The 144179-nt window shown below is 39.8% G+C and overlaps 8 protein-coding genes and 1 pseudogene across 11 annotated transcripts; 4 read left to right on the forward strand and 5 right to left on the reverse strand.

The window, feature by feature from the left end:
• Nucleotides 1-2275: 2275 nt before the first annotated feature.
• On the forward strand, nucleotides 2276-15855 carry LOC143861548 (uncharacterized). Its single transcript, XM_077372473.1, has 4 exons — nucleotides 2276-5009; nucleotides 5112-13008; nucleotides 14331-14444; nucleotides 15511-15855. The coding sequence occupies exons 1-2, from the start codon at nucleotides 3430-3432 to the stop codon at nucleotides 5725-5727; spliced, it is 2196 nt and encodes a 731-aa protein (XP_077228588.1). The 5' UTR covers nucleotides 2276-3429; the 3' UTR covers nucleotides 5728-13008; nucleotides 14331-14444; nucleotides 15511-15855.
• A 1828-nt stretch (nucleotides 15856-17683) lies between these two features.
• Nucleotides 17684-19170, forward strand: LOC143883906 (dormancy-associated protein homolog 3-like). Its single transcript, XM_077387234.1, has 3 exons — nucleotides 17684-17855; nucleotides 17961-18128; nucleotides 18802-19170. The coding sequence occupies exons 1-3, from the start codon at nucleotides 17741-17743 to the stop codon at nucleotides 18882-18884; spliced, it is 366 nt and encodes a 121-aa protein (XP_077243349.1). The 5' UTR covers nucleotides 17684-17740; the 3' UTR covers nucleotides 18885-19170.
• A 7993-nt stretch (nucleotides 19171-27163) lies between these two features.
• LOC143883917 (dormancy-associated protein homolog 3-like) lies at nucleotides 27164-28486 on the reverse strand. Its single transcript, XM_077387239.1, has 3 exons — nucleotides 28312-28486; nucleotides 28032-28199; nucleotides 27164-27343 (listed from the first exon to the last, which is right to left on the reverse strand). Exons 1-3 carry the CDS (start codon nucleotides 28424-28426, stop codon nucleotides 27261-27263), a joined length of 366 nt encoding a protein of 121 aa, XP_077243354.1. The 5' UTR covers nucleotides 28427-28486; the 3' UTR covers nucleotides 27164-27260.
• Nucleotides 28487-42064: 13578 nt separating this feature from the next.
• On the reverse strand, nucleotides 42065-42625 carry LOC143890500 (uncharacterized). The gene has a single exon (XM_077395211.1). The coding sequence runs from the start codon at nucleotides 42623-42625 to the stop codon at nucleotides 42065-42067; it is 561 nt and encodes a 186-aa protein (XP_077251326.1).
• A 3133-nt stretch (nucleotides 42626-45758) lies between these two features.
• LOC143883925 (proteasome subunit beta type-3-like) lies at nucleotides 45759-60386 on the reverse strand. The gene is made up of 7 exons (XM_077387247.1): nucleotides 60242-60386; nucleotides 59964-60145; nucleotides 59772-59879; nucleotides 53725-53814; nucleotides 50301-50385; nucleotides 46626-46720; nucleotides 45759-46082 (listed from the first exon to the last, which is right to left on the reverse strand). Exons 1-7 carry the CDS (start codon nucleotides 60245-60247, stop codon nucleotides 46034-46036), a joined length of 615 nt encoding a protein of 204 aa, XP_077243362.1. The 5' UTR covers nucleotides 60248-60386; the 3' UTR covers nucleotides 45759-46033.
• Nucleotides 60387-62515: 2129 nt separating this feature from the next.
• Nucleotides 62516-77842, forward strand: LOC143883931 (folate receptor family protein). Its single transcript, XM_077387259.1, has 4 exons — nucleotides 62516-62752; nucleotides 76167-76525; nucleotides 76925-77259; nucleotides 77663-77842. Exons 1-4 carry the CDS (start codon nucleotides 62692-62694, stop codon nucleotides 77784-77786), a joined length of 879 nt encoding a protein of 292 aa, XP_077243374.1. The 5' UTR covers nucleotides 62516-62691; the 3' UTR covers nucleotides 77787-77842.
• A 5267-nt stretch (nucleotides 77843-83109) lies between these two features.
• On the reverse strand, nucleotides 83110-86410 carry LOC143861686 (subtilisin-like protease SBT5.3; annotated as a pseudogene). Its single transcript, XR_013239987.1, has 5 exons — nucleotides 85586-86410; nucleotides 85305-85475; nucleotides 84914-85008; nucleotides 84306-84638; nucleotides 83110-84212 (listed from the first exon to the last, which is right to left on the reverse strand). The product of XR_013239987.1 is annotated as a subtilisin-like protease SBT5.3 (transcript).
• An 8032-nt stretch (nucleotides 86411-94442) lies between these two features.
• Nucleotides 94443-95930, forward strand: LOC143861617 (protein SENESCENCE-ASSOCIATED GENE 21, mitochondrial-like). Its single transcript, XM_077372526.1, has 2 exons — nucleotides 94443-94655; nucleotides 95561-95930. Exons 1-2 carry the CDS (start codon nucleotides 94585-94587, stop codon nucleotides 95793-95795), a joined length of 306 nt encoding a protein of 101 aa, XP_077228641.1. The 5' UTR covers nucleotides 94443-94584; the 3' UTR covers nucleotides 95796-95930.
• Nucleotides 95931-121947: 26017 nt separating this feature from the next.
• SEC15B (exocyst complex component sec15B) lies at nucleotides 121948-133985 on the reverse strand. Of its 3 annotated transcripts, none has more exons than XM_077372708.1 (2): nucleotides 131488-133983; nucleotides 121948-122228 (listed from the first exon to the last, which is right to left on the reverse strand). In XM_077372708.1, the coding sequence occupies exon 1, from the start codon at nucleotides 133912-133914 to the stop codon at nucleotides 131503-131505; it is 2412 nt and encodes an 803-aa protein (XP_077228823.1). In that variant the 5' UTR covers nucleotides 133915-133983; the 3' UTR covers nucleotides 121948-122228; nucleotides 131488-131502. The 3 variants fall into 3 exon arrangements, with proteins under 3 accessions (XP_077228823.1, XP_077228964.1, XP_077228896.1); XM_077372849.1 differs by lacking the exon at nucleotides 121948-122228 and adding an exon at nucleotides 122350-122550 and having other exon boundaries at nucleotides 131488-133985; XM_077372781.1 differs by lacking the exon at nucleotides 121948-122228 and adding an exon at nucleotides 123761-123930 and having other exon boundaries at nucleotides 131488-133985.
• Between the last annotated feature and the right edge of the window lie 10194 nt (nucleotides 133986-144179).

Genomic DNA, 144179 nt, shown 5'->3' on the forward strand with positions numbered 1-144179 from the left:
CCATCATCTCAATCGTAGTATATTACATTATCATTTCCCTCTAGTAGATTGGTCAATATCATGACCTTCAAGTTCAGGGTTAGAAATTGGAGATGTTTCATAATCTATTTCGAGACCTTCAAGTACCATTTTTCAGTGTTTTTTTCTTGAATGGTACTTTTAGAGCGTTCTTAAGTCCATTGTATGTATTTGTTAGAAGTATGTGTATGTGTGTGTTGATGCCTAAAGGCATAGTGGTCATTGTACTCTTCTCTCTTTATATAAATACTTAAGTGAGGGGGAGCTATCCTCAACTCACTCTTTCTTTCTCTCATTCTCATCTCCTCTTCTTTTTCTAACATGGTATCAGAACCCTAGGGTTACGATGCCATAGGGACCACATTCGCCTCTCTCTCTCTCTCTCTCTCTCTCTCTCGGATTAACCATCCTTGCCTCTGCTACAAACTCGAGCGAAGCTCCAGATTGAAGGTCGACGATTCCACTCCAAAGCCTTAACCCTAACTCTAACCCTAGCCCTAACCTAACCCCAACCCAAATCCATCATTTCCAAACCCTAACCCTAACCCGTGAGCAATACCGTAAATAGTACTGTGAACAGATAGTACCGTGAACAGTACCCATGAACAGTGCCATGAAAACAGTATAGTGAACAGTACCGTGAATAGTGCCGGGAACAGTGCCGTGAACAATACCGTGAAGAATACTGTGAATAGTGCTGCCCCCTCCATCATCGCCTATTTTCTATTCCTTCGCAGCTTTTTCTATTTTCCTAGTGCCCTAATGCACTAGACTGCCATTCTATTTTGACGTGTAGTCTTGTGCCTCCTTCCATTATATGTCTTCTCCGTAGCCGCAATATGTCTTTTGGGCACTTCGAAGCTCCTTTTCCTCTCGTTGTTTACTTCCCCTTTCCTTATTTTTCCTACCCTTTCTCTTCCTATCAAAGGTGCACACCACGTGTTTTCTGAAATGTCTGAGTGAGCTATTGTGCCTCCGCCTTCATCTCCTAAACTCTCCTCTCCTCATGGCTAGTGTCCTATGTTTTCCTATGCTTTGTCTCTTCGTCGGAGCTACGGTATTATGGCCGGGCACGTCGTCTGACTCTCCACTTCTCTCTTGTTTATCCTCTACCGTAGTGTGCTTGAGGGTATCGTTATATTTCTATCATCATGGATCCTCATCTTAGATCCCCTCGTACTATCAGATCGACTTCTCCGCCTTCGGCTCCCTTTCCGCTGCTGACTCTTGCCCCCTTGATTGGGGCTTCTATTCTTGGTACGTATATTGGGGATGGATCTTTTGGCCGTGGTGGTGGTTTTCTTTCCCCCTCCACTGGCCAATCCTTATCTCCCGCACTAACTATGATGAGTTTTTGCGCCTGCGTACCTATCGCCATTCAAATATTGCCCCTTTTGCACAACCCAATAGTCCCCCTGCTTCACTGCTTACTACCTCTGGTTCTTGGATTATTGATTCCGGGGCGTCCAACCATATAACGGGTAACCCTGAGATTGGATTCTCATCATCTTCCCTAGCTGATTTGTATTTAGACAATAAAGCTGATATCCACATTGCTAACAACCTACGAAGCACGGGTACTCTCTCGGGGGTCCCGTACCCGTACCCCACACGTATGGGGTGCGGGTACGCTCGGGTATGTCCCGGGTACGCACCCCAGAAATGTTTTTAAAAAAAAGAAACTTTTGTGATTCGGGTGCGTGTCGGGTGCGTTGGGGGTGCGCACCCGACGCACCTGACACGTTTTAAAAAAAAAACTTTAAGTAAAAGGGGTGTGTGTGGAGTAAAAGGGGGGGGGGTTTAAAACTTTTAAAAAAGTATAAATGCACGGTTTGGGTTTTTTAAAAACCCTAACATATCTCTCTCTCTCTCTCTCTCTCCCTCTCCCTCCGGCTCTCCCTCCGGCCCCGACGGCTCCCTCTCCCTCCGGCCCCTCCGGCCCCTCCGGCCCTCTCTCCCTCCGGCTCTCCCTCCGGCTCCGTCTCCGTCTCCCTCCGGCTCTCCCGACGGTTCCCTCTCCCTCCGGCTCCGGCTCCCTCTCCCTCCGGCTCTCCCGACGGTTCCCTCTCCCTCCGGCTCTCCCTCCGACGGAACCTCCGGTATTTCTCTCTCTCTCTCTCTCTCCCTCTCTACTGCTCTCTCTCTCTCTCTCCCTCTCTTCTGCTCTCTCTCTCTCTCTCTCTCTCTCTCCCTCTCTACTGCTCTCTCTCTCTCTCTCTCTCCCTCTCTACTGCTCTCTCTCTCTCTCTCTATTCCTCCCATTTTTATTTTCTTTTTCCTTCCTCAGATTATGGCAACCGATTGTGTTCCCCAAACCTATTTCCTCAGATTAATAGGTTTAGGGCTGACAATCAGTTGTCATAATCTCCAAACTTAGGCCCTTTTCGTTTGAGATTTTGCCAACTGATTGTTTTTAAATTTTAATCAAACCTATTTAGGGCTGACAATCAGTTGTCATAATCTCCAAATAGGTTTTGGGCTTTTTCCCTTTTGGGAGCACAATCGGTTGTCAAAATCTGAAACGAACAGGGCCTTAAATCTGTATATCTCTGTCTCTCTCTCTTTTTTTGGGGATTTTGTGAATCTGTTTTTTTTTGGGATTTTGTGAATCGATTTTGAGTCCAAAAACAGATTATTGGGCCCTCTTTCTTTTGGATTTTGAGGATAGATTGTGAGTCCAAAGCAGATTTTTGGACTCAAAGTCTGTTGAATCTAATTTTGAGTCCAAGAATCAGCTTCGGACTCACAATCTGTTCTCAAAATCCAAATCTGATTTTTGGGTGCAATACATGTTGGCTGTTGAGAGTCCAAAACTGAGTTTTGGGTGCAATACCTGTTGGCTGTTGAGAGTCCAAAACTGATTTTTGGGTGCAATACCTATTGGCTGTTGGTTGTTGGCTGTTGGCTGTTGAGAGTCCAAAACTGATTTTTGGGTGCAATACCTGTTGGCTGTTGAGAGTCCAAAACAGATTTTTGGGTGGAATACCTGTTGGCTGTTGAGAGTTCAAAACTTATTTTTGGGTGCAAATACCTGTTGTCTGTTACTCTGTTGAGAGTCCAAAACTGATTTTTGGATGCAATACGCCAGTACCTGTTGAGACTTAAGACTTGAGAGTCTAAAATTGCTTCATTATAAATTTATAATTGCATTGCATTGGATTGCCATTTGCCATTTGCCATTTGCCATTTGCCACTTGCCTTTTGAATTTACATGGGTATGTTTGGTTGTGTAATGTGTATACAATTGTTTAATTTACATGGGTATGTTTGGTTGTGTATACAAATTTACAATTGGTGTTGCCTTGTAACCTTGTTTGTTTCAATTTGTGTAATTGAGAATTAGAGTCCCTTGTTTTGTTGGGTTGCAACGTTGCGTACTAAAATTGTTTTTGTTGTTTAATAGATTTTAGAATGTCTTCATCCGGTGCTAGTAGCGCCACCCAAACCGCACATACGTCTTCTACTGATGAAGATTTGTCGAAGCCTTTATGGAAGCATGTCTCTAGATTTGATAAAGATCCTAAGGGTGGAGGGAATGTGAGGTGGCAATGCAATTTTTGCAGTAAGAGCTTCAGTAGCTCCTACACAAGGGTTAGGGCGCACTTGTTGAAGATAGCGGGACAAGGAATCGGACCATGTTCTAAAGTGAAAGCAAGTGATCTACTTGCAATGCAAAGGTTTGAGGAAGAATGCAAAGAGATTATGAAGCAAAATGCTCCCAAGAAAGTGCCATTGCCGCCATCGTCGAGTACTGGATCATTGGGTTGCACAAGTATGTTTGTGGCTCCAAGTTATGATTTGAAGAAGAGAAAGACAAGTGGAAATGTGAGTGCACTTGAAAAAGCTTTCAACATGGCGGCCCGTGATCAACTACATGCCGAGATTGCTAGGATGTTTTACTCCGGTGGCTTGCCCTTTCACCTAGCAAGAAACCCATACTATGCTAGTTCCTACACTTTTGCCGCCAACAATGCACTTTCGGGGTATTTGCCTCCGGGGTACAACTTGCTTAGGACAACTCTACTTCAAAGAGAGAGGGCTAATATTGATAGGTTGTTGCAACCTATTAGAGACACGTGGAGGGAGAAAGGCGTAAGCATTGTTAGTGATGGATGGAGCGACTCACAGAGGAGGCCTCTCATTAACTTCATGGCGGTATCGGAAGGTAGAGCTATGTTTCTTAAGGCGATAGATTGTTCGGGGGAGACAAAAGACAAGCATTTCATTGCTAACTTATTGAAGGAAGTCATTAATGAGGTTGGACATGATAAGGTTGTCCAGGTAGTTACCGATAATGCTCCAAATTGCAAGGCGGCCGGACAACTTGTTGAAGCTCAATTTCCTTCCATATTTTGGACCCCGTGTGTGGTGCACACACTCAATCTTGCTTTGAAGAACATTTGTGCGGCAAAGAATGTGGAAGTAAATCAAATTGTCTATGGAGAATGTAGTTGGATCTCGGATATTGCGGGAGATGTCATGCTAGTGAAGAATTTCATCATGAATCATTCGATGAGATTGGCCATATTCAACGACTTCAATAGTTTGAAATTGCTTTCCGTTGCCGAGACTCGCTTTGCGAGTGTTATTGTGATGCTTAAGCGATTTAAACTCTTAAAGCAAGGTCTACAATCGATGGTGATTAGTGACAAATGGAATTGCTATCGAGATGATGATGTAGGAAAAGCAAAGTTTGTGAAAGAGAAGGTGTTGGATGACATTTGGTGGGATTCTATCGATTACATACTCTCTTTTACATCTCCTATGTATGACATGCTAAGAGAGTGTGACACGGATAAGCCTTGTCTTCATTTGGTTTATGATATGTGGGACACGATGATTGAGAAAGTGAAGACGGCAATCTATAGGAAGGAAGCAAAGAGAAAAGAAGAAGAGTCTAGCTTTTATGAAGTGGTGCAAGAAATTCTTTTTGATCGTTGGAACAAGAGCAACACTTCGCTTCATTGCTTGGCTCATTCATTGAATCCAAGGTTAGGTGACTTCAAATTTTATTTAGATTAATAGTTATGTTCATTGTGAACTTTATTTCCTACTTTTAACATGAAACTAAATTATTTTTTCTATTCTTGAAGGTATTACAGCGAAGAATGGCTTAGTGCCGGTTCAAATCGTGTTCCTCCACATAAGGATACAGAGATTTATGCAGAGAGGGTAAAGTGCCTCAAAAGGTACTTTCCCAATTCAGCAGATCGCACGAAGGCTAATGTGGAGTTTGCCCACTTCTCTATGAAGTCTGGATTATTCAATGACGTTGATTCTATCAATGACCGAGCTACTTTAGAGCCTCATGATTGGTGGGCTGTCCACAGTACGTGTGCTCCTATGCTTCAAAGCTCTTTGAAGCTTCTTATGCAGCCTTCGTCTTCATCTTGTGCCGAGAGGAATTGGAGCACTTACTCCTTTGTGCATTCTTTGAGAAGGAACAAGATAACTCCACAACGGGCTCAGGACTTGGTTTTTGTTCATAGTAATCCCCGTCTTCTATCAAGACGATCTCCACAGTATGCACAGGGAGAGACGAGGATGTGGGACATAGGTGGAGATTCATTTGACTCTTTTGAGGATGTTGGGGTGCTTGAAGTTGCTAGCCTTTCACTCGATGAGCCGGATTTGGAAGCCGTTGTTTTTACCGATGATGTAGATGATGATATTAGAGATGAGGCGACGGACATTGTATCTAATGAATGATGCGATCGTAACATTTTGTACTTAAAGTTGGAACTTATGAAATATGGAGTAATATTAGATTTTGCTATTTTGCTGATGTTAATTGTAATTTGATTGTTCTTTAATTGTTTTTAATTTTTATAAATATATAATAAAATAATAAAAAATATTATTATATTTAACGTACCTGAACGTACCCGCACCCGGGTTTTTTTGGAAAATCACGTACCCGCGTACCCGTGTCGTGTCGTACCCGTACCCCGCACCCGTACCCGTGCTTCTCAGCTAACAACCCAGTGTTTCATGAGCGTACCACACAGAGGTGGACAACCATTTCACACGTCACAGCATCCAACAGGGTGAGATATGCACTACTTTCACCCGGCTAGCAGATTAGCTGGATGATACCTTCACCAAACGCTTGAGCAAAGCTAAATTAAGTGATATTTGTAACAACCTAGGAATGCATAATATATGCATTCCAGCTTGAGGGGGAGTGTTAGAATAATGTGTATGTGTGTGTTGATGCCTAAGGGCATAGTTGTCATTGTACTCTTCTCTCTTTATATAAATACACAAGTGAGGGGGAGCTATCCTTAACTCACTCTTGCTATCCTTAACTCACTCTTTCTTTTTTTCATTCTCATCTCCTCTTCTTCTTCTAACAGTATTCTTTGTAAGCATTGCTAAAGAGACATCTTCTTTTAATTGTTGTAGCCCGTCATTCTTCTTGACCAACTCTTCCTTCACCTGTGGTAGTTCATATGCCACCTATAATATTTGTTGTTTACCGGAAGACTTACAACTTCTTAATTTCATTCCTAAAAAAGAGCATTAATAAAAACTTATTATATGCCATTCAAAGAAAAAATATTATACAATCATTTTGACCGACATAGAATCATGTTTGCTAATATACAGGAAATGATGATACTGAAGAACTAAGATAATCTGAATGGCCTATAGGGATTTGATGAATGTTGGCTACTTGTTCTTGGCCAGATTTGCAATCAAACCATCCAATTATTGAAAATTCAGACAAGAAAATAATCTATCAGAAAATGGGGCTTAGAAGTGTGCAATAGTGTGTAGAGAAGAAACAAAACAACAGAGAGAGGGAGAAAAGAAAATGGGGTTTGGGGGCTTAGAAGTAGGAATCTTCCTCATGGGTGCTGCCCCTCCGCTAGAACCACGATTCAACGCTCCTTATGAAGGAAACCGCTCCCATGGCGGCTCCCGAAGAGACGGAAACCGCTCCCATGATGCTCCCAACCTGTTCTTGTTACTCTATTAGTCCCGCCATAACCAACTTCCTTGCATCAAACTCCTCCATCTCTTCAAAGTACTTGATTGGAGCAAGCACAAAGGCGTCTTCAGAAGGTAAAGGAAAGAGGGCAAGAAAATGAACATGATTAGAAATGACTACGTTTTGATGAACTTCGAAGAGATGGAGGAGTTTGAAAGATAGAAATGAAGATGATTTGAAATTACTATTTTTTTGATGTACTTGAATTTTGAAAAACATATAAATAAAATATTGCATAAATGCTCCCATGACGCTCCCAACCTTAGACTCTTCTAGACCCATGCTTCTCCCCCTTGTCCCCGCACCCGCTTCTTGCTTCTAAGTTGGGGGACTTAAAAAGGGTGTTTGTCTTTTCTCACATATGGTGATCCTTACTGGTTAAAATTTTCAAAATTGACCTTGTTTGCTCATTTTAGCAACTTGTTGTATTTAGTTGGTATAAAATCTTTATTATTATTTGGCTACTGACGGCGCAACCATGGTTTGATAACGGGCCGAAGTCACCTTTCTTATATGCTTTAAGCAACTGGTTACAGTTCCCTAAAAGCTCTCTGCAGCCTTTGACAACTACTTAAAGCATACTAGGCAAGGTGATTTTGGCTATCATTAAAACATGGCGGTACTACTACTACTATTATTATCATTATCATCATTATTATCATCATCATCACCACCACCACCACCACCACCACCACCATCATCAAAGGAATTGATATTTGTATTCCAAAAACTACAGTTGTTGGAAATGCCTTGGGTGGGTGGAAAACTTGTTTCCCCGAAATGTGTTTCAAGAAAATTTACGTAACTTGAAAAAAATTGGGGTAACATTTCCGAAATGCATGGTAAACATGTGAGAAACACGTGAGAAACAAATGATAAACTTGTGTCAAACATTTGTGAAACACATAAGAAATACTTGTTACCAAGGTGAAAAATGAATTCAGGAAGCAAAAGCTAGAAACACGAGGAAGAAAATAGAGGGGAAACGAGAAACGGGGAAGCAATTGAAAATCATATGATAAACGCATTAGAAACGTTTCAGAAATGATAAGGGAAACACATGAAATACAATGGAAACACAAGATAAATATGTGAGAGGAATGTACTTAACTTTTTCATAATGTTTTCTAAATTCCTTAAATATTTTATATTTGAACATGTTTTCTATTATTTCTAATTTTTATTACTATATACTATTGTTTTCTTTTTAATATGTATTCCACAAATTTTTTTGGTGTGATTTCTGCAAAACATTTTTTGTACATTTTACACATGTTTCACGTATGTTTTCCATGTGTGTTCTTTTTGAATGGCATGTTTTCCATGTGTTTCTCTTACGCTTCTCCATAGTTGCCGGAAACTCATTGGGGAAGTGGGAAAAACGTGTTTCGGAAATAAATCCGAAACATGAAAAAAATGGGGAAATGTTTATGAAACGCTTACATAGGAAACTTATTGATTTGTTTGCTTTCTCAAATGTGGGAGATCATCGGCATTTGAAATGCTGATGATCTTTCGAAGATTCACCCAAACCATGCTTGGTTGCCCAAACTCCCTCTGACCGCCAAACCTCCTCCCGACATCATTATTACCCTTTTCCCTACGTGGCGCCTATGTGGCGGCAATGTTCCCTCTAATCTTTTTTTTTGAAAGATGACATATTTTCATTGATACTATAAAATTACAATGAGGACCAGGAGTCCCACCTGGCAATACATAGCATTAAATAAAATTGGCCAGGGCATACCCTGAGACAGAAAGGCTGGATAGAACATATCGAATGTCTTGCTTACAGTCCTTACAAAAGGAAGCTTACCCCAACCATGCAGAGACAACCACCTTATCTTACAGTCTTTTCACCCTTCATCCAGCGCCTTCCTCCACGAGCAACCACCAAAATTTCAGGGATTCATCCAAGACTCAAAACCATCCCAACCCCACCGAGATTAACTAAGAGGAGCATTTCCAAAGCTCGTCCAGAAGACTTTGGAGGTGGGAAGTCGGCAAACCCATAACAACCGCTTCCGGATTTCTTTCCAAGAAGCCAGGGCTTGATCGAGTCGCAATTTCTTCCTCCAGATAAGAAATAGCCACCTCCCTCGAAAGCTCCCATAATCTCCTCCGGCGGCTCCTATCTTCTGGTAAATTTCCAGAGATCCCTTGAAATGAGGGGGCATTGGTGGAGGCTATCCTTTCATCATAAGTCATACTTCTCATCTCATGAAGGATTTTGTCCAGCACCATAATCTCCATGAGCAACTTCCTCCTGCATCCCCCTGGACATGAAGATAATTCCTGTTGCAAGAGATATTGTTCTTCCATCTTATGAAGGATGCCCATAAAACCTTTTTTTTTTTAATGGAGATGCCCATAAAACCTTACCAGTTCTAATCAGTTAAAGTTGTAAGTTAAGTCACCGCCATAAGATCCCTGTCCTGAACCCAGGTGTTCCGAAAGTCTTTTACAGATACTAATTATTTCTTAAACGAGCCATCCCATCCAAGGGACCCTGCTCACCTGCCCAAGGTGAAATTTGACAGTTGCGTAGGTCTGAGATTTGACGGTCGCTTACATGTTCCCTCCTCTAATCTTCTCCCCATCTTTCACCATTTTGGTGAAATTTGTGGGGAAGATTAGAAGCTTCATGTCTTATCCCCTTTTCTTCCTTTTCTCTCTCTTACACTCTCTATTTTGGTAATGACACCCCCACATCTTCCGCTAATCTTCTCATGGATTGCCGCACAACCAAACAATACTTACCAATATTCCACTATTCTTCTCCCCATCTTCTATGCTTGTCTTCTTCCCTTTGATTTCTTCTTCAACTAATCTCCCAGACAAATTCAAGCAACCAAACAAAGCATATGTGAAACATGTGAAAAATGTATTGGAAACACATGAAAAATGTATGTAAATGTTTTGCAGAAATCACACCAAAAAATTGTGGAATACATAATGTAAGAGCTTGGATGATGTAAGAGCCTCGACCATGATCTTGGCCTCTTCCATGTCCAGAGTGGAAGGGCCGGTAGTACGTAATGCATCAAAGCTATCATGCAAAAATATGTGTAGAGCTAAGTGCTTAATTGATGCCTTACTGGAAACTTGAAATCCATCATATTGCAGAACAAGAACTCTCAACTTAGTGAAAGGAAGGAATTTTTTGTATCATGAGAGATGTAGTGAAGATTTGATAGTCATCTCCGAGACCATTTAGTGTTCCCGACCTTGTCACGATCTGCGCCTTATGGCAGCGATATGATAAAAAATATCAATTCATGGGTTGAGAGCACTTCTCTTACTGATAATTAGTTTCACCTAAAGTTGCATTTTATGGGCTTCAGATTTGCTTAGTAAGAATCGTCAAGAGCTTTATGGAGATCCCTGCCATAGGTAGGGGTGCAACTCAGGTGGGGTTCAACCTGAAAAAAAAAGTCGGGTCGGGTTGAGTTCAGGTCGGGTTTGGGTTGAGTTTTCCCAACCCGGGTTGAGTTCGGGTCGGGGTCAGGTTCGGTTCGGTTCGGGTTGAGGATTTGGGCAACCCGACCCGAGTGAAACCCGACATTTTTTATGATTTTTTTTGTAAGCTTAAAAACTCGGGTCGGGTCGGGTTGGAAAAAAGGGTTCCTCGGGTCGGGTCGGGTTGGCCTCAACCCAACCCAACCCGGCCCAAGTTGCACCCCTAACCATAGGTGATGTCTAAGACCTGTACACAGACCTGAGAGAGTAGAATTTATCCAGGCAATGATAAATTGGTCCTTAGTATGATAGATTTCACAATCTAAGTTCTCATAATGAGGCGCTTTGACTTCAACAATGCTGTCGCCTCCTCCCTTCTTCACATGTTCATCTTGAGGATGGTTAGACCTTCATGAAGATTCAAAATGCCTTGAGTGTGAGTAAGGAGAATAGGGGTCCGTGTGTGTGTGTGTGTGTGTGTGTGTGTGTGTGTGAGAGAGAGAGAGAGAGAGAGAGAGAGAGAGAGAGAGAGAGAGAGAGAGAGAGAGAGAGTTACATGGATTAGGATTAACAATAAGGTTAGCGGCAGAAGAGAGTGCATGGAAGGTGCGGGTAGGGTTCACATATTGTTCACAATGTATGAAAGCTTTGATCTCATGTTAAAGAGTTGGTACATTAAGCTATGCTCTTGGAATTGAAGTTGATGGAACAAAGTTGATTTAGCATAAGTTTTCTTTAAATATGTTGCTCAAGAGTGGGTGTGTAAAACAAGAACTCTCTCTCTCTCTCTCTCTCTCTCTCTCTCTCTCTCTCTCTCTCTCTCTCTCTCTCTCTCTCTCTCTCTCTCTCTCTCCAAACACACACACCATTATAGGTCCACCTTCATAATGCTGTGATTTAGGCTTTGCAACACGGGCATAAGCTTATATCTCCCCTTAAAGTATTCACTTTTAGATAGAAAAGGAACAACAAGCAACTGAAAAATATATAAGATTCAGAGACAAATAGTTTGTTCCTAGATGCTAAATGGAGATACGACTCGATATTTTCCAAAATGTAGGACACAGATATGATTATTCCTTACTATGAGATACGTACAAGACCTATATAAATAAATACCATAAAACGTAGCTAGATTTAACTTGGACAATGTGATTAATAATTAATTTAAAATAGAATCTGAAAGACACGTACTTGGTTATATTTGTAAATATGTGACGCTAACAAGCAAGTATGATTGTTAATTTGAGGATGGTAGAGTGAGTTCTTGTTGGGGGTAAGATTTTGATTAGGTAATGGAGAGGGAATTAGGTCTTAGGTTGGTCTTTGGTTAGGGGGTGTTTGTTATGCCATGCTCTCTCGGACCTCTTTAACCTTGTTAGAGTTAAGGATTGGGAGGTAAGGATTTTCAAGTGTTTTGATAGAGTTGGTGAGGGTAGTACGAAGCTAGGTTTTTCATTCATTTGCGACCGTAAATCCCTACCAAGTTGAAGGGGTTATAAGACAGCTGTGAGGCCAGCCATGCTGTACGGCTCAAAATGTTGGGCCACCAGGAAGTAGCATGTGCATAAGATGAGTGTAGCGGAGATGCGAATGCTTAGATGGATGTGCGGCTACACAAGGTTAGATAGAATTAAAAATTAAGACATTCGTAAAAAGGTGAGGGTGGCACCAATTGAGGAGAAGATGAGAGAGCATCGCTTAAGATGGTTTGGCCATATCCAACGTATGCCTTTGGATGCTCCAGTAAGAAGAAACGACTCGTGCCACATTGATGGAGTAAAAAGAGGTAGGGGCAGACTGAAAACAACTTGGGTAGAAACAATGAGGAAAGACTTGATGGCTAGGAACATAACAGAGAACATGACCTTGGATAGGAGAGAATGGAAGAAAATAATCCATGTAGATGAACCCAACTAGTGACAGGATTACACTTAGACAATTTGAGCGGGGTGTAGATGAACCCAACTAGTGACAGGATTAGACTTTAGTGAATTTGAGCCAGGTAGATTCTTTCACCTTCTTCATGAAAATGAAGGATTCATTAGCCGACCCCAACTAATTTGGGACAAAGGCTTAGTTCAGTTGAGTAGAGTAGATTCGTTAGAGGCTGATATTCATGCTCTTCATTTTGGTCTTTGTATTTTCACGAGTCAGATGGAAGGGAAATTGGAGGTGGAATTTATTCTTCATATATTATTTCGTAGGCCAAAGGTTATAGCAATGGGCCAGAGATTTTCTTAGATTCATTGACTATATTGATGAGATGATTAGAGAATCAAGGATTGTCTTTTTATCCCAGAGTGTTAACAAGTCAGCAAATCGGCTAGCCAAATCAGTATTGGTGGCAAAGGTGTGTTTAGATTCCCGCTTTACACTCTTTCTTTCTCTCTCTGCACTATTTCTTGTGTTCCTCCTTTGTTTTTGTTTTTTTTTCTTCTGATGTTTATGCCTAACTGATTGAATTCAAGATGCAGACCTAGGGTGTTTGTGCTTCTTTGCTTGGGGCTACCGAGATACATTAGATTGTAGCAAAGGTACTTTTCCATTTCACTATACTTTTTCCTTCTTTTTGCATTTTCTCAGATACATTAGATTTTAGCAAAGGTACAAAATGCTTAGATAAGCTGCTGTCCATTACTGATCCCCCCCCCCCAAAAAAAATAAAAAATAATAATAAGGGAATTGCTAGTGTCCATCGCAAAAGGCATTTCACGGCTGGTCTGTCGCATTTCAGGCCACCCACCTCGTGAATGGAGACAAAAGCTGTTGTCTTGATTCACGAGGTGGCTGGTCTGACATGCGACAGACCAGCTGCGAAATGCCTTTTGCGATGGACCCTAGCAAATCCCTAATAATTGTTTTTCAAAATTGACAATTTCATTGATACTATGAAAATTACATTGGGGACCAACTATCCCTACTTGCATTACATAGAATCAATTAAGGGTGGCTAGGAGCATGCTCCTAGACCAGTAAAAAAACCAAAGAATGATCTTCTGGGTCAACCATCACAACGAGTTCTACACTTCCGTGCGTTGCCACCCGGATGAATACCTATTTCGCTTTCCTTTCGAGTTCTTCATCTACGACCGCAGCTAAAATGCCTCACCATTCTCCCTTCCTTTCCTTTACGTTGCATAATGATCTCATTTGAAGGTGCCATATTGTGAAGCTGGCACAACATAAGATAATACCGGGCTTGGGCATACCCATGATAATAATAATAATAAATCTACGAACTCCGACCAATTAAGGTTAAAAACCTAAAGGAAAGCCTACAATTGCACCCATCCACAAAGTACCTCGGATGTGTTCATTTCTTTGGTTAGACGTGTCTCAATTGATAATTGGGCGATCGAAATGGGGATAGAAATCCTTTTATAAGCAGTTTCGGGGATTGACTATACTGTTTGGAAGGGGGATAATGTTCACATTTCCTTAATTTGATAATGGCACTCCTTTATTAGTCATAATAATGTCAACATTCCCTCATTCTTGTAATAGCACTCCTTACTTTATTAGTCATCTTATTTATTGGGTGATGGGTATTGATTCTTTTTTTATGAACTATTTAGCATTTAAAAAACCAATTTGAAAGTGAAACAATGTCATGACTTGCTGGATAAAATAGGGGTTGGGATCCCATCTGAGATTTCTAATTAACCAGTTAGGCCATTTGTACTCACGAGAGAATCTATGGTTGCATGAAAATAGAGAGAAGTTACAACCGTGCCTAAAACACTTGCTTCCAACCGGTCCTCTGACTTAATCACTTTTGAAATCGGTCGTTGACGACTTTTGGATTTACAGTTTCAAATGCATTACATGTTAATGACAACCTAATTTATTTACTTAGGTGTGGGAAATCGCCAAGAAGTACATACAGAACTAGAAGTGTCAGAGCAAGATGAAGATCCAAAGAACACTTGTGTTCTCGATCCTGTTGAAGAGGCTCCAGAATTTTCATATGGTAAGAATGATGCTAATAGAGGTGATTGCTGGCTTCTTTATGAAGTATTTATGAACCACCCCGCCCCCCCCATCCTTCTTTTATGTCTCACCCTGCTTTTCAAGTTACTCCAATTTTATAACTAGTGTCGTAGGCGATTTTCAAGGCATGCCACCATTTTCAATATTAATGATGAATTTATCTTTGATTCCTAAGACATTAACACTTCTATCTTCAATTTTTTTGTCCAACTATGTCTGATAATACCTTGGCTCGATTTCTTTGGTGATAATTGTTTCAACCCTTTGCATTCTCAGCCCCTAAACTGGCCATACTTGCTTATCACGATTCCAAAGTTATTTGATAGGTAAGGCTATTATCTTTTAGGACTAACTTGCAATAAATGGTGAATGATTGTCTACCCAAACCTCTGCATTACGATGGGGCCCACCATTTTACACCCATGCAGGGGCTTGGAATACTCTGTGTTGCTAAAAAATAGTTTCAACTGGCAATGCAAAATTTTGGTGAGGCCTTCAGGGATTATCTTTCAAAACAAAGTAAAACAATTTCTAGAAGGCCAATGTTAGACAGCTGATAAATGAACCCAAAGTCATGGGTTTCATGTGGTAGCAAATTATGACTCTATATCTTCTGTACTGAAATCAATCATATTACTCTATATCTTCTGTACTGAAACCAATCAATCATGTTTCAACCCTTTGCAGTCCAGCCTACAACATGTAACCTTATATTTGTGGTTCTAAAATGTTCTCTAGATTTTACATTGTCAACTTTTTTGCTTCTTTTTCTGTTTACTACTGTGATATCTCTGATTTAGAAGGATCCAAGTTTGGGGACTTCATAGTTAACCTTTCTCAGCTGTGCTTCTGCACCATGTTTTGGCAACCATGACATGAATTTTTACATTCATGGAATATTAGTTTACCAAGTGGTAACTGAGGGGGGTAGGAAAGGGAGAGAAATGAGAGGGCAGGAATGAGGAGATGGTCTGAAGTGGTTGAAAATAGGAAAAAATAAACTCTATTCTGAATAGAGTTTTTCTTTTCTTCTTTTTTTTTTCCAGGGAAATCTATAGCAAAGCCTATAAAGTGGACAGTTCAGATCGATCAAGAGCAGTACCCACCGTGCCATATTGGACGATCCGATGCGCCCTACCAAATTATTCCTCTATGGTTTGGATCAACTGACTGTTTGATCCCCATGCACTTCTGCTGCCAGTATTTTTCCTTGAGAAGTACTTGCAGACGCCATGAAACTCTTTCAGCCAAAGGGCTTGGTTTGGATTGTAGGGATGTTCTGGAAAAGTTCCTAAAGAAAAATGTTTCAAATTTTTTTTTTTTTTTTTTACATTAGAAAAAAAATAACTTGAGCCAACCCTATTAAATTTTTATTTAGAGGGATTTCTGTTTACAGTGAGCTATAGACCTATCCTTCTAAATAAGCTATAAACGTATCATTTTCCTCTAAATTGTGGAATTTTCATCGGAAATGTTTTTCTTGATCTGGGTCGGTGATCTTGCATCTCCACCGTCGATCTTGCATCTCCACTGTCGAGATAGGCCATGTGAGGTGGGCCCACTGTTCCTCTTTTTTATTAGTAAAACCCATGACTAGTACTAAAGTTTGCACTGAAACCGGTGCTGTCACTTACAAAATAATGAACAAAGGTCCACTTGAGTCCCAACTTTTCTTTATAAATTTTTTAACCCCACCAGCCTTGAGCAATTTGATAGTAACACAAAAATACCAAAATGCCCGCTATGTAATGCTTTTAAGAATACCAATTCTAACAGTGGTTGCCAATATCAACCCTCATGGCCTTATTGTCTGAATAAGGGTGTCAACGATCCAGTTCGGATCGGATCCACCTATGTCTTAGTCACGATCCATTCAAATTCCTTATATAGGTCAGAATGAATTCGGAGTGTTTTTCGAATCCTACTCCTGTGTTCTGGGCACAATCCATTTCAAATCCGTCCGTCCATCCGAGTGTCTTATAGGTCCCACCTTCATTGTTCCTGGTTAAAATTCTAAGAAGGGAGCAAGGGTGAGGGTGAGCCATAGTGGCTGGGTGGAGTAGGTTAATGACTCCGGTCAATGGTTAAATCTATGTCAAAATATTGCATTTTTATCGCGGCATTTTGATAAAACGACAAAATCCTGAAAAAATCCCGAGATTTTAAAAAATATATGGATATTTTCATTTTATCATAAAATATTGCGATAATATCACGATATTATCCCGATATTTTTGTTTTATATTTTTTTTCTTACATTTTATACCCGAAAAAATAAAAAAATTTAATGTATCCCGAGATTTTCCCTTGCTGAGAAATTCCCGAGAACATTATTTGTGACATAGGGTTAAGGTAGGAGAAGAGTGCGACTTTAGACTTGTGATTTTTGTAGTCCTTTATCTAACAGATTGGGTGTGTTTGGGATGGGACCAAGACCATGTGGGTCCTTCAATGATATCCGTATTTGTCATAAGAACGGATAGATCAAACGGTCATGATCATATGATCAATGCAACTTAAACCCTGTTCGTTTCAGATTGTGACCGCCGATGGTGAGGTTGGGCCAATAATCGGTTGGGGCCCTGACCATCGGTTATCGATGGTCACAATCTGAAACGAACAGGGTCTTAGTTTATCACCCATCCATGGAAGGGCCCACTGGGTGTAGTTGAATCTTAACCGTTGATTTTACCACAAAATTTGAATATTATTGGGCGTAAGGTTTGGATTATTGGACTGATTTTCGGGGCATAGAGGATCCAAAGCAAGGCCTACCAAGTGGACGATTCGGATTAAACAAAGATGGGACCCACTATTCAACAGGCCCACAGAAGGGACGCCACATTGTATTACAATGCGGTCACGGCCGCCTTATTTTTATCGTTCTTTAGATTTTGTCAAACGGGTAATGCCGTAAATTCCCCATCTCAGACAGGCATTTCCATAACAGGTCCGGATAATTATAGAGGGGTATTTCCGGAATCTTCCCATAAAAATTAAAAAAAAACGGATTCGTCACGTGACGCGCTCCCTTCCGTACCGAGACCCGCCACGTGGGATCTTGACTCTTTAAGAGATTTCGCTCTTATCCATCTACGTGTTCACTTATCTATCCGCCACGTTACTTCTTACGCAACCTTTCAACGGTCCAGATCCCATCAATCGCCCAAGACTTGCTCGACATCTAACGCAACTATTCCTTTATAAATCTCTCTGCCCAAAACCAACTCTTTCCCGATTTTCAGCCCCCCTTGTAACGTAAAATCTCCAAAATCTATGGGCCTTCTAGACAAGCTATGGGACGACACGGTGGCCGGACCCCAGCCGGAAAATGGCCTGAGCAAGCTCAGAAAGTACTCGTCCTTCTCTCCCCGATCAAATTCCGGCAAAGGTCAGTTATCCCTCGTTTGCTAACATGCGCCGGTACTTCGTGTGGCGTACGTTATCTTTGACTTGAGCCTTCTTCTTCTATTTTCATGTCGTGTGATTTTGACAGAAACTGATGGAGGGATCGGGAGATCGTACGGCGAGGATTTATCTGATGAGGGGATTAAGGTGACTCGTAGTATAATGATTATTAAAGCCGCCGGAAATCCGTCGCCGGAGAGTGGTTCTCCGCCGCCTTCTCCGGCCGGATCTACCCCTCCGGTATCTCCTTTTTTCGGTAAGCCGGACTGATTTCACCGATAATGACTGAAACAATAATTATATTTTTGGATGACGAAAATGCCCATCTCTGCACAGTTAAAAAATTAAAAATGTTATCCAGCTTCTTTGGAAGACCAAAAATGACGCGAGGGTATTTTAGTCATTTTGAAAAAAAATTGGATGTCTGTGTCTCAACAACGTAATTTGATCTCCTCCATGCATGGAGGAAAGTTGACTGGAGCCGAGAAACTGAGCCGTTGATCTTAAAATCCAACGGCTCAGTTAGATTGGCAGTCATCTCAGCCGTTGATTTTTATCTTTTTTTTTAGTTCTTCGTTCATTTCCACCCCCCTTTCATTCTGCAAAATTCCGATCAGTAATAAGAACCATTGAAAGAGCTCAAAATAGGGTGGAATGGCCAAAATAAGGGGGTGGTGATTTTAACCCAAAACTATACTAGTTCGAATATGGGTCAGGCTATATGTTGTTACGTAAACAGATGGTGCACAGTAGCAAGACCCAATGTTAATGGTGAATGCATGGAGAAGGTGCTGAGAATTTGATAATGGCACACTTATTTAACTTCTCTAATTGGTTTGTTCACGACGAGCTTAAAGTAAAGAAATGGGTGCAAATATCAGTTTTCTTGCATGGAAGCTTTTACTGATCACTCTAATGGTGTTTCTCAGGAGGGAGGTTTCGAAGGAAGTCCACGTGGCAATCAGGTGGGGCCGGATCAAAGAGCCCTTCTTCTCTTCCTGATGATGTGTGAGATGTAGAGTTTTGGGTGGTAGAAAGAGAAGGAAAGATGTAGTAAGAAAAACAGTTATGAAGGGTTTTTGTTTTTTTTTTTTTTTTTCAGGGTGTTAAAGCTAGTTGGATTTTGGGTGCATTTGCACCCAGTATCAAATTAGTAAGGACACCTAAACTGGCCCAAGAGGTGTCTGTGTGTGAATGTAAGTATGTGTGCAAGTATGTTTGTATTTATGTTTGTTATGTACATAAGTAATGTAAGGTTGTCGTTTGAATTTTGTAAGAGAAGTTGGGTTTTGAGAGCATCTTGGGCATTGTAATGGGTTTCAACTTCGACTGATCTGAACATTCCATCTGATAGGACTTTGTTTTTTACCTCTTCTACCACACTTCCCTAATCTACTATCAAGATGATCCAACGGTAAGATTTCAAAAAATCTCAAAAATATATATACATTATTTGATGTTATAATTGGTTTATTGACTTGATTTTTTAGCCGTAAAACCAAGCCTCTCTCTCTCTCTCTCTCTCTCTCTCTCTCTCTCTCTCTCTCTCTGTGTGTGGCGTCACAGACGTCCGATCTTGATCTGATAATATTGTCAATTAACTCTCTCCTAGCAGGCATCAGAGACATCTGATCTTGATTGATGATTATCAATAGGTGATGGGCCTCATTTACCTAATTAGATGGCAAGTGGATAGTCTCAAAATGATATTAAATTCAACTCATACCAAATTATTCTGGGGTCACGATAGTTACTCAGGCAAAAATTATGTTTGTTCTTATCTTTCATTTCTTTAGTGGGATTTGCTAGGCAATTTTGCGGAAAGCCATTTCGCGGCTCACTTTTGCATGAGAGAAGAGCCACCTCAGATTAATTAAATGAATAAGACAAAATCTGCTTCAAGTGAGCTGCAGAATGGCTCTGAGTGAAATTGCCTAGGTTGAAGTGGGACACAAAATTGTTGTACCTATATTTTCTCAAAACTTGCTCCATTGGAGGAAATTCTTTTTCACAGTGGAGGTAGGAGACATCAATAATTAAAGCAGCTAGGTATCTAGTAGTTCTTTACTCAGCAAGATATTTGGTGGCAGTAGAGATGAGATTGTTCTCAAACGATGGGACAAGAAAGTTTGTTCCCCCAAAAGAAAGGAAGATGAGGGGTCTGTTTTAATCAGGACAAGAATCATTTGTCATAAGGTGGTGGGCCCATTATTGATCATGATTTGAGTATATGGAGATATTGTTTTCTACATTACATCATTTGAATACTTAAAAACTTTTTAGTAGCCACTGAGGTCAAGTGTGGAGTATTAAAATTCTATTAATGGATTAGGTTTGGAGGGGCCTTACTAGCTATATTAAAAGGAAATTAAAATGTCACTGTCTTATCTAATGCCTTTATAAGGGTATGGGTATTCATAAGGTTTTTGATACATAGGTCATATTTCGCAACCATGAAAAATTATCCCATGGAATATTTATTGGCCCAGCTGTGTAAGAGGGGCTAAGAAAGAAGAAGAAGGAGAGAATTGGGTGGGCAGGAGTTGAGATAACATCAAAAATCCCTAAAAACGAATGAAAAGAAAAGACCCATTTAGAATTGGTTGGTTGTTTTCCTGGTTTTTAACAGCCTGAGGAGCGGGTACTTATGGAGGGGAGAGGTTGAGGAGCAAAGAGGTTGAAGGAAACTGCCATATTTGTGGATTTCCAATTACTCAATTATTTCCACAGCATATTTGGAAATCTGATTTTTTTCACTGTCAGTCGCTGATTTGGAAATCCAAGCATTTGATCCGGATCCAAATCACAATGCAAAATGGGCTGCAAATGTGAGAAATCCAAATCAAATCTTCTCGGCATCCAAATGGGAATTTCACCAAAAACAAATCTGGATTTTATTCATTATTTAATATTTTCCCGAAGTTTCAGCCGAAATTTTGTATGGGATAAAATAATAGTTTTTTTTTTTTTTCTCATTGGATTTCGGGTGAAATTTCAGTTTCGGTGACGAGTGAAACACATTCCGAAACCAAAATTTGAAACCATGATATCAACCCCTGATCACTAAACACATATGCCATGTGTACATTGGGTCATGATCATTTTCATTTATGAGGGCAAGATCATCTTGCTACTCAATCTCTTTCTAAATAAAATGCCTAAAATTACATTAGCTAACAAGATGAATGCTCCTGGTCGCCATTCAACAGAACCATGTCCAATGTTTACAGTAAGAATTGGGAGAATGAGCTTAGTAGAATCATTTGCAATTTCTATGGTGTTAATCATAGTTAGCAAAACTTCATTTAAAAAAAAAAAACACGTTTTTAGCTTCGCAGTTTAATACTATATGCTTTAACTTTTTACGGCAAAATATATCTTTTTTAAGAAAAAAACATTTTAAAAGCATTTTAAAAAGGTTTAACGCATTAATCCTGTTTTTTTTACCTAACTTTCCAATTTTACCCTATAATATTTTATAAATGACAAAATTTTAACCATTATTGTTTTCACTTATTTGAATGTTATTTTGAGCCAAAACTGTATTAAGCTCGAATTTTTTCCCATCCTGTTTTTTTGCCTATCACGTTTTGCTCACTATGGCGAAAATGGTCAGGAGAGTGAGCTTAGCATTCTTAAAATAAAAAAAAACAGATACATGGGTTGCTCACTATGGCAGCTCAAATTAAAAGTCTATGGAGAATTCTCAATGTTTCCAACAATCATGGACTGAATGGTTTCGTTGGGGATTTCTAGAGAGACTAGATGCCTCTTATGTGATGTGGAACCGGAGTCAATCGTTCTTCTTTTTTTCTCCTGCTCTTACACTTCATGGGTATGGAGGTCCATTCTATGGAGATTCAATTTCAGAAGGAGACTAAAGCCAACTCTAAATGGAGGAGGATTGGATTAGAAAGACTTTTATGGGAGGTGGTCAAGTGGCAATAGCTATAACGATTGCGTTTGGGGCTACTGTTTTCATGATCTGGTTTGAGTGCAATGGGAGATTGCATGGAAAAATTTCTAATCATAAGACGTACATCCTAAATAGTATCATTATTCTAACTAGATCTAGAACCTTGTATTTGAATCTCAAGGATGAGCCAAATCAAAGAAATGTTAGCACTGCAAAGAACCTGAGACTCCCTCTGTTCAGTAATTCCGAGAAGATTAGCACAATTCAATGTTGAAACCTTGAACTTGATGTGATCCTATGTGGGTTAAGGTTATTATGGGTTGAATCTGATTCAATGGTTGCTGTTAAGGTTATTATGGGGGTATACAACTACCCCTGGAAGAAGATTGGTATGTGGGTTAAGGTTATTATGGGTTGAATCTGATTCAATGGTTGCTGTTATGGTTATTATGGGGGTATACAAACTACCCCTGGAAGAAGATTGGTACTGTTGAAACGAGTAAAAGAACAGATGCCTCTGGCACTGCCTATGCTAGGATGTAACTGCTATTTTGCCTTCTTTTAATAACTCTGGTTGGGTCTGCCTAAGCCCAGTTTGCCCATAAAAAAAAATGTGACTATGTTGAAAGTTACCTAGAAGCTCTATTATTTTATTTCACACTTACATTAAATGACTAATTTTTTTGTGAGGATAATATCCTTAACAACCATATTCTTCCCAATGTAGTAGATAGGCCACATTATCGGGTGATGTAAACCATTCATTTGTTGAGCCCAACGTAGTAGAAAGGTCGTGCCCTGTAAATCTTCTCCATAGGATAATTCGGAGTTAAGATCATCTTATATAGAGAAAATTTTCAGGCCATGGCCTATCTACATTGTGCTCCAACAAATGAATGGTTTACATCACCCAACTATGTGGGCCCTACTTATGATGAAGAGGTTGTTTAATCGGAAGAGCTTTCCACCTCGCAATTGGATTGAGATCAGGTTGAATCCAGTTAGCAAAAGCTCAACCATACTAATCCAAGTTGCACCCCTAATCACATTCCATTGCCTGGAAAATTGCCCACATTCAGGTTAGATTCTGAAAAATTACCCACAAAAACAGCAAATTATAACTCTAATTCCCTACAAGATGATCAGATCAGGACCCTGGATCCACTAGTTTAATGAAAATTAACACAGGCAGACAATGATGACAAGTTTCTTCTGGAAAGCTAATTGCAAAATCTTGACTTGTAAAGGAAATCATTTGGTTTGTTTACAATAGTTTTGTACTTTATATCAATTTAAAATAGGAAGAATAAAAGGGAAAAGAAAAATCTTTATGCCAAAACAAATGTCTGAAAGATCCGTAAATGGCAGCTTAATCCATTCGCCCCTTCAAAGTTGTCTCCTTCACTTCGCTCGGGGTACTGCAGGAAAGGAAGAAAAAAAAAAGTTTACCCATGAACGTAACACACTAAGCCAATTCAAGAATAGTAGCAGTCATAGAAACAGACCTTTAGTTATCATTTGCAAAAGAAGATTAAAAGATTACTATATTCCATTAAATGATGGACTGAAGTTTTGATAAGAAATCCCTTAATCTAATTTGCAGATAGGACATCAAGGCCTCTATGAAAGCCATTAACTATATCAAATAATAAAGATTATTTGCAAATGATCTTATTTAGCTTCAAAACCATTTGCATATAAGATAATATGCAAACAGTATCTAGAGGTAACTAAAGAGGACCTTAAATGTTCATCTGCAAATGCGCATTTTCTGCATATTTTATGACTGATTAACTGCACATACAACTCTAATTCCAGAAATCTGTCAATATTTAACTTAACGAATGGAATATAGGAGCCTAACTAGTACATCAAAAATGGAAGTTAAAAATGGAGAAATGAAGAAAAGGAGGACTTACACAACAAAAACATGTTGAATAATTCCTCTGGTTCCTGAATAACAACATTTTGATAGGAAGGTCTCTTTGGTACAGCAACTAAAAATCAAAGACTAATTGCAAGATATACTACTAGACATGAAAATAAAACCAAGTAAAACAGAGTTGACCCAATATTTTAACCAAGAAAGTCTGAAGATCTATGATTTCAGATAAAATCACATGCATTTAGAATTTCAGATGATTCGGTCCCATTCTGTTATTCAGCATATTGTGTGACTTGGCTTTCAAAAAAAAATCAATAAACTAAAAACGTTTAATTTTCCTCTCTTCAATATTTCAAACAGGGGAAAGAGGGTGCCTTCTGCATTTTCAAATATGGAAAATCAGTATACACCTCTCTTTCTAGAGGTCGAAGTGCAGGTCATGCAATTTGGACCATTCTTAAGTTTCTATGCATGCCATTCTATTTTTTCACCCTTCTATACCTTTGTTTCGATTCACATGTGATTGAGATATGTGTAATATATTTCTCATGGACATGGATGTTGATTTTGGTTGTTTTCTGCTTTGTTTTCATTTTTTTTGCTATTAATATTGTTTTTTAAAGTTTCATTTGTATGAAAATTGAATTTTCTTATGATATGCACTCACTAATGAATTGCTCATTTGGTATTTTGGATTTTTCTGGGTTACATGCAGTGTTTTTTTTTTTTTTTTTTTTCATTAGTTTCTAGGCCATTTCTATTATTTGGATGATTTTCTGGTTCATTCAGTTTTTATCCATTCAACTTTAGATTATGTCTACTCTTGTAAGCTGCCATTCATAAAAATTGTCTACTCTTGTAAGCATGCATATATTTAGGGTTTTCTTACCAGATGTGTAACTATGATGTGTCAGGGTATCGATGGGACTCTCTTGAGTTAGTTTCCTTTCATTCATATTTTCAACTTTTTTCCATTTTTAACGGGTTTTGATCTTATTAACCCCATGTACTTAGGTTACCAAACAATACATTAAGTTTTTTCTTCTTAATTTATTTTTCCTTGCTATTTCTTGTAAGTACTTGGCGCAATGGTAAGGTTGCTCCATTGTGACCTGGTGGTCATGGGTTCGAGTCACAGACACAGCCTCTCTGCAAAGCAGGGGTAAGACTGTGTACATCTAGCCCTCCCCAGACCCCGCAATGGCGGGAGCCTTGTGCACTGGGCCGGCCTATTTCTTGTAAGTAATCATTTAAGATTATTCTTGTAATAGTGCATGTATTATGTGTATAGATTGGGATTGTTCGAGACTATTTTTCTTACATTGTTTGAGAGTCATTGGCTAGGCCAGAAAAACCCATGTATAGTTTATTGTGGATTTTGAAAATTTTCTGAAAATCAGTGGCGATAGTTTGGAATTGAACGCCAAGAACGTATCAACCCAAAACAGACGGGTTCAACCGGATTTTGGCTCGGGTCGGGTCGGGTTGGGTTGGGTTAAGGTTGGCTTTACTTTAATTTCGGGTTGGGTTAGGGTTGAGGCATTGAAAAAATGATCCGAACCCGACCTCCGTCCTCTAATTTTATCTTGATTTTCTTTGGGTTATTGTATTTTTCTGTTTGGCCCAAGGTGAACCCGAACCAACCCGGCTCAACCTGACCTGATTTCGGTGAGATGGGTTGGGTTAGGGTTGAGAGATTTAGAGGCGGGTTGGGTTAGAGTTGGCCTCGACTGATCCAACCCGACCCAAGTCACACCCCTAAATTTTATCACCCAATAGAATGTTTCTTACTCGTGAAAATACCGAATTGTCTGTATATGCGCAAAGACAAACATTACCTAATAAAAAGACCAAAGTAGTTGTGACGGTCTATGATAAGTTTTGAATTAAGTCTCTGGAAGTAGGATCCGAGACACCCCAAATCCCATCCGATAAGAGATTTGAATGGATCATGACTAAGAGTGGATCCATTGACACCCTAAACGTGACGACTCTATTTATAAATTGTTCAAACTAGATGACTGTTTTTGCAAAAACTCAAGAATAAAAAGCTAAGGCCACTGATATTACCTGCTTCAAAGTCTAATAATTATTTTCAAAGTCTAGTTCATGTTTTCATTTACTTGAATGTTATTTAGGACATTATTTTTGGCCAATACTGTATCAAACTCGAATTTTTGCCTGTCTGTTTTTTTTTTTTTTTTTTGCCTATCACGTTTTGCTAACTATGGTGAAAATGTGCAGGAGAGTGAGTTTAGCATTCTTAACCCTTGCGACTAATTTTTTGTGAGGATAGTATCCTTAACAACCATACTCCTAATATGCTACACGCCTACACATGCCAAAATTAGGAGGGTTGGCCTCAAAATAAGCGCCTTATGTCTAGCTAACTTCACTGCTTCTAAGAGCTAAAATAGTGGGGCCGACATTATTGGGTGATCTAAACCATTAATTTGTTGAGCCCGATATAGTAGATAGGCCACATTAACGGGTGATCTAAACCATTCATTTGTTAAGCAGAACGTAGTAGATAGGTCGTTCCCTGTAAATCTTCTCCATAGGGTAATTCGGAGTTAAGTTCAATCTTATATAGAGAAAATTTTCAGGCCATGGCCTATCTACATCGTGCTCCAACAAATTAATGGTATAGATCACCCAACTATGTGGGCACTACTTTTTCTTTTAGAAAAATTGTCAATCGGTGACACAAAAATAACATAATAATGAATAGGTGACACTCTTTTGAATAGGGCTGCAACTCGAGCCGGGTTTTACCCGACCCGCATCGACCCGACCCGAAAATAACCTGGGTCGGGTTCAGGTTTCATGGGTTTCGGGTCGAGCCGGGTTGAGCATTCGAAAGCCCGCATGAATCTCGGGTCGAGCCGGGTTTGAAGGGGCCCGACCCGACCCGACCCGAGTTACATAAGTTATAGTATGTACATTTTTTTCTATTGTTAGTTACAAGTTAAATGTGGAAACCCACGCACCCACTGTTATTGTATGTGAGTGTAATTTCTGCTTCTATGAGTTGATTCAAGCTTTTGATTCAGCATTGTTTGATTGTAATTACAACATTGTTTGATTACGGCATTGTTTGATTCAAGTGTAATGTGAGTGTAATTACATCATTGTTTGATTCAAGTGTAATGTGAGTGTAATTTCTACTTCTATGAGTTGAGTTGCCTTGCCAAATAAGAATTTTCCTTAAAAAATTGCGTCAACGTGAAAAAACCCGACCCGACCCGAGATTTATCATGGGTAGGGCCGGGTTTGAGAATCGTGGGTTTTCTGGAAAAAAACCCGACCCGACCCGAGATATTTCTCGGGTAGGGTTGGGTTCTCCAAAACCTGACCCGCCCGACCCGAGTTGCAGCCCTACTTTTGAAAGCTCGTGAACGGAGGTCAATTTACCTCTTTTTTTTCTAACATGGCCTTTTACATAAATACCCCCGAGACAAAAAAAAAGAAAAAAAAAAAGAAGCCTTGATGTCATATTAATAAATAAAATAAAATAAAAAAACCCTACATAACTGTTTTTTTTACTACATCTTTCCTTCTCTTTCTACCACCCAAAACTCTACATCTCACACATCATCAGGAAGAGAAGAAGGGCTCTTTGATCCGGCCCCACCTGATTGCCACGTGGACTTCCTTCGAAACCTCCCTCCTGAGAAACACCATTAGAGTGATCAGTAAAAGCTTCCATGCAAGAAAACTGATATTTGCACCCATTTCTTTACTTTAAGCTTGTCGTGAACAAACCAATTAGAGAAGTTAAATAAGTGTGCCATTATCAAATTCCCAGCACCTTCTCCATGCATTCACCATTAACATTGGGTCTTGCTACTGTGCACCATCTGTTTACGTAACAACATATAGCCTGACCCATATTCGAACCAGTATAGTTTTGGGTTAGAATCACCACCCCCTTATTTTGGCCATTCCACCCTATTTTGAGCTCTTTCAATGGTTCTTATTACTGATCGGAATTTTGACAGAATGAAAGGAGGGTGGAAAGGAACAAACAATTTTTAAAAAAAAAGAAAAAGAGATTTAAATCAACGGCTGAGATGACTGCCAATCTAACTAGCCGTTGCATTTTAAGATCAACGGCTCAGTTTCTCGGCTCTAGTCAACCTTCCTCCATGCATGGAGGAGATCAAATTACGTTGTTGAGACACAGACATCCAATTTTTTTTCTTTCAAAATGACTAAAATACCCTCGCGTCATTTTTGGTCTTCCAAAGAAGCTGGATAACATTTTTAATTTTTTAATTGTGCAGAGGTGGGCATTTTCGTCATCCAAAAATATAATTATTGTTTCAGTCATTATCGGTGAAATCAGTCTGGCTTACCGAAAAAAGGAGATACCGGAGGGCTAGATCCGGCCGGAGAAGGCGGCGGAGAACCACTCTCCGGCGACGGATTTCCGGCGGCTTTAATAATCATTATACTACGAGTCACCTTAACCCCCTCATCAGATAAATCCTCGCCGTACGATCTCCCGATCCCTCCATCAGTTTCTGCCAAAATCACACGACATGAAAATAGAAGAAGAAGAAAAGAAAAAAAAGGGTCAAGTCAAAGATAACGTACGCCATACCGGCGCATGTTAGCAAACGAGGGATAACTGACCTTTGCCGGAATTTGATCGGGGAGAGAAGGAAGAGTACTTTCTGAGCTTGCTCAGGCCATTTTCCGGCCGAGGTCCGGCCACCGTGTCGTCCCATAGCTTGTCTAGAAGGCCCATAGATTTTGGAGATTTTACGTTACAAGGGGGGCTGAAAATCGGGAAAGAGTTGGTTTTGTGCAGAGAGATTTATAAAGGAATAGTTGCGTTAGATGTCGAGCAAGTCTTGGGCGATTGATGGGATCTGGACCGTTGATAGGTTGCGTAAGAAGTAACGTGGCGGATAGATAAGTGAACACGTAGATGGATAAGAGCGAAATTTCTTAGAGTCAAGATCCCACGTGGCGGGTTTCGGTACGGAAGGGAGCGCGTCACGTGACGAATCCGTTTTTTTATTTTTATGGGAAGATTCCGGAAATACCCCTCTATAATTATCCGGACCTGTTATGGAAATGCCTGTCCGAGATGAGGAATTTACGGCATTACCCGTTTGACAAAATCTAAAGAAGGACAAAAATAAGGCGGCCGTGACCGCATTGTAATACAATGTGGCGTCCCTTCTGTGGGCCTGTTGAATAGTGGGTCCCATCTTTGTTTAATCCGAATCGTCCACTTGGTAGGCCTTGCTTTGGATCCCCTATGCCCCGAAAATCAGTCCAATAATCCAAACCTTATACCCAATAATATTTAAATTTTGTGGTAAAATCAACAGGAGCAATTTGCTTAGCTTTACATCCGTCCCAAGGTATCATTTCCAATACATCTGTGGGGCAGGCTCGTACACATTGAGTACATCCTATACATGACCCCAATAGAAGTTGTTCATGTCGAGGTGACCTATCCAAGGCAAGAAAGAAAGGTTAGCCCTTCTCCGGCCTGGGAAAAGCAGCGAACTCTATAAGCTAGGGCTTTGTTCACCTTTGGACACGAACACGATTCTGTTCTCAGCGGAAACCCTATTAGAGATTGAACGTCGACTTATCTTATTGCCGTTCAATCTAAGACAGCACTGATAGCTTGTAGTGAACAGCCATACCGGACCAGACCGGAATAGGGTTATGTACATTCTTATTATGAGAAGGGGTCATTCGAGCAGTTAAGATTCAACCACACCCAGTGGGCCCTTCTATGGATGGGCGATAAACTAAGACCCTGTTCGTTTCAGATTGTGACCATCGATAACCGATGGTCAGGGCCCCAACCGATTATTGGCCCAACCTCACCATCGGCGGTCACAATCTGAAACGAACAGGGTTTAAGTTGCATTGATCATATGATCATAACCGTTTGATCTATCTGTTCTTATGACAAATACGGATATCATTGAAGGACCCACATGGTCTTGGTCCCATCGCAAACACACCCAATGTGTTAGATAAAGGACTACAAAAATCACAAGTCTAAAGTCGCACTCTTCTCCTACCTTAACCCTATGTCACAAATAATGTTCTCGGGAATTTCTCAGCAAGGGAAAATCTCGGGATACATTAAATTTTTTTATTTTTTCGGGTATAAAATGTAAGAAAAAAAATATAAAACAAAAATATCGGTATAATATCGTGATATTATCACAATATTTTATAATAAAATGAAAATATCCTTATATTTTTTAAAATCTCGGGATTATTTCAGGATTTTGTCGTTTTATCAAAATGCCGCGATAAAAACGCAATATTTTGAAAATATTGGAGATAATTGTGACATAGATTATTTAACCATTGACCGGAGTCGGTAAGCCTACTCCACCCCGCCACTATGGCTCACCCTCACCCTTGCTCCCTTCTTAGAATTTTAACCAAGTACAATGGAGGTGGGACCTATAAGACACTCGGATGGATGGACGGACGGATTTGAAATGGATTTTGCCCATGACACAGGAGTAGGATCCGAAAAACACACCGAATTCATTCTGACCTATACAAGGAATTTGAATGGATCGTGACTAAGACATAGGTGGATCCGATCCGAACTGGATCGTTGACACCCTTATTCAGACAATAAGGCCGTGAGAGTTGATATTGGCAACCACTATTAGAATTGGTATTCTTAAAAGCATTACATAGTGGGCATTTTGGTAATTTTGTGTTACTATCAAATTGCTTAAGGCTGGTGGGGTTTAAAAATTTATAAAGAAAAGTTGGGATTGGTACTGAGAGTATCATTAACATGTGAGATGCATGGAAGTGAGTGGTCAGAATAGGACTCAAGTGGACCTTTGTTCATTATTTTGTAAGTGACAGCACCGGTTTCAGTGCAAACTTTAGTACTAGTCATGGGTTTTACTAATCAAAAAGAGGAGCAGTGGGCCCACCTCACATGGCCTATCTCGACGGTGGAGATGCGAGATCACCGACCCAGATCAAGAAAAGCATTTCCTATGAAAATTCCACAATTTAGAAGAAAATGATACGTCTATAGCTTATTTAGAAAGATAGGTCTATAGCTCATTGTAAACAGAAATCCCTCTAAATACAAATTTAATAGGGTTGGTTCAAGTTATCTTTTTTCTAATGTGAAAAAAAATAAAAATTCGAAACATTTTTCTTTAGGAAATTTTCCAGAACATTCCTACAATCCAAACCAGGCCCTTTGGCTGAAAGAGTTTCATGGCGTCTGCAAGTACTTCTGAAGGAAAAATACTGGCAGCAGAAGTGCACGGGGATCAAACGGTCAGTTGATCCAAACCATAGAGGAGTAATTTGGTAGGGCACATCTGATCGCCCAATATGGCACGGTGGGTACTGCTCTTGATTGATCTGAATTGTCCACTTTATAGGCTTTGCTTTAGATTTCCCTGAAAAAAAAAAAAAAAAAAAAAAAAGAGGAAAAGAAAAACTCTATTCAAAATAGAGTTTATTTTTTCCTATTTTCAACCACTTCAGACCATCTCCTCTTGAATATTACCTACACTTGCAGTTCAGATGATGAGAAGAAATCCCGGCAGCTATATGCGTGTTTTCAGAGCCAGAGATTTACGACCTGGGGGAGATGATAGATTTGTTCGCTTATTTTGGACATTTGGTCCCAGCATACGACATTTTCATCGAACAATCAGGCCTATAATTTTGGTTGATGGGACACATCTGCGAGGGAAGTATCTAGGAATCTTATTGATTGCAATCAGGGTCGATGGTAACAACGGTTTATATCCATTAGCATTTGTGGTTGTTGAGACAGAGAACGAAGATAGTTGGGGTGATTTTTTATGTTGCTGAGGCAGTACGTATTGGCAACGGAGATGAACGTATTCACCATATGCTCAGATCGACAGGAAGGGTTGTTGCAGGCAGTGCCTAATATATTTCCCAACTCTCATCATAGTTATTGCATGCGTCACCTCGCCGCCAATTTACGATCCGAGTTCAAAGATGTTCTACTTGAGAGATTGTTTTGGAAAACCGCACGGACTTTGAGAGAGTGTGAGTTCAGAGAAACAATGGACAAGATTAAGGTGAGGAATGAGCGTGCACACAACTGGATAAGTGACATTGCGAATGAACACTGGGCTAGTTTTTATTTTAAGGGGGATAGGTATGATGTATTGACTACAAATAGATCGGAGTGTTTTAATGTTGTCCTGAAGGATGCAAGAAGATTGCTGATTGCATCATTGGCAGAGCACACTAGACATCAGACTACGGATTTGTAGACACCCCATTTTGACAGGCCCCAAAAGTCCCAAAGTTGGGTCGAAGCTTTGAAGTTAAAATAAATTCCCGAGGAAGCGGACCCCAAGCGAGGAGAGAACCAGAATTTTACTAGCTTATTGTGTATATTTATAGGTACAAATCTCCCAAAAGATTGTCATAACCCCAGGGAATGCGCCCGCAAAATTTCACGGAAATCGAGTGAGAAATGGCAGACAAGACGAGCCAAATTCGTGCGCTCATCAAGAGTGGGTTTTGGTGCGCTTATAGGATATGGGTGTGCCAATATCATTCCCCCAAAACCTACCTATATATATCAAAGAGAGGGGAGAGAAGCCCTAATTTTCTCACCACCATTAGCTGCAACAAGAGAGAGAGCAAAAAAAAAAAAAGAATCCACAGCCACTCTCCACCTTCATCTCCAAATCTCACAACCACCACCCCCACCGCCAGCCCGGATCCGGCAAAGACAAACCCCACCACCGTTGCCATGCCCAAACCCACCTCACTCCCACCTTGAATCCGGCCAGCCTTCTTCCATTCCACCACCTTCTCCCTCATCCCCTAAAAAAAAAAAAGATCGAGAGAGAAACAGAGAAAAAAAAAAAAAAATCTTGCGACATCTCATCTTCTCCGGCAACTTGCCGGATTCCGACCACACCTTCACCTTGTTTTCCTCTTCTTCTTCATCTCCTTTTCTCCACCACCGAACCCCACCCAAACCGCCACCTCTGCAACTCCACCACAACCCACCCAAACCACCCTCCTCCACAGCCGCAACCTCCACCCTCAGCCACCACCTACCAAACCCCACCCAAACCTCCACAGCCGTAACCTCCACCCTCAGCCACCACCTACCAAACCCACCTCCCCCAACACAGCCGCCCATCATCTCCCTACCTCCACCCACAGCCACCGTATCCCAAAACCCATTTCGGAAAAAAAAACCCAAAAAACCCACCACCATCCCTCCGGCCAGCCTCTCCTCCCCCACCTTCTTCTTCTTTCCCTCTCCACACCTCCCAAACCCCAAACCCATTTCCGTCGGAAAACCCCTTTCTCTGCAACCACCTCCTCCTCCCTTCTCAGCTCCACCACCACCATCCTCACCACCACCACCCAACCCTTCGAAAACCCTCCTCTGTCTCCACCTTCATCTCCTCCAAACCCAAAAGAAAAAACCCCATTTTCCCCAACCCCAAAAACCGAAACCCATTCCTCCTATCACCATTTCCGCCACCACCCACCGGCCGGAATCCGACCGAGCCATCCTCTCCACCACCCCCATTTTCTCCTTCTCTTACCACACCACCAAAACCCATCTTCACCACTTTTAACCCATTTCTGCGACCCCAACCCCAAACCCAGCCGAATCCCCTGTAAATCCGACCCACCGGCCATCCTCTCCTCCCTCATCTCCATCGGCCACCGTCACCACCGGTCACCCTCTGCCATTTTCCCAAACCCATTCCAAAAACCCAAATCATTTTTTCTACCTCCCCCACAGCCACCGCACCTCCTCCTCCGATTTTGAGATATTTATCCAAAAGAAAAAGAAAAGAGAGAGAGAGAGAGGGTCAGTGGTTCGTCTTCGTCTGGTCACCAACCGGATTTTCGCTTCGCAACTCATGCCTTCGACATTGCAGGAATTGGTTTTCTGTTAAAGAACTCCGGCAAAGGTGATCCAAGGTCGTTCCTACTCGGTAATCCCTTTCCTTGCACTCTAATTTCATTGGTAAAATGCTTTGATCTCTAGTTTAAAAAAATCGTAAACTCAGCTTGTTTCCTCTGTTCCAAGTGATTTCCTGTCTGGACACTTATAGAACTGTGATACTCTTTGAGGGAAATGCTAATAATGTTAATGTCATTGGTTAATTGCATAGGCAAAGGCAGCAAAAATCTTAATACCCACTTCACATTCTTGATTTCTTGTACTGCCCAAGTTAAATGGTTTTACACGATCTGCTATGTATCTTATGACCAATTGTATTGCTTGTGGACTTTGGAAACAAAATGCGCGAGCTATTAATTCAAGGTATTATCGCAAGGGATGATTTGTTGGCCTCCATCTCCTTATAGCAAGGCTTTCACTTGTATTGTGGTCGGAATCGGAAGGTGCCCTGTTTGGATTTGTCAATTCACAATTTCACTGTTTGGGCTCATTTGGGTTAGCGGAATTCACTTTAGCGTAGGGCATATAGGGGTTTTGGATGTAATACCTTGTTGTAGCTTTTCATCTTGATTTGTGTTCCTCAATGTGAATATTCGAACTATGCAGGCATGGGGTATTTCCTTGGGGTACTCTTTGCATCTCGACATCCTGTCGATTTTGGGAGCGCCTCGTCGGGTCAAGGCTATGACGGAATGTATCTTGAGCCAACCCCTTCCCTTCCTGCCTTAGAGTCTTCGCAGGTTAAGGGATTTCTTCCTCTTTAGAGTCAGTCCTAGAGAGTTTAGGAGTCAGTCCTACCATCCTAGGGTTTAGGTGTCTGTCCTTCCGCCTGTAGAGTTTAGGATTCTGTCCTATCCCTTCATAAGATTTAGGATTCCGTCCTTCCATCTTTCAGAGTCAGTCTTCAGCATAGGAGTCAGTCCTTTAGTCTTTCAGGAGTCAGTCCTGTCATCATAGGGGTTAGGATTCTGTCCATCCCCTCATCAAGTCATGTGATTTTTATCCGCTCCTGCAAGGTATAGGATGCTGTCCAACCCTTGCAGAGTCGTGATTCTGTTCGTTCCCCCCCCCCCCCCCCCCGCAAAGCATAGGATGCTGTCCAACCTTTGCGGGATATCAGGAGTCTATCCTACCCTTATGATGATAGGATTCTGTCCTCTTGAGTCAAAACATCAAAAACATCTGAAAAATCAAAAATCTCAAAAATCTCGAGTCATTAGAGTGTAGTTAGGAAAATCTAGTCCGAACTACGGATGCTTGATCCCTAGCTGAGGGGTACGTAGGCAGCTCAGGCGTGCTGCTGGCATCTTGAGTCCAGTCACCCTTTCTTTTTTACACCATTTCTTTTTTACACTATTTTCACCCTTTCACCATTTTTTTAAATCATCATTTTACAAATATTTCTCATCTTTTCGTCCACCCAAGTTCAGTCAAACCTTTTTAATAAATATTTTCAAGCACTTCAAAATAAAAGCAAAAATGGGCAAGGATGGTGATTGCCAGGTCACTCGGAGCCCTCTTTTCATTCCATTTTCGGTTTTCATCTTGATTTTCCGGTTTTCATCGGTTTTCTGACGTTTTATCGGGTTTTGGGACGGGCGATGACGTAATGGGCCCCTTTACAGGGATTGCCCTCGCTGAGCCCAACGATAGGTCATGACGATCGCGAGACTTTTCCGATCTTCAGCAGATTAGGATTGCCGGGCTTGATTCCTTTTGAATCGCCCTCTGAGCCTATCGTGTGTTCCATCTTCTTTCCCCTGGCATTTTTTTGGTTCTCACATGCCATTGATTTTCTGATTTCTTTCTTTTCTTACACCTTTTAGCTTGTTGTGTGCTTATCTTAGATTTCTCATGCATTCTAGTATGTTTGTTCTTCTAGCGTGCGATCAATTGCCATTTTCTTAGTCTTATCTCTTGCATAGGCTTGCATGCTAATGTGTTTACTTTACTGCTTTGATTGCTTAGCTATAGCGTTTATTCATTCGTCTTAGCTTGATTATCTGTCTAAACTTAGATATTTGCTTTCCTTATCTCATTATATCTGTCATTATCTGCTTAGCTGTAGCTATGCATGCGATTGTTTATTGCTTTCTTAGATGTGATGAGTTAGGATTAGATGCGATGAGTTAGGATTTGGATGTTCACTTTCTTTGCCCATCCCCGGGTCATGCATGCTTAGATAGACGTTTTCTCGGGGATGATTGTTCTCATTTCACATGATTTTTGCCCAAAACTCTTCAAAGTTAATAATAAATGGCATAAGAGACCAGGTGCTTGCACTTGGGCGAATTGAGGGCGCCTAACCCCTTCCCCATTCGTCATCAGGCACGGACCTTTTGTATCTCTGGTTATCTGTTGCGACGGAGCACAGCATGGGATCCAGGGCCTACTTCCTTGGATGGCGACTCTTTCTTTGTTTAAGGTGCGTCTCGAATCCGGGCTGGTCCCCGAATCGAGAGGTATCTCACTTTACATCGCCGCTCATGCTGTGAGGGGCACTCTTTCGAGAGTTCCTTGGCGGAGCTCTCCTTCACGTGGATGATCTTGAGACTCGCGTGGGGGCACGTCCCCCCGCCTCTCTCGGATCGGGGTCCACAGGATTTCATTCAAAAGCGTCAGAAATTGGGTCATAGTTGGCAAACAAAGTTGACTCATTACGCAGAAGAACATATGACATTAGCGAGGGAAGAGAGCCGCCAGTATACAGCTTATCGAGTTGGGGTTCATGAACATAAAGTACGGTCCCTTGAACATACAGATGGCGTAAACTTGCAACTTCGCACGTGCAGTTGTCGTGCATTCCAAACATTTGGACTCCCGTGTGGACATGCCATGGCAGCCATTGGCATAACAGAATTTGATGCGTACGATTACTCCGAGAAATGGTTTCATGCAGAGAGATATTGGGATACGTACGCTGAAGTTTTGCACCCGACGCTAGACAGGACCCAATGGGAATTAAATCCCGAATCCTTGATGACAATATTACCGTCGATTGCAAAGCGACCACCGGGAAGGCCGCGTACAAGAAGAACCGATCGCAAATTGAAAGGAGGATTACATTACAAATGCACCCGATGTCAACAACTTGGCCACAATAGAAGAAGTTGCAAACCACCCGTGGTAAGACAACAAGTTGACCAAACTGCTATTGGGCCTTCTGTACCCATACTCAGTAGGTCGGGTGTACCTTGCCAAGCTCCCTTCTTCGTGTAAGGGTGTAATTGAATTTTTTGAATGTACTCAGATATTGTGATAACTTCTTTTTGTTTTTTTGTAAAGAGTGGTTGTAATTGGAACATCAATACATAAACAATTTTTTTGGATATAGACATGCTATTTGTTCTCTATTTAGTTGTCACTCTCCTACGTCTACACCATGAAAAGGGACTTATTAATAGTCGGAATTGAGTTACCAGCACAAACAATAAGATTATCAACTAATTCCCTAGGTTGATAAAGCTACTGGATGTTGGAATTCAGGTTATCAACTCCTTCAAAATAGGTCATCAACCAATCGGAAGTGAGCTTACCAACATACGAAATGGGATCGTCAACCCATTCCCTTGGTTGATAAAGGTACTTGAATGTTGGAATTCAGATTATCAACTACCCCAAAATAGGTCATCAACCAACCGGAAGTGTGACGTTATCAACATACAAAATGGGATCATCAACCCATTCCCTTGGTTGATAAAGCTACTGGAATTCAAAATCCAGGTTATCGACTCCCTCAAAACGAGGTTACCAACATTCGAAAGTGGGTGATCGACCGAAAAACAAGGTTACCAACCATTAACCAGGGGAGATAAAGCTGCTGGAATTGAAATTTAGGCTTACCAACCTGCCATTTTTTTGGGTGAATGACATTGGAAAATGAGTTATCAACCTAAAAATGGGTCACCAACCATTTTCCAAGGGAGATAAAGGTTCTGGAATCGAAATTTAGGGTTACCAACCTCCCATTTTTTGGGTGATTGACCTTGGAAAGTGGGTTATCAACCTAAAAATGGGTCACCAACCATTTTTCAGGGGAGATAAAAATTCTGGAATTGAAATTTAGGCTTACCAACCTCCCATTTTTTTGGGTGATTGAGCTTGGAAAGTGAGTTACAAACCTAAAAATAGGTCACCAACAATTTTTCAAGCTAGATAAAGCTTCTGGAATTGAAATTTTAGATTACCAACCTCCCATTTTCTTGGGTGATTGACCTTCGAAGGTAGGTTACCAACCAAAAAAAATGGTCACCAACCAGTTGCCAGGGGAGATAAAGGTTCTTGAATCGAAATGTAGGCTTACCAACCTCCCATTTCCGTGGGTGATTGACCTTCGAAGGTGGGTTACCAACCAAAAAAAGGGTCACCAACCAGTTTCCAGGGGAGATAAAGGTTCTGGAATCGAAATTTAGGCTTACCAACCTCCCATTTTCTTGGGTGATTGACCTTCAGGGTGGGTTACCAACAAAAAAAGGGTCACCAACCAGTTTTCAGGGGAGATAAAGGTTCTGCTCTCATAAACATAGCATAGGACCATAGAAAGTTGTGTACTTAACCTGTAAAAATACACATTTGAACTTCAAATACACACATATTCTGTTCACAAACACAAACACACATCATATTCTGTTTTAATTTACAACTTCCCCAGCCATTCAGAAACACAAACACACATGTCTAAAACCTGTTTAAATTTACAAGTTCCAATGTTCAAATTAAAACATAAACACACTTCCATAAAATCTGCTTACATTCACAACTTCTCCACCCATTCACAAACAAAAACGCACTTCCATAAAACCTGTTTCAATTTACAAGTTATCCACCCATTCACAAGCAATTTCACATGTTCACAAACACAAACACAGACCATAACAACTTCCCCTGCCATACTTTCCACCAATCTCCATTAAAAAATAAAGTTTTTACCACGATCATTAGAAAAAAGAAACATCCATGAACATTAGAAGGTATTCCTATATAAGTGCGCAGTCCCCAAACTCTCCTCGTAAAAATCTCCCACAGAGTTGTAGTCGAAATTGAGGAATGTATGTCGGCCCAAAGTTCAGTGGTTGACCATGGTAGAGATGCTCTATCGCTTTTAGGACAAAAGCGCCACAATCAACCATGTATAAAAGCATGCATTGAATGGAGTTACTTTTAAGGTAACTACGACTGAGATAGGAATACTAACAAAAATTCGAAAGTTTTAAGTTTGAACCCACCCATTGTTCTGCTTTTGGAAGTCATCCATCTATAAATATGGAAAGTCATCGATGTTGCAACCCCGGCCCTTCAAATATTCCTTGATTAATGCTACCTGAATTTAAGACAACAAAGGAATATTGAGTGCTATACATATGTAAGTAACTTTAAGTGTTACGGAAGATGTTAATTTACTTACAGTGGAAGATGCTCGCTCCTGAAATGAGTCCCCTTCCATTGAGTTGAACTCGACCATCTTTTTATTCACCATATCAAGAAGCACAAGAGCCCAATGAAAGTCTTGACAGCATGGGATTAAGAGAACCCCCTCCATGTAGATTGATAATCCCTCATTGCCAGTGTTGAGAATCCCCTCATTTCTAGTGTTGAGAACCCTCTCTAGGATGTTGCCAGTGTTGAGAACCCCCTCTAGGTAGTTCATAATCCCCCATTTGCAGTGTTGGGAGCCCCTTTTGAGGCTGATAATCCCCCACTTTTAGTATTCAGAATCCCTTCTAAGTACATTGATAATCCCCCTTCTCCAGTGTTGAAAACCCCCTGTTGAGGTTGATAATCCCCCTTCTCCAGTGTTGAAAACCCTCTGAATGGAGGTTGATAATCCCTATTTCCAGTGTTGAGAACCCCCTTGTTGAGGTTCATAATCCGTCCTTCTCTTGTGTTGAGAACCCCCTGTTGAGGTTGATCATCCCCTTCTCTTGTGTTGAGAACCCCCTGTTGAGGTTGATAATCCCCCTTTTCCAGTGTTGAGAACCCCCTGTTGAGGTTGATAATCTCCCTTCTCCAGTGTTGAAAACCCCCACAAGGTAGGTTGATAATCCCCATTTCATGTGTTGAAAACCCCCTATTGGAATGCTCTTAATCCCATGCTGTCAAGACTTTCATTGGGCTCTTGTGCTTCTTGATATGGTGAATAAAAAGATGGTCGAGTTCAACTCAATGGAAGGGGACTCATTTCAGGAGCGAGCATCTTCCACTGTAAGTAAATTAACATCTTCCGTAATACTTAAAGTTACTTACATATGTATAACACTCAATATTCCTTCGTTGTCTTAAATTCAGGTAGCATTAATCAAGGAATATTTGAAGGGTCGGGGTTGCAACATCGATGACTTTCCATATTTATAGATGGATGACTTCCGAAAGCAGAATAATGGGTGGGTTCAAATTTAAAACTTTTGAATTTTTGTTAGTATTCCTATCTCAGTCGCAGTTACCTTAAAAGTAACTCCATTCAATGCATGCTTTTATACAGGGTTGATTGTGGCGCTTTTGTCCTAAAAGCGATGGAGCATCTCTACCATGGTCAACCAGTGAACTTTGGGCCGACAGACATTCCTCAATTTCGGCTACAACTCTGTGGGAGATTTTTACGAGGAGAGTTTGGGAACTACGCACTTATATAGGAACACCTTCTAATGTTCATGGATGTTTCTTTTTTCTAATGATCGTGGTAAAAACTTTATTTTTTAATGGAGATTGGTGGAAAGTATGACGGGGAACTGTTAAATGGCAGGGGAAGTTGTAATGGTTTGTGTTTGTGTTTGTGAACAGGTGAAATTGCTTATGAATGGGTGGATAACTTGTAAATTCAAACAGGTTTTAGACATGTGTGTTTGTGTTTCTGAATGGCTGGGGAAGTTGTAAATTAAAACAGAATATGATCTGTGTTTGTGTTTGTGAACAGAATATGTGTATGTTTGAAGTTCAAATGTGTATTTTTACAGGTTAAATACACAACTTTTTATGGTCCTATGCCATGTTTCTAAGAGTAGAACATTTATCTCCCCTGAAAACTGGTTGGTGACCCTTTTTTAGGTTGGTAACCCACCTTCGGAGGTCAATCACCCAAGAAAATGGGGAGGTTGGTAAGCCTAAATTTCGATTCCAGAACCTTTATCTCCCCTGGAAACTGGTTGGTGACCATTTTTTTGGTTGGTAACCCACCTTCGAAGGCCAATCACCTAAGAAAATGGGAGGTTGGCAATCCAAAATTTCAATTCCAGAAGCTTTATCTAGCCTGAAAAATTGTTGGTGACCCATTTTTAGGTTAATAACCCACTTTCCATGATCAATCACCCAAAAAAATGGGAGGTTGGTAAGCCTAAATTTCTATTTCAGAACCTTTATCTTCCCTGAAAAATGGTTGGTGACCCATTTTTAGGTTGATAACCCACTTTCCAACGTCAATCACCTAAAAAAATGGGAGGTTGGTAAGATTAAATTTCGATTCCAGAACCTTTATCTCCCTTGGAAAATGGTTGGTGACCCATTTTTAGGTTGATAACTCATTTTCCAATGTCATTCACAAAAAAAAATGGCAGGTTGGTAAGCCTAAATTTCAATTTCAGCAGCTTTATCTCCCCTGGTTAATTGTTGGTAACCTTGTTTTTCGGTCGATCACCCACTTTCGAGTGTTGATAACCTCGTTTTGAGGGAGTTGATAACCTGGATTTTGAATCCCATTAGCTTTATCAACCAAGGGAATGGGGTGATAATCCCATTTTGTATGTTGATAACCTCACTTCCGGTTGGTTGATGACCTATTTTGGGATAGTTGGTAACCTGAATTCCAACATTCAAGTACCTTTATCAACCAAGGGAATGGGTTGATGATCCCATTTCGTATGTTGGTAAGCTCATTTCTGATTGGTTGATGACCTATTTTGAGGGAGTTGACAACCTGAATTCCAACATCCAGTAGTTTTATCAACCTAGGGAATTGGTTGATAATCATATTGTTTGTGCTAGTAACTCAATTCCGACTGTTAATAAGTCCCTTTTCATGCTGTAGATGTAGGAGAGCGACAACTAAATAGAGAACAAAGAGCATGTCTATATCCAAAAAAATTGTTTATGTATTGATGTTCCAATTACAACCATTCTTTATAAAATAACAAAAAGAAGTCATCATCACAATATCTGAGTACATTCAAAAATTCAATTACACCCCTACACGAATAAGGGAGCTTGGCAAGGTACGCCCGACCTACTGAGTATGGGTACAGAAGGCCCAATAGCAGTTTGGTCAACTTGTTGTCTTACCACGGGTGGTTCTTTGCAACTTCTTCTATTGTCGCCAAGTTGTCGACATCGGGTGCATTTGTAATGTAATCCACCTTTCAATTCGTGATCGGTTCTTCTCGTACGCGGCCTTCCCGGTGGTCGCGTTGCAATCGGCGGTAATATTGTCATCAAGGATTCGGGATTTAATTCTCATTTGGTCATGTCTAGTGTCGGGTGCAAAACTTCAACGTATGTATCCAGATATCTCTCTACATGAAACAATTTCTCGCAGTAATCGTACGCATCAAATTCTGTTATGCCAATGGCTGCCATGGCATGTCCACACGGGAGCCCAAATGTTTGGAATGCACGACAATTGCACGTGCGAAGTTGTAAGTTTACGCCATCTGTATGTTCAAGGGACCGTACTTTATGTTCATGAACCCCAACTCGATAAGCTGTATACTGGCGGCTCTCTTCCCTCGCTAATGTCATACGTTCTTCTGCGTAATGAGTCAACTTTGTTTGCCAACTATGACCCAATTTCTGACGCTTTTGAATGAAGTCTGTAGTCTGATGTCTGGTGTGCTCTACCAATGATGCAATCGGCAATCTTCTCGCATCCTTCAGGACAGCATTGAAACACTCCGATCTATTTGTAGTCAATACATCATACCTATCCCCCTTAAAATAAAAACTAGCCCAGTGTTCCTTCGCAATGTCACTTATCCACTTGTGTGCACGTTCATTCCTCATCTTAATCTTGTCCATTGTTCCTCTGAACACACTCTCTCAAAGTCTGTGCGGCTTTCCAAAACAATCTCTCAAGTAGAACATCTTTGAACTCGGGTCGCAAATTGGCGGCGGGGTGACGCATGCAATAACTATGATGAGAATTGGGAAATATATTAGGCACTGCCTGCAACAACCCCTTCTGTCGATCGGAGCATATGGTGAATACGTTCATCTCCGCTGCCAATACGTATTGCCTTAGCAACATAAAAAATCACCCCCAACTATCTTCATTCTCCGTCTCAACAACCCCAAATGCTAATGGATATAAACCGTTGTTACCATCGACCCCGATTGCAATCAATAAGATTCCTAAATACTTCCCTCGCAGATGTGTCCCATCAACCAAAATTATAGGCCTGAGTGTTCGATGAAAAGACCGTATGCTGGGACCAAATGTCCAAAATAAGCGAACAAATCTATCATCTCCCTCATGTCGTAAATCTCTGGCTCTGAAAACACGCATATAGCTGCCAAGATTTCTTCTCATCATCTGAACTGCAACAGCAGGCAATATTCAATAAGAGTCTTCCACATTCCCACACTTAATTTCTAGTATGATGTTCATCGCGTTGTACGCTTTCCAGTAGCTTATAATTATACCCCAATACATCTTGATATATTCTCATATGATCCTCGTCCTCACATCATCTGGGCAAGCAAATAAGTGTAAACATGTCTGAGCAACCCATGTGACAAGAGGGTGATCATTGCCCCTTAATTTAGGTGTACACATATGTTCGGGGACAAACGACTTCACTAACACACAAGTCATATGATTAGTACCCGTTATACGCCATTTGCAACCATCTACCTTGCATCGAACGACATACTTCTTCGGTGTTGACTTTGACCTCACAAACATAAACATCTGCCGAATAGTGTACTCTTTGACAACCTTTTTGAAGTGTTGCATATTAGAAAACATTGCCCCAACCGTTAACTGCTCAACAAACATCTCATCTGCTTCCATTTGCCGACTACTGTCAGTCGGAACCGGTTGAGATCCCTCTCTGATAGGAGAATCCGCACTGAAAGACTGAGCGCATGGACTAACACCGATCTTTCCATAATCGTCATCCTCCTCCTCCTCCTCCTCCTCCTCCTCATCATCATCATCACTACTGTCGTCATTATCATCATCATTTCTTTCTTCTTCTAAATCTAGACCCCTTACACAGAAACCGTCTTCAAAAACACTATTGAAGTCCACTTCTAGATCTCCCACATTTTAGAAGTCACCGATACCTCCACTAACATGGTTGCTATGCAAATCACTTGCCAATGTTTCATTTAAGTCAATTTCAGACCTGCATAGTTTGGCAATATATAATCAGGTTGTATCCATATGAATTATAAATTGAAATATGAAAATATTCAAACATTGCCAAAGAACTACAATAGCTTAGGACAGGTTCTGCTGGAGCACCTCTGATCTCTTCACTTACATATTTCTCATCAAATTCACTTTCGTAGTCTTTTTGCAAGTCCACTTCAAAACGCGGACGTTTTTGGGACGGAATCGAAGTAGAATAAATGCTACTAGTAAGAGAGGATCTCCTAGTGCAGAGTTTGTTTGGGGGAATCATTGACGAATTCAAGGAATTAATACCTTTGTCATTTATGCTCTCAGTTATGTATATCATCACAAAATTGAACATGTATCTGTCAAACATCCTCAACATTGTTTGGAGGACATCATCATCATCGACATCGATTAAAGTGACTATATATGGATCCACAACACATCGACATTTTATCGATAGTAAAACCTGCCTTTCTATAATACCAATTCTTCTTCGAATTGCAGCTTTAAATTCGTCGAAATTGATCCCGCGGCTGACCGATAACAATGTCTTCTACCCCCCGACATATTCCCAAGAACATCATCCTTCAAATCTCCATCATAGTCTAAAAGAAGAGAAACCATTGTTTCGGACATTTTTCTAAAATTCTAAATAGGGGTTCTAAATAGAGTTGTTGCTAAAAGAGGATCTTCATTTCTCCTTGAGGGGTATTCAAGTGTACGCAATGGGTTACCAAGTTCATAAGTGGGGTTATGGACTCTAAAGGGGGTTTTGCTACCTCAATGGGGGTTTGAAAGTCAGTCCACAAGGTGTTCTAAGAGATTATCAGCTACCTAATGGAGGATTCAAGTCCGTACAGAAGCTTCTGTAAAGGGTAATCAAGTTGCAAATTAGGGGTTTTCAACTCTCTACACAAGGGGGTTTTCATGTTTCTAAAGGGATTACCAAGTACATAAAAGGGGAGTTACCAACAATATACAAAGGCTTTTCAACACTCTCGAGGGGGGTTACCAAGCCTCTCCGGGGGTGTACCAAGTGTTTATCAAGTAAATAAATGGGTTATAAGGCAGGGTTACAGAGATACTTGAAGCAGCAGCCCTAACTAACCATTTTGAAAGGGTTATAAGACAGGGTTATCAAGCAAAATAAATACAGGGTTATCACCCACAATAATGACATGGTTCAAACACATTAATACAACCACAAATCCTAAGAGAGTAGATAAGCTACTCACCTTTAATTACCCTTCGTGAGTTTCAAGCGTTAATGGAGAAATCTCGAAGAGGTTGGCGGTAATTTTTGGTAGGTGAAAAGTAAGAGAGAAATTTCTACTATAACTTGTTTTTTTTTTTTTTTTGCCTTGATGGTATTTATGTAAAAGGCCATGTCAGAAAAAGGTGTTTTGACCTTCGTTCACAAGCTTTCAAAAGGGTGTCACCCATCCACTATTTTGGCATTTTTGTATCACCAATTGACAATTTTCCCTTTTCTTTTTCCTTTTTTAGCGGCACGGCCAACCACCATATAAACACAACTCTTAATCTCCTGTTGCAACTATTTTAACCAATCCAAAATAAATGAATAACCCTTGTGATGAAAAGTTTGTTTCATCCTATGAGCTTTTCGCCTCATAATTGGATTTAGATCAGGTTGAATCCAGTTAGCAAAAGCTCAACCCTACTAATCCAAGTTACACCCACTAATCACATTCCATAGCCTGGAAAATTGCCCACATTCAAGTTAGACACTGAAAATTTACCCACAAAAACAGCAAATTATAACTCTAATCCCCAACACGATGATCAGAGATTAAAAACCCTTGATCCACTAGTTTGATGAAAATTAACACAGACAAACAATGATGACAAGTTTCCTTCCCTAGAGCTACTTGATCCATGTAAAAGCAAGGAAATCATTTGTTCGTTTACAGTAACATGATAGACATCAATAACACTAATGACAACATTCAAACTATAGTTTTGTACTTTTCTATCAATTTAAAATAGGAAGAATCCCAGAATAAAAGGGAAAAGAAAATCTTAACCCCAAAACTCATGTCTGAAAGATCCATAAACGGCAGCTAATCCATCCTTCCCTTTAAAGTTGTCTCCTTCACTTCGCTCGGGGTACTGCAGCAATGCCAAAAAAAAGGTTAACCCATGAAGGTCACACACTAAGCCAATTAAACAAATAGTAGTAGTTATAGAAAGTGACCTTTTTGGATACCAAAAAATATTAGTTCTTATTTGCAAAAGAAGATTAAAAGATTACAATATTCTATTAAATGATGGACTGATGTTTTGACAAGAAATCTTTTTTTTTTCCTTTTTTGAATAGCTTTATAGACAAGAAATCTCTTAATCTTATTTGCAGATAGGACATGAAGGCCTCTATAAAAGCCATTAACTATATCACATCATAACGATTATTTACAAATGATCTTATTTAGCTTCAAAACCATTTGCATATAAGATTGTATACAAACAGTTTATAGAGGTATCCAAAGAGGAACTTAAATGTTTATCTGCAAATGGGCTTCTTGTGCATAATTTATGACTGATTAACGGAACATACAATTTTAATTCCAGAAATCTGTCAATATTTAACTTAACGAATGGAATATAGAAGACTAACTAGTGCATCGAAAATGGAAGTTTAAAATGGAGACTTACACAACAAAAACATGTCCACCCCAACCACTCAAGCAATCACGGTCAATAGATGATAGCAGTGCTTGCGATATGGTCTCAAATAATTCGTCTGGTTCCTGAACAACAACATTTCAATTAGAAGGTTTCCTTAGTACTACTAAAAGTCAAAGACTAATTGCAAGTTATACTACTAAACAAGAAAATAAAACCAAGTAAAAAAAGTTGGCTCAGTATTTTAACCAACAAAGTCTGAAGAGCTATGATTTCAGATAAAATCACATGCACTCAGAATTTCAGATGATTTGATCCCGTTCAGTTATTCAGCATAGTGTGTGACTTAGCTTTAGGGAAAAAAACAATAAACAACTAAAATGTTTCATTTTCCTCTCTTCAATATTGCAAACAGTGGAAGGACGATGCCTTTTGCATTTTTAAACATGGAAAAATCAGTATAAACCTCTCTTTCTCGAGGTCGGAAGTGCAGGTCAGGCAATTTGGACCATTCTTAAGTTTTTATGCATGTCTTAAGTTTTTATGCAAAGTCGTTCTATTTTTTTACCCTTCTATACCCTTTTTCCATTCGCATGTGATGAGATATTTGTGTCCTATATGTGTCAAGGACATGTATATTGATTTTGGTTGTTTTCTACGTTGTTTTCATTTTTTGGCTATTAATATTGTTTTTTAAGTTTCATTTATATGTAATTTGGATTTTCTTACGATATACACCTACTAATGAAGTCCTCATATGGTATTTTGGATTTTTCTGGGTTACATTCAGTTTTTTTTTCCGTTAATTTTTAGACCGTTAGTCTTTAGACTATGTCTACTCTTGTAAGCGTACATATGTTTAGGGTTTTCTTACCATATGTGTGACTATGATGTGTCTGGGTATCGATGGGGCTCTCTTCAGTTAATTTCTGTTCATTCTTATTTTCAACTTTTTTCCATATTTAACTGGTTTTGATCTTATTAACCACATGTATTTAGGTTACCAAACAATACAATAAGTTTTTTCTTCTTAATTTATTTTTCCTTGTTATTTCTTGTAAGTATTCGTTTAAAATTATTCTTGGAATAGTGCATGTATTATTTGTATAAGTTGGGACCGTTCAAGACTATTTTATGTGGTCTATCTTTTTTACTTTCATTGTCTTGTTGTCTGGTAAGTATGCATGGATTCACATGCATCTGATGGGTGATATTACTGTTGTAGCAGTTGTGGCAGTGTGTCATGCTTACACAAGATAACTAATAAAAAAGGGCGGTCCAGTGCATGAGGCTCCCCCCATTGTGGGGTCAAGGGAGGTCTAGATGCACGCAGCCTTGCGCCTGCTTTGCAGAGAGGCTGTTTCCGTGACTCGAACCCGTGACCACCAGGTCACAATGGAGCATATAAAATAACTATACTGTTTTATTTTTTTCATTTCAATGTGTACTTATTTCCAACCTGTTGCAACTTTTCCTTTTTTAACAAAAAGGAAAGCCACTATGACTCACCTGAGTCACAATCAACTCAAAATACTGAAATACTATCACTCAGCCCCAAGTTTGTAATCCTAAGATGTAACCAAACCATGGTTTTAAATTTCGGTTCCCTTTACAGTTTCAACCGGTACCGAAATTTTGGCCGAAATCCAGTAATAAAAAAAGTATTACTTTATTCTTTCCCAAATTTCGGAATAATACTACATATATCTAGAGAGAACGGTTTCTACACACTAGTGTAGACATAGTTGTAAATTTCGTATCTTCTCGTCTGAAATGGACGAAACGTTTCGGTTTCGGCCGAAAACCAGAACGAAATGACGAAAATTTCGTTTCGTTCTGGATTTCGGCCGAAATTGACAGAAATTTGACGAAATTTACCGAAATTTACCGAAACGTTTCGAACGAAATTGTCCGAAATTTCGTTTCGGTAGCCAAAACGAAATGGCCACCGAAACGAAATTTACAACTAAGAGTGTAGATAAGTTATCTACACACTAGCTTAAAATACAGTGGGGCCCCACATTGTTTGGGTGATCCAAAGCATTCATTTGATGGGCCCTCACATAGATAGGGTGTGCCCAAAAAATCAGCTTCATAGGATCATCCTAACCCTTCGAACCGTGGAGGCAAAAAATGGACAGATTTGTGAAGGTTTATACACGTACATTTTACCTCCACAAATCGTAGGGTTGGGATGATCCTATGGAGCTGATTTTTTGTGGACACCCTATCTATGTGAGGGTCAATCAAATGAATGGTTTGGATCACCCAAACAATATGCCCTCCACTGTACTTTAAGCTAGTGTGTAGATAACTTATCTACACTAGTGTGTAGAAACCGTTTTCTCATATATATATATATATATATATATATAGAGAGAGAGAGAGAGAGAGAGAGAACATTTCCTACACACTTGTGTAGGTAAGTTACCTACACACTACCTTAAAATACAGTGGGGGCCCACATTGTTTGGGTGATCCAAACCATTCATTTGAATGGTCCTCACATAGATAGGGTGTCCACAAAAAATCAGATCCATAGGATCATCCTAACCATTCAAACTATGGGGGCAAAAAATGGACTAATTTGGGAAGGTTTATACACGTCCATTTTACCTCCACAAATCGTAGGGTTGGGATGATCCTATGGATCTGATTTTTTGTGGACACCCTATCTATGTGAGGACCATTCAAATGAATTGTTTGGATCACCCAAACAATGTGGGCCCCCACTGTATTTTAAGGTAGTGTGTAGGTAACTTACCTACACAAGTGTGTAGGAAATGTTCTCTCATATATATATATATATATATATATATATATATATAGAGAGAGAGAGAGAGAGGAAAGTGTTCCTGGCAGTTGCGCAGGGAGCTTCCCTACGCTTAAGTGGCTTAAAAGGCCACCGATTGGTTCGTATGGCGGGTCCACCTTTGCGGAGTCCACAAAAAGCGACCAATCGATGGCTTTTTAAGCCACTTAAGCGCAGGGAGCTCCCTGCGCAGGAACACTTTTCTCATATATATATATATATATATATATATATATATATATATATATATATATATATATATAGAGAGAGAGAGAGAGAGTGTAGCTACACATACGTGTGGCTAACTTAGCTACACCGACGCCTTAAAATACAATGGGCCCCACATTGTTTCGGTGATGCAAGCCATTCATTTGATGGACCCTCACATAGATAGGGTGTGCCCAAAAAATCAGCTCCATAGGATCATCCCAACCCTACGATTTGTGGAGGCAAAAATGGACGTGTAAAAGCCTTCACAAATCTGTCCATTTTTGCCTCCACAGTTTGAAGGGTTGAGATCATCCGATGGAGCTGATTTTTTGGGCACACCCTATCAATGTGAGGGCCTATCAAATGAATGGTTTGGATCACCCAAACAATGTGGGCCCACTGTATTTTAAGGCGTCGGTGTAGCTAAGTTAGCTACACGTATGTGTAGCTTCACTTAACTCATATATATATATATATATATATATATATATATATATATATATATTAGAAAAGATGCACTCCACCATTCAAAAAAAATATTCCATATTTAAAAAAAAATGAAATTTACCGAAATTTGGTAAACCCAAAATTTCGGATTTCGGTTTCAACTGAAATTTGAAATATCAGACCGAAATCAATTTAAAACCATGGATGTAACAGAAACCAAGATGAATGTAACTAACCATGTCAGGCTTGTACATTGACTCACAAGCACCATAAAGCGACTCTGAGGCAGTACCAGCCACAACAAAGTCTTTTGCCAGCTCCCTGCATATCATAAGCACAAGATAAGTAGGCAAAAAGGAAAACTTAAAGCGGGCCCCGAAATTTTTCATAAATATCTGACTGCATTCAAAGAAATTGTGCTGATGATTAGATGTATATGAGAAGGTGATGGAACCAGGATATTATTAAGCCAGAGATCAAAGTGTAAAGCAAAAGAAAGATAGAATGGTCATCCATTATGCTTGTGAAATCAGCTATGTATATACTCTTCCACCAGAAAAAAAAGCCCGGACCTGCCTATGAATAAAGGGGCTGAAAATCTCTAAGGGGCCGTTTGGATACGCAGATTTTAGAATCCAGGTTTTAGTTTGAAAACGGAGTAAAAGAGGGTTCATGATCAAGCTGCTGTATGCTGTCCTGACAGCGTTTCTTGGATTTAAGTAAGAAATCCAGGTTTTAGAAATCTCTCCCCCATCCTGAGATTTTTAAAACCTGGAAACATGCGACGATCTCCTGCCCTCTTGCTGTCAGAAAGAAGGGCGAGAAATCAGAAAACGACGGCTGGTCTCCTTTTTCTCGTCTCCCATTCATGATTTTGATGAAATCCGAGATTCTAAAATCCGTGTATCCAAACGGCCCCTAAAGCTTAACAGGAAAAACACATAACGAGATTTGGGAAGAGAAAGAGAGCAGGACAATGAGCTCTACAAGGCCAACAAATTGCAAAACTTTGAGGAACTAATACGGAACAGCATCCAAACAGCCCCTAAAGCTTAACGGGAAAAACACATAACGAGATTTGGGAAGACAAAGAGAGCAGGACAATGACTTCTACAAGGCCAACAAATTGCAAACTTTGAGGAACTAATAGGGAACAGCACTAAAAAGGGTTTCGAGTCACTTGAGTAGAGAATATACACGTTACAGTATTTTTGCTTATTCTAGTACTTGCGTAGAGAATCTACACGTTACGTTTCCATAAGTTTCCGTAAGTTTACCAGATTTCCACCAAAATTTCCAACTGAAACTGAAACGCTTCCATTTTCATGCCAGCCGAAATTGAAACAGAAACCGAAATTTAAAACCTTTCTTCAAGCCACCAAGAAAAGTTAGCTTATCGTTTTCGTATTAACACCAATAAGTTCAAATTAAAGTTTGGGCTATGCATCTGCAGCTATTCACCACCATTTACCTAACAACCCAAAGTTAAAAATCCAGAGATCATAATGTCAAAAAACCCTCCATCTTTGGACGTATGCACATCTTTCCTATCAAACATATGCACCTTCTTGTGCCCATCCCACCCATCCCACTTCAAAGAGCCCTTATAAATATCATATAACTACTCTAAATATCATATATCAAGACATAATACACTAGTAGGTTGGACAAAATCGCCCTAACCAGTTTTAATTAGTAACTCATCCGGATTCAAAACTAGACTCTTCTTCAAGTTATTAGATGGGGTCAAAACATTCATAGGATCCCAATCCTACTCACAAACGCCATAATTTAAGGGGAAAATTGAGGTATTTCAAGGGAAATATGCACCGGCCATTTTGAAGAACCAAGCGAATTTTTTGAAAGGCAATGATTTATTAGCAAAAGAGATTGAAGTGGTCAAGTACAAGGCAAACAAAAAAGAAAAGTGTAAGAAAGTTACAGAAGAATCAAGGGGGGAGGTAATCGAATAAGTTCAAAGCTAGCCTGCCAAGTCCAGCTCTAGCTAGCCCCGATCAGCCGCACTGTTAGATGGCCTCCAAGTGTGACGAAAACGAACCTCGTGTAACAAAATATGACAACTTTGTACGTATGTGTGTATGCATGTAGGTGTTTCGAAATGGGGATGCGGGTCAGAATGTGGCCAAAGCAAATCCTAGTTGACTCGGAACTACGCAGTCGATATTAGGTTGACGCGGTTCAGTACTCGGTTGATGCGGCCATAGCTCGGGAGAATCAAATAAGTTTTGATTGACTTTTTAGGGTGTGAAACAACCAATTACTACAAAAGCTTAAGCTGTTGGAGATGGCGTTATTTAATTTTTTATACTTAAACACTCCCCTCACGTGTGGCCCCTCTTTTTAGGGTTGACCTACACATGGAACATGTGGCCCCATTTTTGGGTTGGCCATTGCATGCAGATTTTTAATATCAAGGAGTTTTGAACCGAGGACCTTTGCTCACATACCATGCGAAACAACCAATTACTCCAAAAGCTTAAGCTGTTGGAGATGGCGTTATTTAATCTTTTATACTCTAACATATTGAAAAACGAGGACTTAGACAAGAACGCAGCCAACGTATGTTAACTTACCAACTTCTCCAAAAGCTTAAGCTGTTGGAGAAAGGCGTTATTTATCTTTTATACTTTAACACTCCCCCGCACGTGTGGCCCACTTGGCAAACACGTGGCGCACATGTGGTCCCACTTTGGGCCGACCATTGCATGTGGATTTTTGCTATCCGGGAGGTTTGAACTCGAGACCTCTAGCTCTGATACCATGTTAACTTACCAACATCTCCAAAAGCAAAAGCTATTGGAGAAAGGCGTTATTTATCTTTTATACTTTAACAACGTAAAAAGGAGTTAACTCAAGGGAGTCCATGATGACACGGAAGAGTTTTGAAACTCTGTATGTGTGTGTGCGCAAACACGCAAGCATAAATATAAAGGATTCTTCTTATAAAAAATAAATAAATAACCATTCAAAAAAATAATAAATAAATAAATAGACAACCAGTAAGCATGCATAAAAAAACACGCATGTGTTTGTCCACCATATATGCTGCCTATACAAAGGACTATAGGGAGTCAAACATTTTCACACACAAATTGGAATCAACAAAACATTTGCTGGCACAAATTGCGGGCGTGTTCGGCAACCATTCTCATTTTTTCCTACAGAATCGGACGGAAACGGGCAGATGAGAATCTAGGGGAGCGACTCCGAGTCGCTTCCTAAATTCTCATCAATTTAGGGCTAAAAATAGGAACGGATAGAAACGGGCTTGGTGGGCCGAATTTGCCGAACGAGATTTTCTTACTTTCTTATTACGTACTTCATTCTCTAGCGCCTAAAAAGTAGGATACATTACGTTAGAATGGTTGCCGAACACGCCCTGCACCAATGTTGCATATTTTAAAAGATGTCGAAAAACCCGATAAGGTAATAAATGTAAATACTTAAAGGTAAACTTTTATCAAAATGTTGCATAAATACTAAGAGAAATTAGACCAATTTGTAAGCTGATCCCAATCCAAATCATATAATTGAAGATATTAAATGTCCATATGAACATGACAGAGAAAAAGAAATTACAAGAACATGAAACTGAAAAAGAAGTTATATGAACATGAGAATGATAAAGAAATAGCGTACTTAGCACCAATTGAATCCATGGTACAAATGAATGGCTTGTTATCATCTCCTAATCCAGCAATTACAGGTTGGCAGAAGTATGGGCCGAATCTACAAAATAAGAAGATCACGTCACTTTCTTTTAGTTATGCCACTTTTTTAGTTGAAAATTTCACAGCGAAAGCAAATAAATAAATTCACAGCAAAAGTAAATACCCAGATAGTAGTACCTGCAACTACAACCAATAAAAACATCATATCCTTTGCAAGTGGCACAAGAAAACACTTGATGCAGTACCCCATAGGAATGCAATAAATTATTGGACATCAAAGGACAAATGCGAAATCTCCCTAATGAAAAGAATACTTAAATATACAGAATGAGCTAATAAAGGATTAATTTGATTAGCACATTTACTAAAAGGAAAAAAAAGAAGGCCTCTCCTCTATGAGGCCTAATTAACGGAAGTGCCTTGTCTTCCCACTTTCATCCTCATCTTTGACTGTTAATAGTAAAAGATACATGGACTTTTACCATTCAACAAAAAGATGCATGGACTTTTAGATTGGGATAGTTGGTTAAACAGATTGAGATGGGGATTTCTATTGCAAGTGGCACAAGAAAACACTTGATGCAGTACCCCATAGGAATGCAATAAATTATTGGACATCAAAGGACAAATGCGAAATCTCTCCCTAATGAAAAGAATACTTAAATATACAGAATGAGCTAATAAAGGATTAATTTGATTAGCACATTTACTAAAAGGAAAAAAAAGAGGGCCCCTCCCCTATGAGGCCTAATTAACGCAAGTGCCTTGTCTTCCCACTTTCATCCTCATCTTTGACTGTTAATAGTAAAAGATACATGGACTTTTACCATTCAACAAAAAGACGCATGGACTTTTAGATTGGGATAGCTGGTTAAACAGATTGGGATGGGGATTTCTACAGGCCTATCTACCAGTGGGCCAAATTATTCACATTAATACCAATTATGGAAGGGCCTAATGCTGTTAAAAGCAGGAAGTGGGAACCGGGACCAAGGCAGGTACAGGGCCCCAAAAAAAAGCTTCTGATTTTTTAAATGAAGTCATTTTTTTCAAAAGAGGCATAAACCATGATATTAACAAAAATTATAAAACATATATAAATAAGAGCGATATGCGTATTATTATATTTTACTGCAACTGCAATTGTCCCGTACTCTCACTCAAGTGGGTAATCTAAAATGCTAACTTCTAACTTCCCAGCTCCTACCTAACTTCATAATTTCCAATGTTAAACTAACACTATGAAATCTTATTATTCTCAGGCATTTGCCAAGGCAGATAAAATATCGATAACTAACTAATGTAACATATTTAAACTTTAATACAATTATAATAAGTTGGTGCCAGTTGTTAAACAACCACTAACTCCAAAAGCCTAAGCTATTAGAGATTGTGTTATTTAATCAGTTATACTTCAACACTCCCCCTCACAAGGCCCGGGAAGCTCGGATGACGTTCTTGTAGGCGATGGAGAGGAGATTTCGCTCCTCAACACCGACCTCATTGGCCTCAACCGTAGTCATGACCTTCTCCATGAACTCAACCATCTCTTCGTAGCACTCGGCATGCTCAGCGAGCTTCTCCATGTACACGTTCTCTTCACGGGGAGATGAACCAGCAGCCGCGATAGATTCTTCTTCGGGTTTTGGTATCAATGGGAATCACCCAAAAGAGTCAACAGGTTTTCTTATCTTCTCCTATTCAATCTTTAAACACTTTTCATGGTATTAGAGGTTTTCTCTTCTAAAACACTACGATTCTGCAACGGCCTCTTCACTCTCCGCTGTTACTTCATCCTCTCCCCTTCTTCAAGCATCTCTTCAAAATATCACTCACCCAGTTTCAATTCAATCAAACTCTTTCGCAATAACTATCTTCTTTGGCGCAGTCAATTACTCCCCATCCTTCGTAGCTAAGATCTACTCAAGTACCTAACCCTGATTATGTTACTTGGACCCATTTTGACCAGATGTTACTTAGTTGGTTAAATGCCACACTCACCGAAGAAGTACTTGCTAAAATAGTCAGCCTACACACTTATCGGGCTATTTGGATGGCTCTTGAATCCGCATTCTCCGCTCCCTCAAATACATGGATTCTTAATCTTGTTATCAACTGCAGAATCTAAGGCAACTCCTCCATGACCGATTATCTTCAACAAATCAAAAGTATTGCAGATGCCCTTGCCACGACTCAACAGCCTCTCTAATGCTGATTTAGTTATTCACACCATCTCGGGCCTACCCCCTGGATTTGAGCCCTTTTGCGCTGTTGTAGTTGTGCGTGAAAATCCATTTTATTTTCAAGAGTTACAATCTCTCCTTCACAATCAGGCCTTGTGCCTTGAAAATGCCCATCTAATTCAAAAAACCTCCATCCAATTTATAGCTTTTACAGCCACCAAATCTCGTGACACATCATAAACTCGTGGGTGTGGGCGTGATCGAGGGAGGGGACACACCTTTGACTCACGTCCATCTCGTCCCACCACTTCCACTAGTTTACTCAGCCCCCCTCCATGTACTCTATATAATGTAAAGCCTTATTGCTAGATTTGACATGATCGAATGAATAGAAGAAGAAAAAAAAAAAGCCGGGCAACTTTGACATGCATGTGGAAGTGATTTCCCAACCGTTAGACATGGTTAGGACTTAGGATGCACATGATAGAGCCATTAGTGTGATGACTTTGGTGGGTTAGAGGCGTGATGCCCTAACTCCTTCCCTCTCCTAAGTGTTATTTTTCTCACTTCATTTTTCATCTTCTGCTTCTCTAAATAATCTAGTCTTCTTTACTATTTGATCCTCTCCTTGTTGATCTTGATTTTTGCAATCTTTGGGTGTGGTCGTGGTCATATTACAAATATTACCATTTAAGCGATGCTAGTTGTTGACCTAACCAAGAGATTTCATCGGAACTTTAGGGTTTTTCCCTAGGTGCCTTTGAATAGTATTTTCCTGATAACAACTAAAATTTTGAACAGATCCATTGGTTGATCTTTGCTGATCCATTGGGACAGTTGCTAAATTTAGTCATTTTCTCTAATTTCGAAAATCTCAAGTTAATTCTCTTGAAATCCTAAGACTGGATTCCATCTAGTTCACTCTTAGAAATCCATACAAAGTCTTTCCAATCTTCAAAGCATTCCATCCCTAGAAATATTCTACACCATATTTGGTATAAAAGCTTTGGTTTCAATGGCTAATAGAACCCATAGAGGAAGATTATCCGATAAGGATAGAGATGATCTCATATTTGGGTTAATTGATAGAGTTAACTTTTTTGGAACAACTAAACATAAACTCTAATTAAGATGGAGATGGTGGACAACACTGGGAATTCTACTAACCAAGAAGATCAGACACTCAAGTGAACAACCCAGTTGGAGAAGAAAATCAATCTCCAAGTGATTGCTACACCTAGAACTGCTCCTAGGGTTGACCATACAAAAAATCGTACAAATGATTGGATAAATGAAATCCTTGAGAGAAATAGGTATGAACATGTGGATCATTTATGCCATGTTTGGATACCCACAAGATTTTGATTTTGATTTCTCACATTTGTAATTGATATTTGGAACTGGATCAGATCCTTAGATTTCCAAATCAGCTACAACAGTGAAAAAAAATTCAATTTTCAAATCTGTTCTACAAGACATTATTTGGAAATCAATATGTGTAGCAATTACCTTCACCCTAGCTGTTCCTCGACCTTGCTGCAGCAGCAGCGAGACGTCCTCTCTCTCTCTCTCTCTCTCTCTCTCTCTCTCTCTCTCTCTCTCTCTCTCTCTCTCTCTCTCTCCACGAGCATGAGGATGATTGATGTATTTTGTATCCAAAACTCAAATCCAAATCCAAATAGAAAAACATGAGGTATCCAAACGTGGCCTTAAGTGACATAACAAAGAAGGTTTGGGTGGCTGTACCCAAATTCAATGGAACTCTTGATGCACAAATATTCTTTGATTGGCAAACCACCATGGAAGAATACTTATAATGGCACATACAACTGATGACCGAAGGATAAAGATTGAGAACATGAAATTCGTATGTCATGATAAGATTAGGCGGAGAAATGTAGAATTGGATATTCAAAGAACTAGAACACCTCAACTTGTACAATGGGATGAGATGAAAATCAAACCGAAACATAATTATCTCCTCGTTGATTTCCAAGAGATGCTTTGATCAATTGATTACCTTTAAACAAGGGAGTCTAATCGTGATGGAGTACATGCAAAAATTGAAGAAAATACTATTAGATGCAGTACTACGAAACAATGCAAAAATTTGAACTTGCTATTAGATGTAGTACTACAAAACTCCAACTCTAATCCTTCCTAGATTCAAGAATAGTCTAAGAACCGACATCCTTCATGAATTAGCTACTTTAAGGGTTACTGCCTTAACTGATATTGATGATTACTTTCACATGGCAACAGATAGTGTAAGAAAACATGAAACAAACAACTCTTAGAAGATTTGGAGAGAATAAAGCCTGAAGGATTCCAAAACCTAATCAAACTATTAGGACAGCACCTAAACAAGATGCAAAAGGCAAGAGAGTTGCAGCTGTTTGTACACCAATCAACACCAATAGAAGCATATTTATAGGAGCTAAGGGCGAAGTGGATGAGTCTCATGATGAGCCTGCATGTGAATATGTGATCAAGAGTTAGGTGATCCAACAGATCAAGAGTATCATCTCAGAGTAACGATAGTTAGGAGAATTTTCATGACCCCAAAAGTGAAAGAAAAAGAGGATTGGCTCTGTACATCAATCTTTTGCACAAATATTTGCTGCAGAGAGAAATCTGCAGATTGATTATCGATGGAAGCAGTAACATTAATGTGATATCTTAAAGCACTTTAAATCGCCTCAAGTTGACACATGAACCCCATGTAAGTCCATACAAAGCTGTGCGGGCGGACAAAACTATCATTCCAGTCACCCATAGGTGCTTAATCTCTTTCGGTATTAAAGTATACGGGGATCCTTAATTTGAGGGACTGTTGCATCCATTGTTTAAAAAAACCAAGAGTCAAATGTTGGCTTGATCTCTATTTCAATGGTTGATCAAGCTACGAGATCCTCCTTAAAACAATAATGGTTTGGCGTGCCCCAACAAGAGAACCTTCTTAAACTTGTTGGAGGCAATAATCTTGGGTTTTATAGGACGCTAAGGAGGGAAAGAGCTCAACCTTCTTCCACCAAACTGCAATGGCCCATGGGAGAAAAGGCTTATGCCTGGATAGAGGAGGAGCATGTCATTGGTTAGTTTGCCTTTAGATACTAAGAGGCGCTATGCTTCAATGAGGAACAATTCCAAGTGGATTGTTCCACCAGGGAGGAAGCGTATAATATTTAGATTTCAAAAAGAACATATACCACATTGATGTTAACGTCTTCTAAATTCTACCCAGTACTAGGACTTCTTTTTTACCTTTTTCCTAGAATCTTGCTAGGTCTTTTAGTGGATTCTGATGCAACTCGTAGAAGCATGCTCCTAATCCCGTTTATCATAGGACAACAAGTACTTTAACATACTCCTAACCCCTTTATCCCCATACACTTGACATTTGATATGCTAAGCTATTTAGACCTAGTCTTAAATTCATAACAAAAAAGACAAGCATTATTGCTAGTATGAGGTACGAACTATGAACCATAAAAAAGCATACAAAAGCGTGTTCTCCCGACAAGAAGGGTTCATGGCAGAAGCACTAGGTCTTTCTGAATTTAAAGTCTATAACTTAGACCCTGTTCGTTTGAGGTTGTGACAACCGATTGTGAGCCCCAAACTGATTATTGGACTCAAAATTAAACGTAATTTTGAGTCCAATAATCGGTGGCTCAAACGTAAGGCCCTCTTCATTTTAGATTGTGCAAACCGATAATGAGCCCCAAACCGATTATTAGACTCAACCCAAGAAATACAAGCCACCAAATTCGTGATCTTGAAACCCAATTACTATAGATAATCAAAATCCAATAAATTTCAGAAATCAAACCTCTTCTCATACAGAATCGCAGAAACAAGGCTAGCAAAGGTCTCAGGTTTCATAACCCTCTCTTCTCTTAACTCATACAACTTGTGCCGAAAAACAAGCCTCTGGTACCTAAAAACCAAGAGAATAATTACGAAAAAAAAAAAAAAGGACCCAGATGAAAAAAAAAAACAAAAAGGGGGAAAAAATTCTTACAGGGTTTGAGCATCAGTAGCTAGGCCTGAAAGACCCAGATACAATTTTTCGTGTATTTTGTAAATTTTCTGAAAATCAGTTGCAATTGTCTGAAGCTGAACACCTAGGCGTCGGTCACTAGCAATTGCAAAACAATTTTTGCCTACCATGGCGATTAGGGCACTTCCATTGTATTCGAAAATCTGAAGAAGAAAAGAAAGGAGAATAAGAGAGAGAAAGAGAGGAATGAGTTTTTTTGCCCTAGAAAGATTGGAAGAGAAGATATTGATTAAACTTACCGACATGGTTGAGAGAGCAGAGATCAATTTGAGAAGAAATTAGGAAGAAGAAAGGGGAGAGTGATTGCTTGAGAGTTAATTCACCTTGGAATGGGAAAATTGGGGAGGTTTTTTCATTTTTAAAGAGGGAGAAAGAGAGTATTGATATTCGCACGACCATGGTTTCATAATGGGACGAACTCATCTTGTTTTATATAACCGGCTGTCAAAAGCTAGTACCAAAATATAGTTTGGGGCATAATAGTACAGTATTTTTTAGAAAGGGCTGTACGGCCCACTTCATGGGATGATCCAAACCGTTCATTTGTTGGGCCACATCATGAAGAGATTTAACATGGTGTATAGTCCAGTATTTTTACGGCACACCCATTGGGATTATCCAAACCGCAAATAACTTGTGCCCCAAAATAATTTTGATAGGATGATCCTACGCCCCTCGTTCTATAGAGGTTTCCATAATGTGTAGTCCCTCTATAGATCGAAGGATCAGGTTCATCCTGTGAAAATTATTTGTGGGACAAAACCTATTTACGTTGTGGCCCAACAAATGAACAGTTAGGATCATCCTATGGTGTGGGCCGTAAAAAAGTACGGCTTTATACGGCCACACATCATATAAAATCTCCTCCAAGTTGTACCCAGAAAAATCATTTTCACATGATGATCTTAACCCTTCGATGTATAATGTGCAGTCACTTTATAGATCGAAGGATCAGGATCATCCTCTGAAAACGATTTGTGGGGCACAACCAATTTACATTGTGGCCCAACAAATGAATGGTTTGGATCCTTTTTTGAAAAATAATAAATTGAACGTTCAACCCCCTCCCCCAAAACAAAAGTCGAGTCGGGTCGGGTCAGGTCGGGTTCGGGTTCTGTTATCACTAAATTCCAACCTTTAGATCGGATGGTTGACAGAGATTTATCTCACAAATATTACGAATATTACAAAGATTACAAATGGTAAGATATCTCAGTTAACTAAATTATAATTCAATGAACATCAAAATGATAAGTGTTTAGTTGGATGTCTTGATTTCAAAGCCCGGCCCATTTTATGTGTTTTTCGGCCCGATAAGACTAACTCAAAGCCCGCTTTATATAAAGGGGCTTTTAGAGCTTATTTCGAGAGCAAGTCTTGTAAAGAGGGTTGAGAGCTCTAAAGAAAGGGGGAAAAGGGTGTGCTAGGGTTTCTAGTGGGTTTGGTGTGAGAGAGACCGATCTTCTCTTGTAATCTCTGAATCTTATAGTGGATTTTCTCGTCGCCTCTGCCGTGGAGTAGGCTTTTGCCGAACCACGTAAATCTTTGTGTCTTTGTGTGATTGCTTGTGTTTATTCTTTTGTTTTACTTTGCCATTGAAATCACATAATGTTGTTTGGGGTTTTTCACAGCAATAAGAAATAACAAGAAGGAAGCTAATCAGAGAACATAACTTTCAGTGATCGGGAATCGTATCGGATGTTCACCGGAGAAGGTAGAGCTTTCCCACCAGAAGGAAGTTCTTAGTTGATTTACTTTCTCTTCCCCTCATCTGAGTGGGAGAGTCTTCTTTTTAAAAGGGGATCATACATCTTACGTTAGTATATGGCCCACATGTCACTCTTCAATTGGTTAGGGACCAACAGAACCATATTCTATATATGTGCTAGTTTGAGCCTGACGTCTTTTGTCAGGTGGTCATGAGATCCGATCTCTAATGGCTGACAGGAATCATGACATTTGTTATCAAAGGAAGATAAAAGGTGATCTAGTAATGTTTGTTGGATTATCTTTCACCACGTGATGGGATTTCAAAGGGCAAAACTGATTTTTTCCCTAATGCTGTGTTTGGTTGCCTTAAAAATGGGACTTTTGTAGCATTTGCACGGGGTTTGAAAAGCCGAATGGCGTTTGGTTGATTTTTTTGGCCCAAAACTCCTTTTGACTATTGGGATTGTCAAAAGCTTGTCTGGTGACGTGTAATACAAATGAGAGCCCATTTGCATACCACTAAATCGGAGTTTTTCTTGTGGGATTTATTTTGGCATGGAATTTTCAACCACTTCCACCTTTTGCCTTTACAACCAAACTACACTTTTGAAAGATGCCACCTATCTCCTCTTTGACTGACATCCAACCCATCTCCCGTTTGACTTCTAATTACAAACAAATCCCACTCACCAAAAAGAACGAAACACAACCTAACACGGGTTGAGTTTGGGTCAGGTTCGGGTTGAGGGTTTGGGCAACCCGACCTGGGAAAACCCGACATTTTTTTTGATTTTTTTTTAAAGCTTAAAAGCTCAGGTTGAACTTGGGCCAGGTCGGGTTCGAGCTGGGAAAGAGGGTTCGACCGGACCCGAGTTGCACCCCTTAGAATCTCATCAAAACATGGGAGTGCGTTTATCAGTCCCCTATATTTCTACGAGAGGAGTGGGGAGAGGGAGAGTCGAACAAACAGGAGAGGAGAATGGGATGTGATGTATTACTCTTGCTGTTCTTCGTCAACGTGCTAGTCTCCTCCACCGCAGGTAAATCCTCTCTCAACCATTCTCTCTCTTAGGGTTTCGATTCGTGCTATTAGTGAAATTAGTTGGATTCGAGCGATTGGGTTCTTTTGTTATTCATTGCTTTTTTACTTCTTCGTGAATTCCCTAATTCAGAACTTTTGGTGTGTAGTTATTCTAGAATTACAATTTTCCTTTTCTTTCGTTATAGATTCTGTCACATAAAGTTTTCTCGAACTAGTTTCATAGATTTTCTGTGTATTTTATGTCTACCCATTTGGTAATTTATTAAACTAGTCTGATGAACGACAACTAAAAGAAATTAATACATCTCGTACGTGTATAAGAGGATAAATTATTACCTCGAAAGAGTATTTATTCAATCAGGTTGAACCAGGCACTTTTAGACATTTAGTGTGAGTTTGAGTGTTCACCCAAATTGCATTTTGGTCCTTTCAAGATTCTAGTAAGGCCCAAATTGCAATTGGGTTGTGCTTCAAATGGATTCTTAATTTGTTATCCCTTGTATAGGCACCGCATGTTCACATAAAATATACTGAAAATTGGATGCTTGTCTACTCCATTTATCAGTTTTTTCATATACAGTTGTATGAATCTTCTAGTTAGGATGTGACTCCTGCTTTTAACTCTCACAGCTTCAGTTGCTTTCATTCATAAGTTGGCTTATTTTAACTTTCAATTGCTGACCACCTCCTGGTTCCTTTTTCTATAGTTAAACCATTGGCTTGTGTCGGGACCTATACAAAATTCTTGCCTACTCTTTTGCTTGAAGAATACTCGTTTTATTGGGCCTAAACAAACGGGTTTTATTGAATTATATTTCCCAAAGTTTTAACTGAAAACCCTAGATACATAGGGTCCTTGTTGTGCATGATTTAGGGTGTCAAATCGGGTCGGGTGCGTTGGGTTTTCTAGAACCTTATGACGCAGGGGCGGATAGCGGATACTCTTATATGACCAATGCGGGGAAGGAAGGATAATTTCCGCGTCTCTGTTTATAGGGAATTACAGGATAAGGAGGTTGAATGCTTATTCAAGAAATAGTTTGGCAAGAGAAGGTGGGTAGGTTTCGGCTACAATTAGAAGGGTAGAAGTTAAGATAAAGCGAGGATGGAAATATGGGTGTTGGAGTCGGGTTTCAAGAACTCTAATTAAGGGAGTTGGGTTCGGTCAAATATAGTTGGGTGAAGAAGAACATGGAATTAAGGGCTGCAATGGGGTAGTAGTAAGATGGATTAGGATGGGCTTTTATTTGTTCCTGGGTTAGTAAAGGGCTGCAGTTTACGATGGACCTTTGGATCTTTTACGGATGGATCTTGTGGTGGAAGTGTGGAACTAGATGGTTGAAGTAGAAAAGGCTACTTCAATGGAGAAGGGTGCTGTTGGAATCCAAGCAAGCAAGGAGGATTGGTGGGGAAGAAGATGAAACAACAATCTTGGTTCTTGTTTTGCAAATTCAATCCAAGAAAAAGATGAACGTAAACAAGGAATGAAATTCCTAAAAAAAAAAACTCAAACTTTATTCATAAAATCAGCCATCCAAAACGTTTACAAGGAAGCCATATTTATAGGCTTTTGTTTGGATCTCCTAAATCTCCTAAATTTAGGAAACAAAAGAAAAGATAAACTTCTAAACTATCTTTTCCTACAATATCTCTAAAAAGTCCTAAAATGACTCAAATTTCTATAACTTAGATACTTTTTTTGAACGGCCAACTTATAAAAAAAAAACTCTAAATAAAGCTAATTAAAATTTGGGATCAATGTAGGCCGTTGATCTGCATGCTCGGATGAGATGCATCTGCATCAGACTCCCCTTCTTGAAAAGAACTCGACCACAAGTTCGGATCAAGGTGTATAAAAATGTGGGGAATAAAGATCGGCACGGTAGATGCGCTCTTCGCTCCGACTTCAAATTGAAGTCCTTTCCAACGAACCAAGTATTTCCATCGGCCAGGCACTCGTGCATGTTTGGGCGGGCGATGAGACTTGATTCGATTTGAAGTTATACCATCAAGAAACTCTACGATCTGGGATAGCTTAGGAAGAAAATATCCGTTGCAACTCTCTCTACGATCTTTGTCTGCCGTCTCATAGATTTGCTCATGATGCTCTAGTATGTTGTTTATGGTTTGAAGATCTACTGGATGTTTACACGATTTCGGTCGAGTGGCTCTGGCTCTCCATGTGCTTTGGATTACGTTAGCGGCATACTTGATGCGCAAGTAATCTTTTCGAGCGATTTTCTGACAAAACCAACGTTGAATCGTTACGGTGGAAGTAATATAACTTTCAAATTCTTTCCGAGCACGATACATACGCAATGTCTTCTGAATGATAAGACATGCATCTTTCCTTCTCGCATGAGCTTTGGCCTTTTGAATCTTCTCGACTTCCGGTGCTCGTGGTGGTGGTGGTACAAAGGAGTTGATCTGGCGAGCTCTCGTTTGATGAGCTTTCTCAAAATTTCTTCGTTGATATTCATCTAATGCGAACCTCTTTAAGAAACTATCACGTACCTTCGTCCCATCTACTAAAAGGAGGATATCCCAACTGGCGTCGCTCTAGAGTGCATCAGGTATGGGAACCCCCCTTCACAAGGAGCCTTCAAATTAAACTTTGACGGATCTAGCATGGGTAACCCGGGCCCTTCCGGAATCGGGGAGTTTTAAGAGATGATCAAGGAAACGTTATTTGGGCTTACTCGGGTCCCATTGGGGTCACGGATTCAAATGAAGCTGAGGTGAGAGCAGCTCATTATGGTATTAAGTTGTTATACTTTGATATATTGGAGAAGGTTGAAATTGAAGGAGATTCGAAGAACGTGATAAGTTGGATTTGTGGCACACACTCATTCCCATGGAGATTTGCTCCGTGGTTTGATGAAATCCAAGATATTATTGGTGGCCCTCATCATAAGGCGTATCATGTTAAAAGATCCGCTAACGTCGTAGCCGATAAGTTAGCCAAGGGTGGAGTAGATAGGGAGAGCATCCAATCGTTTGACTATCTTCCTCCTTGAGACTTTCTCTTCTTTTCCCTTTCTGTATTGTAACGTATATTTCCTTGATCTTGCTTTGGGCTTTTTGGCCCCTTTTAATAGATTATACTTACCTATTCAAAAAAATAAAAATTAAAAATTAGAATACAATCTAAGAAGATTTTTACAGAGAAGAAGCAGAAGGATATATGACATCCAAATAATGCAAAGAAGACTAAAAAGTACTGAAAAAATCAAAATAAAATATGAGAAGGTTTTTACAGAGAAAGGATATATGACATGAGATTTTATACGGTGTAAGCCCTTATAGTCCCTTACTTTTCAAAAAGTATTGTACGAACCTCACTATATGATGATCCAAACCGCCCAAATGATGGGCCATAATGTAAATAGGTTGTGCCCAAAAAATCATTCCCATAAGAAGATCCTAGCCCTCTGATCTATGAGTTTTGCATGATATACCGTTCATCTATATATCGGAGGGTTGGGATCAATCTATAGAAATGATTTTTTGAACCAAACCTATTTACGTTATGGCCTATCATATGTATGGTTTGCATCATCCTACACTGTGGTCTGTACAATACTTTTTGAAAATAGGGGATTGTAAGGGCTTACAGTCTTAGACCATATAAAATCTCCTATGACATCGAAATAAGGCAAATAAGAATAAAAAGTAGTGAAAAAATCAAATCAAATCCGGAAATATAAACAGGATGGTGAAATTCATGGATCGAAAAAAAAAACAGAAGTGTTGCTTGATAAAAAAAAATAGAAAGAGGAAATCTCACATCATAATGATAAAGTTGCTTATCGTTAGATAATTCCACTAGAAAGTGATTAGCCTTGACCATGCATATAGTTCTCATCTTTCCATATCCTGGCCGTGCAAGGAATCGTTCTGTTTTGGATGATGCTGGAGGTGGTTTTGATCCTTCTTTAATGACATGAGCCTCTGCTTTTTCTGTCTCTTGCAGAGAGTCTCTGAATGTTTCGACCCAAAGGCAAAGAAGAAGAAGAAGAAGCGAGGCTAGAAGAAGGCATTTGACTCAGATTTTTACTCGGAAGAGTCTGACTCGGATGAGTTTCAACATCGCGTCCTCTCCCTCCTCTTTGTGAGGAGGATCCTCCTCTACCTCTCTGAGAGCTTCCAGCAGTCGTCTTCGGTACCGGCGTCGGTGCCGGAGGAGCTATCTGGCCGGCCGAATCATTTCTCCGGCCACCGCCTCTTTGTCTAGACACGTCTCGATCCAAAGGCAAAGAAGAAGCGAGGCTAGAAGAAGGCATTTAACTTGGATTTTGACTCGGATGAGTTTCAGCACCGCGTCCTCTCCCTCCTCTTTGTGAGGAGGATTCTCCTCTACCTCTTTGAGAGCTACCAACAGTCGTCTCCGGTACTGGAGGAGCTCTCTGGCCAACTAGATAATTCCTTTGGCCATCGCCTCCTCGTCTAGACATGTCTCGATCCAACGGCAAAGAAGAAGAAGCGATGCTAGAAGAAGGCATTTGACTCGGATAAGTTTCAGCACTGCGTCCTCTCCCTCCTCTACCTCTCTGAGAGCTACCAGCAGTCGTCTCTGGTATCAGCGCTAGTGCCAGAGGAGCTTCTGGCTGGCCAGATCATTCCTTCGGCCATCGCCTCCTCGTCTAGACATGTCTCGATCCAAAGGCAAAGAAGAACAAGCGAGGCTAGAAGAAGGCATTTGACTTGGATTTTGACTCGGAAGTTTGACTCTGATGAGTTTCAACACCGCGTCCTCTCCCTCCTCTTTGTGAGGAGGATCCTCCTCTACCTCTCTGAGAGCTACCAGCAGTCATCTTCGGTACCGGCGCCGGTGCCGGAGAAGCTCTCTGGCCGGCCGGATCATTCATCCGGCCATCGCCTCCTTGTCTAGACATGTTTCGATCCAAAGGCAAAGAAGAAGAAGCGAGGCTAGAAGAAGGTAATTGACTCGGATTTTGACTCGGAAGAGTCTAACACGGATGAGTTTTAGCACCGCGTCCTCTCCCTCCTCTACCTCTCCGAGAGCTACCAGCAGTCGTTTCCGGCCCGTATGGGGTGCGGGACGCGGGTACGTCCCGGGTACGCACCCCATCGTTTTTTTTTAAAAAAACCTGTTTTTTGCATCGGGTGCGTTGTGGGTGTGCACCTAGATGCACCCGACACGTTTTAAGTTTTGTTTTTTTTAAAATTAGGTGTCGGGGGGGGGGGGGGTGATGAAAAAGTTAAAAAACACTTAAAACCAAAACAAATTAGGTTTTCTCTCTATCGCAACTCTCTCCCGACGCCTCTCGGTCTTTGGAAGCCTCTACCTCTCTCGACGCATCTCCCTCTCTCCGTCTCCGGCTCTCCCTCTCGCGAAGGTAACTCTCTCTCTCTAACCCTCTCTCTACTCCTCTCTCTCTCCACTGCTCTCTCTCTCTCTCTCTCTGTATCTACTGTTCTGTCTCTCCTTTTTTTTTTCTTTTTACAGAGGCTGAGATTATGACAACTGATTGTGTTTTTCAAACCTAGTAGGCCCTATTTTTTTGAGATTATAAGAACTGATTGTGAGCCCCAAACCTGTTATTAGGGCTGAAAATCAGTGGTCATAATCTGAAACGAACAGGGCCTTAGAGCTGGGAATTGGACCAATTGGTTGTCATAATCTGAAACTAACAGGGCCTTTGGACTTACAGTTGGTTCTCAAAAATCCAAAATAAACAGGGCCTAAATGTAATTTTCAGTCCAATAATCAGTTTGATAGTAGAAAATTAGAAATATGGTGGTAGAATTGATTGTGAGCCCTGTTTTTTTGAGATTATAAGAACTGATTGTGAGCCCCAAACCTGTTATTAGGGCTGAAAATCAGTTGTCAACTTGTCATAATCTGAAACTAACAGGGTCTTAGGACTTACAGTTGGTTCTCAAAAATCCAAAATAAACAGGGCCTAAATGTAATTTTCAGTCCAACAATCATTTTTTTCCTCCTTTTTTTTTTTTTGTGTGACTGAAAGATCTGAAATAATGTGCTAATAGGTTAATAGGTATCCTATCTTGATTAGAGATGCTCTTATGTAGACATTTAAATATGGTTTCATTGTCTTCTATTGCAGTTGCAGACTTGCAGGTTATTGAAATGAAAATATTTCAGATAGTCAGTCAGTTACATAATACTGGTTTAGTGGTTTGTCTATATATTGTTAGTTTGTTTTTTTAATTTTTTGTAATTTTAATAAATATATAATAAAATATTCGGCGTACCCGAACGTACTCGCACCCGGGTTTTTTGGAAAATCGCGTACCCGTGTCGTGTCGTACCTGCACCCCGTACCCATGCTTCTTAGTCTGTTAGATGTGTATATGTGCCTAAGGGCATAGTGGTCATTGTGCCTTAGTTCTCTTTTATATAAATACATAAGTGAGGGGGAGCTATGCTCTAACTCACAGTCTTTCTCTCTTTTCCTTCTCTTCTCTAACTCTCAACAATATCCATCACTTGCATATGTTTCCATATGTTGTTGTGATTTTTACAAGATTTCTACTGAAATTTTCATCCTAATCCGACATATTACCATTTTCATCACGACTAAAACACATACTGAAGCTGAAACCTTAAACCTGAAACCTGGCCTCCTTCATGGTGTCTGCCTTCACACGCCTTGAGTCAGAAACCCCAATCGGACCTGCATGTGTTGTGATGAGCTACTATCCAGACAGTAGAAAACCTCTAAAGACTCAAAAACCATGGGTTGTGCTTCAAATGGATTCTTAATTTGTTATCCCTTGTATAGGCACCGCATGTTCACATAAAATATACTGAAAATTGGATGCTTGTCTACTCCATTTATCAGTTTTTTCATATACAGTTGTATGAATCTTCTAGTCAGGATGTGACTCCTGCTTTTAACTCTCACAGCTTCAGTTGCTTTCATTCATAAGTTGGCTTATTTTAACTTTCAATTGCTGACCACCTCCTGGTTCCTTTTTCTATAGTTAAACCATTGGCTTGTGTCGGGACCTATACAAAATTCTTGCCTACTCTTTTGCTTGAAGAATACTCGTTTTATTGGGCCTAAACAAACGGGTTTTATTGAATTATATATCCCAAAGTTTTAACTGAAAACCCTAGATACATAGGGTCCTTGTTGTGCATGATTTAGGGTGTCAAATCGGGTCGGGTGCGTTGGGTTTTCTAGAACCTTATGACGCAGGGTCGGATAGCGGATACTCTTATATGACCAATGCGGGGAAGGAAGGATAATTTCCGCGTCTCTGTTTATAGGGAATTACAGGATAAGGAGGTTGAATGCTTATTCAAGAAATAGTTTGGCAAGAGAAGGTGCGTAGGCTTCGGCTACAATTAGAAGGGTAGAAGTTAAGATAAAGGGAGGATGGAAATATGGGTGTTGGAGTCGGATTTCAAGAACTCTAATTAAGGGAGTTGGGTTCGGTCAAATATAGTTGGGTGAAGAAGAACATGGAATTAAGGGCTGCAATGGGGTAGTAGTAAGATGGATTAGGATGGGCTTTCATTTGTTCCTGGGTTAGTAGAGGGCTGCAGTTTACGATGGACCTTTGTTTTACGGATGGATCTTGTGGTGGAAGTGTGGAACTAGATGGTTGAAGTAGAAAAGGCTACTTCATTGGAGAAGGGTGCTCTTGGAATCCAAGCAAGCAAGGAGGATTGGTCGGGAAGAAGATGAAACAATAATCTTGGTTCTTGTTTTGCAAATTCAATCCAAGAAAAAGATGAACGTAAACAAGGAATGAAATTCCTAAAAAAAAACACTCAAACTTTATTCATAAAATCAGCCATCCAAAATGTTTACAAGGAAGCCATATTTATAGGCTTTTGTTTGGATCTCCTAAATCTCATAAATTTAGGAAACAAAAGAAAAGATAAACTTCTAAACTATCTTTTCCTACAATATCTCTAAAAAGTCCTAAAATGACTCAAATTCCTATAACTTAGATACTTTTTTGAACGGCCAACTCATAAATAAAAAAAACTCTAAATAAAGTTAATTAAAATTTGGGATCAATGTAGGCCGTTGATCTGCATGCTCGGATGAGATGCATCTGCATCAGACTCCCCTTCTTGAAAAGAACTCGACCACAAGTTCGGATCAAGGTGTATAAAAATGTGGGGAATAAAGATCGGCACGGTAGATGCGCTCTTCGCTCCGACTTCAAATTGAAGTCCTTTCCATCGAACCAAGTATTTCCATCGGCCAGGCACTCGTGCATGTTTGGGCGGGCGATGAGACTTGATTCGATTTGAAATTATACCATCAAGAAACTCTACGATCTGGGATAGCTTAGGAAGAAAATATCCGTTGCAACTCTCTCTACGATCTTTGTCTGCCGTCTCATAGATTTGCTCATGATGCTCTAGTATGTTGTTTATGGTTTGAAGATCTACTGGATGTTTACCGATTTCGGTCGAGTGGCTCTGGCTCTCCATGTGCTTTGGATTACGTTAGCGGCATACTTGATGCGCAAGTAATCTTTTCGAGCGATTTTCTGACAAAACCAACGTTGAATCGTTACGGTGGAAGTAATATAACTTTCAAATTCTTTCCGAGCACGATACATACGCCATGTCTTCTGAATGATAAGACATGCATCTTTCCTTCTCGCATGAGCTTTGGCCTTTTGAATCTTCTCGACTTCCGGTGCTCGTCGTGGTGGTGGTACAAAGGAGTTGATCTGGCGAGCTCTCGTCTGACGAGTGTTCTCAAAATTTCTTCGTTGATATTCATCTAATGCGAACCTCTTTAAGAAACTATCACGTACCTTCGTCCCATCTAGTAAAAGGAGGATATCCCAACTGGCGTCGCTCTAGAGTGCATCAGGTATGGGAACCCCCCTTCACAAGGAGCCTTCAAATTAAACTTTGACGGATCTAGCATGGGTAACCCGGGCCCTTCCGGAATCGGGGGAGTTTTAAGAGATGATCAAGGAAACGTTATTTGGGCTTACTTGGGTCCCATTGGGGTCACAGATTCAAATGAAGCTGAGGTGAGAGCAGCTCATTATGGTATTAAGTTGTTATCCTCTGATATATTGGAGAAGGTTGAAATTGAAGGAGATTCGAAGAACGTGATAAGTTGGATTTGTGGCACACACTCATTCCCATGGAGATTTGCTCCGTGGTTTGATGAAATCCAAGATATTATTAGTGGCCCTCATCATAAGGCGTATCATGTTAAAAGATCCGCTAACGTCGTAGCCGATAAGTTAGCCAAGGGTGGAGTAGATAGGGAGAGCATCCAATCGTTTGACTATCTTCCTCTTTGAGACTTTCTCTTCTTTTCCCTTTCTGTATTGTAACGTATATTTCCTTGATCTTGCTTTGGGCTTTTTGGCCCCTTTTAATAGATTATACTTACCTATTCAAAAAAATAAAAATTAAAAATTAAAATACAATCTAAGAAGATTTTTACAGAGAAGAAGCAGAAGGATATTTTTTTTTTGAGAAGTAAGAAGCAGAAGGATATATGACATCCAAATAAGGCAAAGAAGACTAAAAAGTACTGAAAAAATCAAAATAAAATATGAGAAGGTTTTTACAGAGAAAGGATATATGACATGAGATTTTATACGGTGTAAGCCCTTATAGTCCCTTACTTTTCAAAAAGTATTGTACGAACCTCACTATATGATGATCCAAACCGTCCAAATGATGGGCCATAATGTAAATAGGTTGTGCCCAAAAAATCATTCCCATAAGAAGATCCTAGCCCTCTGATCTATGAGTTTTGCATAATATGCCGTTCATCTATATATCAGAGGGTTGGGATCAATCTATAGAAATGATTTTTTGAACCAAACCTATTTACGTTATGGCCTATCATATGTATGGTTTGCATCATCCTACACTGTGGTCTGTACAATACTTTTTGAAAATAGGGGACTGTAAGGGCTTACACCATATAAAATCTCCTATGACATCGAAATAAGGCACATAAGAATAAAAAGTAGCGAAAAAATAAAATCAAATCCGGAAATATAAACAGGATGGTGAAATTCATGGATCGAAAAAAAAAAACAGAAGTGTTGCTTGATAAAAAAAATAGAAAGAGGAAATCTCACATCATAATGATAAAACTGCTTATCGTTAGATAATTCCACTAGAAAGTGATTAGCCTTGACCATGCATATAGTTCTCATCTTTCCATATCCTGGCCGTGCAGGGAATCGTTCTGTTTTGAATGATGCTGGAGGTGGTTTTGATCCTTCTTTAATGACACGAGCCTCTGCTTTTTCTGTCTCTTGCAGAGAGTCTCTGAATGTCTCGACCCAAAGGCAAAGAAGAAGAAGAAGAAGCGAGGCTAGAAGAAGGCATTTGACTCAGATTTTTACTCGGAAGAGTCTGACTCGTATGTGTTTCAACATCGCGTCCTCTCCCTCCTCTTTGTGAGGAGGATCCTCCTCTACCTCTCTGAGAGCTACCAGCAGTCGTCTTCGGTACCGGCGCCGGCGCCGGATCATTTCTCCGGCCACCGCCTCTTTGTCTAGACACGTTTCGATCCAAAGGCAAAGAAGAAGCGAGGCTAGAAGAAGGCATTTAACTCGGATTTTGACTCGGATGAGTTTCAGCACCGCGTCCTCTCCCTCCTCTTTGTGAGGAGGATTCTCCTCTACCTCTTTGAGAGCTACCAACAGTCGTCTCCGGTACTGGAGGAGCTCTCTGGCCAACTAGATAATTCTTCTGGCCAACGCCTCCTCGTCTAGACATGTCTCGATCCAACGGCAAAGAAGAAGAAGCGAGGCTAGAAGAAGGCATTTGACTCGGATAAGTTTCAGCACTGCGTCCTCTCCCTCCTCTACCTCTCTGAGAGCTATCGGCAGTCGTCTCTGGTATCGGCGCCGGTGCCAGAGGAGCTTCTGGCTGGCCAGATCATTCCTTCGGCCATCGCCTCCTCGTCTAGACATGTCTCGATCCAAAGGCAAAGAAGAACAAGCGAGGCTAGAAGAAGGCATTTGACTTGGATTTTGACTCGGAAGTTTGACTCTGATGAGTTTCAACACCGCGTCCTCTCCCTCCTCTTTGTGAGGAGGATCCTCCTCTACCTCTCTGAGAGCTACCAGCAGTCGTCTTCGGTACCGGTGCCGGTGTCGGAGAAGCTCTCTGGCCGGCCGGATCATTCATCCGGCCATCGCCTCCTTGTCTAGACATGTCTCGATCCAAAGGCAAAGAAGAAGAAGCGAGGCTAGAAGAAGGTAATTGACTCGGATTTTGACTCGGAAGAGTCTAACACGGATGAGTTTCAGCACCGCGTCCTCTCCCTCCTCTTTGTGAGGAGGATCCTCCTCTACCTCTCCGAGAGCTACCAGCAGTCGTTTCCGGCACGTATGGGGTGCGGGTACGTCCCGGGTACGCACCCCATCGTTTTTTTTTTAAAAAAACCCGTTTTTTGCATCGGGTGCGTTGTGGGTGTGCACCCAGATGCACCCGACACGTTTTAAGTTTTGTTTTTTTAAAAATTAGGTGTCGGGGGGGGGTGATGAAAAAGTTAAAAAACACTTAAAACCAAAAAAAAATAGGTTTTCTCTCTATCGCAACTCTCTCCCGACGCCTCTCGGTCTTTGGAAGCCTCTCCCTCTCTCGACGCATCTCCCTCTCTCCGTCTCCGGCTCTCCCTCTCGCGAAGGTAACTCTCTCTCTCTAACCCTCTCTCTACTCCTCTCTCTCTCCACTGCTCTCTCTTTCTCTCTCTGTATCTACGGTTCTGTCTCTCCTTTTTTTTTCTTTTTACAGAGGCTGAGATTATGACAACTGATTGTGTTTTTCAAACCTAGTAGGCCCTATTTTTTTGAGATTATAAGAACTTATTGTGAGCCCCAAACCTGTTATTAGGGCTGAAAATCAGTGGTCATAATCTGAAACGAACAGGGCCTTAGGGCTGGGAATTGGACCAATTGGTTGTCATAATCTGAAACTAACAGGGCCTTTGGACTTACAGTTGGTTCTCAAAAATCCAAAATAAACAGGGCCTAAATGTAATTTTCAGTCCAATAATCAGTTTGATAGTAGAAAATTAGAAATATGGTGGTAGAATTGATTGTGAGCCCTGTTTTTTGAGATTATAAGAACTGATTGTGAGCCCCAAACCTGTTATTAGGGCTGAAAATCAGTTGTCGTAATCTGAAACTAACAGGGTCTTAGGACTTACAGTTGGTTCTCAAAAATCCAAAATAAACAGGGCCTAAATTTAATTTTCAGTCCAACAATCATTTTTTTCCTCTTTTTTTTTTTGTGTGACTGAAAGATCTGAAATAATGTGCTAATAGGTTAATAGGTATCCTATCTTGATTAGAGATGCTCTTATGTAGACATTTAAATATGGTTTCATTGTCTTCTATTGCAGTTGCAGACTTGCAGGTTATTGAAATGAAAATATTTCAGATAGTCAGTCAGTTACATAATACTGGTTTAGTGGTTTGTCTATATATTGTTAGTTTGTTTTTTTAATTTTTTGTAATTTTAATAAATATATAATAAAATATTCGGCGTACCCGAACGTACTCGCACCCGGGTTTTTTGGAAAATAGCGTACCCGTGTCGTGTCGTACCTGCACCCCGTATCCGTGCTTCTTAGTCTGTTAGATGTGTATATGTGCCTAAGGGCATAGTGGTCATTGTGCCTTAGTTCTCTTTTATATAAATACATAAGTGAGGGGGAGCTATGCTCTAACTCACAGTCTTTCTCGCTTTTCCTTCTCTTCTCTAACTCTCAACAATATCCATCACTTGCATATGTTTCCATATGTTGTTGTGATTTTTACAAGATTTCTACCGAAATTTTCATCCTAATCCGACATATTACCATTTTCATCACGACTAAAACACATACTGAAGCTGAAACCTTAAACCTGAAACCTGGCCTCCTTCATGGTGTCTGCCTTGACACGCCTTGAGTCAGAAACCCCAATCGGACCTGCATGTGTTGTGATGAGCTACTATCCAGACAGTAGAAAACCTCTAAAGACTCAAAAACCTTACAATTATCATAAAATCTTGGGTACCAAGCTTCAAACATTAATAACTCTTTTGATTGGTACGATGTGGTCCTACCTCCAATCAAGCAACAGTAGAGTTGAGGATGCCTCACAGTTATGAGTCAATGAGGGAGATGCCTCGCAGTTATGAGTCAATGAGGGAGACCTCTTTCCGAGACCTTCTTCATATCCTTAATCATGAATGGGGCCTCTGGTATTATACCATAAATTTCTTAGCTTTTTATCATATATGCCTTGAATTCATGCATACATATACACAAAAATGTTGTGTGTGTATGTATAATTATACGAGAATTTTCTCTTTTTGAATTGATAAATGCTATAGTTCACTCCCGAAATTCTCCATTTTGATCTAAATAAACACGCATTCTAGTATACAATATAATTGTTGAATTCATTACAATCAGGAAATTCTGGTGGAGTTTGCATTTCTCCTGGTGGTCGCTTTCCTCCATTTTCATCTGAAGGGAAACCTCCGAGAAAAGTAACAAAGGGGCCCAAAGATTTGACCCTTTGTAGGTTGTTCCGGAAAAGGACATGTTGCGATGTGACCCAGACGCATCCTGCCTTGCTATCTATTAGAAGGCTGGCTTCTGCTGGGGAAGCCAGCCAAGACTGTTTGCATTTATGGGAACTTTTGGAATGCTCCATCTGTGATCCACGTGTTGGAGTTCAACCCGGACCTCCTCTGATATGTGAATCTCTTTGTGATATGGGTTTTCAAGCTTGCTCAAATGCATATTTTTCTGTTGATGTGAAGAACCGGGTTGGTAATCTTATTATTTTTGGATACTCAATGTGATGCGGATTGTAGACCCAATAAGTGGTATATTTGCCCATTAGGACTTTTAGGTATTTATTTGTATGTTATTTAGTCTCCAGGTTTTTTATTTCCATAATATTTAGTTTTAGGGCTTTTATTTTCCATGTTATTTAGAGTTAGGGAATTTATTTCTTTTTCATGGAATTTTATTTCAATTGTCTAACTCTAAACCATAAAACTAAATACCATGGAAATAAAAATCATAGAAACTAAATAACATGGAAATAAATCCCTAAAAGTTCTAATGGGCAAATATGCCACTTATTGGGTCTACAATCCACATCATTCTCCCCTTCTTGAAAATATCAACTTTATGATTGGATGATGTTCTTTTTGTCTCAGGTTCTATCACCGTGCGGGTCAAGTGACATTGTTTGTGGTAGGGCTGCTGAATGGGTCTCTAACGGAACAGAGCTATGCCACCTTGCAGGTTTCTCTGTACATGTATCTGGGGACACTTATGGGAACACTGAGGAACCCTTTTGCTATGGTGGGAAAGCCAGTCTAGACTCAATTGCTGATTCTTGGAAAGTTTCACAACCAGGGGTGCCTCAGAAAGCTGAAAACATGGAACTGTTCGAAGATTTTCACCAGTGGGTGAGGGAAATGCCATTTATTGAAAGGGTTTCATGGGCCATAGGTGGGATGGTTCTTACTGCAGGCCTGGTGTTTATAAGGTTAGTCTTCGCTCCTATATAAACTTTCATATTTCAAATCTTTCCGTTTTAGTTCTTCCACTCAAAGTTCGTTCAAATTGTAAAAATCAAAATTCCTGGTGGATATTCTCCTTTATAATTTCTAGTCCAAATTATTGGCCAGCTGTCATCTAATCAAGCATCCACTTATTTGTTTCTGTACCTTGAAAACTTCTTTTTCTTCCACTTCATATCTATGTGTGCTCGATTGATTTCTTATTGTGCTCATTACTCGGTTGTTTCTTATTGATAGATTGATATGAACCTTTATTTTATTGACAAGGGTGTCCCCAGCTTTCAAGGATAACCTTTGGCTTGTTTTGTGAATTGGAACCATGTTGTAGGGTTTATTTTGTGGTTTATATTTTTGATGGGTTGGATGCAGCAAAAGGAAGAGCCATAGTCACCGTCAGAAGCAAGCGGCTGTTCTTCGTGCGGCTAGGAAGCTAGAAGCAAGGGTCAATCAACAGTCTTTCACTGGTCAAGGGCGTAAGATTGGAAGCAGATGATAAACACCTTTTTTGTCTTGTACCTGTTCTACTCTAGGTTTTCTGAATTTTTTTTTTAAAAAAAAATAAAAATTGGTAGCTCTCTAGGTTTTCTGAATTATTCTCTGTTTGTATATGATAATGGATTAGTATGATTCTCAAGTTTTTTTTTTTCTGAAAATGCTGGCGTGCTCTTATTCTATCCTTGATATCACATCATCATTGTTGTTCTTGCCTGACATACCACTACCATGTCGTTATTGTGATTTTTATTAAGAAGTAATGTCATCAAAAAGATTACTTGATCTTATCTGGAAACATATCCTGGAATTCTTTTATTTACATCAGTTGTTGGCACATGTGAAGCCAGATGATGCAATCCAACCTAATGCACAAGTAGGTGAAGTTTCAACTAAGGGGAAAGAAGAAGGATCGAACCTGACCCGTATTGTGCTTTTTCAATAGCATCATCACAGTTGATACAAGAGCCATGGTTTAAATTTCTACCGAATTTGAATATCAGAATAGCTGATATAGTCATCATTCGGTGGGTCAGGTCCACTTACCTTTTATTTTCTTCATTTTTCATTTTTCCAATGGATTTGATTGGAACAATGGAGAAACCGACACGAAATTACCGAATTGCCCATCTCCACGGAAATAGAAATCGGAACAACCAAAATGCATAAACCAAAATCTTAAGTGTAACGGTGGTATACTGTATCAGTATCTATTACATTATGGTCTGGGGATTAATTAGTAGCATAGGGTTATTTTGAGAATTTACTAATAAAACATTAAAGAGGAGAGAGGGGAGGGGGGTTTATTAAGAACGGTCGTAACTCAACTCAACTCAAGTCAACTAAGCCGTTGTCCCAAACTAGTTGCGGTCGGCTAATTAATCCTTTAGAAAATTTTCATGAATAAGGTGAAAGGATCTACCCGGCTCAAATTGACTAAGTCTAATCCTGACACTAGTTGGGTTCGTCTACATAGATCATTTTCTTCCATTCTATCCTATCCAAGGTCATGTTCTTTGTTATGATCCTAGCCCTTGAGTCTTTCCTCACTGTTTCTTCCCAAGTTGTTTTCGGTTTGCCCCTACCTCTTTTTACTCCATCAACTTGGCACGAGTCACTTCTTCTCACGGGATGAGGAAAATTGTTACAATGGAGATTTGAAGCTTATGTTTACTTCTCACCATCCCAATAGTGAATGAGGCAAATCTTTGCATTTCAATTAGGATCATATTCTACAGTTACAGTCTTTTTCATTCCATAAAAATTATTACGAAATGTCTTTTTGCTAGTGATCTCTTGGGCCAAAAGTCTCCTCTATTATGGACCTGAGGCGATGTTGGAAAGAGATTTGTAAGGAGAGGAGGTAATCTCTCCCCCCCTAGATGGAGCCTTCCTGATCCCGACACAGTGAAGCTGAATTTTGAGGTCTCAAGCATTGGGAACCATTGGTCAGCTGGCATCAGGGACCACCTTAGAGATGAGTCTGGCACTACCTGATGGTCCTTTTTAGGTCTGATAGGGATTGACAACTCTAATAAGGCTGAGGTCAAGGTGGTGCTGCAAGGTATCAGATATATCGTGAGAGGCGATTTGGGTAGGCTGATGGTGGAAGGGGACTTCCTTTATGTTATTGAATGGCTTGAGGGGAGAATCCCCCTATCCATGGAAGTTTGTGGATTTCTTTCTGGAGATCCAGGATCAGTTATAAGGAACCATGTTTGCTTCCAGAATGTCTCGTTCACGGGCAATAGTGAGGCGGACTGTTCGGCCCGTGCGGGGGTGGACCGTGCTAGCTTGGATTTTTTCAATTTCCTCCAACCCCTGATATCTATCTGGCTTCTTGTTTGTGTTTGCTCTTGTCTGTCTTTTTCTTGTTTTGTCCTCCTTGACCGCCTTTCCTTTTATTAATAAAATTTACCAATTTTCAAAAAAATATCAACATGAGAGACATGGGGATAGATAATAGCATGTGGTTGGTTGGGAACAATAATATACTTTTTTGGCATGACAAATGGTATGACAGACATCCATTGAAGGAGATTGCTATTAACTGGAATTTCTCAATATCCAATCTATACATTAAGGATGTTCTTAATAATAACGGAGATTGGAATCTTGGGATTGCTGAAGATTACACCTTGATAGAAATACCATTGATGAAATTTCATCTGCTAAATATCAAGATTTACTCTAGTGATGACAAGCTCATCTAGTGCCCTTCCAATAATGGGTCCTTCTCCGTTAAGACGATGTGGAACTTGTTGATTCAGGATGCTGGAGAGCTAAAGGATTGGGGCTAAAGACTATATGGGACTTCATCCCTACCTTCATGTGGAGGTTGATGCCAAAAGCTATTTTGATAGATGCTAGAATCCACGATGAACACATAGCCTTCAAATCTAAGTGCAATTTCTTGTGATGAAACCAACATTGAAAATATAAATCATCTCTTTATAAAAAGCAAGTTGGCAAGTGAACTATGGAGGTACTTTTCTTATGCCCTTGGCATTCCTTTTATCTATCTTCAATCTTTAGAAGGTTGGCATTTACAATGGTTCAGAATTTCAAAGAACTCTAATTCTCTTTTCAAGTTCATTATTAGAATTGTTCCTTTCATATTGCTATGGGGAATTTGGAAGGAGAGGTGCAGTCAAAGGATGGAAAATAATTCTTGTAATGTAACACATTTGATGCAATGTGGTGCATTGGTTACACCTTTTGGTTAAGGAGTTAAATCCTGTTAGTAGATGTAGCTTCTTGGAAAACTTGGCTCTAACACAACCAGGATTAGAGGAGAAAATCATTCCTAATCAAAAGATCATGAAGGTGGTCTGGTGCAATCCTCCTACTCATTGGTGTAAAATAAGTGTGATGGGGTGTCTAAAGAGAACACGTGTTTGGTTGGGGGAGGAGGCATTATTAGCTACTATCTTGGTAAGGTTGTTTTTGCTTTTGCTCATTTCTATGGCATATCTTCGAATATGGTTGTTGAAACCTTAGCCTTATTAGATGGGTTGAGATATTGCAGAACGTTTAGCCTCATCAATATTTGGATTAAACCTGATAAGCAAGCTGCCTGGTTAATCTCGTTAATGCAACAATAAGCCTTCATGAACCATCAATTATTTTCTCAATGATATATTGTCCTTCATTTCCAGCATGAACTGCTTCATATCCACTAGTAAAGAGAAGGGAACTGTGGTACAGATTCATTGGCCATCATGCTTGTTCTAGACTTAATGGATTTTTTCGGAACTGGTTGGATCTCTCCCAAGAGACACGAGAGGGGCTGTAAGATGTGATCAGCTCGGTATTCATAATGTTCAAGTCAGATAATTATTTTATATTGTGGTGTGGTCCTGTTGAGGATTTCATTAGTATTTTGGTTAGGTTTCAGAGACTGGGTGGCATGTCCTCTTGTTTATCAATAAAAATTCAGGTGCCTTCTGAGTTTATAAAAAAAAGGTTATTAAGGTCCTTATGAAATTTTTCAATAGTTTGAAATTCAACATTTTCATCAATTTCCTGAAGAAGGCTCCGCATTCTCCTCATTCCCTTAAGCTTTAGGGCATTGTCTTTGCTTATTCAATATCACCCTTTCTTTCTAATTCTGGTAGTTGCTGCTTGAGTGGCCAACTATTTTAGAATGGGTGCACGGAGCTGGTTTCTGATCAAATTATGTATTTTGAATGATTATTTCTGTCGAGGCTTGGATTAATGTCGTATTAGGAAGAATTTCTCCCGCTTGACCTGCGAGTCAGACCCTAGTGAAATATAAATGAAATCGATTATCAGTTTGTGAATCAGGGAATAAATGATCATCTCCAATGTAGCTAGCAATTCTACAAAATTCAAAAGGAATGTTGCTTGCATTTGTCTCGAATTATGTTTGGCACATATCTCCCACAAGTTGATATTCTAGAATAATTTTTTTATTATGTTACAGCCAGAAGTGATTTTGTTCCAAAAAACAGGAAAAAGTTGTTCTTGGATGTGAGTTACCAAATGTGATTCTGATTCTGATTCTGAGAGCACTCTAGAGAATGAGAAGTGATTCTGGGCTCCAAGATAAGAAACACAAGATTGGTTGCCAAACACAGCCCAAGTCTCTATTCTTACTGGATTTTATTCTCATTCATGGTTTCGGCATCAAGTTTTCATATCAGAGCAAGTTGCGATTCTTGAATTGATCTTGATCAGCATGGCGAGACGGAAAACCCTCAACTAGCAACAAAGAGAGGAGATATTGGTAGATCTGGCCAGACAAGTAGCTCCACTAACACCTAGTGGTGACATGTGATGTTGTGCATGTCTGATAATTTCGTACATACTACATTTCACATGTATTAATATAAATATTTATATATAATAGATATATCACATTTCACATGCAGTTCATATGAATATAATAATATAATGGGGAAAATGTTTGTGAGCTAGAGCTCATATCAGCTTATATGAGCTAGAGCTCAGAAACTTAGGGGGCCCACATTGTTTGGATGATCCAAAGCATTCATTTGATAGGCCCTCATATAGATAGGGTGTGCCCAAAAAATCAGCCTCATAGGATCATTCTTATCATTCCATTTGTGGAGGTTAAAAATGGGCAGATTTATGGAGGTTTATACCCGTCCATTTCAACCTCCGAAAATGGAAGGGTTAGGATGATACTATGAAGCTGATTTTTTGGGCACACCCTATCTATATGAGGGCCTATCAAATGAATGCTTTGGATCATCCAAACAATGTGGGCCCCCTATGTTTGTGAGCTCTAGCTCATATAAGCATATATGAGCTCTATCACTAATATTTTCCCCATAATATAATACATACGGATATACCACTAATACACTTAGGATTTTAGTTTCAGTTTGCATTTGTGGTTTCAATATCATTTCGATGGGGATGAAAGCATAAACATTTCGGTCATTTCGTGTCGGTTTCAATGAAAATTTAAAATCATGAACTAGCTACTTGAAACCCAATTTTTTAAAAGTCACACTCGATCAAGAACTCACTCAAGACAGGACCGGGTCGACTCCGAGAAGTTGGTATTTGACTTTTATGCGAAGAGTATCAAATTTAATAATTCCAATGCAAGTATTCTCATCATAATCTCTTATATTGGAACAAAAATATATTTTTGTTTGTATCTTGGGTGCAGTCTTGACATGAGTATGTTTTAGTTACCCACGAAAGAATACTTTTTTTAAATTGAATTCGCTGGTGGGATCTCTCCTTGTGCAAACACCAACCTAAGATTGCCATATTTTGAAGAATCAAGCTTCTTAATATACTTGTATTATCTTCTACATACTCTACACATGGAAAAATGCAACAATTACTCTTTCCTCCACCTTGCTGGGTGAAATGAATTGGTTATCTATGAAACTAAGCAAGAGCATAGTGGGTACTTTAATTCCCCTCCAATGGAGGAAAATAACATTCTCATTCTGGTCATCTTTCATCTTATCTTTCCCTGCATGATTAAAAGCTGTTCTTGCTGCATTTACACCTTCTCATGTCTTAATATTCCCTTATAAGGTAAGAAGATGGCTTTTTTTTAAAATTTTGTAAGAAGATAATTATTATTACTTCGAATCAGAACACCACATCTATTCCCTATTCAATGACCATAACTAAACCATCTAGTGACCATAAACGAAACCCCTTTTCCCATATCTATGATACCACAATAGGACTCCTCACATAGTGCACACCATCAGACCAGACTATCCTCCCAAAACTCTATTCATCAATCAAACCACCTTTCTTAGGCCTCCGACTAACTTTTATCTTTTCTTCCCCAATCTTCTCAAACTTCAGGCTCTTCGGCTGGACAGACACCACCACATTCTTTGGCGCACAGACGCGGACCTTGTACGTGGCAGGGGACCCGACGTTCTTAACAGTTCGAGTTACAGTCGTCTGCTCAGTGAGATGTTGGTCCGAGATGGACGGGTAATTGAGGCTTGTGAGACTTACATTCTTAGGCGGACATGAGTAAGATTTATCAGCAAATGTTGCAATCTGCGTTGAATTGTAGCCAAGGGCGCAGAGGAAATTCAAGCAATCATCCACTGTTATGTCGTAGACCAAACCAGGGTCCATGGCACGGTTTGGTCGGACATGGCCTGCGCCATAACTGTATGGGGTGGCCTTGATGAAAGAATAATTTTTCATGGGGTCTCTTACATTATCTCGAGATCTTGATGTAGTCATGATCGCTGATCGAATCGCCGATGGGCTCCAATCAGGATGGAGTGTTTTGAGAAGGCCCAACAATGCCGGAAACATGAGGGCAAGACATCGACGTCCCGGATAGTATGTTGTAGGGAACACGCCGAGTATTGAAGGGAAGACCGGTAGGCCTTGTTGCAAGAGAATAGGCGGCAAGGATACTCAGTACAGGTGCAGTAATATCAGGCTGCAACAAATAGTAACAAATTAAATCAAATACAAAAATTATATAAATAAAGTTGAGAAAAATAAAATAAAAGAATCGGGTTTAGTTGTAAACCTTGAGGATCTCAGGATTAATGATGCTGGGACCCTGTGATGAAAAAGCGGCCATTAAAGGTGCCGGTTTTGTGTCCAAATCGGCGATTTGGTTGAATTGATGTATGAAAAAACATCCAGGCCGTCGATGGCAGAGATTTGAGTGGCCGGAAGGACGTGAGGATCGGCCGTAATTTCATTTCCGCTAGCACCGTCATTGGCGAGAATCATCGCAATACCACTGGCCTCTCGAACCGTCTCCCCCTCGTCAACTCTTGGGTTCACACCGCGAAGGCAGACCACAATCTTTCCTTTCACCTTCTTAGGATCCAGCGATCCCGCTCGGCAGAGATCTCTATAAACACAATCATAGGCATCATTATATGCCTAATTACAACGAAAATACCAATTTAAAACTTGATTTGTAAGTTGTTGCACTTCCAATTTGATGAAATTAGATAATATCAAATGCAATAGTAAAAAAATTACAAATTTAAATAGAAATTAACAGACAAAATAGAAATCTAAAAGTATAATTAAAAGAGTTTCAAGTTGTTGAAGTGAAAATAATCTAAATTAGTAAATGAGATGAAAGTGATAATTAAAGGAAGAGTTTGCCCTTACGCTTACGCGTCTTTGATTGTTGCATTGGTAGCCTTAGCATCTTCAGACTTAATCAGAGGGTAGAGCTTTTTGGGCAGGTATTTAGTTGAAAGGCTCTGTCCCTGTAAGTGAAGGAACAATGTTTATAACCAATTTAATTAAAACGAATGTGAAAAATATATGGAGAGGGATGACTCTCAAAAGAGAGGGGGACATGTGAAGTGTTATGTATGGCTTGTTTTCCCAGAGTAGTTGGAAACTGTTATGAAACCGTATAACATGTTGAATTGTTTCTCTTGTGATTCTCTTGTGGTTGTTTCATTTTACCTTTGATTGTGTTGTTTGGATCGGATTTCTTGTCCGATAGTGGGAACTTTTCCTCACAAAATGAAGAACAATTTTCAAAACAAATCCTCACCTTGTACACTTTGTTGTTCCCAAGCTTAACATCGGGAGGGAACTCCTTATCCATGGTGCTAGCTAGAGAAACTGATAAAACATCTACACCGTCGATTATGGCAGCATCAAAGGCTGCCATTATACCGGCATCAAAGCATCCGCTACCGTTGATTAATGGAGCCCAGCAGACCTTATATGCAGCGACCCGAGCATTCGGAGATCCATGCTTGGTGGTCCCATTGGTGTATCCAAAAATGTTAGCACCAGCCACAAAGCATTGATTAATGGAGCCCAGCAGACCTTATATGCATCGAACCGAGCATTCGGAGATCCACCCTTGGAGGTCCCATTGGCGTATCCAAAAATGTTAGCACCAGCCACAAAGCGCCCTCCTGCCATTGATAGGGTGTGGGTCCCATGGCCATCCGTCAATGGCTGTGTCGAAGGAGGAATTGAGTGGGCCCAATGCGTGGACCCGATACCCATCATTGAAGTACCTCATTCCAATAAGCTTCCTATTACAACGAACCAACAATTGGGCCTCATCTTTCTCACAGATTCCTTTCCACTTTGATGGAATGGGCCCATTCCTTCATCATTAAACTCTCTGATTCCGGCCACACCCAAGAATCAAGATTTCCAATAATTGTATCTTCTCCGAATCATGCTTGTTTCCATATAGATTCCAATGGGAGCACACCATCTTTCTCTAGTCCAAGAAATTCCCATGATCGAGTAGTGTGCAATTTTCTTCCCTTGTTTTCAAAAACAGATATAACTTTGGGATACTTAGAGATCTCCATTGCTTCTTTGTCTTCGAGATTCGCAGCGAAACCATTGATATGTTCGGTGTATGAATAAAAGATTGCATCTTTTGCCTTTTCCTTACAGCCCAAGAATGATCCAAGAAACTCATAATGTGAATCAGTTACTCTCTCATAATCAACAGAAGAAACTTCTAAACCATGTGAATGACCCCCCGAAGTAGACCACATGATTTCTTGATAGCAAAGGTGGGTCTTTGCAATAGAGAGAAAAGCAAGAGTGAAAGAATGAAAAGAGAAGGACTAATAATTCCCATTTTTTCTCCTCCCTTCTTCAAATTTTCTTTCTTTCCCCTCTGCCCTGTTTCACCCAAGAAGCCAAAAGGCTCAGTGTTCTCCCCTATTTTAAAAGCCTTTGGTAAGAAGATGGCTTACTTCATATGTAAAACAGCTTTTGTCTTTTAATAGATTTTGTTGTCTATTCTACTCAACTCTTTTATTCACCATAGCTCACTTTATCTCAATTTGAAATAAAAAAATGTGCCCATCTCCTTCACCACCCTACTTTGTCAGGAAATTTTATTCTAAAACTGAATTCATCTAACATGTTAGCTATTTACAATATACTAAACTACAGAATCTTTTCAAGATAAATGTAACCCCATTCTCTTCTATCAAAAAAGGAATGAAGTGGGTCTCTTTTTTAAACACCCACCCCTTTATTTGGTTTCAAACTGGGCTTCATTTTGTCTTGACTGTGATGTTGCAATCTTGTTTCAGGAGTTCCCAAAATAACCTCCAACCAAATAAACAAGTTCTAAAGACTCAACTATGATCTAAACAGTAGGAGTAAGATGGGTTCTACTTTGCTCTGTGCAAATACTCAGTTTAACTCAGAACAATGCCATGAAACCATTTTGATTCTCTAGGAATAGTGAGATGCCCAAGTTAGAAGCAGAACAGAGAAAAAAGGATGTGCAACAAATAGAGGCATCTCATTCAGTAAATACAACTTAAAGGGGATAAATGCACTTCTTCTTTTTTTAACCATGAGCCCTCCCTTTGTAGTTGTTTAATAAATTTTTTGTCATTAGTCATAAGCTCCTTCATGAAATTTTTCTAAAGGATTCATTAGCCGACCCCAACTAGTCTGAGACAAAGGTTTAGTTGAGTTGAGTTGAGTTCGAGTCATAAGCCCACTAATGAAATTGATCCTCATTTCATCGTAATCTCATTTGTGAAACATGAAAACAGGACATTAGAGTGAGTGAGAGAGCAACTAGATACTGATGGAATTTTTTAATTAAAAGGGATTTGCTTTGCTAGGGACTATCGCAGAAGGTGTTTCGTGGAGCGTATGTTATATGAGAGAGCAGCCACTTCAGATGTATTAAATGAATAAGACAAAATCTAAGCCTATGTGTCTGCTCTCTCATGCAGCATACGCTCCCCGAAATGCCTTCTGTGCTGGTCCCTAGCAAATCCCTAAAAAAAAGAGAAAAGTATTAAATCAATCAGAAGCTAGCTTCCATTATTCATCTGTAGTATAGATAAGAGGGTTAGGATCGTTATATGGAAATGATTTTCAGGTTTATATTGTCCTGAAATATCAACGGTTTGGATCATCCTATGAAGTGAGCTCACAGTGTTTTTTTTTTTTAAAATACTGGACTTCACGTGCACACAGTATATAAAATCTCCTGCTATAGTATTGAAAATTTGAATCCAGCCTGGGTAGATAAAACGGTTGCTTGGCAGTGAGAAAGTGATCACAAGCACCCATGTGCGCACGTTAGCGAGTCCCCTACGTAAAGTTTCATGAGAATGTGAATAATGCCAGGTCTCTTTTGTTTTTTTGTGGCCGCCGCAACACCTTGCTTTTGGAAATTGGAAGAAAAAGGGTCAATCTCCTAGCTGTGATTTAGAACCGATTCACGAAAAGTCTGTTTTTTTATTTTAGAAAGGACTAAATATTGACACTACTATGTTTTAATAAATGCACGAACTCAACTTGTCTTTTCTGTTTTAAATTGGGTTATAAGGGCTCTTTGGGAACTGTAGTAATCTTTGACAATCTTTAACAGCTATTTAAAATAAGGGATTTTCTAGCGTCCATCGCACAAGGCATTTGGCGGATGGGCTGTTGCTAGGGGTGCAACTCGGGTCGAGCGGGTCGGGTTTTCAAACCCTATCCTACCCAAGAATTATCTCGGGTTGGTTCGGGTCTAATTTTTTACAGGAAAACCCGAGATTCGTAAGCTTGACCCTACCCAAGATAGTTTTAGTTTCTCGGGGTGGGTCGGGTTTTCATTTTTTTTATTAGGATAGTGAAAAGAATGTAGAAAAAAAAAATCTTCACACCAAAAATCTCTAAATTTATGGCATCAAGCGTATAAATTTAAGGACACTATATTTTCACATAACAGACTTGATCACCTCAATGAAAACAATTGTATCAATGTATTAGGTAATAATTTACTTTGTTATTCAAGAGATATTTAAGAAAGTCAAAGTACACCCATATGAGTCGGACAGGGTTTCGATTTTTTTCTTTTCCTTTAAACCCAGCCCTACCCAAGATTGAGTCGGGTTTTCCAATTTAAAACCCGACCCTAACCAAAATCCATGATTTCTAAACCCTACCCATGTTATTTTTGGGTCAGGTCGATGTTGGTCGGGTAAAACTCGGCCCAAGTTGCAGCCCTAGCTGTTGTATGTGAGAGCGGCCACACCGGCTCACTTTAAAGCAAATCTTGTCTTCATTAATGATGTGGCTGCTCTCACATGCAATAGCGCCTGTTGCTGCGATGGATCTCTTAAAATAATGGGCTATTTGGATACAAAGATTTTATAATTTAGGATACAAGCTAAAACTTGTGTTTTATAAGCTAAAATCCATATTGTAGTGTTGCAAATTGGGTCGGGCGGGGCCGCTCGGGTCTTTATGGGAAAGCTTAAGATTCATAAACCTGACCTTACCCAAGATCGTTTCGGAAGGAAACTATCATATCACCTCAATGAAAACAATTATATAAATATACTTAAAAATAATTTGGCATGTTATTTATGAGATATTTAAGAGAATCATAGCACGCCTATACGATTCGGGTCGGATTTATGGTTTTTTCCTTTAAACCCAACCCGACCCGAGATTGGGTCTGGTCTTTCAAACTGAAACCCGACCCAACCTAACCTAACCTAAGTTGTAACCTTACCAGATTGTACAACTCCAGGTTTTAGCTTATAAAGTCTAAGTTTTAGCTTGTAAAATTCATGATTTAATAATCCTGGATTATAAAATCCATGTATGGAATCAGCCACTAAAAGACGAGAAATTTAGTGCAAACATAGTGGGTCCCACCTTGGAATGATCTGAATTGTTCACTTCACAGGTCTTGCTTTGGATCTCCTGTAGATAAAAAGATCATAGCAATCACCCCTAATAAGATCTAATAACATATTTCTTTTTTCTCTTTTTTTTTTTATGGATAAGCTAGGGTTAGGCGGACCCCTACCAGATATATTAATAAACATAAATATACATCAATAAGAACAAATAACAACCCCTAACAGAGAAGGGGAAAGCAACAACAGGATAAACCAGAGGCTAAAGAGCCTACAAAGAAGAACAAAAGACGCAACAAGAGAGAGCCAAAAGCTAACCAGCCCATAGCAAACTAAAAAGAAGAGAGAACCAAGAACCCAAAAATCACCACCAATAATCCTCATGTACCCACTGTCCCAACAGCAAACAAAAGCCCCGGCTTAGGATGGGGAGGTTTGTTTAGGGACGGTAGGACATAAGAAGGGGAAGGGTGAAGAAGTAAAGGGGATTTTCCCTTTTTTTTCCTTTGGACTTTTTGGCAATGGATGGCTATTAACTCTATCAAGGCGAAGGTTCACATTCGACAACAAAAAATACACCCAAGTAAAGATTCAATAATTGGACTATTTTTTGGGTAGAGGAGATCCAAAGCATGGCCTATCGAACTATCCAATGGGCGGTTTAGAACCAAACTATATATAAAGTACATCTACTATATATATATATATAAAGCAAAGTACATCTACTATATTTTAGGAGGTTTTTCTTAAAACAAATTTCCTAAGTTGGGGGCGGATTGGCCAACCCTCTGTCCCCTCATAAATGTTTGGAAAATTGTAATGGTGGATAAACAAATTAAGCGACTCTTTAAAATAAAGGAAGAGAATAGAAGGAAAGTAAGAGAAGCAGGCAAGGCAAGTTGAAGCTTTCTCTTATACACTCTATTATCAGTTTGCCCTTACTTCAAGAAACGAGAAAAGTGAAAGAGGAGAAAGCCATTAAAAAAATGATTTTTTTAAAAATGAGACTCTAAGCCTTCTTTTATAGAAGGTACATGAAGCTACCTTCTACTTCCTCACTTGAATAGGCAGATTTATCAGGAGTGCTTTCGCAACAACTTATCCACCCCACCAAAGTGAAATCTGTGTATATAGTCATGATAGTTTTCGTCAATCAAGACACAACCTTCTTTCTACTCCTGCTGTAATCTAGTACCCTTTAATAAAGGTTTGTTATTATTTCAAAAGAAAGAGAAAAAAAATTGATCCTCATTTCTTAGTAAAATAAATTTCTGAATCATGAAAACAAGACCTTTTGAAATAAGGACCTTTGATAGATAGAGAGACAAAAAAACAATTACTGGTTTATTTTTTAATTAAATATAGAGAAATGTAAAATCAGACACAAGCTAGCTTCCACCGTTCATCTATTTTAGTGTAGATCTGAGTGTTTGGATCATCTACGGAGATTATTTTTGGGGTACAACATATTTACGTATTTATGTTGTGGCTTAACAAATGAACAGTTTAGATCATCCTATGAAGTGGGCCTATAATACTTTTTGAAAAAGAGAGTTGGGATCATCCTTATTGAAATCCACCCCCCACGCCCCCATGGTTAAAATCCCCCCTTTAACGTATTCGTTAAGTTTTAAAGGCAAAGGATAATGTTAAAGGGGGTGAATTTATCCTCAAGTAGTGAACCATTCTCACAGTAATCGTTAGGGGGGATATCTTTCCCCGCTGTATAAACCCTTATTTTTCAAAAGTACCATAAGGCTCACTTCATAGGATGATCCAAACCGTTCATTTGTCAGGCCACAATGTAAATAGGTTGTGTCCCAAAAATCATCTCAATAGGATGATTCTAACATTCTGATCTATATAGCGACCAAAAGTTATGGAAACATGTATAGATTGGAGGGTTAGGATCATCCTATGGAGATGATTTTTGGGACAGAACCTATTTACATTGTGGCTCTACATATGAACGGTTTGGATCATCCCATGCTTTTTGAAAAATAATGGTTCATACGGCCATTCATCATATAAAATCTCAAACGCTTGGAATCATCCAATGAAGTGGTCCCCACCCCACAACTCACAAGCTAAGCTAGCTTTCACCACACACAAAGTCTGTATATAGCTGGCGCACCGAAAACGGAGTGGAGCCCCCACTTAAGTCCGGTTTGTGCGGCAGTGAGAAAGCAACACGAACACATGATGTGCACACGTTAGCGAGACTATGAGTAAAGTCCAGTCAGAATGTGGACCCCATTGCCAGCTGTCTTTTGTTTTATTATGTATCAGAGTCGGGATTCGAAGAAACTCTGCCGACTCTTCTCGTCTCTTTCTCAATATCGATAGGATTCCATGATCTAAACATGGAATGCTTTTACCATTCCGTCACTCACGCGGCCACGTTTTGGAATGGGTGAGCCGAAAAAGGAATATTCTCCTCGCCGACTTGGAGCCGACCCACCAATAATCCTCTTGTATTTTTTTCTTCTTCCATATCGATAGGATTCCATGATCTAAACATGTGTCGTTTTCTTTACCGGCCATGAATTATTGGCTTATTATGAGGTGTTATTTTTTGATTTATTACCTTATATTTAGGCTATATTTTTCTCTTCAAATAATTCGAATAATTATTTTTATAGACAATCTTAGGCTTCGAGCAAGCCGACCGCACTGGATGTATTACTTCAAAAAAGATATGAGGTAAGTCATGAGTGATATGTAGTGGGTCATTGGAAGGAAAAAATGTACCCACTAAATATGTTGATATGATTAAGGATATGTATAATGGAGCAGTAACTAGTGTCAGAACTACGGATGACACGTCTAGTGAGTTTCCAATTACAATAGGACTGCACCAAGGATTAGCTCTAAGCCCTCATCTTTTTACTTTAGTTATAGATGAACTTACGAAGGGTATCCAGGATAAGGTGTTGTGATGTATGTTATTTGAAAGTGTTGGGGTAAAATCGGTATACACGGTACCGACACTCATAACTATCTTCCGGCGCCCTTCCTGATCAATCTGAACCCCACGAGTAACACTCACTAACGAACGTGACAAAATCCCTTCAACACTTCTCCTTAGATCGGTGCCGAATTTCAAAGGGAGACAAACACAATCGCGGGGATCTCGCTCTCGAACGACTAATCCGGATGGTCGTTATACGTAAGACGCGACTTTTGAATTCAAAACATCCCGCCTAAGTCACCACCATCCACGATCTCCGCCCATAATCATGGGAAATCATATTTCCATGATTTCATTCTCCATCCGTCGCGCTCTACGTAGGCTAAATTGAAGGCCTAATTGATATCTCCAAGATCACGAATCTTCTCCCTTATAAAAAAGGGTCTATACACTCAAGCAAGAGGTTATTCCATTCTCCCTCTCCTCCTTTGGTCTGGTAACTTGATTGAACCCTCTCCCATTCCCCATCCATTGTCTGTGATTACCCATCTCTGACTTGAGTGTCGAAGTGGTCGTCCGGAGCCACAACTCCGGGCCCATTGACGCTTTTTTTGTGAGCACAGGATTACAAGTTCTGCGAAGCTAGTTCGTGCAGTCAGATTTTGGGCGTCATCAGCAAGTAACATAGTATAATTGACGAAACAAAAGCATAAGCTAATGCTAAGTTAGAGTTACGGAGAATTACTTTGGAATCTAAAGGTTTTAGACTGAAAAGGAATAAGACAGAGTACATATTTAATCTCATTTACTTTAATTAGCCGTCCCCAATTAGTTTTGGATGAAGGCTTAGTTGAGTTGAGTAGTATAACAAGGACAGTCAAATAATATTTTTATTAAAAAGAAAATAAATTTCTCCTCAAATTATCATTACGAGATTTAATATTATAGGTACACATGAAGTCCTATTTTTCTAGTAGTTCAGTGAGGCTCACTTCAAGGATAATCTAAACCGATCATTTCTTGGGCCATAATGTGGATAGGCTGTACCATAATCATCTTAATCATCTCCATAAGATGATACTAACACTCTGATCTATGTGGCTTTCTATAATGTGCAGTCCCTCTACAGATCAGATTGTTAGAATCATCCTAGTGAGATGATCTTTGGAGTGCAATCTATTTATTTGTGGCCCAACAAATGAACGGTTTAGATCATCCCGTGATGTTGTCCGCTAAACACTATCTAAAATATACAGGGCTTCACGTGCACTCACACTATAAAATAACAATTTTTTATATAATGTAAGCCCGTATAGTCCAATACTTTTTCAAAAAGTAGTGTACGGTTTACACCATAAGATGATCCAAACTATCCATTTGATGGGCCACAACGTAAATATGTTGTGCCCCAAAAATCATTTCCATCGGATGATCCCAACTCTCCAATCTATAGAGGTGTCTATAGATCGGATGGCTAGGATCAATCATCCTACATGAATAATTTTTTGGTCCCAAACCTATTTACATTCTCTCCCATCAAATTGAAAGTTTGGATCATCTTATGGTGTAAGCCGTGCAATACTTTTGAAAAATATTGGACCATGAGCTCTGCCATATAAAATTTCTAAAATCAGAAATTTTCTTTTATACGCTGTCCGAGCGTCGAGTCTCGTGCGGGCGGGTACCGCCCTTGATATTTGATCCAACAGCAGCCAACTTTTTAAGAGATTGTTGTTGGACCAAACATGAAGGGTGGTACTTCTTTAGTATGGGCAGGCCCCTTATAATATCTCCTACAATCACATCACTATTAGCCCTTCTACCTCCAATAATAATAATAATAATAATAATAATAATAATAAGAGCGTATAAAGTAAGAGAAATTATATGTAAATATCAGTTAATACTTTTTTGTTTTTTTTGTTTTTGAAAGAAGCTTCTAGAAAAATTCAAGGTAGAGTTGTTTCTCACCTTCCAGAGAGCAAGACTCCCTCGCGGAGGAATAGAGCGTTGAACGAGTACTAGACGATTCATCTGGAACTTTGCTTGTTGTTCTCTGACACGTGTCGCTCCTTTAGAGGTCTTTTAAATTTAGATGGTTACTTAAACGGGTTCCCTTTGCTTTCCTTTTTCCCTCTCCCTTTGAAACTCTCTTCTATAAAACCATCTCTTTCTCCTCTAATTTCCCACAGCAACCAAAAGCAAAACCCTAAACCCTAAACCCTAGGCAGAGTTTTTGTTCTACAATCAAAACCCAAATCAACGAATCCACCAATCAAATGGCTCGTTTTTTATCCAACCCTAATCTTCTAGCTTCTATTGTCGAAAGCTTGGCCCTTTCTGTAACAAGGTAAGATCAGTACCATATGATTCTCAGCTTTCTTTTTTTAATTTTTTTTTCAATATTGCCACTCACTTGTTTTGGTTCCTTCCACCTATCCATGGCGATTATTTAGAAATTTCATTAGTTCTCAGTTATGAACGCTTATTGGCTGCTAAACTGTAAATACAGTTGATTTGGGAAATACCCATCAATCAGAGGGTGGCTAATATCGTTTTTGTTGTTCTAAAATCTAAATCTGTGAAGCCTTGGGTTTTGGGCCCTAAACACCACCCCAGAAGCGTATTTTAGTGACATACAACTTGCAAGATTTAGTGTGCGCCTTGTGTGTGTCTCACATGCTAATAACGGCAAAGGCAGAGGCAAAGGCTGCATGATTTGCTTCATACGAGGACCCAGAGATTTTATATGGTGTAAGCCCTTAATAGTCTCTTATTTTTCAAAAAGTACTGTACGGACCACCTCATAGGATGATCCAAACCGTCCATGTAATGGGCCACAAGGTAAATAGGTTGTGCCCAAAAAATCATTTCCAAAGGATGATCTGATGGAAACCATATTCTGTGAACAACCTATTTACGTTGGACGGTTTGGATCAGCCTATGAAGTGGTCCGTACAGTACTTTTTGAAAAATAAAGACTACTAGGGATAGCCCCTACACTCACACGGCGCATTTTAGCTAGAACCTATTTTATTGGGAATTAATATATTCGCCCCATATTTTTACTTGGGACAGCCCTTCTAGTGTATTTATGACTACTTTTTACACTAGAGGGGGATGTCCCAGGCAAATAAAAGGGGCAATACTTCCTTCCCCTTTTCATTTTAGTGAAATAAAACTAGGTGGCTTGTATCGCCGCCCCCCATAATTCAGACATTTTCACTCATTAATCATCTCTTTATTTTCTTGCAGGCGAGGGGTTTCTACAGCATCTCAAGGGGCAGTCTCGAACATGGCTAGAGGAGGTAGTTCTAGAGGGGGTGGCGCTATCATAAAGGGGGAGGAGAAATCAATTATAAAAGGAGGAGAGGCTTCTTGGGTTCCGGACCCTAAAACGGGCTTCTACCGGCCCATGAACAGTGCCACAGAGGTTGATGTTGCCGATTTGCGTGAGGCGCTCTTGTCACACAAAACCCGCCACCATTAAGAGGGAGAGTGTTCTTAACAAAATTGAGGGAGGGGATTTTTGTCCTTTTCTGCCTCTCCTGTTGTAGTCTCATTTTCTTTAGCAGACGATTCTTCTCTATTTTAGCAATATATAACATTTCGTGATCTTATACTATGGAGAGTGCTTGATATACTCGTGATAAAAAGAGTGAGGTGATAACCGCACTCCCTTATTTTTATATTGGCACACCGATATAACATTAGCCTCATCTGGACCCTTGTGGGCTCGCAAGCAGAAAATTAAGAAAAAATGAGCAAAAGTCCACATTAAATTCTATGATACAGTAGTTAAGTATGTTTTAAAGGAGTAACTTTCCGCACTCACGAGAAATGATATTTACACCCAACTGCAAAAATAGAGTGCTACATATAACTGAATCCATCCAACTATTGGGACCTAATTAAAATCGATTTCCTAAGTTTGTGTGTGTATTAGACGGACGTGAAAAAATGAAGGAAAAATATTAGAATGGTAATATTCCATCCCTTGAAAGCCACTAGATACTTGAGTGAGGTTTCTCGTGCTCTACTTGCTTACCTAATTTCATGAATTGTTGCTCTTAGAAGACAAAAGAAAGCCCTAGAGCACGGAACTAGATGTCCTAGCAACACCCCGCTTTAACAAGGGTTTGATAGAAAGAGCGAATTGTGAACAAATCAGCACTGGAGAAGAGAATTGTGAAGATTTCACTTCACAGAATGAAGATCCTTGTTTCCGTTCAATAATACAATGTGTGAACAATACATGTCTTTACATATGTTACAAGCTTGTAATCCTAGGGTAAGAGTCTATATAGGGAATGGGCTATTCATGGCAACAATATATATATACAGAGCATGTGGTAAAGGGCAATAAGGCTAGACAAGGCAATTGCCATGCAAGGCAAGCTGGCAATCGGCTATAGGCAATCAGCCATGCAAGGCAAGTAGGCAATCAGCTATACAAGGAAAGCACAGGATTTGCATTCCGCTAACACCCCTGCAAACTCAAGATGTCTTTGAATGCATTTGAAGTTTGGAGACAAGAAACCTTAGACGAGGGGAGGAAAGGGTTTTGGTAAATAAATCGGCGATTTGTTGTTCGGAAGGTGTAAAGGATAATAAAATCGTCTTCCATAACACATGATCGCGGATAAAATGACAGTCAACTTTAATATGTTTGGTGCGTTCATGGAAGACATCATTGTGAGCAATCTGAATAGCACTTTTGTTGTCACAGAAGAGAGGAGTTGACTGCGAAAGAGAAACACCCATGTCACGAAGAAGCCAATGTAACCAAATAACTTCTGTAGTAGAATGAGCAAGTGCACGATATTCAGCTTCTGCAGTGGAGCGAGTAATGACTGTTTGTTTCTTGCTTTTCCATGAGATAAGAGAGTCTCCAAGAAAGACACAAAATCCTGTTGTGGAACGTTGAAAATCCGATATAGGGGGTCCCAAGTTGAATTAGAAATGGCAACTATGAGGAGGGAGAATACGGTTGTTTAAGAAAACTAGAATTTACCAATTTGAAAAACTTAAACCGATTAAGAGATCAAAAACAATATTTTAAGCATACAAGTTAAATCTAATGGTGCAATGCAAATGAAAGAGCAAAGAGATAGAAAGAGTGCACCCGAGATTTAAAGTGGTTCGGTCCTCAAACCCGAGGCCTACTCCACTCCACCAACCAAACCCGTTGATGGCTTCACTATTTGATCTTCTTAACCTTGGCGAAGATCGGTGCCAATTACAATTGCTTTAACCTTGGTGGCAATCCTCACCACGGAGAAAAAGGGCTCCGCTTCTCCGAATACTCGCCCGAATACAAATCTTGAAAGATGAAAGAAAGAACTAAAAGATCCCTTCACAAGGGTTACATAAGATGTACAATTGAGAGCCTATGATCCAAATCCTAGAGTTGGTGATGAGAGGCACAATTGAGGCTTGATTCACTCTTGGGTATTCAAATGAAGTTTAAGAGTGTTAGGATTGATAGTTTGTATGTTTAGAACACCCATATTTATAGGAAAAACAAAATATGACCGTTCAGTGGCATTACGGTAATTCCAGCAAAATTCCAAACGGCTCTTTTTCAGACCGTTGGAGTGTTCTCGGAGTTCCGAGAATAATTCTCGGAGTTCCGAGAATAATTCTCGGAGTTCCGAGAAGCCTCACAGAAATTGGAAAAAGTCTACTGGACCATTTCTCGGAGTTCCGAGAATTCTCGGAGTTCCGAGAAAACCTCTCGGAGTTCCGAGAAGCCTATGCAGAGCAGATTTTCAATTCTGTTTTTGGGCTTCCAGTTCTCAATCAAGATGGGATTGCTATGAGGGTTCCAAGGTGTTGGAACTCCACAAGTACAATCACTTGTTTATTTAGGGTGTGTGAGATTACTTTAATCATGCCTCTAAAAACCTAATCTAGGTTTGGATCAATTACTTTTAGGAAAAGGTCTTCAATATTAATTTCTTCATGTCTTCAAGTCTTCATGACTTCTTGCTTGATGACTTTGGCCTTCCAATTAGTGGTCCAATGTGGGCTTCTTGGCCTTCAATCCAAGCATCCTTGATCTTACTTTATCAAGATCTACAACTTAGACAAACAAACACATTAGTGATAAATGATCACTTGTGTATTGGAATCATCAAAACAAGATGGGAATGCCAAGGTAAAAACCATTGGGCTTACAATCTCCCCCTTTTTGATGATGACAAGCACAAGAGATTTACAAATCAAAGCATATACTCTTTTCACATTTTTCTTACACTAGAGACTTTACTCTAGATTCTTCTCCCCCTTTGTCATCAACAAAAAGAAGGGGTAAGAAAAACAAGGGTTTAAAATTTACAATTTTAAAGCTCCCCCTTTTTCAAAGAAAAATTCAATTTTAACTCCCCCTAGTTAAAATAATTTTACAATACAAGAGGGGTTATAAAAAAAACATACAAATGAAATATATTCAATTTTAAGTTCAAAAACCCCTAATCTACACAATATGAATATCATCATATGGGGGTTTTGGGAACCCAAGATTTCTTGGTCCCACATCTAGCCCTACTCTTGGATGCACATTGGAATTGGTAATGACCATTCATTCCACAAAAATGGCATCTAACAAGAGGGTTAGATACACTAGTCCTATCATGATAATCATGTTGAGATCTAAGACTAGTTTTACTTAGGATTATGTCAATAATTTTATTTCCATTTAGAAATCCATGTAAACATAATCTAAGTCTTTCATTTTCATTATGAAGATGGGATGTTTGAACTAAAAGCTCATTTCTTTCATCTTCATAAGAATTGGAGGAGCTTGCCATGTTTTGAAATTTTAAAAGTTGGCAAGTTTTCTCATCCAAACTACCCTTAAGGGTATTAATCTCAAGTTTATGATTTTCAAGTGTAACTTGTTCTTGAGATATGGAAGAAGATAAATCACTTTTCAAAAATTCAAGTTCTTTTTCTAACTTTAAAATGGATTTTTTAAGAACTTTGTTTTTGAAAATTTGGGTATGCAAGGTTTCACATAATTCATCATAAGGTATACTATCACTTTTACTACTAGATGAAGAATATGAGGGGTTAGAGTTTACCTCAACTTCATGGGTGATTGTCATGAAGCAAAGATCATCTTTTTTATTTTCTTCCCCTTCACTTGAGCTTTTGCCCGATGTGCTTAACGCATCCCAACCGGCGGCAAGAGCCTTATGCTTCTTCCAATCCTTCTTACCCTTGTACTTAGAGGAAGTAGATTTTAGAAGTGGACAATCCGGTCTTTTGTGTCCAATCTTCTTGCAATTGAAGCATCTTAAGGCTCTTTCAACATCACTTTCCTCTTTCTTCTTCTTATCTTTCTTATGCTTCTTTCTCCACAAGCTCTTGAATCTTCGTAAAGCTTCTTCTTCGTCACTATCCGCTTCACTTGATGAGTCTTCCTTGGAAGCCTTGAGTGCTAGGGATCTAAATTCCCTCTCCTTCTCCTTTGGCTTCTTTTCCTCTTGTCGGCTAGTAAGGAGCATCTCATGGGTGATGAGAGATCCTACAAGCTCCTCTATCGTTAGTGTCTTGAGATTTTTTGACTCTTGAATCGCGGTCACCTTTGGATCCCAATGGGGAGGAAGAGACCTAAGTAACTTACTCACAAGCTCATCGTTAGGATAAGATTTACCAAGATTAGCTAGTTCGTTAGAAATAATAGAAAAACGAGTATACATTTCCGAAATACTCTCGTTTGGACTCATTCTAAACATTTCATACTTGCTCTTTAACAAGTTTATTTTGGAATCCTTGACTTGTGATGTTCCCTCATGGGTAGTTGCAAGGGTATCCCAAATAGTCTTGGCGGAATCAAAAAGAGCAACTCTATTAAACTCCTCGGTAGCTAAGGCACAAAACAAGGAATTTATTGCTTTGTAGTTCAAATTAGCTTGCCTTTTCTCTACCACATTCCATTCTTCAAAAGGATTGGAAGGTACATTGTATCCATTTTCAACAATGTACCAAAGTTCCACATCTATCGAAAGAAGATAGATGCGCATCCTTGTTTTCCAATGTCCATAGTTTGACCCATTGAAGAAAGGAGGTCTAGTTGTGGAATGGCCTTCCGGAAGTCCGGTTCCAATTTGGTGTGCCATTTCACAATTAGAAGTTGCCAAATAAACTCTTTCCCTAGTTAAATTTTGAAATAACTTTTACAAAAATTTTAAAATCTTTTAAGAGCCAAGGCTCTGATACCAAGTAAAAATCCGATATAGGGGGTCCCAAGTTGAATTAGAAATGGCAACTATGAGGAGGGAGAATACGGTTGTTTAAGAAAACTAGAATTTACCAATTTGAAAAACTTAAACCGATTAAGAGATCAAAAACAATATTTTAAGCATACAAGTTAAATCTAATGGTGCAATGCAAATGAAAGAGCAAAGAGATAGAAAGAGTGCACCCGAGATTTAAAGTGGTTCGGTCCTCAAACCCGAGGCCTACTCCACTCCACCAACCAAACCCGTTGATGGCTTCACTATTTGATCTTCTTAACCTTGGCGAAGATCGGTGCCAATTACAATTGCTTTAACCTTGGTGGCAATCCTCACCACGGAGAAAAAGGGCTCCGCTTCTCCGAATACTCGCCCGAATACAAATCTTGAAAGATGAAAGAAAGAACTAAAAGATCCCTTCACAAGGGTTACATAAGATGTACAATTGAGAGCCTATGATCCAAATCCTAGAGTTGGTGATGAGAGGCACAATTGAGGCTTGATTCACTCTTGGGTATTCAAATGAAGTTTAAGAGTGTTAGGATTGATAGTTTGTATGTTTAGAACACCCATATTTATAGGAAAAACAAAATATGACCGTTCAGTGGCATTACGGTAATTCCAGCAAAATTCCAAACGGCTCTTTTTCAGACCGTTGGAGTGTTCTCGGAGTTCCGAGAATAATTCTCGGAGTTCCGAGAAAAAATCTCGGAGTTCCGAGAAGCCTCACAGAAATTGGAAAAAGTCTACTGGACCATTTCTCGGAGTTCCGAGAATTCTCGGAGTTCCGAGAAAACCTCTCGGAGTTCCGAGAAGCCTATGCAGAGCAGATTTTCAATTCTGTTTTTGGGCTTCCAGTTCTCAATCAAGATGGGATTGCTATGAGGGTTCCAAGGTGTTGGAACTCCACAAGTACAATCACTTGTTTATTTAGGGTGTGTGAGATTACTTTAATCATGCCTCTAAAAACCTAATCTAGGTTTGGATCAATTACTTTTAGGAAAAGGTCTTCAATATTAATTTCTTCATGTCTTCAAGTCTTCATGACTTCTTGCTTGATGACTTTGGCCTTCCAATTAGTGGTCCAATGTGGGCTTCTTGGCCTTCAATCCAAGCATCCTTGATCTTACTTTATCAAGATCTACAACTTAGACAAACAAACACATTAGTGATAAATGATCACTTGTGTATTGGAATCATCAAAACAAGATGGGAATGCCAAGGTAAAAACCATTGGGCTTACAAACGTCGATCAGTAACATCACCAGCATAATCAGCGTCAGAGTATGCGCGAAAGTAAGGGATGACTTGGAAGAGTAAAGTATCCCTTGAAATATCGTGCCTTCAAGATATCGTAAAATCCTGAGAACGGCAACAAAATGAACAGGGCGAGGTTTGGCTATAAACTGACTGACAATTTGAACGGTATGACTAATATCAGGTCGGGTAATAGTGAGATAGTTGAGACTCCCGACCAGCTAGGATACAAAGTAGGATTAGGAAGAAGGTTGCCATCAGAAGGTCAAAGCTTCACATTCAATTCAAGAGTGTTTACTATCTTAGCATCAGTAAGACCGGCTCGACTAATAATATCATATGCATACTTCACTTGCGAAAGAAAATATCCAGTAGGAGTGGAATCAATTTCTATCCCGAGAAAGTAACGAAGATGACCGAGATCTTTCATCTCAAAGCATTTGTGCAAATGATTCTTAGCATTATTAATGTCGCGTATATCATTACTAGTAATAACCATATCATCGAGATATAAAAGTAGAATAACAAAGCCACGAGTTGACCTTTGAATGAACATAGCAGAATCATATGCACTTTGAGAAAAACCGTAGTTGAGAATGGTAGTACGAAATTTCTCAAACCAGGGCGAGGGGCTTGTTTGAGACCATATAAGGTACGCCGAAGTTTGCAAACTTGTCGAGGCTTGTGTGAAAGACCTTGAGGAGGCTGCATATATACTTCTTCATGAAGATCACCATTGAGGAAGGCATTTTTAACATCCATTTGATGCAACGACCAATGTCGAGTAGAGGTAACAGCAATAAGAGTTCGTACAGTAGTCATACGAGCAACATGGGCAAATGTTTCCTCATAATCGATCTCGTACTCTTGGGTGAATCCTTTTGCAACAAGACGAGCTTTGTACCGTTCAATAGATCCATCCGACTTGCTTTTGATCTTATATACCCATTTGCTTCCAACAACACTCTTTCCAGGAGGAAGATCTACAAGATCCCATGTATTGGTATTTTGTAAGGTCGTGAGCTCTTCTTTCATCCCGTGCTGCCATTTTGGGTTAGAAGCAGCCTCTCGATAGTAAAGACAGAATAGAAGACAAAAAACAATGATAATCTTTTAGTTTAGTCGGAGGATGGTGTTCTCTTTGTGCGTAGTGATGCGTACAGGCAACGAGTCCTAGATCACTTGTAGAGGTAGTGTTGTTGATGGCAGGCATAAAATGGTCAGTGTTGGAATCATTAGACACAAAATCATCTGGGGGAGGAGTCAACTCAGAAGAATTTTCATAAGGAGCATCGAAAAAGGGATCCACAAGTTGAAGAGGCTCGGATGATGGTGTAGAGGACATAGAATAAAATGGTATTTCTCCCAAAAGACAACATGACGAGAGATGCGTAATTTTTTGGCTACAGGATCATAGCAACGATATCCTTTTTGTTGAATACCGTAGCCTAAAAATACACAAATGACACTTCTTTTCTCTAACTTATGTCGCTCTCGTGTAGGAAGAAGCACAAAACATGTGGACCCAAACACACGAAGTTCAGAGTAATCAGGAAGAGAGTGATAAAGACGTTCAAAATGCGATATCCCATCAATGATAGATGAGGGAATCCGATTAAAGAGATAAGCTGAAGTGTGAACAACTTCACCCTAGAATTTATGGGGAACTGAAGAGGAGAGAAGTAAAGTTCGAGCAGTTTCAATAATATGACGATGTTTGCGTTCCGCTACACCATTCTGTTCAAGTGTATCAGTACATGATAATTGGGAAAGAGTACCTTCAGATTTTAAAAATGCATGAAACCCGATGACATGTATTCCCCACCAAAGCCAAAATGAAATATTTTAATAGATTTGGAAAATTGAGTTTTTACCATGGTGGCAAACTCAACATAAATACGTAAAAATTTAGAACGAAACTTCAACAGATAAAGCCAAGTATATCGAGAATAATCATCCACAAAAATTACATAGTACTGACTACCACCCATAGAAGAAATATTAGTCGGCCCCCAAATATCAGAATGTATCAAGTCAAATGAAGATAAGGAAACAGATGTACTTCTAGTAAATGGTAATGATGGTTGCTTAGCCAGTCTACAATTAATGTAACATAGTTCGTTTTCTGTCCGGACTTATCCTAACAACCCTTTATTTATCATATACTGAAGACGAGAAGCAGAAACATGACCTAGTAGATAATGCCATGACATAAAGGGAGAATATTCTGGGGTAGAGGCTGCTACAAGCGAGGGACGCAGAGAAGGAGGAACATGACTCGTATCCCGACGAAATAACCGACCAGTTTTACTGCCTGTCCCAACTTGCTTCCCCATCAAGTGATCCTGCATAATGCAACCGGAAGACGAAAAAACAACATCAAAACCATGATCACACAACTGACCTACAGAGATTAGATTCATTGATAGTTTAGGAACAAGAAGAATATCAGGTAAAGAGAGCATGAAAGATGATTTAATCATCCCAGTGTGACTAGAGGTAATAGTAGATCCATCAGCAGTATGAATTACTGGAGAAGCAATAGATCGGGGATTTGGAAAGAATGCATGTCAAAAGTCATGTGATGAGAAGCACTGGAATAAAAAAACCAACTATCTGAATAAGTACCTGAGGGAACCAAGAGGGCAGAGACAACAGGAGTAATATTACCAATTTAAGAGAAAGCTTGCTGAATCATCTCTTGTACATGATCTGATGTAAGATGACCATGTGTTGTTGAAGGATCGGGTGGAGCCTTATTGGATGAATTCGGAGCGGGAACTGCGATAAGACAACTATTAGAAGCAGACACAGTCGTAGAACCAATATTCCACTTCTTTTTGTTGCGCATATTATTGGAAGTTGGTGAAGGACAATTCCTAACCATATGTTAGTATTCTTTGCAGTAGATGCATTGAATTTTGGACATGTCTTGATATCCTTGAACAACTTTTCATTTTGCCTTTGGAGCACCTGCTACTGTTGATTAATGGGGCCCAACATTCCTTATATGAAGCAACCTGAGCATTCGGAGATCCACCCTTGGCGGTCCCATTGGTTTATCCAAAAATGTTAGCACCAATCACAAAGCCCCCTCCGGGCGTTGATAGGATGTGGGTCCCATGGCCATCTATGTCAATGGCTGTGTGGAGGAGGAATTGAGTGGGCCCAACGCGTGGGCCCGATACCCATCATTGAAGTACCTCATTCCGATCAGCTTCCTATTACAGCGAACCATCGATTGGGCCCCATCTTTCTCACGAATTCCTTTCCACTTTGATGGAATGGGCCCCATTCCTTCATCATTAAAGCTCTGATTCCAGCCACACCCCGGAATCAAGATTTCCAATAATTGTATCTTCACCGAATCGTGCTCGTTTCCATATAGATTCCAATGGGACTACACCATCTTTCTCTAGTCCCAGAAATTGCCATGATCGAGTGGTGTGTAATTTTCTTCTCTTATTTTCAAAAATAGATATAACTTTGGGATACTTTGCAATCTCCATTGCTTCTTCGTCTTCGAGATTCGCAGCGAAACCATTGATATGTTTGGTGTATGAATAAAAGATTGCATCTTTTGCCTTTTCCTTACTACCCAAGAATGATCCAAGAAACTCATAATGTGAATCAGTTACTCTCTCATAATTAACAGAAGAAACTTCTAAACCAGTGTTTAAAAACTTCTTGACACGACAAGGAACTCGCCCGAGTCGACAAGGATTTTTCTTGACCGCGTTCAGCGTCGCACACATCCGTGTTTCGCGTTTTGCCCTGTAGAGTCAAGAAAAACTCCTTTGACTCTGCCGAGTTTAGACCGCGTTGACTGCGTCAACTGCGTTCTTGGCCGCGGACAGTCTGCGCCGAGTTGACAAGGATTTCTCTTGTCCGCGTTCTGCATCACATCCATGTTTTTAAACATTGTTCTAAATCATCTGAATGACCCCTGAAGTAGACCACATATGATTTTTTGATAGCAAAGGTGGGTCTCTCCAATAGAGAGAAAAGCAAGAGTGAAAGAATGAAAAGAGGACGACTAACAATTCCCATTTTTCTTCTCCCTTGTTCAGATTTTTTTTCTTTCCCGTCTGCCTTGTTTCACCCAAGAAGCCAAAAGGCTCAGTGTTTTCCCCTATTTTAAAAGCCTTTGGTAAGAAGATGGCTTACTTCATATGTAAAACAGCTTTTTCTTTTTTAAGTAGATTTTGTTGTCTATTCTACTCAAACTCTTTTATTCACCATAGCTCAATGTATCTCAATTTGATAAAAAGAATGTGCCGATCTCCTTCACCATCCTACTTTGTCAGGAAATTTTATTCTAAAACTGAATTCATCTAACAACACGTTAGCTATTAACAATATACTATACTATAATGGGTCTCTTTTTTAATCACCCGCCCCTTTAGTTGGTGTCAAACTGGGCATCATTTTGTCTTGACTGTGATGTTGCAATCTTGTTTCAGAAGTCCCCAAGATAACCTCCAACCAAATAAACAAATTCTAATGACTCCACTCTGATCTAAACAGAAGGAGTAAGGTGTGTTCTACTTTGTTCAGTTCAAATACTCAGTTTTACTCATAATAACGGTATGACACCATTTTGATTCTCTAGGAATAGTGAGATGCCCAAGTTAGAAGCTGAATAGAGATAAAAGGATGTGCCACAAATAGAGGAATCTCATTCAGTAGATACAACTTAAAGGGGATGAATGCACTTCTTTTTTCTAACCATGAGCCCTCCCTTTGTAGTTGTTTATAATTTTTTGTCATTAGTCATAAGCTCACTAATGAAATTGATCCTCATTTCATCATAATCTCATTTGTGAAACATGAAAACAGGACATTAGAGAGAGAGGGAGAGAAACTAGATACTGGTGGTTTTTTTAAATTAAAAGGTATTTGCTAGGGACAATCGCAGAAGGTGTATCGCGGAGCTTCTGTTATATGAGAGAGCAGCCACTTCAGATGTATTAAATTAATAAGACAAAATCTAAGCCTATGTGTCTGCTCTCTCATGCAACATATGCTCCGCGAAATGCCTTCTGCAATGGTCCCTAGCAAATCCCTAAAAATTGAGGGAAAAGTGTTAAATCAAACAGAAGCTAGCTTCCACTGTTCATCTGTGGTATAGATATGAGGGTTAGGAACATTATATGGAGACACTGTTCATATATATATATATATATATATATATATATATGAGAAAACGGTTCCTACACATATGTGTAGAGAGTTCTCTACACACTAGCTTAAAATACAGTGGGGGCCCACATTGTTTGGGTGATCCAAGCCATCCATTTTAAAGGCCCTCACATAGATAGGGTGTCTACAAAAAATCAGATCCATAGGATCATCCCAACCCTACAATTTGTGGAGGTAAAATGGATGTCTTTAAACCTTCACAAATTAGTACATTTTTTCCCTCCACAGTTCGAATGGTTAGGATGATCCTATGGATCTGATTTTTTGTGGACACCCTATCTATGTGAGGGCCTTAAAAATGAATGGTTTGGATCACCCAAATAATGTGGCCCCCACTGTATTTGAAGCTAGTGTGTAGATAACTTATCTACACATATGTGTAGGAACCGTTTTCTCATATATATATATATATGAGAAAACGGTTCCTACACATATGTGTAGATAAGTTATCTACATACTAGCTTAAAATACAGTAGAGGGCATGTTGTTTGGGTGATCCAAACCATTCATTTGATTGGCCCTCACATAGATGGGGTGTCCATAAAAAATCAGCTCCATAGTATCATCCCAACCCTACGATTAGTGGAGGTAAAATGGACGTGTATAAACCTTCACAAATCTGTCCATTTTTTGCCTCCCCGGTTCGAAGGGTTAGGATGATCCTATGGAGCTGATTTTTTGTTGACACCCTATCTATATGAGGGCTAATCAAATGAATGGTTTGGATCACCCAAACAATGTGGGCCTCCACCGTATTTTAAGCTAGTGTGTAGATCACTTATCTACACATATGTGTAGAAACCGTTCTCTCACTCTCTCTCTCTCTCACTCACTCTCACACACTCTCTCTCTCTCTCTCTCTATATATATATATATATATATATGTATATATATATATATATATATATATATATTTTGGCCTGAAATATCAACGTTTTGGATCATCCTATGTATGAAGTGAGCACACTTTGCTTTTTGAAAAATATTGGACTTCACGTGGGCACACTCTATAAAACCTCCTGCTATAGTATTGATTTTTTCCTATATATGGAAGCCAAAAGGAACTTTGAATCCAGCTTGGGTAGATAACTGTAATGCCCGGTTGCTTGGCAGTGAGAGAGCGACATGCACCAATGTGCGCACGTTAGCGAGAACCCTACGTAAAGTTTCATGACGTTAGCGTCGTCACTCACTCACGCACTATAAAACTCATAAGCTAGCTTCCACGAGTAATGTCCAGTCAGATTGTGGACCCCATTGGCACCTCCCTTTTGTTTTATTATGTATCAGAGTCCGGATTCGAAGAAACTCTGCCGGCTCTTTTCTTTCTCAATAATGACGCGTGAATGCTTTTACCATGTCGTCACTCACGCGGCCACGTTTTGGAATGGGTGAGCCGAAAAAGCGGCATTCTCCTCGCCGACTTGGAGCCGATCCACTAATATATATATATATATATATATATATATATTTTTTTTTTTTTTTTTCATAATTTTTTTTGAGGGGCTTGTGGAAAAAAAGAGGCAAATTGAGTGGGGCTCACTTCGAGGATGATCTAAGCCGTTCATTTCTTGGGCCATAATGTATTGTACCATAATCATCTCCATAAAATGATACTAACACTCTGATCTATGTGGCTTTCTATAATGTGCACTCCCTCTACAGATCAGAGTGTTAGAATCATCCAACTAAGATAATCTTCGGGGTACAACCTATTTTTGTTGTGGCCCTACAAATGAACGGTCTATATCCTCTCGCATGAAGTGGCCCACTACACTTTCTAAATTATACTGGGCTTCCCGTGCACACACTATTAAACACTCCCCAAATTGCTAAATCGACTCCCCATGTGTCTTTCTCTCTCCTCTAGGTTAGAGAGAGAGAGAGAGGAGAGAGATAGAAACATGGGAGTCGATTTATCCATTTGAGGAGTCGATTTATCACTGTCCTTTTTTATATTGTAAAAGCCTGTATAATCCAATACTTTTTCAAAAAGTAGTGTCCAGCTTACACCATAAGATTATCCAGACCGTTCATTTGATGGGTCACAACGTAAATAGGTTGCGCCCATGCCCCAAAAATCATTTCCATTAGATGATCCCAACCCTTCGATCTATAGATGTTTCCAATATGCAGTTCCTCTATAGATCGGAGGGCTATGATCATCCAATGGAAATATTTTTTGGGCACAACCTATTTACATCAAATGGACAGTTTGGATCATCTTTTTGTGTTAGCCGTGCTTTCTCAAAAAGCTTCTGGAAAAATTCAAAGATGGAAGTTGAAGAAGCTTTCTCACCTTCTAGAAAAAAAAAAAAAAAAGACTCCTTGCCGAGGAATAGAGCGTTGAACGAGTACTAGACGATTCATCTGGAACTTTGCAAAAGCACGCGGCTTAATGTTATCTCACACACGTGTCGTTCTATTAGAGGTCTTGTAAAGTTAGATGGTTACTTAAACGGGTTCCCTTTCGTTTCCTTTTCCGTCTCTCATTTGAAACTCTCCTCTATAAAACCTTCTCCTTCTCCTCTAAAGCACTAAACCTAAACCCTAACCCTAAACACAGAAACTAAGCAGCGTTTTGTTCTACAATCAAAACCCAAATCAACCGATCCATCAATCAAATGGCTCGATTTTTATCAAACCCTAATCTTATCGCTTCTATTGTCGATAGCTTCGCCCTTTCTGTAACTAGGTAAGATCGGTACCATATGATTCTCGGCTTTCTTTCTTCTTCTTCTTTTTCTTTTTTAATTTTATCAATTCTTGTGTTGAGAACTGATATTGCCACTCACTTGTTTTGGTTCCATCCATGGCGAATACTTAGAAACTTCATTAGTTCTCAGTTTCGAACGCTTATTGGCCACTAAACTGTAAATACAGTTGATTATGGAAATACCCATAAATCAGAGGGTGGCTAATACCGTTTTCGTTGTTCTAAAATCTTGATCGTGGAGCCTTGGGCGTATTTTAGTGACATACAACTTGCAAGATTTAGTGTGCGCCTTGTGTGCGTCTCTCAGGCTAATAAAGGCAGAGGCAAGCCGCATGATTTTGCTTCGTACGAGGACCCACAGATTTTTTATGGTGTAAGCCCTAATAGTTCCTTATTTTTGTACGTACCACATCATAGGGATGATCCAAACCGTCCATGTAATGGGCCACAACCGCAAGGCAAATTGGTTGTGCCCAAAAAAATCATTTCCATAGGATGATCCGATCTATGAAGGAACTGCATATTATGGGATCTATAGATCGGAGGGCTAGGATCAACTAATGAAAATGATTTTTGGTGAACAACCTATTTACGTTCTGTTCCATCACATGGACGGTTTGGATCATCCTATGATGTAGTCCGTACAATACTTTTTTGAAAAATAAAGGACTATAAAGGCTTACATCATGTAAAAACGTGGGAGGACTCATATTTCCAATATGGCTCTGTTCACTTCTTTTCCTTGGTGCTGTTTTTCCTAGAAAACAGCCTATTTTTCCCTGACATGACCTTGACAAGACAGAATATCTGTGTTCACTTTTTTTTCCAGGGAAAACTATTATCAGATGTGGAATTTCTTATTTGAAATTGACTTTTTCCCTCTTACTTGAGATTTGTTTTCCGATTAAATATATCGGAAAGAGGCTTCCCAGGGAAAACGAAGCCTTTTCCTCTTCATTCCTTTCCCTTCTGCCATGTCATCCGGAAAGAAAAGGAAAACAAAATCCTTTCCTTTCCTTTCCGGGGAAAAGAAGTGAACAGAGCCTATGGGAAATGATATATTTGCCCCTTTTCTACTAGGGACAGCCCCTAATGCTGTGCATGTTAGCTAGAACCCATTTTTTTGGGAATTATTATAATATTTTTACCTGAGACAGCCCCTTTAGTGTATTTATGACTACCTCTTACACTAGAAGGGGTGTCCCAGGCAAAAAAATGGGCAATACTTCCTACCCATTTTCATTTTAGTGAAATAAAACTAGGTGGCTTGTATCGCCACCCCCCATAATTCAGACATATTAACCCATTAATCATCTCTTTATTTTCTTGCAGGCGAGGGGTTTCAACAGCATCTCAAGGGGTAGTCTCGAGCATGACTAGAGCAGGTATTTCAAGAGGGGGTGGCGTTATCATAAAGGTGGAGGAGAAATCAATTAAAAAAGGAGGAGAGGCTTCTTGGGTTCCGGACCCTAAAACGGGCTTCTACCGGCCCATGAACAGTGCCACAGAGGTCGATGTTGCCGATTTGCGTGAGGCGCTCTTGTCACAGAAAAAACGCCGCCATTAAGAGGGAGAGTGTTCTTAACAAAATTGAGAGAGGGAGTTTTTGTCTTTTCTGCCTCTCCTCTCTTTTGTTAACATAGTCAAGAAAGTTGGTAGTCTCATTTTCATTAGCGTTTTATTGTTTGGCAATGTATAACATTTCGTGATTTTATACTAATGGTAATGGAGAGTGCTTGATATACTCGTGATAAAAGGAGTGAGGTGATAACCGCACTCCCCCTTATTTTTATATTGGCACATGGTTTAGTTGGAAGTTTTTTCTATCCCTTGAAAGCCACTAGATACTAGAGGGAGATACCTCGTGGGCTACTTGCTTACCTAATTTCATGAGTTGTTGCTCTTAGAAGACAAGAAAGCCCTAGAGCACGGAACTAGAAGTCCTAGCGAGACACCCCGCCTTTAACAAGGGTTTGATAGAAAGAGCGAATAACGTAACTTGATTGTATTACAAGGGTTGGCAAATGCTCAATCCAAGGACTAGACTCTTTCAGTTAATCCTACGCATGGCCAAACTCAACCCCATAGTTCAAGTCCCTTGGTTGGATAGTTGTTCATAATGGCTAAATTTGTAGTAGAGCGTATTGAAACCGGCTGAAAATTGATTTTTTATACTCTGCAAAATGTGACAAGGGAAGTGAAAGACAAAGAAATACTTCTTAGAAGCGCACAAGTCTGTGTCATCTTGCTTAGCTATTAAAAACCTTAGGACTTCAGTCTATGCTTCTCTAAATCCTCATCTGAACCAGATTTTGTCCAAAACTTTACTTCGAAGCCCAGGGGAACTTTACTTCGAAGCCCAGGGGTTTCTGGTGAATTGGTGATCCTACGTGACGATAAAATACTCGAGAGACCCCCCCATTTATCCTGAATTCTACACAACAAAGGGTTTCCTAAAGGTGAATTGGGAGTACTAAGCGGTTAAAAAAATATTCACTCCCCCATTTGTCCTGAATCCTGCACAACAAAGACTATAAAAACTAAAGCGTGCAGAGATACGAAAAACACACAACAGATGGACATATGTTGCGCAACCATGATTTGATTCACGATTCAAGTGGATGATGCCAATATTGTCTAGAGCAACTTCTTTGATCTTGTCCCCCAATGATAACTGTATCTATAATGACTTAAACAACATGCTCTCTAACTGTATCTATATCACTTCTCTTTTGGTTGAGAACAACGACGTTAATCTCTATTGGCTAAAAACGGTGCTGGATTCTAGAGTACGCCGCCGGAATATCGAGTACACTACCGGATTTTCTAGGTTCAAACATGTGTTTCAAACATATCGAGTACTCCGGTTTCTAGAGTACGCTGGCGGAAATATGGTGTATGCCGGTGGAATTAAGGGGTACGCTGACTGAATTAATGGGTATGCCGGCGGAATCTCATACAGAGAGATGACGGTATTGTTAGAAGACTCCACCATTCCATATTGATGTCCATGTCTTGTGGATCCGACCGTCTATGTATATTAGCGACGGCCAAGATTTAAACCCTAAACCCTAAGCATAGTTTTTGTTCTACAATCAAAACCCAAATCAACGAATCCATCAATCAAATGGCTCGTTTTTTTATCAAACCCTAATCTTCTAGCTTCTATTGTCGATAGCTTGGCCCTTTCTGTAACAAGGTAAGATCAGTACCATATTATTCTCAGCTTTCTTTTTTTAATTTTTTTTCAATATTGCCACTCACTTGTTTTGGTTCCTTCCACCTATCCATGGCGATTACTAAGAAATTTCATTAGTTCTCAGTTTTGAGAGCTTATTGGCTGCTAAACTGTAAATTCAGTTGATTTGGGAAATACCCATAAATCACAGGGTGGCTAATACCGTTTTCGTTGTTCTCAAATCTAAATCTGTGAAGCCTTGGGTTTTGGGCGCTAAACACCACCAATAAGCGTATTTTAGATGGGCCTTCCTCACAAAATATAACATGAGCCGTGTGTGTTCACGCGATAGGACCCTGGCGGTCAGCCAGAGGTGAAACTGCAGTTAGATTTAGGTCACCGTGCAACGAGCGCATTTTAGTGAGATACAACTTGAAATATTTAGTGTGCGCCGTGTGTGTCTCACAGGCTAAAGGCAAGCCGCATGATTTGCTTCATACGAGGACCCATGTTTCACATATGGGAAATGATATATTCGCCCCTTTTTTTACTAGGGACAGCCCCCTCTCGTGTAAAAGAGTAGTCTTAAGTCATAACTCATAACTCATAAATACATTAGAGGGGGCTATCCCAAGTAATATAAGGGGGGGCGACTACATCACCTCCCTTTTACTCAGGGCCCACTCTAACACACGGCGTATTTTAGCGAGAACCCATTTTTTTTGGTAATTGATATATTCGCCCCATTTTTTACTTGGGACAGCCCCTCTAGTTTATTTAATATTTAGACCTTTCCACGTATTAATCATCACTTTATTTTCTTGCAGGCAAGGGGTTTCGACAGCATCTCAAGGACTGGTCTCGAACATGGCTACAGGAGGGAGTTCTAGAAGGGGTGGCGTTATCATAAAGGGGGATGGGAAGAAGATTATAAAAGGAGGAGAGGCTTCATGGGTTCCGGACCCTAAAACGGGCTTCTACCGCCCCATGAACAGTGCCACAGAGGTTGATGTTGCCGATTTAGGGGTGTAAACGAGCCGAGCCGAGCCAAGCTTGGCCAGGCTCGGCTCGGCTCGTTAAGCTCAAAAGCTCGGCTCGGTCTCGAACCAAGCTCGGGCTCGGTCCGATCAGGCTCAGCCAGGCTCGCGAGCCTTACCGAGCTCGGGTTATATTATGTTCACACCCCTCATCTTCCCTGGACAGCCCTACTAGTGTAATTTGACTACTTTTTTTACAATATGGGGGGTGGTCATAGTAACAAATAGGGTTCCAAAAATGAAGTGACATATTCCCCCCCCCCTCTTTCACTCCCTGGACAACCCTTTTAATGTATAAATTAATATATAATATATATATTTAAATATATTAAATTCTTAACGAACCGAGCTGAGCCTGGCCTAAATTGGGCTCGGCTCGGCTCGTTAAGGATTCGAGTCGAGCTCGAGCGAGCTTCCGAGCCTGAGCCAAAATTGACACCCTTACGCCGATTTGCGTGAGGTGCTCTTGTCACACAAAACCCGCCACCATTAAGAGGGAGAGTGTTCTTAACAAAAATGAGGGAGGGTTTTTTGTCTTTTCTGCCTGTCCTCTTTTTTGTTAAAATAGTCAAGAAAGTTGGTTGTCTCATTTTCTTTTTGTTAACATTTCCTGACTTTGTGAGTGCTTGCCACGCTTAATACCACTAATAATGATAAAAATCTGGTGGGCACCACACCCAGCCAATTATTAAGCACCTAGTGCCTTATGGTTTACTTTCGACCAAAGGCTTCATGAAAATTTTCTAAAGGATTCATTTAGCCGACCTCAACTAGTTTGGGACAAAGGCCTAGTTGAGTTCGAGTTGAGTTGTAGTGCGTTATGGTGAAATAGGGGTGAGTGATTTTCTCATTCTTTTCTTTCTCCCGGGCATGTTCTCCCTCATCTCTTGAAAGATGTACAACAGAGTTGTTCTCACCACTAGTTTGAGCGCACTTTCAATTACCACTACGAACGAAGGACTTGTTAACACGGTGACGAAGACCTCCGGAATTGAGGATTAGGTCAGCATAGGGGCGACTTATCCCGCGTAGTGGAGTAAATTAGTTTGAATTTAGCTTATATCAAATATTCTAGGATATTAGGATATTTCAAGGGGAGTGATAAATCGACCCCCAAATATCTTAAATCGACCCCCTATGTGTAGTGTAAGGGGTCGATTTATCACTTCCCTATATCAAGATGGATTACTTGGATGGTAGATTAAGCAACTAGGATTGATTTGGATATTCAATATTCGATTAATCTTTATCTAGTTATTTCTATTATTATCATAAAATGTTTCTGGATCTTTCTATGTTTATCTTTAAGTACTTTATATAAGCACGTGTTAAGGAAAATCAATGAAGAATTTTATCCAAGAAATTGTGCCTTTGGCACAAAGGAGGATTATGGAGCCTCATCCATAGCCCTATTGAATCAGACTAAAACGGGCATGAGCAGATACTAACTCAATCCTCTGTGCCTTGTTCTTTGTGTGGCCTGTGACTGAAATTCTGACCACAATATTGCATCAAAAGAATCATAACCACCAGGGCAAAGACTCAATCCTCTGTGCCCAGATTTTGCAGCCTTGAGCTATAATAACAAAACTCATACAATCAAAACAAAAAATAGGGAAGCTTGCACCTTACACCTTCTGCCATAATGGGCACAAACCTAACTCTGCTATACACAAAGGACTAATGAAATTGGCAAACCGAGAACCTGTACTAGGAGAATCAATTATAGCATCTGTACCTAATTCTTGTTAAACCAAACAGTTGTTGCCGGAGGCCGTCTCTAGTAAGGTTTTCAAATCATATCCTTAGCATTATATTATAACTGCTAATCAGAAACCTAGATGTAACAATTAAATTAATCGACATGAGTTTAAGCAAACTTCCTAGAGTCAAGGCAACCCAGATATGTACTTCAACTCCTCATTCATAGTAAGGCCTCTTCCTTTTTTCCTCATCTTTACGGGAGTCATCTACATTTTCGCCATCAATTGAAAGAGGAATTTTACTAAGGAAACAAAGAACAAACAATTTAATCCCAGATCATAGTAGAATTACACTTGACTCCAAAAAAAAGGGAAGTGATATTTACACCCCTTTTGTATTGGCCTTGTCATTAGATTTTTATACGCAAGTCTAAACATAACTTATCTAACTAGCCCTAGTATCTGATAATTTCCTACCAAACAGCCTACCTAACCGCTTCCCCTCGCCCTATTCCTCCTTTTTTGTTTTTTTCTTCTGATTTAGGCTCCAATAAGCTTAATAACCATTTAAACAGCTATTAGCCAAAAAACCCATAACACAAACAACATCATTTCCATACCAAACAATGAGAAATCACAAACCCTAAGAACAAATGCATAGAAACAGTAAAATCAATTCAAATGGCTCTTATTAAATCAAACCCCAATGCTAACAACCCACATAATGTAATCAAGCCTAATCAAGTACTAGTTCTAGAAATTCTAAGAAGAAGAGACAAAGACAAAGGGTCTTCCAGTTCTTATTTGGTAGGACAGTAAAAACTTTCAAATGGCTCTTATTAAATGAAACCCTGTTAACAACCCAGATCATGTAATCAAGCCCAATCAAGTACTAGTTCTAAAAATTCTAAGAAGAAGAGACAAAGGGTCTTACAGTTCTTACTTGGTAGCCCTCTATAAGTCCCCCATTTCCAACACAATCAAACCCACATCCACACTGAGGGCACTCCTCAAAGTTGTCCACTGAGAAGCTAGCAGAGGCAATCCCAACAGAAAATTTAAGCTCATCCCCACTTCTCACAACCTCCACAATATTAACCCAGAAGAAGAGAACTTTTACACTTATGCCACTGAGATCTTTAAGCTTATCCTTCTCAATGTACCCACTAATAGTGGACTTATATTTCAGTTTGTAGGAACCTTCCAATGAGAAACTACAACTCCCATTCAAATAGGCTGAGAATTTACCAGTATCTGTATCAAGTTCATAGCCTAAAACTCCTGCGGGAAGAAGGCCTATGGGGAAATCATACTCTTCTAGAACTTCATAGACTGTTAGGGTGTCATTGGCCAATATGGGTTCGACCAAATTAGCCATAAGGAGAAAGAAAATGCAGAGAAAAGTTGTTAGAGCTATGGATCTTGGCCATGAGAGCAAACCCATTCTCTCTCTCTCTCTCTCTCTCTCTCTGTCTCTCTGTGAATAAGATTGTAAGATGGGTCTGGGTTTGGTACTCTCTCTCTCTCTCACACACACACTCTCTGTGAATAAGATGGGTGTCGGTTTGGTATTTTCTGTATACGTAAGTACCCGAACGGTCATTCAACGGCTATAAATGTGCACATGTTTCTATGGTGAAGCAGATAACATACAGTGAATGAAAAGCGTGGGCCACGCAAAGTGAAGTGATATTTCCACAGCCTTGTACAGCATTTTCAACTCATTTAATTTGTTTCTTTCCCCTAAAATTACTATATCGGTTAAGTGTATTTTCAAAATAAAAATCTTTTGAAAGTAGTTTACAAACAAAAGTGATTTCTTTTACTGAGAGTGGTTGAAGTAGCTTTGAAAAGATATTCGATGGGCAAAAAGTCTGAGAGAGGTTTATCCGGCACAATGGGTTTTAGCCATTGGGTAGACCCACACGTGCACGAACGGCGTGGGCTGTATGGCGCTAGTGGTGCTTTTTATGGCACACTTGGCGTAGTTTTACACAAACCAACAATCATTCCAGGACTGATCTCGACAATAGAGTCGCGGATGGGCGCGATCTAATGGCCAAAATCGAACCCACTCTGAATAGGTGTCAGTATAAAAATAGCAGAAACGTTCCATTCAATATGGATTTTGAAATTCCATTTTGGTGTATCTTGGAGGCAAATTTGTGGGTTCCATTCAATATAGATTTCGAAATTCCATTTTGGTGTATCTTGGAGGCAAATTTGTGGTACCCCTTGCACACTTACTGGTGGGGGCGAATATTGTCTTAAGGAAAGCAACTTCGGGGCCTTGAAGCATCTCTTTTCTTATTCTATTTCCCGCCACCTCCACAGCAAATCCTCTTCCACAATCTCCACAGCAAATCCTTCGACTGCTGGGGTAAGGAAAGCAACTTCGCGCCTTGAAGCATCTCTTTTCTTATTCTATTTCTCACCATCTCCACAGCAAATCCTCCAACAATATTTTCACTGTCATTTTATATGATGCATGTGCGTGATATCCATTATTTTTCCGAAAGTACAATGGGAGCCCACTTCTTAAGATGATCCAAACTGTTCATTTGATTGGGCAAAGCACCAATAGGATGTACTTTCGGGTCTTCACCCGCACTCATCATATAAAATCTCTATTTTCAGCTCCTTTTGTTTATCACTTTTTATCTATTCCAAAAATGTGTAGTCACTTTTTATCTACTAGTACAAACGCACGTGCATTGCACGTGCGTGAACAAAGGATTATCATCTGTAAAATATTTTTTGGGCACAATCAATTTATATTGTGGCTCATTAAATGGACGTTTTAGATCATCCTATGGTGTAGGCCGTAAAATATTTAGTACAATTTTTTATTTTTTGATAGGTAAGTTGGGGTTTTGCGGGGACCCCTACCGGCTTATTAAAAAATACTTCAGTACATGGGTTTACATCATATATATTCTAACAAGAATTTTGTGACAAAGCCTGCAAACGAAAAACATATTTCTTACACTCCCTATAAAATAAAATAAAAACAGTACTGATGGGCCACATCGTAAATAGGGTGTTCCAAAAAAACACATTTCCATGCGATGATCCTAGCCCTGCAATCTATAGAGGAACGGCATATTTGGATTATCATCTGTAAAATATTTTTTAGGAACAATCAATTTATATTGTGGCCCATTAAATGGACGGTTTGGATCATCCTAAGGTGTAGGCCGTAAAATATTCAGTACAATTTTTTTCTTTTTTGATAGGTAAGTTGGGGTTTTGCAGGGACCCCTACCGGCTTATTAAAAAATACTTCACTACATGAGCTTACACCATATATATTCTAATAAGAATTTTGTGACAAAGCCTGCAAACCAAAAACATATTTCTTATACTCCCTATTAAAAAAAACAGTACTGTATAACTTACACCATAGGACAATCCAAACCCTCCAATTGATGGGCCATATCGTAAATAGGGTGTTCCCAAAAAACACATTTCCATGCGATGATCCAAGCCCTGCAGTCTATAGAGGAACAAATGAATTTTGGCACACAACCTACTTACATTGTGGCCCATGAAATGGACGGTTTGGATCATCCTACGATGTAAGCCATACAGTACTTTTTCAAAAAAAAATACTCACTATCAGGACTTACACTATATAAAACCTCTCATTATCACATCATTTCCCTGTAAATTATGGGGAAACGGGTCAAATGGGCCGGGTAGAAATCACCTAGGAAATTTTATGGGTCATTGGGCTTGGAATCGCACCCGGCCCGCAAACCCGCGGGTCAACCGGGATTTTGATGGTTTGAAGATATATTTTTTTTATGAGAAAATGGTTCCTACACATATGTGTAGAGAGTTCTCTACACATTAGCTTAAAATACAGTGGAGGGCCACATTGTTTGGGTGATCCAAGCCATCCATTTTAAGGCCCTCACATAGATAGGGTGTCTACAAAAAATCAGATCCATAGGATCATCCCAACCCTAGGATTTGTGGAGGTAAAATGGATGTCTTTAAACCTTCACAAATTAGTCCATTTTTTGCCTCCACAGTTCGAATGGTTAGGATGATCCTATGGATCTGATTTTTTGTGGACACCATATCTGTGTGAGGGCCTTAAAAATGAATGGTTTGGATCACCCAGATAATGTGGCCCCCACTGTATTTTAAGCTAGTGTGTAGATAACTTATCTACACATATGTGTAGAACCGTTTTCTCTTTTTTTATATAGAGATTTGATAGCCACCTTCGCCGAGGCTACTTGTCTGCTTGTCGCGCATCCTTTGCTACAAAGATTGGCGGAAGTACGATTTGTGCAAAGGTGGCTAGCAATACATAATAGCAACAAATAATAATCATGCAGGTACTAAGTTTTAAATGAAAATTACGGAAAATAGAAGAAAAGTAGCAAAATTACAAAAAAAAAAACCCGAAAGAGTGTAATAAAATATGACAATTACGGGAAAAAGTACAAAGAAAATTCAAAAGTTATGACAATTACGGGCAAAAGAGGCATAAAAAGGAGATAGCGGGCGTCTTTTTTTAACTCATGTACAAGGGTATATGAGAATGAGAAGTGGAAATGACGAAAAAGAAGCAGTGAAAAAGGACATATGTGGGACTTTGACTGAAATTAAGGCAGGACATAAAGCGAATTTCAGTAAAAGAAGGGAACCAATTGTTAAGATTCTCGCTTTATATATAGTACAGTATAATATATAATAAGGATTCCTAAAAATGGTGCCCCTAAGGAGGTGGGGTTGTCTTCTTTTCTCTTTGTATTTAATACATCTGGTCGATCGGGGTGGTGCTGCCTAACCCCAGCTAACCGATTAAAAAAAAGTAAAGTAAGACCAAAAGGTGGTAGGTATGCTGGAAAAAGGTAGTGGAAAATTGGAAATGTAATATTCCCCACACAAAGGAAGGGAAGGAAGGTTAAGGCTTTGGACTACGCTTCACTATTTTCTTTGAATTGCCCTTAATTATTTGGATGGGTTGGATCACATGCTTTAGCAAGATCTGAGGACTTTCTTGGCCATTTCATAATTTCCAATGACTAACTGAGAACTACTTTGAAAAATTAGGGATTCCAGCCAAAATTTATAAAAATCCACATACTACACCTAACTTTTCCTGGGATTTACAATCATGTATCCTCCATGAACTTTACTTGCCCAAATGATGTTTAAGCATCCATGGTCCAGACCATAGTAGGAAAAGAACAGAAAATATAAGAATTTTTTTGTCTATCTCTCCCATATTCTTGCAATTCTAGCTTTGGTAAAAAGAGTTTTGCAGAAGTAATCCACTCAACATCGTCCATCCATGAAAAGTGTGAGGCAGCCACTTTAAATTCGTTGGAATTCGTTCTTGAGAAGACCAAGATCTTGGAATGGAGCATATCAAATAAAGGAATCATGTTTTTTTTATCTTGATAAGGTGACATGATCTGTTAATTTTGCTTTTTAATAATTCAAGGGTCATAAATGCTACCCTCACTTGCGCACGGTACAACCATAGGGACCCAGATTTGTTCCATCATCTTATGGGTGGGCCACACTGCTAAATTGTAGTTATTGGACTATATTCTAAGGTGGGAAATGATATTTTCACCCCCTTTTATGAGGAAAAGTAAAATGAAATGGGTGGGAAGCATGTTTTAAATTTCGACCGAAACCGAAATCAAAACACACCCGAAATGGTACTTTATTCCCACCGAAATTTCAATTTTTCCGTAGGAAATTCGACCAAAAATCTCATTTTTTATTATTTTCCTGAAATTTCGACTGAAATTACAGAAAATTCGGCCAAAATTTTATAGTAAATACAATATTCTTTTAATATGTCGATGTATTTCGGCTGAAATTTCAAATTTTCAGTTTCGGTGAGGTCCGAAACCGAAATTTAAAGTGCTGCTATTTTTAGGATTGGACAAACTGAGGGGTGAAAATGCTAAAATGGAAGGGGTGAAAATATTTCAATGAAGTCATTAAACCCTTAATATTGAAAGTTTCATTTCTAAATACCCTTTTACTCTACAGGAAAATATTTCAAAACAAAGTCCTCATCCTCTATTCCTCTGTTGTGTATCTCGTGCTATTCATGATTTATGATTTTCTTAGACAAAAACACTACTAAGTTGACTACATAAAACTAAGTAAAAGTAACAGATGATTGGAGCAGAGATCCGAGAAATCGTCAACTTAAAAACTCTAAATTTAACCAAGCAGCTTATTAACATGAATTTTAATCATGCCCATGGGGACAAAAAACAAGAGTGTGACCTGTAAGGGGCATATAAGCACAAACTACAACAGAAAAGTTGAATTACTTATAATTTCTATTGAATGATAATGTATCTGACAGTGTAACAAAAAGAACAAAACCAACCTGTAATATGAACAAAACGACTTGTTCCGATCGCAGCTTTCAGAATTAGCCTGTCTATCATGATTCTGAGATCATTCGGAGATCAGAATTAGCACATCATCTGAAGAAATATGCATGTTCAATGAGCCGAGATCTTTCTTCACTTGCTCTTGGTTTTAGGGATTCACTTCGCATGTCAGAACTTCACAGCAGTTTTTATGAACCAAGGGCCCTGCAAACAAACAGATATGTGATGTTCCTAAAACAGTTCTATCTTGTATCCCTGTACATAATACATGTAGCCATAAAAAAATAAACAACTTGGACACCCTACGTTGCGGTCCTAAGTGGGGGGCCTGCCTAGGTATGGGACTAGGTGGGACCAAGCCTGATATGGGACATGTTTAAAGGGCCCAGCTAATGCATTCCATCAGTCCTAGGGCTCTTGGCGCATCGGTTAGGTACCTGACATTTGGTATCAGAAGATCCACCACATCACATGTCCGAGTCGTGAAAGGGGCGACCTGTGAAGAGGACTACCAGAAAAGCGCTACCTGATATAAAAAAAGACGGAGTTAAAGTCCTCAGGGTGAAGTTACCACACAGTGAGCCGCGGTGGAAGGAGCGACCTGTGGAAAGGACTAACTAGAAAAAAGGCAAGAGTGCAAGTCACCACATAGTAGGCCACCACGGGCGACGAATGCGGAAATATGGTAGAATGTTACGGTTCTAAGTGGGGGCCTGCCTAGGTATCAAACTAGGTTGGACCCAGCCAAATATGGGACAGGTTTAAAGGACCTAGCTGTCCTGGGGCTTTTGGCGTATTGGTTAGGTACCTTACACCCTACACAGCAATGAGTCATTTAAGAAGAGAATGGCAGGAGTATCGACATGTTGTTGAAGAATTTAGAAAACGAAGAAGTCTGCTTGAAAATTTTGCAGTATACGTGAAATATTGAAAACATGATGGAAGCTAGTTTCATATTTACAAGATCATCTGCTCCCGTTTCATTAATCATGGAAACAATTTGGATGCAGCGCAACAAAAGAGACACCCCTAAGAATGAAACTGGTAACGGTGACGAGAAAAAAGAGACGCTTACTCCAGGTAATTATATTGAAGCACCAAAAATATTCTCTTAAACGAAGGTATTCGTGCTTGGATGGCGGCTCAGGATCAGCCTCATGAAAACCTTATCTTCACCCCTAAGAATGAAATTGGTAACAGTGACGAGAAAAAAGAGAGGGTAAGGAAAGTTGGATGGTTGAAAGGGCGAAAAGGAACTGGACACCTGACATTACAATATATTGTCACTCAGATGAGAGATCTAGAGGAATGAGACAAACTATTGCATGGAGACAGCTAGTAGGAATTAAATTAAAAAAAGGTATCACATTATTCATAAATCATCTGCTCAGTTTCAATGTTGTTCCAGATCTTCCAGCTGAGAGCTACAACTTCTAAATTGATGATTCAAGATCAACTTTTAAATGAGGATTCAAGATTATTTATAAATGGCACCACCTCAATTGCAGTGTTGTTTCATATGTTCCACACAAGCTAAGAGTAACAGATGAGAGGAAACACAAAGATGCATATGAACATTCATACCTTTGCATACAAAAATGAAGCAATAGATCATAATGGGGTGAGAAAATGGTTGCAGTAGTCGAGATGACATCCACAATATAGTTTAATTCAATTTTTGAAAATAATTTATACATTCTGTGAGCCCTCCCCCCCCCCCCCCCCCCCAACCCCCAAAAAATAAAAATAAAAAATCTGATGAGAATGAACTTCCGGATAAACTGGTCCAACTTCTCTAAGCATTACGTTGAATTGGCATTTTCATGCCTCATTTTAATGGACTCATTGTGGCTTCATTTGACACGACCGATGAGGTGCATGGATGGGTTCATCAACAGGCAGCATCCTGAGCCCAAGGACAAAGTATCAAAATATAAAGCTGGCGGTAAGGAAAGCAACAATATGAAATACGTTGATCCTAATAAAAAATGATAGATTCTCAACTCAACTCAACTCAACTAAGCCTTTGTCACAAACTAGTTGGGGAATAAAAAAATGATAGATTACGGATGATAAATGGGACTTATCAAGGACTATGCACAGAGACCAAAACTAGAGGGCAGCATCTTACTTGCAGTCTCAACTGGGAGGATTTCAGGATGCTGAAGAAAGGGACCCTGGCTCCTTTACATAGGAGGGATGATATTTGCAAGTGCCAGACAACTCAAAGTGTTTAACTAGCACCGTGGGCCATTTTATGGGGTAAAAACACCCACCCAATGTTTTGGAAACGTGGCCAACTGCCATGGAGCATGTAGTGTACTCGGAGTTGGGTTGTGCTTGCAAATATCCCCATCATATATAAGGCCCAAACGAACAAGTTACTTAGAAGTTGGATTGGACAAAACACACTCGACACAAACAACAAATGGGATAGCATATTGACAAATGGAGACGTATTCACCTGTTTCCAAGCTTAGTTCTATTTGTATATGAATTTCTCTTGTTGTTAATCTTCATTTGCCCCTCTTTCAGTTAAATGTTAAAAAATGCATTTCTTCAAGGAGATTTGCAAAAAGTTCTTATGGAGCAACCACCTAAGCTTGTTGCTCGGAGGGAGTTTCATGAGGTGATTTGATTGAAGATGTCAATATATGGTTTGTGACAATCTCGATGTGCTTGGTTTAGAAATTCAATGAAGTAGTGTTTGCTTATGGTTTGCGCAGTCTCCCTGAGTAAATTCATGATAGAGATTAATAGTCAGTTGTGTGTGGATGTGGGAAAACCCTCCGAAGATCAAGGCAGATATCATAAACTAGTCGGTTAGTTAATCTATAGATTGACATATTCAATCTACACACCTCACCTGAGTCCCTCAGAGCAACAAACCTATGTCGTTGCTCTATAAGTACTTGAAAATCTCCATGAAGAAATGCATTTTTAACAGCCAATGAAGATTAGCAGCAAGAAAAATACAAATACAAATAGATCAAAGCTTGGCAGCATGTGGCCTTTCAAAAAAAAAAAAAACAGAGATTGGCAACATGTGAATACATCTCCATATAGTCAATAACATGTGTTTGGGGGTAACCCTCAGCAACAAATCGAGCTTCAATACAATCAACCCAACCATCCAGATGTACACCCATCTATAACCAACAACCCGTTTCCTTGCATGTAAATCTGACGACAACTTTCATGTATCATTATTGCAGTGACCTTTCACCAACTTTAAAAATGATAGGTGAAACTGAGATGAAGAATAAAAAAGCAAAGAGGATAAGAAAAAGATTAGCACTAGTAAGGATAGAGGTTCGGGAGAAGAGGAAGATGGAGACGATGCATAAGAAGACCTCGTGTTAGTGATGTGAGGTGCGTTTTGTTCACACCTGTGGAGAAGGAGGACTAGCAACGCACTAGTATTTGTCACACTACTTAAATGCGAGGATAAGATGTGTAAGATTGTCATAGATGAAGAAAGTTCAATGAATGATGTCTCTCAAGCAGGTGTTACTAGGATGAAACTCGAACCCGAACCACACCCGCAACCTTATATGGTCGCTTGGGTGGACAAGACTTCCTTACAAGTCTCGGAGAGGCACCTTGTCCCTATCTAGATGGCCATTTATTCTGCTAGGATTTTGTGTGGATGTCCTACCCATGGATGTTGCCCATGTGTTACTTGGTGCCCTTGGATTTACAATCGGGATGTGATCCATTATGAGAGAAAAAACACTTGTGTCTCTAATCAAGACGGCAAGACCATTCATTAAGTTAAAGCCTGCCCCACCCACAAACAAAGACACGGGATCTAATCCTAGTTCTTCCTCAAACCCACCCAAACAACAAAGCTTCCATATCATGAGTCGTAAGGAATTTGAGGGAGCCGGGAAAGAGACAGGGTACATGCTAGCTTTAGTAGAATCAGGGTGCTCTTCGAATTCAGTCTAAACATACAATAGACCTCCCACCTGAGGTCCACTCGGTTGTTGCATGTGCTTCATGATGTGATTCCTAAGGAGCTCCCGACAGAGTTGCCACCCATGCGGGATATCCAACATGCCATAGACTTGATCCTAAGATCACATTTGTCTAATCTCCCACATTATCGAATGAACCCAGTGGAGGGTACAGAGTTGCAGTGACAGATGCAGGGAATGTTGGAGAAGGGTGCGATCCATGATAGTCTTAGTCCCTACGTCGTACCCGCTTTATTGACACCTGCAAAAGATGGGTCATGGAGAATGTGCGTTGATAATCGTGCCATAAACAAAATCACGTCAAGTAGAGGTTTTCTATAGCTTGTTTAGACGATACATTAGATATGTTGGCAAACTCTCATTAGTACAGTAAGATTGACTTGTGCAGTGGGTACCACCAAATTCGGATTAGGACGGACGATGAGTAGAAGACCACCTTTACTCCAGATGGATTATATGAATGGTTAGTCATGCCATTTGGCTTATCTAATACTCCTAGCACATTCATTAGGGTAATGACTCAGGTGTTACAGTCATTTTTAATGAAATTTGTATTGGTCTATTTTGACGATATCCTAATCTTTAGTCGATCAAGACGAGGGCACCTGAATCACCTTAGACATGTACTTCAGACTCTACGCACCGAAATTTTATTCCAATCTCAGGAAGTGTTCGTTCATGCAAACCCAGGTGATATTTCTAGGATTTAATGTCTCTGAGCAGGTGTTTCAGCAGAACCCGAAAGAGAGCGATTACTAGGTGGCCCGTACCTAAGACCCTTTTTGAGTTTCGTAGTTTCCATGTGTTGATCACCTTTTATATGTGATTTATTAAGGAGATTAGTACCCTCACAGCTTCCATAACAAATTGCGTGAAGGGGAGATCCATTGGACCACTACTGCCACCCGAGCTCTTCGAGAGATCAAACAAATATGGTTGAGGCCCCTATCCTAGCTCATCCTGACTTTTCTAAAGTCTTCGAAGTTTCATGTGATACGTCGGGAATAGGGGTAGGAGGCATGTTCAGTCAGAGGGTCACCCTGTTACCTAATTTAGAGAGAAGTTTTGTGAGTCTAAGCACAGATACTCTACCTATGACAAAGAATTGTACGCTGTCATACATACACTTTTTCATAGGAGGTATTACTGTTACCCCAAGAGTTTGTACTCTTACCACGAGGCATTGAAATACCTTCATTCCCAAAAGATGTTAAGTCAAAGGCACGCCAAATAGGTTGAGTTTCTTCAGGATTCTCAATCACTGTGCGAGGGTTGAGAATAAAGCGCCCGATCCTCTAAGCTGTGTTGTGATGATCCCGCAGTCCGTGAGTGTCCATGTGATAAGGACGAGTATGCTACTTGTCCGGACTTTGGTGTCATCTTTCAGAAGGTTCAAGATGGCAACTGTCGGTATCGCGTTGATTCCTTACTTCGAGATGGTTATTTGTTTCATTGGTCTAGGTTATGAATTCCTTGCAGTTCTCTTAGGGACTTGTTAGTTTGGGAGTTGCATGCCGTCACTTTGGGAGAGATAAGACGGTTAGATTAGTGGAGGATCGATTTTACCGGCCATCCTTGAAAAAAGATGTTGCGTGGATAGCTTTCTAGTGCCACACGTGCCTGTAGACACCCCATTTTTCCAAGATCGGACTAATGATTGGTTGCCGCGATGATGACTCTAATGATGAGTCCAAAAGGCTTCGCCTCTCCCAATGAATTGACTGCTTGCCCTTTATGGGTGCGGAAAACGGAAAGATTCCCAAATACCTTTTGAACTAAAAGTACACCCAAGATCAGCCCAAACTTGTCAAAAGCAGATTGCCAACATAGCCCTAGGCTTACCAATCTGAGATCCCAGAGATCGAACCCGGCAACTGACGAACACCCAGAGCATTCACAGTTTTCAGCCAATTGACATGACTTACGATTGTAAACTATCATTTAAATCGTAAGTGATATGTGTTACGATTGTAAAACATCTGAGAAAAATCATAAAACACAAACTTTTAGTCCCACATCGAGAATTGCGCAAATCTTCCTTGTTTTCCGCGCCTATAAATAGGTAACTGGGCAAGACATTTGAGGAGAAACATCATGGGCTCCCAAGTGCACTTGGTTATGGCAAACCCTTGCCCTTAATGCCTTTGGAGCTTGAGAGGCTACCGGAGGAAGCTGGAACCCCAACAGGATCCTCGACGGAGAATTTTCAGAGAAGAGAACCTTCTCCGTCGAAATTCCGGCGAGTTTGCTGGAAGAGTTCCTTGAGGAGTCGGAGCGGTGCCACCATCGTCGTCTTGGGGATATTATGGATTCTTCAATCCCTTAGGTAATCTCTCCCTCTTCCTTTTCTTTTGTCAACTTCAATTCATTTCTTTTGTAGCAATTTAGCTTAGGGAGGGAAGCCATGGAGCTTGGAGCTCCTTAGACTCCAAATCCCATGGCCTCCCTCCATGTCAAGTAGAGTAGGACAGTTTGCTCATTTTGCCCTTTCTCCTTAGACTCCAAATTCATTCCTTAGCCTTTTCTTTCATGCCCTCCCCGCCCCCCCCCCCCCCCCCCCCCCCCCCCCCCGGAGGAAGCTGGAACCCCAACAGAATCCTCGACGGAGAATTTTCAGAGAAGAGAACCTTCTCCGTCGAAATTCCGGCGAGTTTGCTGGAAGAGTTCCTTGAGGAGTCGGAGCGGTGCCACCATCGTCGTCTTGGGGATATTATGGATTCTTCAATCCCTTAGGTAATCTCTCCCTCTTCCTTTTCTTTTGTCAACTTCAATTCATTTCTTTTGTAGCAATTTAGCTTAGGGAGGGAAGCCATGGAGCTTGGAGCTCCTTAGACTCCAAATCCCATGGCCTCCCTCCATGTCAAGTAGAGTAGGACAGTTTGCTCATTTTGCCCTTTCTCTCTTTCTTTTCCCTTGTCCCCCTCAGCTCATTTTGCCCTTTCTCCTTAGACTCCAAATTCATTCCTTAGCCTTTTCTTTCATGCCCTCCCCCCCCCCCCCCCCCCCTCTCTCTCTCTCTCTCTCTCTCTCTAGCTTCTAATCCTCTCAATGGGTAAAAGGGTTAAAGGATAGAGCGTTTTGATCCTCTATAAGGTCTTTTTGAAGGAAAGATTGACGTCTAAGCACTCCTTTTAAGGGATTTTGCTCAACAAGGCTTTCTGGAACCTCTGGAATTCATGGGGTTTTCCAGGCCTACCAAAGCATTAGAAATAAGTAGAGATTTCCCTTGAAATATTGTCATTTTGATTCTTGGACAGAACTTACGATTGAGAGTTTTCTAGACAGATATTTACGATTGAACTAGAAAAGTTACAATTGTAAGTAAATTACAGAGATGAAAATAAAGGCCTATGATTCCAACAGCTTGTGTTTCTGTTTCCAGTACCTTGACATCATTAAAATGGGTTAAATGGACTATGAGACATGGGTGGTGCCTAACACCTTCCACCCATGTAACCATGCCCCAACCTAGAGTTTTGGTGGCGAGAACATGCATAACAGAGTCATGAAGGATCCTAGGCCCAATCCTAAGTGGTGACTCTAGTCTTCCCCATCATACCTTGGTCTGTGAGGGAGAAGAGGTGCAGTTTACCCGTTGGTTCCTTTGGAATTGGGGGTAAAATGCACTAAAAAGACAAAATCGGCTAAGCCCAATCACAAAAGAGCACCCGCTAGAGCCCTGCCGAGTGGAGGCTCACCCCTCCACAGAATGGCGACTCTGCAAACAAAACACAAAAATGCAGATCAGAGAAATGTTTCTGATCTAAAGATTACTGAAAGGATCATTAAACACCCAGTGCCTTGATCTGTCAGTAATCCTTAAATCGGGAGCATTGAACAACTTGCGATTGTAAAGGAATGACGTTTACAATCAGACTTATCTTTACAATTGTAAGCCCTGAGAAAAATGAAAATTTACAAAAAACAGAGAAAAGTGCAAAAATTTCAGGAAACCCTAAGATACCTAATCTCCTTAGTGATAACCAAAACACGGAACATGTCTTGCTTGCAGGTTTGTTTGATTAAATACTCAAAGATATTGCAAAATATGGCCGAAATGCGCCGAAAATGCCCCGGGAGGCAACTAGGGGAGCCCAATCGCACACACTTCACTCATGTCATTCGCATTTCATGCTTGCATACCTATTTTTCACCACCGAGTGAGTACTTGCATAAGTCTGCCTAAGGCTTTGGTGCCATGACGTGATACTACGATGGGGAAACCCTCCAACTCTTAGCCTAGCACCTGGGTGTATTAAACGGATCCGTTTATGTGCTCGGATTGGGTTGGGAAAGGCCAACCCAATTTAATTTTGGGTAGGGTTGAGGCCTTGGCAACCCGACTCAACCTCCATGCTCTAATTATATCTAGATTTTCTTTGGGTTTTTGTATTTTTTTCTATTTGGCCGAAGGTGAACCCGAACCAACCCGACCAGATTTCGAGTTAGATGGGTTGGGTTAGGGTTGAGAGATTTAGAGGCGGGTTGGGTTAGGGTTGACCATCCTCAACTTGAGGCTCGGGTTAGGGTTGAGGGAATGCTATCTCAGGTTGGGTTAGGGCGAGTTGCACCCCCCCTCACCCACAACGCACCCGCGCACACTCACTCAGTTCTCTTTCTTCTATGAAAGAAACCCAAAATCTATAGCACGGATAAAACAAAAAAAGGCCCCCAAAATAGAAGTAAAGCAACTTAGCAGAACATAAAACTAACATGAAAGCCCTAAACCAATTTCCTTCGACAGCTCACTTAAACCCTAAAATTACCCATGAATTGTTTGACTAACTCAAACATGTTGGAACTGTTTGTGTTCTTCTCTCCTTGTGATTCCTTTTCGTAGATTTGCGGGCCCCGCTTCCACACTTGTTAGATCACCATGGCCCATGCCTCTCTTTCTTGCCTTTCTCGATTGATGGTCCCCATCAATTGGTTATCTGCAAACGAGTTCAATGATTGAAGATCCCAGCAAAATCCCATAATAGAATTTGCACAAAACCTCTTAGCTGAATCCCCGTGAAGAAACCCTACAATCTTCTAGAATATATGACAAAGAAAATGTAAAACCCATTTGAGTACTTGAACCGATAATACCTGTTTAGCAGTTGAAACCGATGTTTACTCAAACAGTTAACATCTGTTGAGCAATCGAAACCAATGGTCAGGGGTCTCTGACAGACAACTGAATCAACTAATGTGACTGCTCCTGTAATAGTAATTTCTACTTTATAATATTCACCAGAAGAAATAGAAAGGAAGGTAGCGACAATTTCCATTAAGAGGACAGGAAAGAATTCAATATAAAAACAACATAAAACTATGAGATACACACAGTGAGATTAGCAGTGCCCAAGATAACTAGAAGACAACTATTGATGGGACTTATTAGTATGTAAACAAAATAAGCAATTGATCACAACAAAATCACACGACCAACCAAACCAGAAAATTCAACCAGGATAAAGAAAGAAAACGAGGTCTCTTACAGCTCCACAATAGACTCAGGCTGCATCCTTGAGCCTCTTTATCAAATTATCCAGAGACTTCTTCTTTGGGTTCTGCTTAGCCCCCCTCGTTCCAAAGGTCCCAAATAACCGATCAGAAGAATCCCTAAACTTCTCCGAGATTGCCACCACCATCCTATGATCCACCAGAGCACTATAACTCTTCTCCCTAATAACCGGATTCAGATAATTTTCCGGATGGTTGCTCATAAGCAAATTGATCAATTGTCTAGCCTTCACCAATGCCACCTTCAACTGAGTTGTATCGGAATCTGATTCCAATAGCAGGTTAGATTGGTTATCTGCAAACGATTCCAACAGCCGAAGATCGCAGTCAAATCCCATAACAGCATTTGCATTAAACCTCTTAACTGAATCCCCATGAAAGACCCCTACAATCTTGTCAGATATATGATAAAGAACAACATGTAAAACGCGTTTAAGAACCGGAACAGGTAATATCTGCTGAGCAGTTGAAACCAATATTTCTAAATATATGATAACCTCATTCACATATTCATTCCCATTCGGCGGAGCCTCATCCGCCATCCAATTCACATTCTCTGTCAACAACATAAAATCATCAATCTTAGCCTTAAGCAACCCAGCGAGATGCTCCTCCGCAGCATCACGAGCACTTTTCAGAGGAAACTGCCTCCTCCCCCTCTCCGCCATTCTCAACGGAATGCCAGATAACTGCGCAGCATGACGGAAAAAGAAATCGCAAGCTCGCTCCAAAACCGCCATATTCGCCGCCACCTGCATTGCCTGAGAAACCCCATGAACCGACGAACTAATAAGCTTCAACAACGCCCCATCCAAAACTTCATTCAAAAGGCGATCCAAATACTTCTTCACAACATCATAAAAATCCAATTGCCCCCCATACGACATAAAACTAACCGAATCTTCGATAAAAGACCGTATAATTCGACAACAATCCGGCACCGTCGAAGAGAAGGGCGCAATGTAAGGAAAAGCGGGAACAATATCAGATGTCTGTATCTGAAATGAGAGTACATTCATTGAATACTCATACTCTTTCTTCATCATCATCTGCTCAAACTTATCATTAGCAAGCGCATCACCAATCAATTTCTTACAATCAGAGAGCAAAAGTTCATGATACTTATCCCTATGCTTACTCAAAACATCCAACAAAGCATCAACAGGATAACCATACCTACGCAACGTAACACCAAGCAAACTCACATAATCTTTAATCAACAACAAATGATTCGCAGTCTGCATTCTCGAAAACTGATCTTCCAAAACAGAACACATCTTACTAACCGCCGTCTCCCAAAGACTCTCCACCTGCATTTTCGATATCAAATCACCTCCAGTTCTCAAAATCCGATCCTCGACAATAAAAAACCCCGCAATTTGAGCGAAAAAAGTCTGATGGGATTCTAAAAAAGGCGTCATTGAAGAAACTTGAAAATCCGACGTTAATTGAAGTTTCCTATTCTCAAAATAATACTGCTTAAACCTATCTTTAACCCCTAGGGTTTGATGTATATGATAAGCTCTATAAAGCGGCGTTAAATCAAACCCTAAAATACCTAATTTATCTTTACCATCATCTCCAGATCCATATTCATCATCATCATCATCCTGTTCCAAAGCATAAACACAATCTCTTAAACTCAATCTACTCTGTTCTTCAGCTTGTCTCTGTTTAATTCTAAGCTCTTCCTCTCGTTGTCTCGCCGATGAAGCCTGTCCGATTGCTAATTGACCTAAATTCCTACTCACGACTCGGATCTGAACAAGCCAATCCCCAAACTCTTTGTTAATTTTTTTTTCCACGTAAGATCTCATCGCCGGAATCTGCCTCTCGAGCATTCGCCGGAGAGTTGCCACCGGCGTATTTTCGAGGAATTCGCGCTCGATTTTGTCTAAACATTTCAAAGCCATGTAGAAATTCCCATCTGAGAGATGAGAATTTGTACGGAGACATAGCTGGATTAATCTAACACAGTGTTTTAGAGCTTCTAGGGCAAAAATCGAGTTCTCGCTGACGTGGCGGGTTTCGATGAAGGAGTCTAAGGAGGAGAGGAGTGGGCCCGCTACTGATTGGAGGAGGGAGTTGGAATGAGAGAGAGAGGATTTGAGAGAATCAACGTCGGAGAGGAGAGATCGAAGATCATCAACGGCTTGGATGAAATCTTCATAGTGGGCCCTACATACTTCTTCGATTTCGGATTCTTTTGATTTTGTGAAGGTCCGTAAATGGTTGAGTAGGGTTTCTGGGTGGCCTGTTGCAAAGGCTTTTCGGACAAATGGGCCTAAATCCTCGCCGTTATATATCGCCGAGGAGAGGAGGAGTTGGTCTTGTTTTTCGGTTGAATCTTGACCGTCCGATGAGACTGGAGTTATCTTTCGGCGCATCTTGGTCGTCTGCATCTTGTTCGGAGGATATTTTTGCAGAGAGAGAAATAAGGAAGAAGAAGAGGGCGTGTAAGAGATATGGGGGTTTATGTTTTTTTTGGGTGTGATGATAAATTCGCACCCACTGCAGGATAATTCGCCCCCTCTAAGGTCAAAAAAGCGTTAAAGTCCGTCACATAAGCACATTACCTCCTTTAACAAGGGGGTGAATTATCCTACAGTGGGTGCGAATTTACAATCGGCCTTTTTTATTCTGTTGACTATACGGCCTTGACAGGTAATAAATGGCTGGATTTTAGGGATGAAATGAAGATCGTGTGTTGGTAGTGGGCGTAATTTTGGTGAGTTCTAAAGGGTGATTTCGGTAAGTTGAGGAAAGATATGGGTGCAACCGACCGTTGACTAGTATTTTCGTGTTTCGTGACGGGAGATGATTTTTTCACCCCCACTGTAGGATTATGCGCCCCCCTGGTAACGGAATTGTGGGCAGACTTTAACGCTCTTTGACGTCAAATCACTTTAACAGGAGGCGCATAATCCTACAAGGGGTGAAAGAATAACTCCCTTTGGTGACTGGTAATTTCGGATTTTCGAAGAATCTGACGGAGGTTTTGACGGAAATCGTTAGATTTGTGACTAGATTGGAGGAGAGGTTTTGACGGAAATCGTTAGATTTGTGTCTAGATTGACGGAGATGGAACTCATTCTAATCGACTGAAAATTCTCGAAATCTTAAATGAGGAATAAATGTAATTAGTAGAGGGGTCTTTATGTCACTTTACGATGTAGGATGATCCAAACCGTTCATTTGAAAGGGCACTCGAAATCTTATCCAAGTAAATGTAATTTGACGGGCCATAAATCATCTGAGTAAGTTGATCCTAACCCTCCGATCTGTAATGGGATTGTACATTATAAAACCTCTACTTATTGAAGGGGTAGGATCATCCTATAGGTATTTACGTCGTGGCCCATGGAATGAACGGTTTGGATCATCCTAAGAAGTGGGCCCACTTGGGTTAAGTCGGTTTTTAGGTTGAAAAGCCCTTCCATACTTCCATTACTCTCCTTTTCAATTTCCTCAGGTCCTGCAAAATCCAGAGTAAAAACCATTACTTGCATCAAACATCTCTTCGTACGAGTCATTTTCAAAGTAGGAACAGTTGTTGAATCTTCGCTTGCAATTACCCATCTCAGCTGAAAAGCCAAATAGATGATAAATTTGCACCCCCTGTTGGATAATTCGCACCCCTTGAACGTTAAAAAAAATAGTTAAAGCCTACCGGGGTGCGAATTTGTCATCGCCTCGTGTTTTTAAGGAAGAGTTCCAGTTCTGCTTCCTCGTTGCTATTGTATTGTCCTTTCTTTCTTTCTTCCTTCTTTTAATATCCGACTCCGTATAATCCTTATCGACATGTTTTTTTTTTTTTTCTGGTCAATCACCTTATTAATGTGAAGGGTCAAATGGCATAGTTTTAAATGTTGATCGAAATCCAAAATTTCGGCCGAAATATTTCGGCTAAGGGTAAGGCCGAAACAAAATTCTCAATGAATCGGATTTTTAAAGGATTTCACCCAAAATTTCACGGAAATTTTGTTTTTTACCCTTGTTTACAAAATTTCCTCCGAAATGTTAAAGATTTCAACCAACATTTTAAAAAATTTCCACCGAACCGCTGAAATTTTAGAAATTTCAATAAAAATTTTATGAAAACCAAAATATATTTTTTTTACATAATTTCGGCCGGAACTGAAAAATCTCAATTTCGGCGGTGGCCAAAACCGACATTTAAATCCTTGGTTATTAGAGGCCGACTTAGAAAAAGATCAAGTCGACTTGTGAAAACACCAGGTCGACTTGTTTGGATAGATTTGCAAAAAACAGTCGGGTCGACTTGCAAAAATGTTGGATCGATTCTAGTCCATTCATCTTTTTTCCTTCTTCTTCTTTTTCATTTTTTCTGGCGCATCTTCTATTTTTCTAGTGTAAGTTCTTCTATTTTACCCCTCATTTATCCTTTTTCTTCTTCGTCTTCCTCTCCTTCTATCTCTTTTTATTCCTCTTCATCGTTTTTTCTCTTATTCTTCCACTTCTCCCTCTCACGAGTTACAATAGTGAATGGCTGTGCAACGAGAAGGAGAAGAAATTGGTCTTTTGGTCTGTATGACACCTTACCTGGGTGAAAAGAGTTGAACTACCAGCCACCCGTAAATTCGGACTAGTCATTTCGTCTTTTGCTTTTATTACCAAATTTTTAAATTTTGAGGTGGTAGAAGCAAAAGTAGAACCTACTTGTGCAAAGATCCAAACCACATATTTGTTGTTCCTTGTAATGGATGGGCCATGCATCGAATTTTACTCCCATTACATGATTTTAACCGTCCAATTTATGGCAGTGAACACAGACTGTTGGATCTTCTTATTCATGGCCCATCCATGGCAAGGCCTCCCCACAGTGTCACATCTCCCTCCTTCTCTCTCTATGTGTTTGTCTTCTAATATTGCCGTAGAAAATGAATGAATTTCCAGGCTATCGAGAAGCACAACATGGATAGAGGACATAGCCGAGTACATCAAGGAGTTCAATAAGAAGTCCTAAATTTTAATTATATATGTGGATTGATCGGTTTTCCACCTTCTTGGCACAACTCTTCTTTTCAGTGTTTATATGTTTGTGGAATGTACAAGAAGACCATATTCTCTGCGTTCTGTATCTTTCATGGGCGATTATGTTGTTATCGTGCTCTTTTGTTTGCTTTCTGTGACTCCTATTTGATGTAAAGAATGCTTGCTTTTAGAGCGAAATCGTAACACTACTCCATGATAAAATAAGGTAGATAGTTTCTTATGAGGGTATATTTTGTTGGGTTCCTATATGACAAGCATTATGTCTTTTGCTAGTTCAGTGCTTAAAATTGTTGGTCGTATATGTGGCTGATGGAGATTTAAGATAAAAAAGTAATGATGCTTCAAGGCGCGTAATCGCTTTCCTTAAGACAATATTCACCCCCACCAGTAGTGTGCAACAAGGATCCGCGAATTGCCTCCAAGATACAATGAAGCCTTGTAGGAATTTCCTACAAATGTCTGACGACCCTTTGTACAAGCGGAATCAAACCCAAAATGCCCTTTAAGAATTACAAGCCTTAGAGAAATTCACTAAAATTGTTTCTGCAGTAAAACAATTTTTAGTGTGTAGTTTTGTATAAAACTCAATCTTCTAAAACAAGAGATTTAAACAAGAAAGTAGGGGAATTTCATGAGAGAAAAGTCCAGCAATAATTAACTCTTAAAAAGACAGATTTTCTGCTATTTTTATAGAGCCATAGATGTCTTTTCAATGTGAAAAACATATCTTCAAATTACCCTTTCGAATGTTAAAATCATCCTTTCAAAGTACCCTTTAGATTGGTTTGAACAATGGCCGTTAGATCGCACATTTTCGCGATATAACTAATTTGGATCATCAATAAAGTGTCGCTTTAATTTGAAATCATCCAGAACTGTTGGGAAGCAAAATGACACGAAAGATTCAAAAGAAGAAGTGAAAAGATGTGTCCACTTTTCTCCCAACGGATAGATTTTCGAACAACCACGGTCGACCAGGCCTACCGCGGTCGACTAGCCATACCTTTTTGGAAATCATTTACATTTTCAGATTCCAATCCACGGTCGACCAAACCTCCGCGGTCGACCGGCCCTCTTTGAAAATCTGTTTTAAATTCCTATTTTATTTTCATAAAACTTTCAAATATTTTGAATTGACCCAAAACATTTTGAAAAATTTCCAACAAAAATGTTATTGGGCTTAGGCTGACATGTGGATGATTGCAATCCTTTTGGTCTTTAAGTTGAAGAGTTAATTTTGTCTTCTCTTTCATAGTTAGCATTTGTGGTATTTGCATAGCTAGAAAATAATGTAACCTGTGGGCAAACAAATACAATAAAAAGTGTCAAGAAGCAAGAAATATGCTAATAAAGGGAAAATGTGTCACCTTAATAGCATGTGCCATTCATCAAGAAGCAAACAATTAATGTGAAATCAACTCATTTGCAATATCTTTCCAAATTTGCTTAAAAATGACCTAGATGTAATTCACAAGTCAATTCAAATCGGAAAGGAAATACTTGGAAACGAAAATACAGAAAAACTTGCAATGTAAATGATCTTATACTCACACATTCCTCATGTGACAACTTACAAATTCTCTTGCAGTTGAGTCAACTAAGGAGATTTTCTACATGAGCATGCTAATCACATATTATTCCATGCCATTTGAGCAACCACACCTCTAGGTCCCATCAGCTACTATGAAATTACCAAAATTGTCCTTGTGATCCTTTTTAAACAAGAAAAGGACTTTCTGTATTCTGCCCATTAATGACCTTTTGGGTAAGATCTGATGTGATATTATGTAATATGTTAAGACAATTTTCTTAATTGTTGCATGACTCATGGTAGCTATGGTGCAGTAGGCCACTGCATGATTTCTTCTATTGCAGTATAATATGCGCATGTGTATCTCCTCTATGGAATAGTGACCATTCTTTGAGTCAGAAAGAGAGGAACCAATTAGTAAATGCTGGAAAGATATATTCTTTGAGAAGAGAGGAAACAATTAATCCTAGTTGGGTGCCGTCTGGATGGCTAAAGTTAAATGTTGATGGGTCTAGCATGGGAAATATAGGGCCGTTTGGGGTGGGAGGTTTGCTTAGAGACGAGGAGGGCGAAACCAAATTGGCTTTCTTAAGGCCCATAGGTGTTAAAGGACTCCTATGAAGCAGAGGTCAGAGCAATGCTCCAAGGCATGAGGATCGTCAACGATAGCTTGTTGGAGAGACTCATGAGGATCGTCGACAATAGCTTGTTGGACAGGCTGACAGTTGAGGGAGATTCCCTTAACGCCATTAGGTGGATGAATGGTACCAGGCAATGTCTGTCGAGATTCGCTGACTTCATCGACGAGATTCGCGACCGTGTGGATGGACAATCCATTTGTTTTCAGCAATTGTTTAGCTAGGGAAGGGGTGAATCAGGCATCCTTGGAGATATTCAATTTTCTTCCCCGTGATTCATTGTCGCTTTTATTGCATTGTTTTGCCTTGCCTCGTCTTCTTCACCAAGACCTACTCAGTCTTGTGGCTTGTCTCTTTTATTAATATAGCTCTTGCCATTTCAAAAACAACAAAAGGAATGGTGACCATGCTTTCATATTTACTTTGTAACGACACAGAGATATGGTAGCGTAATGTGCATATCTATTTCATGATCTTAAATATCAATTTCCATATATTCATATAGCTGTAGACACACGCGCGCACACACACACACTATCTAACACATGTGCACATCTTGGACATTATATCTGATTTAAAGAGTTGAGTTGTCTAGAGTTAAGCCTCCAACGGGAACTCCACTTTGAACTGAACTCCTCTACATGTTTGTTTGGGGTTTTTTAACTTTGTGAGGCTTCAATAGGCATATATCACATGTTGTGTGTGTCTACTCTCATGGATCTATAAACATGTACAATAAGTTTATATATAGTCTTGTGCTCAAATATTGTTCAACAGTTGCATGTCACGGGCATGATAATCCTTTGCCTCACATCCCTGATGTACTCAACAACGCCCCCAAATTAGCCCCGAGTCAGCCTAATTCAAGCGGCCTAGCCATGTAACAAAAGCAAGGAAGCACATAAGTGAGTGGGAGAAATGTGTTGTACCGCTCTCAAGAAAGAATGCTTGCAAGTTCTGAAGTTCACAGTAGAGCCAAATTAGAAGACTCACTGTGGGCGTCTCTATCACATTAGAGAAGCGTTACGGATAATTAGGAGGACAGCCCCTCACATCAAATGCTAGTGTTGCTTTTTGTAAATGATGATGGAATATATTTAAAAAAGACCAAGGTGGCCAAATGAGAGTATACAAAAAGGAAGGATAAATAGAAGCATACAAAATCAACAACATCAAGGGGGAGGTGGTAAAAAATCTCTAAATACGTTCACTCAACCCTGGCACAAGACAGGCAATTCGCCTCACAATTGGCTGATTGAAAGGCATACTAGAAAATCATTGAATGATCTTCAACTGAATCCAGAATTTTCTCAATAGCACCACCGAACCTCCTAGGAACCTCCTAGGGTGTGGAACTCCATCTCTGACCCACAGGATTACATTAAGAGAGTCACCCTTAATAACTAGCGATTATGCTTCGATTTATCTACAATCTCTATTCCCTTGTAAATCCTGAACATCAACTTCACTAAAACTGATGATGCCAATGAGAATCAAATAGGCCTGAATAATCTTATGACTCCGAATCTCGAATCATGCCTCCTGCACCTGCCGGACCAAGATTTCCAAGATGGCCTGTTAGAGTTCAACTCCAAACATCCAGGAGGAGGGGGGTCACCTACGTGCAAGATGCTCCATCCTGACACAACTCAGTCTAATAAGTTGGACTCCGTCGGAAAGAGCTGCCACTCAATGCACAAATCCCAAAGAGTGCAGCTTCTAGCAGGCCAATGCGCAAAATCCCAATCTTGAAAGAGCTTAGCAATGTGACCAGTTAGAAGCCAACTCACTCTAAATAAACAGAAGATATAATGTTAAAGTACAAAACAATAAATGACGGCTTCTCCAACAGCTTAAGCTTTTGGAGTAACTGGTAGTTTCATATGGTATCAGAGCAAAGTTCCTGAGTTCGAACCTCCTTGATGACAAAAATCCACATGCAATGGTTAACCCAGAAGTGGAGCCACATGTGCCACATGTAGGCCAACCCAAAGAAAGAGGGGCCACATGTGAGGGGGAGTGTTGAAGTATAAAAGAATAAATAACTCCTTCTCCAACAGCTTAAGCTTTTGGAGTAACCGGTAGTTTCACACACTAGTGAAGCAACAATGAAGGGGTAAATGATCCACTGCTTCCTTCCGACATGAAGCAGAAAACACAATGACTGAGAATGATCTTACCATAGCTACGGATACAGTCATTTTTTTTCAGGCAAGCAGTCCAACAGAAACCATTCAACCCTTTGCAGAGCCGGGACGCTCCAAACCGTTCTGACATTGGCCTAGGGAAAATTCAAGGCAAGGTCATAGAAAGAATGCACAGAAAAGACACCCACAGAAGTCCCCATCCAGATCTACCCATCCATCCCCTTTGTGCGCAGGAATATAGACTCCAACCATCCCTTCAATGCATCAACCAACTCAAATCTCCTAGTCAAAGAAAGCCCTTCGAAAGAGGAACTTCCACTTAATCTTCTCATTCTGATGGATAAATTTAACGTCGCTATTGTTGAGCATACTATAGATGTACCATTCTTTTGAGTCTTGATCTCTCCACAGTTACATCTATACCCTTAGGAGATTTATCCAATTGTTGAATGACCTCCCTCATTCAGAAAACCAAGACCTTCTTTGTTAGCTGTATGGACTTGGTCTTATGTGGGGTCATCTTCTTATGCTAAAGATTATAGCAAAAGTCAGGTAAAATCCCTCGGCTTTTTGCACATCTATTTCATCATCTGACACCACATGTCTTATCAGTTCTGGTGCTACTAACCACATGACTGCATGAGTGTTCTACATCGGGAGGAGATCTGATGAAACATGTAGGTGGCTCTCTCCTTTATTAAGGGGGAAGGAAACCATCCAAGTATCACGTTCCATATCTGATTTGTCTATCAATTTACGGCCTGTTAGTATTTTAACTAAATATCATAATTTTGCTAGCTCAAGATATCTAGATGTTTCTATGCCAGGAGGAGATCTGATGAAACTTGTAGTTGGCTTTATTTCATTTATAAAGGGGAAGGAGACTATCCAAGTATCACCTTCCCCATCTCTGCCTTCCACTCTCTGTCCCTGATTGTGTTTTTTAAGACCTACAGAATGGCATAGATAATGGTTGGTGGAGGTCTTGATTCCAATGGCCTGTGCCTATTCACCAGTTCTTTCAAATGTTGTTGCTAGATTGAACCAGTCAAATGTTTTACCTAGGACATCCTAGCATTCCTGTATTATTTTCAATGTTTCCTTCTCTTTTTTCTCTTCTGGTGTTGATTCTGGTGACTTAATTTGTCAAACATGTGAATTTGTTGAGCATACTCTGTTAGTTTATCCGGTTAGTCATAACAAGAAATTTAGTACTTATTTTTGTATTGTACATTCTGATTTGAAAGGTCCTACTCTTCATGTCTCTTCTTTGGGTTTTGGTTATTCTGTGTCTTTTATTGATTAATTTTCATCTGGTACATTTGTATCTTATAAAATCAGAGGGAAGTTCCTTCTATGTTATGGTTGCTTCATAAAATGTAACATGCCCAGGCCAGTGCAGGTAATTCGTTGTTAACATTAGATAAATGGTAGAGAATATCTGTCCAAGAATTTTCAGTTGTACTTGTAGGAGCATGGGATTGTATTGCAAATTTGCAAGCATAATGTTCTTACAGCGCTTAATAGAAGAATGTTCGTGGGTCAAAACCGTCATCTCCTTGAAATAACAAGCTTTCTTCTTAGTGGTGTGCATGATCCAAAGTTTTTTTTATTATTGAAGCCTTGTTTATATGTTGTTATTTTATGAATTGAATGCCTGCTAGAGTTCTCAATGGAAAAACATCACTGTATGTTTTACTAACTAATTCTTCTTTTATCTTATCTAAACTCGATGCTCATGTGCCCAATGAGAAGCTTGGCAATACTTTACTAAAACACATATTTGTTGGCTGCTCAAGTTCACATAAAGTTTGTACGTGTGTTTTATCTTCCAGTAAATTCTGTATCTAAGAATGTAAGATTGTCTTGTTTTACTCCCTCGAAGAGTCTTCTCAAAGTCAATGCATCGGGTGGGTCCTCCATTTTACCTCATGTTTTGATGGGGTGGGACCCATTATGCTACACATGCATCGCATGGGCCAAGAATGCTAATATTTCACTATGTTTACTGCATAACCCAGATATGGATTGAACTGTAAACTCTGCCTCCTTGTTGGTTGGGCTTTTGCCATTTGTTTTATCAACTGATTGAGCTTTATAAAGATGTCAGAGATATGATTCTTTGGCATCCTGCTTGCAACTACATCCCTGCCATCTAAGTAGTTGTACTCTATATCTGTACTAAATTGCTATTTATTAAACCAATATCCATTAGATGATGCAACTCCTCTGGACTGTTTATAAATAGTATTCTATAAATGACCTCCCCTTCTAAATTTTAAAATCCTCTTTGGGAATCTCCAATACTTTTTAGACCATTTCTTCCTGAATGCCACACCCAACTGCATTTATTATTCCTTTAATCTTACATATTTTCATGCAAATTCCTCTTTGTGAATCTCCAATACTTTTTAGACCATTTCTTCCTTGATGCCTCACCCAACTGCATTTATTATTCCTTTAATCTTAAAATTTTAGTGCAAATTTCTCCTTTTGAATCTCCAATACTTTTTAGACCATTTCTTCCTGAATGCCTCACCCAGTTGCATTTATCATTCCTTTAATCTTACATTTTTAGTGCTGCGATTAATGCAGTTGTATGAAGAGAATCCAATGGGGCGCCCTTTCAGCTGTGTTTTGCTAGGCACACTTCATTTTAGCATGCCTCTTTTTTTGAAATATTCTAAAATTTTGAGATCGTTAAAAATCTAGTTTTAACTCCGTTGTATTTTTCACAGCCTATCCCAAGCGAGGATAAAGGAGGAGGGTTGGCGTCAGTCAGGTTGGCAGCCGGTTGTAAACTTTGCTACTTTTCTATGAAATGAATCCTATAGAAAATTCGTTGGGAAGTAATCCTCTTAACGACGCGCTGCATCGGCGCCCGGATGTAGTGTCACCTTCTTCATGGAAATTTTCTAAAGGATTCATTAGCCGACCCCAACTAGTTGGGGACAAAGTCTTAGTTGAGTTGAGTTGTAAAAATCTAGTTTTTGCATTAGCATTTGTGATGAAGGAAACGCCAAAATTCAGATCCAAATAAAATAGTTAGCCTGCTTTGGTAGCTTCCATCTTAGACGAAGTATCTGAGTTCTTCTTAGCTGTACCTATTTAACAAGAAAAAGACTGAGAATTGCACCCATGCATTTATTTTAAACTCAGAGACACGAGAAGATTTGAATGAAAAACAAGGGTTGGAACTGTCGGTGATCTCTCCCTCTCCCTCTCCCTCTGTATTAAACTTCTTTGATTGGTTGTTGATATCTTGAGATAAAGTGTAAAATAAGGAGTGGGTGTCAATATCAAAAGAGGGGAGTGCCATTACAATCTCCCTAAAA

This window comes from Tasmannia lanceolata, unplaced genomic scaffold, assembly GCF_043159265.1.
Source record: "Tasmannia lanceolata isolate RefF3 unplaced genomic scaffold, GAP_Taslan_0.1 ptg000002l, whole genome shotgun sequence".
Classification (NCBI taxonomy): Eukaryota; Viridiplantae; Streptophyta; class Magnoliopsida; order Canellales; family Winteraceae; genus Tasmannia; species Tasmannia lanceolata.

Coding starts and splice junctions, on each gene's coding strand:
- LOC143883931 (XM_077387259.1), top strand. CDS start 62,692: ATGGGATGTGATGTATTACTCTTGCTGTTCTTCGTCAACGTGCTAGTC. Junction 76,526..76,924: donor CTGTTGATGTGAAGAACCGG/GTTGGTAATCTT, acceptor TTTTTGTCTCAG/GTTCTATCACCGTGCGGGTC. Junction 77,260..77,662: donor GCAGGCCTGGTGTTTATAAG/GTTAGTCTTCGC, acceptor GGTTGGATGCAG/CAAAAGGAAGAGCCATAGTC.
- LOC143883925 (XM_077387247.1), bottom strand. Junction 59,880..59,963: donor GCTACTGATGCTCAAACCCT/GTAAGAATTTTT, acceptor CTTGGTTTTTAG/GTACCAGAGGCTTGTTTTTC. Junction 46,721..50,300: donor CAATGTACAAGCCTGACATG/GTTAGTTACATT, acceptor GTTGTTGTTCAG/GAACCAGACGAATTATTTGA.
- LOC143861617 (XM_077372526.1), top strand. CDS start 94,585: ATGGCTCGTTTTTTATCCAACCCTAATCTTCTAGCTTCTATTGTCGAA. Junction 94,656..95,560: donor TTGGCCCTTTCTGTAACAAG/GTAAGATCAGTA, acceptor ATTTTCTTGCAG/GCGAGGGGTTTCTACAGCAT.
- LOC143861548 (XM_077372473.1), top strand. CDS start 3,430: ATGTCTTCATCCGGTGCTAGTAGCGCCACCCAAACCGCACATACGTCT. Junction 5,010..5,111: donor GCTCATTCATTGAATCCAAG/GTTAGGTGACTT, acceptor CTATTCTTGAAG/GTATTACAGCGAAGAATGGC.
- LOC143883917 (XM_077387239.1), bottom strand. CDS start 28,426: ATGGGCCTTCTAGACAAGCTATGGGACGACACGGTGGCCGGACCTCGG. Junction 28,200..28,311: donor CCGATCAAATTCCGGCAAAG/GTCAGTTATCCC, acceptor TGATTTTGGCAG/AAACTGATGGAGGGATCGGG. Junction 27,344..28,031: donor TCCGGTATCTCCTTTTTTCG/GTAAGCCAGACT, acceptor GGTGTTTCTCAG/GAGGGAGGTTTCGAAGGAAG.
- SEC15B (XM_077372708.1), bottom strand. CDS start 133,914: ATGCAGACGACCAAGATGCGCCGAAAGATAACTCCAGTCTCATCGGAC.
- LOC143890500 (XM_077395211.1), bottom strand. CDS start 42,625: ATGGACAAGATTAAGATGAGGAATGAACGTGCACACAAGTGGATAAGT.
- LOC143883906 (XM_077387234.1), top strand. CDS start 17,741: ATGGGCCTTCTAGACAAGCTATGGGACGACACGGTGGCCGGACCCCAG. Junction 17,856..17,960: donor CCGATCAAATTCCGGCAAAG/GTCAGTTATCCC, acceptor TGATTTTGACAG/AAACTGATGGAGGGATCGGG. Junction 18,129..18,801: donor TCCGGTATCTCCTTTTTTCG/GTAAGCCGGACT, acceptor GGTGTTTCTCAG/GAGGGAGGTTTCGAAGGAAG.